Source organism: Magnolia sinica, unplaced genomic scaffold, assembly GCF_029962835.1.
Source record: "Magnolia sinica isolate HGM2019 unplaced genomic scaffold, MsV1 ctg349, whole genome shotgun sequence".
NCBI lineage: Eukaryota > Viridiplantae > Streptophyta > Magnoliopsida > Magnoliales > Magnoliaceae > Magnolia > Magnolia sinica.
This window is the reverse complement of record NW_026682815.1, coordinates 65,030-209,208: the sequence shown is the minus strand read 5'-3', so window position 1 is coordinate 209,208 and position 144,179 is coordinate 65,030. Positions and strand designations below refer to the sequence as shown.

The window sequence follows — 144,179 nt, the reverse complement described above, 5'->3', positions numbered from 1 at the left end:
AAAAAATTAGGCTGATCCAAAACTCTAGTGGAACACATCATAAGAAACAGTAGTGTTTGGAATACCCACCATTAAAAAAAAAAGGAATGTTACAGGAGATGGTGTACCGCACAACCCCATATATCTGGTGTGGGTGCGTGTCGTGCGAAGACGAGCGGTGCCGCTACTCGAGCTCCGAGTTGTATGAACGGTTCAAAGGAGATCAAAGGTACATGGCCCCAAAGTGATGCATTTATTATATCCAAACCGTTCATCCATTTTGCGAGATAATTTGAGGGCATGATCCTAAAAATGATTCATATCCAAAGCTTAAGATGACCATACCACAAATAGCAGTGGGACAATGATTCTTACCGTTAAAGCATTCTTAGTGTCTACCATAACATTTCTTTTCCATCCAATCTGTTCATAAGGTCACACATACCTTGATGAAGAGGAAGAAAAATATCATATTGATCCAAAACTTCCTTGACCCCCAAAAGTATTTCAATGGTAGACATTTAATCCCTCACAGCTTTTTGCATTGTGGTCCACACAATCTTTGGATCTATCTCATTTTTCATCTCAAGCCTTACAACGAGCTCACCAAATGGAAGGACAGTTGGGATATAGCACATACCTCATGATGAGACCCACAGAACTTGGTGACGTCAACACATCAGCTAGGTTGGTGGTGTGTAGTACATCAGCCAATCCGCTTCGGAAACGGATCGACTACTCACCCTGCCACTAGCCAATGGCTAGTGATCGGTGCAATGTGGGCCTCACCATGATGTATTTGTTTCATCCATGCCGTCCACCCATTCAATCTTATCATTTCATGTTGTGAGACCAAAAATGAGGTAGATACAAATCTCAAGTGGACCGCACAAGGTTGATTGAACGCCCACCATTAAAAAAACTTCTCAGGGGCTACAATTTTTGGATCAATCTGATATATTTTTTCCCTTCATCCAAGTCTATATGACCTAATCAACAGGTTAGATGTCAAACAACTATTAATGTGGGCTTTAAGAGGTATTTAGTGGTGGACATTCAATCTATATTGTTTTCTCAGGTCTACCTGATATTTAGATATATCTCATTTTTGGTATCAAGCCTAAAATTAGGGTCCACATTGCACCGACCACTAGCCACCGGGGGTAGCGTGACTAGCCAAACGGCGTCCATCCGCTTCCCCCTCGGAGCGCGGATTTCCTTTGAAAGCCTTCTAACAGGAAGTTCCTGGGCTGGGATGCTAGGTGGGGTTAAAATAATGTTTGCGAGAAATCTACACCGTCCATCCCTTGTGGGAGGTCATTTTAGGAAATTCTACCAAAAATGTGTAGATCCAAAACTCCAGTTTTGTCTGGACGAGAGGGAAAACCATTTTCCACGGTTGAAACCTTCCTGGATCTAGCTTGATATTTATATGCCATACAAACCGTTTATAAGGTCATTCTCAGATGAAGTGAAAAAACTAAAAAGTTTGCCTGATATGAAACTTTGCGGCCATACAAATGTTTCAAACAGTGGTTATTGAATCTACATTGTTGCCTCTCATACAGCCCACTTGAGTTTTAGATACACTTCATTTTTGGCCTCATGTCCTAAAATGATCTCCCAAAACGGATGTACGGTGTGGATTTATCACAAATATCATGGTGGGACCCACCTAGCATCCCAGCCCTTCCTGCCAAAGGCTTTGGCAGGAAATCCGCATACCCCTTCCATTCCTAGCTAGGGCGTCCTGCTGATATGCCAATAAGCCATATGCAAGCAACTACAAAAATAAATAAATAAGTAAAATGATAATAATAATAAATTTAATAAAAAAATCAATCTTTTTGAACCAACAATAAAAATATAATTTTTTTCTCACAATTTTTTTTATTACTAAATCAGGTTTCTCCACAAACAATGTTTCTAGTGTAACAATTTCAATCAAGCATATAAAGAAAAGCTAATAAAAACCTTCTTCCTACTTGTAATTCGCCTGCTTGCTATTGCATTCTCCTCCTTAACTAACAATAACCAAACATGCTTTCTCCCATGTACTACTCCACATTGATTAGGTCAGTAGTAGCTTCGTAACATATTCACCTTCATGCAGATTTCCCAACCCAGTTTCAATTCAATCTCACCTTCTGCTTCACTAAAAACCTCTACAAGAGGTATATAAGAATTAAAACCTAAAAAGAGCCGGTTGAATGGTACCCTTGCCCTTCCCGTCACAGTCTCATTTTTAGAGCTTCCAGGATCCTCCAAAGAACCTATTCTAACAAATTCCAGATACAAGTGTCTTTCACTCGGCTCAACAAGGAAGGTAAACGTCTGGTCCCATGTGGGCCATGGAAATCCTACGGTGGGAAGTGTCTGGAGTTTATAATCGGGGTGGGTCAACCCATGCAGTCACAAGATAAGCCTCATGAGTGTAAACATATGAGTCTTTGGCGTTCCTCGCGTGGTAGAGATTGAGTTGAAGATACCAGTGGGGGATAGGTTCTTCAATAATCACTTCCTTTTTCTTGTCCGTTGGATCATTGTCTTGCATGTTGTTTCTCTGAGTTGGACCTTCCATTGGCGGTTCTTGTATTGTTATGGATCTTCTACTATATAGATTCTTTCCTCCATGACTATTGCTTTCGTTGCACTCTCTTTCTTTCTCGTTTGAAAGGAAGAATATATAGTAACTTCCTATTTAAAAAAAGGGTAACTTCGTACACTTTCCAAATCCTCCCCATGGTGGTAGCTGTCATAGAGTAGGAAACAAATCCTTTAACGAGTCGCATCTTGCGACGCCTTTTATCTCGTGAGCGGATTCGGTCACGGTCAGGCAATGACCGTGCGACCCACCTTAATGTATTTTTTGAATATCCACGCCGTCCATCTGTTTGAACAGATCATTTCAGGGAATGAGCCAAAAAACTAAGCGGATCTAAATGGCAGGTGGACCATACTACAGGAAAGAATGGTGATTGAACACTTATCATTAAAACCTTCTTAAGGGCCCCCGTCATTTTTATTTGCCATCCAAACTGTTGATAAGGTCACACGGATCTGGATGAAGGGAAAACACGAATAGATTCATCCAAAAATTTTGTGGCTCACAAGAAGTTTTTAATGGTAGGCATTCGATCACCAATTTTTCCTTTGGTGTGGTTCACCTGAGATTTGGATCTACTTCATTTTTATCATCATTTTCTAGAATAAGCTAGAGAAAAGGATGGACCGGGTGGATCAAGGTCACCCCACGGTCAGGGCCTGCCTGACCGATCCGATTGGCCTCCTTGTTTTTTGTCCATCCCCGCCCCGACGGACACGGTATATGCAGCGGCTCTGTACGGTCCAGCGTGATGTATTGGTTTTATCCTTGCCGTCCATCAGTTTTTTTTTTCCAGATCATTTCAGTGCATGTCGTCAAAATAGGCAAATCCAATGCTTAAGTGGACCACACAACAAGGTAACCCCGACGAAAGTAAAACACAAATATCAGCTTACCAAATCTTCTCCTCAAGTTTTTAATGGTGGGGATCAAATACCCACCACTTTGTGGTCCACTTAAATCTTCAATCTTCTAAATTTTGGGGTCACAACCTTAAATATCTGAAAATTTGAATGGACGGGGTGAATAAAATCCGCACACATATGTGACATAGTTTTATTTTTTATTTTTAAATAAAAATAAAAAAATACAAACAAACAAATAGCCCCAGATCATTCGGGCAGGCCCTCAACCCAAAAATAAAAAACCCGTTGGGCCCGTCTATCATAAACTCCACACTACCAACAAAACTTCCCAGGTATCAACCCTCCCTTGGATGGCCCAGACGAGTTCAATCCAAAAGAAGAGGCCCCCACTTTTTTTTTTTTGTTAGCTTAACCACCTGGGGTAGATCCGAAAAGAGGGCGAATTTCCGAACACTTTGATTCTCACTCCCCAATCTAGGGAGGCAGGAAGTTCCTGCCCAAGGATGTTGGGTGGGACCCACCTCCATGGTTTTGGTAAATCTACCCTGTTCGAGCTTATTTTAGTACAGGATACATATAACAAAAACGAGGTTTATCCAAAACTCTTAAGTAGAAATACATACCGGTGAAACCTTCCTCGACTCCACCTTGATGTTTATATGCCATCCAAACTGTTTATAAGGTTGTTAGCACTGGGATGAATTGAAAATACAAAAAATTTAGACTGATACAAAGCTTTTATGGCTACAAGAATGTTTCAACGGTTCTCACTGAATCCCTACTATTTCCTCTCGTGTTGCCCATTGGAATTTTGAATCCACCTCATTTTTGGTCAAATATCCTAAAATGAGCTCGCAAAACGGATAAACGAAGTAGGTTTCTCACAAATATGGTGGTGGGCCCCACCCAGCCCCCCTGCGCATGAACTTCATGGGAAAGGCTTTTCTGGGAAATCCCCGTCCCCAATCTAGCCAAAAGGTCCGTGGAGGAAACGGATGGGCTACTCCCCGTACCACTAGCAACCGGTGGTTGGTGCTCTGTGGGCTCCACCATGATGTATGTGTTTCATCTATTCCGTTCTTCCAATTTTACATATAATTTTTAGGTTGAAGGAGGGATATAAATCTTAGGTTGACCACACCATAGGGAAACAGTAGTGATTGGATAGCCATCATTAAATTTAAAATCCTCCGGAGGCCCACTGTACTATTATTTGACATCCAATCTGGGAATTAGGTCATATAGACCCATATGAAGGGAAAAAACAAATATTCCAAAACTTTTATGTCCTCCGAAATGTTTTTAATGGTCGAAGTTCATTTAACATTGTTTTTGGAGTACGGTCCAATTGATCTTTTAATATGATTAATTTGTGTGTGTGTGTGTGTGTGTATATATATATATATATATATATAAACATATATATATATATATATATATATATATATATATATATATATATATATAAATGAGGTATATCATGGTGGTTATTGAATCTTCTCGGATGAAGTGAAAAAACCAAAAAGTTTGCCTGATATGAAACTTTGCGGCCATACAAATGTTTCAAACAGTGGTTATTGACTCTACACTGTTGCCTCTCATACAGCCCACTTGAGTTTTAGATACACTTCATTTTTGGCCTCATGTCCTGAAATGATCTCCCAAAATGGATGTACGGTGTGGATTTATCACAAATATCATGGCGGGACCCACCTAGCATCCCAGCCCTTCCTGCGAAAGGCTTTGGCAGGAAATCCGCGTCCCCCTTCCATTCCTAGCTAGGGCGTCCCGCTGATATGCCAATAAGCCATATGCAAGCAACTACAAAAATAAATAAATAAGTAAAATGATATTAATAATAAATTTAATAAAAAAATCAATCTTTTTGAACCAACAATAAAAATATAATTTTTTTTCTCACAAATTTTTTTATTACTAAATCAGGTTTCTCCATAAACAATGTTTCTAGTGTAACAATTTCAATCAAGCATATAAAGAAAAGCTAATAAAAACCTTCTTCCTACTTGTAATTCGCCTGCTTGCTATTGCATTCTCCTCCTTAACTAACAATAACCAAACATGCTTTCTCCCATGTACTACTCCACATCGATTAGGTCAGTAGTAGCTTCGTAACATATTCACCTTCATACAGATTTCCCAACCCAGTTTCAATTCTATCTCACCTTCTCCTTCACTAAAAACCTCTACAAGAGGTATACAAGAATTAAAACCTAAAATGAGCCTGTTGAATGGTACCCTTGCCCTTCCCATCCCAGTCTCGTTTTTAGAGCTTCCAGGATCCTCCAAAGAACCTACTCTAACAAATTCCAGATACAAGTGTCTTTCACTCGGCTCAACAAGGAAGGTAAACGTCTGGTCCCATGTGGGCCATGGAAATCCTACGGTGGGAAGTGTCTGGAGTTTATAATCGGGGTCGACCCATGCAGTCACAAGATAAGCCTCATGAGTGTAAACATATGAGTCTTTGGCGTTCCTCGCGTGGTAGAGATTGAGTTGAAGATACCAGTGGGGGATAGGTTCTTCAATAATCACTTCCTTTTTCTTGTCCGTTGGATCATCGTCTTGCATGTTGTTTCTCTGGGTTGGACCTTCCATTGGCGGTTCTTGTATTGTTATGGATCTTCTACTATATAGATTCTTTCCTCATGACTATTGCTTTCGTTGCACTCTCTTTCTTTCTCGTTTGAAAGGAAGAATATATAGTAACTTCCTATTTGTAGTTTTAAAGGGTAACTTCGTACACTTTCCAAATCCTCCCCATGGTGGTAGCTGTCATAGAGTAGGAAACAAATCCTTTAACGAGTCGCATCTTGCGACGCCTTTTATCTCGGGAGCGGATTCAGTCACGGTCAGGCCATGACCGTGCGACCCACCTTAATGTATTTTTTGAATATCCACGCCGTCCATCTGTTTGAACAGATCATTTCAGGGAATGAGCCAAAAAACTAAGCGGATCTAAATGGCAGGTGGACCATACTACAGGAAAGAATGGTGATTGAATGCTTATCATTAAAACCTTCTTAAGGGCCCCCGTCATTTTTATTTGCCATCCAAACTGTTGATAAGGTCACACAGATCTGGATGAAGGGAAAACACGAATAGATTCATCCAAAAATTTTGTGGCCCACAAGAAGTTTTTAATGGTAGGCATTCAATCACCAATTTTTCCTCTGGTGTGGTTCACCTAAGATTTGGATCTACTTCATTTTTATCGTCATGTTCTAGAATAAGCTAGAGAAAAGGATGGACGGGGTGGATCAAGGTCACCCCACGGTCAGGGCTTGCCTGACCGATCCGATCGGCTTCCTTGTTTTTCGTCCATCCCCGCCTCGACGGACATGGTATATGCAGCGGCTCTATACGGTCCAGCGTGATGTATTGGTTTTATCCTTGCCTTCCATCAGTTTTTTTTTTTTAGATCATTTCAGTGCATGTCGACAAAATAGGCAAATCCAATGCTTAAGTGGACCACACAACAAGGTAACCCCGACGAAAAGTAAAACACAAATATCAGCTTACCAAATCTTCTCCTCAAGTTTTTAATGGTGGGCATCAAATACCCACCACTTTGTGGTCCACTTATATCTTCAATCTTCTAAATTTTGGGGTCACAACCTTAAATATCTGAAAATTTGAATGGACGGGGTGAATAAAATCCGCACACATATGTGACATAATTTTATTTTTTATTTAAAAAAAAAAAATTACAAACAAACAAACAGCCCCAGATCATTCAGGCAGGCCCTCAACCCAAAAATAAAAAACCCGCCGGGCCCGTCTATCATAAACTCCACACTACCAACAAAACTTCCCCGGTATCAACCCTCCCTTGGATGGCCCAGACCAGTTCAATCTAAAAGAAGAGGCCCCCACTTCTTCTTCTTTTTTGTTAGCTTAACCACCTGGGGTAGATCCGAAAAGAGGGCGAATTTTCGAACACTTTGATTCTCACTCCCCAATCTAGGGAGGCAGGAAGTTCCTGCGCAAGGATGTTGGGTGGGACCCACCTCCATGTTTTTGGTAAATCTACCCTGTTCGAGCTTATTTTAGTACGAGATACATATAACAAAAACGAGGTGGATCCAAAACTCTTAAGTAGAAATACATACCGGTGAAACCTTCCTCGACTCCACCTTGATGTTTATATGCCATCCAAACCGTTTATAAGGTTGTTAGCACTGGGATGAAGTGAAAATACCAAAAATTTAGACTGATACAAAGCTTTTATGGCTACAAGAATGTTTCAACGGTTCTCACTAAATCCCTACTATTTCCTCTCGTGTTGCCCACTGGAATTTTGAATCCACCTCATTTTTGGTCAAATATCCTAAAATGAGCTCGCAAAACGGATAAACGAAGTAGGTTTCTCACAAATATGGTGGTGGGCCCCACCCAGCCCCCTTGCGCATGAACTTCATGGGAAAGGCTTTTGCGGGAAATCCCTGTCCCCAATCTAGCCAAAAGGTCCGTGGAGGACACGGATGGGCTACTCCCCGTGCCACCAGCAACCGGTGGTCGGTGCTCTGTGGGCCCCACCATGATGTATGTGTTTCATCCATTCCGTTCTTCCAATTTTACATATAATTTTTAGGTTGAAGGAGGGATATAAATCTCAGGTTGACCACACCATAGGGAAACAGTAGTGATTGGATATCCATCATTAAATTTAAAATCCTCCGGAGGCCCACTGTACTATTATTTGACATCCAATCTGTGAATTAGGTCATATAGACCCATATGAAGGGAAAAAACAAATATTAGATTGATCCAAAACTTTTATGTCCTCCGAAATGTTTTTAATGGTCGAAGTTCATTTAACATTGTTTCCTGTAATGTGGTCCACTTCAGATTGAGATATACCTCATTTATATATATATATATATATATATATATATACTATAAAATGATCTAGAAAAATAGATGGACGGAATGTATGAAACACATACATCATGGTGGGGCCCACGGAGCACCAACCACCGGCCATTGTCTGGTGGTCGGTGCTCCATGGGCCCCACCATGATGTGTGTTTCATCCATTCCATCCATCTATTTTTCTAGATCATTTTATGGTATGAGACCAAAAATTAGGTATATCCCATATTACATGAAACAGTGTTGAATGAACATCGACCATTAAATTTTTTTTTGAGAGCCATAAAAGTTTTGGATTAAGCTGATCTTTGTTTTTGTAACCTTTATCTAGGTCTGCATCACCTAATCAACAGATTGGAGGTCAAATAAACGGTACTGTGGGCCTTAGGAGGATTTTAATGGTCAATATCCAATTACCACTGTTTTCCTGTGGTGTTGTCTATCTGAGATTTATTTACCTCTCGTTTGTGGTTTCAAGGCCTAAAATGATCTGAAAAAAATGAATGAACGGCATGGATGAAACACATACATCATGTTGGGGCTCACAGAGCACCGACTACCAGCCACCCGGTTAGTGGCAAGGGGAGTAGCAATCCGTTTCCAAGGAAAATACGCAGGTGGCCGACTTTAGACGAGGATTTCCTGCCAAAGACTTTCGCTGCGCTCAGAACCTAAGTAGGGTTCACTATGATGTTTGTGATAAATCCATCTCGTCCATCTGTTGTGTGATCTGATTTGAGGACATGAGTTTAAAAACGAGCTGGATCCAATACTCAAGTGGTCCTAAAATGTGAGGATTTAACGTCCACAGTTGAAATATTTGTGGGGCTACACAAGTTTTGAATCAGGTTAATATTCTTGTTTTCAGGTCATCCCTGACGTTACGAGCAGTATGGATGTTGACCTCAGGGTGGTTTCAACGGCATGAATTTTCCTACCCACATTTTCCTTTAGTGCGGCCCACTCAAGTTTTGTTTCAATTACTAAAATGGGCTCGAAAAGATGGATGGACGGTGTGGATTTCTCACAAACATCAAGGTGCGCCTCATCTAGGTTTCTAGTGCAGGAACTTCGAAGTGACATCAACAAGTTCTGTGGGTCCGACCATGATATATGTGTTATATCCACACCGTTTGAGGGCATGAGCCAAAGAATGAGACAGATACAAAGTTGTAGTGGACCCCACCACAAAAAACAGTGGAGAGAGTGACGCACATAGTTAAAACTTTCCTAAGGTCCACCATGATGTTTACTTGTGATCCAACCTGTTCATAAGTCAACACATATATTAAAACAGGGAAGACATAAATATCATCTTGATCGAAACCTTTTGTAGCCATCAGAAGTTTTTAACGGTGGGCGTTACTCTCTCTACTGTTTCCCTGTGGTGGGGTGCACTCGAGATTTGGACTGGGTGCTTCATTTTTTCTTTTCACAATAGCTATGGACGAGTGTAACTTTTGGTCCATGATACGGAGTCATAATTTGGACCCTCTAATCTGGCTTTCTTGTGAGCATACGCAGTTTCTATGTGCCCTGCATCTTTGGAAAATGTACACGTGTTTCAGTCTGGACTAGTGGGGCTCATCGTTTGATAATCAGGACCATTAGTATGGTGCTACCCTCCGTGGATGGAGTATCACCTGGGATATCACAGATCAGAGCAATGTCACCGTCCGTACACAGAAAAGGTCCACAATTATGGAGGTCGGGGGTGGCAGGACTATGCGGGCCCCACCGTAATATATGTGTTTCATCCATGCCGTCCATTCGTTTTTTCAGCTCAGTTTAGACCATCATCCAAGAATTAAAGCACATCCAAAGCTCAAATGGACCACACCAAAGGAAACAGTGGGATAATGATGCCAACGGTGGAAACCTTTCTACGGCCTAAAGTAATGTTTATTTGTCATTTAATCTGTTCAAAAACATACACAGTCCTGAATGAAAGGAGAACAGAAATATCAGAACTTCTGTAGCCCCTAATAAGTTTTCAACGGTAGGTATTCATCCCCACTGCTTTCTATGGTTTGGTCTGCTTACTCTTTGGATATGCTTAGTTTTGAGCTCATGACCTAAAATACAAAATGGGCCAATGGCGTAGATAAAACACATATATTACAGTGGCCTTTATTTGATGACACTGAGGATCTAACGTAGTTGTGCCTGTATGGAACATGCGCAGGACTCGCCTTCTATCAAGTTTATCTCAACGGTCCATATGACGATGGTGATTTATGGTAGATTTGACCTCGTCAGATATAGTGATTTAAGTAAATTCACGTGGCAGCAAGATCTTTATAAGAGACAACCTCTGGGGTTCGAGCCCTTGCCTGGGTGGTAGACCTCTAGGAGTTTCAGCATAAGGTATGGAGTTTGAGTTCCTAAATTCCACTGTGGCGTGAGTGCAGGGGCGTATGCATGGATGGGTCTGGTGTGCATGTGTAAAAAAAATGTTATATATAAAAGAAATTCTTCGATTGTTACATAGTAAAGCCAACTATTTATCACAAAGGCCTAATGACACGTGCACAACTAATGGCCATCTTAGACTAATAGTAGTATAATTTATTCCGTTTATATTACTAGGGTGAATTGATTTAGAATAAGAGTACTCTAGTTCTCTTCAATCTACATTGAGGATCACAGAAAAGACCTTTATTTTTATTTTTTGCTTTCCGTAGTATAATTTTCTTTGTCTATACTTCAGTTGTTAGACTAAGAAAGATTTAAATTTAGAGTCACATCATCTATGCTATAAACATTGGATCACAAAGGAATTATATTTTTAAATTCGTTTTCCCTTCAAATAATCTAATTGAATTCCTTTTACCCATATGTTGTACGTATTGGATTATCTATGCGCTTGATTGCGCATACTAGTAATTGAATAGATGGCTAAATTACTTTAATTCTTAGTCATAAGTAACTACTTAGCTCCCATATGTCTATCTTGATGTTAAGGTCAGAGGCTTTCAGTTTGAATCAAGCTCTGAAAGGTTACGAAGTATTATGCATACCCATGAATGACCGAATTTCAAGCCAAACACTTTCTTTCTCACACCCCGTGAGACCCATATAATTTAGTGCTAGATCTGATTATATTTCTAAAACATTCCGTGTTGAAAAGAGTCCCTTAGCAGTAGTTTTCTTGCTATTTTTAGAAAGAATTGTAACATGATTTCGGGCAGCAGAGATGTTCATTATATCTGTTGAGGAGGACTTCGTGAATTGGACGGTTGAGATCTTCCTGTAAACACGAGATAGATCAGTGGAGAATCCTCTTGGATCCAACTTCGAACAGGAAATGGAAGTTTTTCCATTTGGAAAGCAGTTCGCACGCGCAAGGCTTTCTGTTTCTTCGAGTTCTCGGCACGCACACCCTTCGGTTCGCATGCATATACAATCGGACGACTGAGATATCTTAGACGGATGGTCTAGATGTGACTGATATGATCCTCTTAGATCACAGCCAAGTTGATTTCCAAACAAACAAGAAGTAGAAGGGAATCTTGCTTTCGTGCGTTGGTAGGAGAATAGGTTCCGATTTCTGTTTGGCACGACAGTTTCGCACGATGGAGTCCCTGTATGAGCGGAGGATGATAGTTATGATCTGATGGCCATGATCTGCCACTTGAATGGGCCTAGATTGATATGTTTGTTCTGTATCCACATCCATTTTTATAAATCATTTTAGGTTATTATAAAAATAAAAATAAAAATCAGATCTAATTATAAGGTGGACCATACCATAGGAAACAATGGTGATTGACCATTAATGGCCACAAAAGTTTTGGATCAATCTATATTAGTTTTTAATGCTACGGTGTTCTAACACTGCTATTTCCTGAAGTGTGGTCCGATCTTCTTGACTCTGGAATAATATATTAAAATAATCAGTAAAAACGGATGGGCGGAGAGTATACAGAATAGCCCGGAAGTGTTGACATGTAGAACTTGTATGGGCTCCATCATGATGTATTAGATCTACACCGTCAATCTATTTTCCCATGTTATTTTATGGGAGAAAGAATTAGGCAGATCCAAGGCTAAAGTAGGCCACATTGTAGAAACAACCGGAATTGAATGCCTACCGTTGAAAACTTCTTAACGCTATGAAGGTTTTCATCAAGTTGATATTTGTGTTTTATCCAGATCTGTGTGACGTCATGAAGAGGTTATATAGCACCCAAAGAAGGTTTCAACCGTAGTTATTCAATCCTCCAGTGCTTTATGTGGTGTGGTTCATTTTAGCTTTGGATGTGCCTCATTTTTTGAGTAATGCTTTAGAATGATCTTTAAAATTTGATGGACGGAGTGGATCTAAAACATAAATATCGTAAGGGTCAGAGAAGTTGAACACCGTAAAAGTCGGGTTTTGAGGAGGAAATCGGGTGTATCTTGCCAGCTGTAGTCAATGGGCGACGAAATAGACCAATGATGACTGACGACACTGAACTTTCCTGCCTTCGCAACAGTCCACACTCATATTAGATATATAATAAAATATAACATATTAGTGCTTACAGGGTCACGGGCTTCTCATCTCTTTTCTTTTTATATTTTATTTTATTTTATTTTATTTCAAATGCATGTATAGTATGATTTTACCGTCTGATCAGATGATTTTGGACACGGCGCGCCCTCCAACGAGCTCTATCAAACGCCCCAAATATCATGATAGAATTCTAAATGGTGAAAAAGATACATTTTAATGGCTTCTATCAATCTGCAATTTAAGACAAGTTGTGTATATATCTAATGTAAAAATTAATGAGTAATCTTGACACATACCTTACAAGCTTTGAAAGGAGTGGGTTATTTCACTAATTGGCTGACTCATTTGGCAGATGCAAATGTAATGGATGGTCGGTTGATGTGTTAAAATTAGAGACTTAGATTGTTATGATCGTATTCATGTATTTTTATACAGTTGGTTTCTTAAATGGATATATACAAAGTGATTTTTGAATATATTGTGTTTTATAAATATATGTTGTTGATGCAGAAATTTAACTCACCCTCACTGAGCTCAGAGCTCTTGTGCTGAGCCCTGTGTGCCTGCACAGGAGAAGTACAAATGAGACCCTGGTGAGGACAGGGGACTCTCCAATGTCAAAATCAGGCTAGGAATTTAGGTCTAAGTTGTGTAAGTGGAGTTTTGGGTGAGAGATTTTGCATATTTGTTTCGTTAGATGAGATTCCTGCTTGTACTATTTAGCGGGATACGAGCGTCCATTGATCTTGGCACGATCTCAGCCTTGAGACATGATCTATGCATGTAACTGTGTTGTTAGTTACCCCATAATCGTGGCAAGTCACTCAATGCTATCATGCGTTATTGGAATAAGCTCGGCTCAGCCATCTTAACTCAACTGGTTAACTAAAGACGGGTCGATCTGATCTCTCCTGAACCAAGCCTGGGATATGTTAGGTCAGTTGGGAGTGCCCTAAACTGGAGTCGTCAGGGTATCATACGATTGTTCATTTGTGGATGGTTTCGGCAAATTTAATTATCCGAGGCCTCCTATTCTACGCCATTGCTCGGATCGGTCTTATTCACTGATCTCTTTCGATGATATCTCTGGAATGCCTGCTTGTTTGGCTGAGCTGGCCCTGAAGCTTATTCGGTCCAGCCATTCATAACCATAGTTAGGCCGGGCCGAACTTAAAGGTGGTCGGATCATATTTTTCCATAATATATACCACTAGATTTAGGTGATTAGTTCACTTTTAAATAATAAATTAGGCTTATTTGAATGGATTAAAATTTTAATTTGAAATGTGAACGATTGGATATAGAGATATAATGGTTAGTTTATTACGTTTTGGTAATCCAAATTGAAAATTGACCGTCAAATATGTTTATCTAATGTTGAAAGGTTATATCAACGGTAAGTTTTGATTAACAAATGATAATATTAAAGTATTTAATGACCCATATTAGAAATCGATAATTGAATAACTTGATTTATGGAGAAATAATACTCCTTATTGCTTAAATTCAACATAAATTAGAAATAAACAAATAAAATCTATTGATCTACGCACATCATACCAACGTACGGATAATCACAAATCCAAATTCACATATCATTATAATGTATGTCATGTCATGTAGATAAATATAATATATATGTCTGAGTGCGCCCCTCGTTTACAAACACATCACGTGTATCCGTGATATTTCATTTCCATGTGCATCCACTTGCAAGAAATAATAGTGATAAGTCTCCTCCAAGTTGTAACCGCTTTCTTTCATAAAAGACACCACCATATAAACCAAAATGGTATTGCACTTTCTGCGATACTCGTGCCAGCTTCATATTTATTTATTTATTTATTTTTTGAACTTTTCTTTATTTATTTAGGTTTCCCGAGAAGGGCGGCCGCACACCGCATATGGCATTGTCGATTGACATGATAGCCAGCAGCCAGCACAAAGAGACACGCGGCCTCACCTAGCGTATAACACGTGTACGTATCTCTAAAATATGTGGTTGCTATTTGCTACGCACATGCCAACTTGCCGGATCTAATCCGCTCATCAGACATACCCTTAGCACCTATTTTTGGTACAAAACTCAGGATCGTACATTAACTTGACTAGATTAACGTGTACAAAAGAAGCCAACGATAACACAAACCGTCCACTAGAGGTCCACATTCAAAGTACATGTGTGGCCCACAAGATTAATTCACCAGCCTCATTTTCGCATCACAGAATCTTCTCACTGGGGCAAGCTTGATGATCGGCTTGGATTTCTCAACTTGGCACGTGTGGCTGCGAGTTGAGCAATTGCACTTGGCATTTATGTCATGTGCTGAGAAGTCATACGATACTCGACCGAGGACGTGCATTCACTCTACAAATAGGGAAGGTTGATGAATGTAGCGCCATCATCGGAGCCACTTCAATCTCTCAATTTCTACGTTTTAGAGAATGGAGTCCTCCTCACATATCAGGCCTAGGGTATTTTGGTCATTTATCCTACTCCATGCAATCTTCCTCAACTCCTCTTCACTGTCGGAGTCTACAAATGAGACCGATCGACTCGCATTGCTCGCATTCAAAGATAGTATTTCCGAAGATCCTAACGGTATCTTGAGCTCATGGAACCATTCTCTCCATTTCTGCCGATGGATGGGAGTCAGCTGCAGTCGCCGCCATCATCAAAGGGTCACTATCTTGAATCTCACGGGCCACAGCTTGGTGGGCCACTTATCACCTCACATCGGAAATCTCTCTTTCCTAAGAAGAATCAATCTCTCCAAAAACAAATTCCAAGGCGAAATCCCTCAAGAAATCGGCCGTCTGTTCCGTCTTCAGGTTCTCAACCTGACTAAAAATTCACTACAAGGAGAAATTCCATCCAATCTAAGCCACTGCTCAGAACTCCTAACCATTCACATGAAGTGGAATCAGCTCGTTGGAAAAATTCCCGCCGAGCTTGGTTCTTTGTCAAAGCTCATTTATCTTGCTGTCGCTTTCAATAATCTCAAAGGAAGCATTCCACCTTCGTTTGGGAACCTTTCCTCTCTCAATTTCCTTGATCTAGGAATTAACAATTTTGAAGGGCAAATTCCAAACCAGCTTGGTCATTTGGCAAGCGTGGCCTTTATTGAAATAGGTGGAAATCAGTTCTCAGGTACGATTCCATCATCGATTTATAATCTCTCATCTCTCCAGCTGTTCGGGGTGGCAAATAACAGGCTACGTGGAAGCATTTCACCCAACCTGGGCCTTGCCTTTCCACGGCTACGATGGCTTCTTCTAGGAGAAAACCAATTCACTGGAGCAATTCCAATTTCATTATCCAATGCTACAAGTCTCAGACTTGCTGATTTCAGCGCCAACAGTTTTAGTGGATCCGTGCCTGTGAATCTAGGAAGTCTTTCGGATCTCGACCGTTTCAATGTCGAGAGTAATCAGCTTGGAAGTAGGGAGGGTGATGACCTGAGATTCCTCACTTCACTGACCAACTGCACTAGTTTAAAAATTATAGGTGCAGGTTCTAATAATCTCTATGGTGAGTTGCCTGGCTCCATTGCTAATCTCTCAACACAGCTAACCATTCTGAGTTTGGGAGAAAATAAAATATTTGGAATTATTCCCAAGGGAATTGAGAATCTCATCAACTTGTATGCTTTGGCTCTGGGAGTGAATTCCTTGGAGGGTACTCTTCCAGATGCTATTGGGGAGCTTAACAAGTTGCAAGTCTTGAGTCTCTCTGTAAACAAATTTTCAGGTCGAATCCCACCTTCAATTGGTAATATTACTCGATTGAGCAGACTTTATTTGCTTGGAAATGATTTCCATGGAAGTATACCATCGAGTTTTGGAAATTGGGGATTTATGGAATCATTGATTATTTCTCAAAATAAATTCAATGGTACCATACTCAAACAAGTTGGCGCGGCTAAAATCGACATGTCTGGTAACTCATTCACTGGGTCTCTCCGGCTGGAAGTTGATAACTTAGAAAATATTAGGGAAATGGACGTCTCTGAGAATAAACTATCAGGTGAAATTCCGGATACGTTGGGAAAGTGTCAAAGCATGGAGTTGCTTTATATGCATGGAAACTTGTTTCAAGGAACAATTCCAGAGTCTCTAAAGAATTTAAAAGGTATCACAGTGCTAGATCTTTCGCGCAATAACTTGTCTGGGCAGATTCCAAAGTATTTCGAAGAATTTCATTTCTTAGAGTATTTGAATTTGTCATTTAATAATTTTGAGGGTGAAGTGCCCAAAGGAGGGATCTTTAGAAATGCCAGCGCAATTTCAGTTGATGGAAATAGAAAACTCTGTGGAGGTATACCAGAACTACAATTGCCAGGGTGCCCTAAGCAAGCTTCTAAGAACAGAGGAAAGCCTCTTTCTCCCAGAGTAAAATTCACAGTCATTACTGTGGTTTTATCTTCGTTTCTCCTGTCATCTATCATTGCAGCTCTTTATTGGAGAAGAAATTCTTCAAAGAGAGCTTCTTCTCCATCTTCCACAGAGAATCAGTTGTTACAAGTTTCTTATGCAGATCTCCTTCAAGCAACTGATGGGTTTTCTTCGGCTAATTTAGTTGGTGTGGGAAGTTTCGGTTCGGTATATAAAGGAGTTCTAGAATGCTTTGAAACACTTGTTGCAGTGAAGGTACTCAACCTCCTACAGCAAGGAGCTTTTAAGAGTTTTGCAGCTGAATGTGAAGCCTTCAGAAACATCCGACATCGAAATCTTGTGAAGATCTTAACGGTTTGCTCGAGCATTGATTTTAATGGCAATGATTTCAAAGCTCTAGTGTTTGAGTATCTGCCTAATGGTAGTCTGGAGAAGTGGTTGCATCCAAATGTAGATGAACAACTTCAACTGAGGAATTTGAATCTTACGCAAAGGCTAAATATAGCCATTGATGTTGCTTTGGCATTGGATTATCTTCATCATCATTCCCAAACACCGATCGTTCATCGTGACCTAAAACCAAGCAATGTTCTTCTTGATGATGATATGGTTGCCCATGTGGGTGACTTTGGTTTATCAAGGTTCCTCAATGAAGCTGCAGAAAGTTTCTCTCAAAATCAAACTAGCACATTTGGGATCAAGGGATCAATTGGGTACATTCCTCCAGGTAAAATTTTAATTAAATATCACTTTCACCCTCTCAATCTCTAACCACTATTTTTATCTTTCTTTAAATAGTTGCCTAACATTTATATGTGACATTTTTATATGGTAGAGTATGGGATGGGCGGTAAGGCGTCCACACATGGAGATGTATATAGTTATGGGATCTTTCTCCTGGAGATGATCACTGGCAAGCGGCCAACTGATGACATGTTTAAGGACAATCAGAGCCTTCATCACTTTGCTAAGTCAGCTTTTCCCAAGCAAGTAATGGAGATCATAGATCCGACACTTCTCTTAGAAAATGCTGAAGCTACTCAAGACAGTGAAAATCATAATAATTTGAGAAATAGAATGCATGATTGCTTGGTTTCATTGGTCAGCGTTGGTGTATTGTGTTCTGCAGAATCACCAAAGGAACGAATGGAGATGAAAGACATTGTCATGGAATTGCATGCAACTAAAGACTTATATCTCAAGGTTGGAATTCACCGGCAGAGACAAAATAGGCCCTTATTGTTAGGTGAAGGTTCATCTCACCTCAGTAACTACTAAGATTACATTTGCAGTTACATTGAAGAAGATTCTGACATAAAATAAAACTGCTTGATATTTTTCTAAGTAGCTCTAGATATATATTGTTCTAGTTTTGGATCTATGGGAAATATGTTCGTTTCCTTTATTTTATCTTGTTTAAGACAGGTAGATTGTATTATAAATATCAGGAGAAGAAATACTTCTCAAAATAAAGAGAATAATGGGTACCCCATCCTATTAAGTAACAGTTAGAATGTGAATGTGAATCATTGCTGTTATTGTCTAGAGGGAATAAAAGGACCGAAGTGCTACATACAGTGGGCATATGAACACCGACCACTGATTAGACGGATACGATTGTGCCATGGAGATTTGGTCCATAACCCATCCATTGAGGTGCTAACAGGATGGAGGATTGTCAATGTGGGCATTATCTAATTGTACAGTTATCTATTTCTATGTGATGGATTTGGATAGAGAAATTGACAACCGTAGACGCCACCTTTTACCCGGCCTCTTTTCAAAGCGCTCCCAAACTTTACTTTCCCAAAGTAAACTATTCTGTACGGACATAATATTTGCAGACGAAAATGCCCTTCATTCACGGGAAATCGGATTGCGTACTGAGTAAACTCAGTTGGCCCCACCGTGAATGTATGTAGTCTATACACGCCGTCCATCCGTTTTTCCATATAATTTAAGGCGTTGAGCCCAAAATGGAAGAATATCCAAAGATCAAGCATATCATACTACAGGAAACAGTGGGAATAATGATTTCCACCGTTGAAACCTTGTTACGCCCCACGGTGATGTTTATTTGTCATCCAAACTGTTCAAACAATCTTAAAGACATGGATGAAGGGAAAACATAAAAATAAACTTGATCCAAAACTTCTGTGGCCCTCAAGAATTTTTCAACGATAGATCTTCAATTCACATTGTTTCCTGTGGTGTGGTCCATTTGAGCGTTGAATATACTTAATTTTTTATCTAGAATTCTAAAATTATCCCATAAAAAGGATGAATCGAGTGGATAAAATACATAAATCATGATAGACCTCACAAAGTTTACTCAGTACGCTAATTGTACTGAGTAACAATCCACTTTTCATTGACAGTGGCTAAATACCTATCACTACGGTTATAATCCGTAGCAATAGTTTGTGTTCGCAAGTATTTTAGCCTGCGAATAGTGTGTCCGAACATAATCCGTAGCAATAGTTTGTGTTCGCAAGTATTTTAGCCTGCGAATAGTGTGTCCGAAGTTGCATTGACAGTGGTCAATTTCTCGTTTGAATATCCAAACCACAACTTGGGTAAATTCGTGAATGCGGGACCCACCATAATATGTGTTTTATATCTACGTTATCGATCCATTTTGCTAGTTTATTTTAATATTCAGATAAAAATTTCAGTGGACCACACAGGAAACTATGGTAATTAAATGCCCACTCAATGTTTATTTGTCATCCAACCGGTTGATAAAGTCACATGGACCTGCATGAAGGGATCGAAAATAAAGTTATTAGCTTGATCTAGAACTTTTATGGTCCTCAGGAATTTTCTAATGCTGGTCACTCAATCACCCCTATTTCCTGTGGTGCGGTCCACTAGAGATTCAGATCTGCTTAATTTTTGGGCCCATACGATAAAATCAGCCGGAAAAATGGATGGACCGCGTTGATATGAAACACCCGTGCTGTGCTGCACTGCAGCACTAGGCAATCCATGTCCCTTCATGACCGATCGAACAGTCAAAGTCAACGAGTCAACATTAGCAAGTCAAAGTCAAAAAGTCTTAGTAAGGTCGAGTCGGGAAATCCAGCATGTCCGCTCATCAGCTTGGCCACATGTTTTATATACAAAAGAAACGATCAGGTTTTTATTTTTTTATTTTATATATATATATTTTATATTATTTATTTATTATTATTATTATTATTATTTTTTTTTAGGGCTTATGAAAACGGACCACCGGATGATCAAAGGTAGAACGGAATCTAATCTTTTCTTCAGCAAAGCCTAAAATACCAAGCTTGTTCGGCCCACCATCTTTTTTGTATGTAAAATCCACCCGTATCATCAGGTTTCTATCTCTGATTCTAGGACCTGGATAAAAAATTCAACCATATAAATAACTCAGGTGGGCCACACCAAAGGGATTGATGGAAATGGGATGCCAACCATAGGTTTTTGTGTGGGACCATCATAGTGTGTATCTTTAATCAAACCCATTAATCAGCTGTGACTCATCAGGATGAAGTTTTTCTATTGGGCTGATGTTTAATTTTATACTGTCAAATAATGGTTCTCACCTGATGGGCGGAGTGGATTTATATATAAAACATGGTGTACCACAAAGCTAGAGTGTTTCAGTACACTATTCCATTCCGCTAGGAAAGATATATTACATGATTTTCGATATGAAGATATCCATGACATACCGGATAAGATCTAGTTATCATGGTGTATAAGTAGACCCATAGTTCACTGATGTTGGGCCCCATCATGAACGGACCATATCTGATATCTGATCCCAGCCATATATCTTTGGCCATTTTCGTCGACTTTGGACAAGTTGAAAGGTTAGCATTGTCTGATTGAAGAAATGTTGTCCGTCAATGGGAAGTGGGGATGGACCGATTCTGTACGTTACATTCGCAGGTGCAATCTATACAGGTGGAGCCAATGGCTCTAAGATCCCAACCGGTGCATTGGCCTTCCAAAATGGAACACATAATATCAGTGGATTGGATTATCAAGCTAGGGCCCCACTAAAAGGAACTGAAAATCGTCAGGAAGACTACATACATTCTCCGGAGCATTGCAAAACACCTGGTGATATGATCAACAAATTGATGCAGTGGTACAAATGGGCCCATGTTTTAGTGATCCAGACCGTTTGATCTTATGGGGGCCTACTATGGAAATGGAAATAAGGAAAATCACCAGAGATAGAGATTCCTAGACCTTATATCAGTATACTCTGAAGAGACAGTTAATAATAATTTTTTTTTTTTAAAAAAAACGTCGACGGCCTGAAAATGAGGACAGATAGCTGAGGGCTAGTATTTTTCCAGTCATGATCAATGGTCTAGATCAATATCCCATGGGCCCCATTTGTGTGGAAAAAGAAAGATCTTACAATGATAGTATGTTCTCAGTGTTCCCTACCAAATTGTACCATCCAATGGTGGAAACGAGCCCCTGCATTGTAGCTATGATCCAGGCCGCATTCTATGAAAACCCAATAGACAGTCGTTCATCAGATATACAGATCCCATTGTTTATTTGGGCCACACCTAATGAGAACGAGAAGATTAAACCTTTGATCATCAATCATCAGCTCAATGTAAATTTCAAGTCATGGCCCATCAAACCATCCCATCAACTCTAAGGAGAAGTAACATGGATTAGATGCCTGCTAAGTTAACTCTATCTAGTACATCTCATCAGGCAGGTCCACTTTAGATTAGGTGGGCCAGACATGGATGAAAGAGATGGATATTGAAAGAAATTGGACCAACAGACCATATCAACATACATTGGCTGGCTTCCTGATACATCTTGCTGTGTCACTAAAAAGAGTGTCCAAGCTGTTTGGGCCTGGCCCACTTTTATGGGCTTTGAAACTTTGATTTGGGCCACGTTTGATCTTTGCAAATTGCATATACTTATTGGGCCAAATCTGGGCTAAAATTCCTGACCTGATTTGTGTATTGTTGGGCTAGGCCCAGGAATGCAAGCCCAGACCCAGGGCATTGATCGTGCTCTTGATTTTGCCCATTCTCACTTGCACTTGCTGTATTTTCAGTCCAGGGAACATTCGTGATAGGGCCCTGTGTATAAACTTGCCATGTGGATTTGAATCCATACGTCAATGGCATGCAGCCTGTGTTCCAACGTTGAGGTCATCAGCACAAGTTCAGCCCATGAACCAGAGCAGTGAACGGCCCAGCCTACACATGTCCAAGTCTAGCCCATGAGCTATGGACATGTCTAAATTAGGGCTGAAAGTTGGCCGGGTTGGTGCTCAACCCAAGGTTCCTATACCTCAACCCTAACCCAACTCAACCAAACCTCAGGTTGGGAATTCTCAATCCAAGCCCAACCCAAGCGGGCTCGGTCTAGTTGGCTGGGTCGGTCGGGTAGATATATGCTAATATTTTCATTATTACATTAGTCTATTATATTTTCAATACACATCTTATTTTTTATACCTATAATTTTATTAATTATGTGTGTAGTTATTCATCATAAATAAGTTCATTTTTTATAAACAAACATGCTAAAATATAGGATAAATAATCCTTTAAAAGTCTTACGGTGTATCAAGCAATTTATTTGGGAAAGAGAAATCCGGCATATCTTGTTAGCTTGAGTAATCGGAAATGATGTGGACCAATGAAACCCAACGATATTGGAATTTCCTGTGCCTTCAATACAGACGATCCGCACTCAATTATAATTAATTTATAAGGAACTTATATATTGATCGGGTTCGGGTTGGGTTGGGCAACCCAAGACCTCAACCCGAGCCCAACCCAAGTTTTATTAGGTTGGTGTTTGTATGGCCCAAGCCTGAGATCAAACCCGAAACATCCCGCCCAAGCCCAACCCAATGTTGGGTCAATCATGTATGGGTCGGTCGGGTTGAATCCGCCCAACTTTCAGCCCTAGTGTAAATGCCTAGCATTACCTGAATTGGGCTTCAACAACCATTTTAGTCCATGAGGTTGTGGGTTTGGCTAATCTAACATGATAGAAATGTATCGGACTGCTGATCTTAGTACATACCTAACCTTAGATTTAAAGTAGTGAGCAACACAGAACATGAAATCAATCGAAGGGCATAGAGGCATCCTTTTAAGAAATCCATAGAGTTATATAACATTATAACCAAATCAAAGGACATAGTACAGGAAGACCTTCCTTAAAAAAATCAACTGTAACTATTGAATAAGGTACAAAAAAGGTAGTTTTCGACCAACCATCATATATAATGTCATGGCATCTTAAACCTCTACTTATATTAACAGATGAATGGGTGTCTTGTTCATGTATTTGAGTAGACAATGTGGTGGTAGTTAATATCTTGCTGAAAAACACGTTGAAAAAGTTATAGAAGACTTATTATGACATGATTGCTACGGAAGTAACAATCATTGATTTTATTGGTATAACAAATGTTAAAGGATTTTATGGATTGAATTAACCGTCGGAAATAAGAAAGCATTAACGGCTTTCTTTATAGTGTCGTCGCCATCTAACTATAATGCTCTCCTCCGATGAGACCGGATCCATGTGAAATTCTGTATGCCTTTATCCTTTCATCAATTCCTTATATTTTGTAATAAAGGAAATGTCGAATTGGTTTTGATTGATAATAAACCATTTCATGCAGAGTCCAACACATCAGAGGCTTACCTCTACTAAGACGATTTTGGACTTATAATTTTCACAGGTCGAGATTGATTAGGTCAACCAATTGGAGTTTTAGTATCGAAAAATATGTTGATTAAGATAAGAGATATAAGTCTAACTTTCAGTAAAGAATTAACTGCGCCGAGAACATTAGTTGTGTATCGGCCAGGTAGTCTTACATTGTCAAAAAGTTGCCATAAATATGGCCTTAAAGAAAAAGCAAAAAAGTAGCTGAAATCATCCAAAAGCTTAAGCTGTCAGAGTGGGAACTCTGCATGAGAACATACTGATAAGGGTGGAGGGACGTGTACACCATAAATAGGCCGGGCTTGATTTCCCGATCCTTGGGCTGGACCTTATTTTCTTGACCCCCCGTGGGAGAATAATATATTAGCGAGACATTTGCTACTCTCGAGATTCGAACATATGACTTCCACTTTGATACCATGGCAAACAACCATTTACTCCAAAAGCTTAAGCTGTTGGAGTGTAGTGTATCAATGTATATCAAGGGACTTTATTACTTCAACAAAGCGGACATCTAGGATCCATTGATCGAAGTTAATCTAGGAGATGACAATTGGCTGTAATCAACATACATCAGTGGTTGTTTATAATCAAAAGAACACAAGGTAATAGTCGAACTGCTATGAATATTGTTTTATGTGGGATTATCATGAAATGTCAAGCCTGAGTCGGAAGCTAGTCGCGCATCGATTGCCGATTAAAGAAGGGTTCAGACTAGTCAAGCAACCCCCACGAAGAATGACTATCAAGGTTACAACCAAATTCAAAGAAGAAGTGGAAAGACTCCTAATGGTCGGCTTCATCTAGCTGATTAGGTGATCCGAAAGTATCTCTACTATAGTTCTGGTGGTAGAAAAGAAAGCAAAATATGAATATGCATTGATTGCAGAAATCTGAATCATGCCACCATGAAGGATGACTATCCCATACTCATTGCCGAACAACTAATTGATCGGACAATAGGCCATAAGATAATACTATTCATAGATGGCCATTCAGGCTATAATCAAATTTATATTATGGGAAAAAATGTTGCAAAAATGGTTTTCTAATGTTCAAGAGATAACAATACGTTTTGCTAGAAAATAATACTGCATAATTTGGACTTAAGAATGCCAGAACAACTTATCAGATAGCCATGAATGTTATATTCTATGATATGATCAGTCATATACTAGATGTGTATATCAATAATGTAGTTATCAAATCATGTGATTTGGTTGACCACCTTGCTCATTTACATTGGTCATTTGAGTGTATGAGATTGCACAAATTGAAGAACACCCTGAAGTGTGCATTTGGTGTCTCGACAAGAAATTCCATTAAGTTTTTAGTGCATCAAAGAGGTATCGAAATAGAACGAAATAAGGCGCGGGAAATTATTGAGGCATAGTCTCCAAAGAATAAAAAGAAAGTATATAGATTTATTGGTCAAGTTAATTATCATATCGTATTTATTTTAAATTCGATAGGAAGGACTAACATTTTTCTTTTTCCATTGATTAAGCTAAAAACAGGAGAAACATTTGTATAAGAAGAATGTCACTAGCAAGATTTCAACAAAATAAATGAGTATTTAATAAAGTCGTCAGTTATGATTTGTCATGTAAAGAAAGATCTCTTTGGCTTTACATATCAGCGGCCAAAGAATCAATTGGAGTTTTGTTTGCAAAAGAGAATGACAATAAAAAAGAACTAATTGTTTAGTACCTAAGTAGATGATTGAACGATGCCAAAACTCAATATTAACAAGTAGAGAAGTTCTGTTTGTCTTTGTATTTCACATTTATTAAATTATGATACTAGTTCTTGTTCAACATTGTTCATGTAATCACCTCTACCGACGTCATTAAATATATGTTAACACAACTTATAATAAGATGTTGAATTGGAAAATGGATTATGACTTTATCAGAGTTTAGCTTTAGTTATGTTCCCTATAAAGTTGTTAAAGGACAAGTTATAGTTGATCTCATAGCATATCATCTAGTTAAAAATATATATGTTAATTCCACAAGAGATACCTGAGATATGTCATATCAACATATTATCATGGAAACTCTTTTTTTGACAATTCCAAAAATAGGTTGCCGCGAGAATAAGAGCTAGATTAGGATTTATCTAGCAAGTTGATAAATGGATACATTCGGAAATTCCGATCTCGATCCAGTGAATAGAGAATCGGTGTTTGACACGTTGGTACTAAGCTACCCATTCCTGAGGAGGTTTTGACTTCAATTAATGGATCTTATCTAGCTTCCAATATGTTCAATCAAGAGATTAATGGTTGATCAAGAAATTTTCTTCCTTATCAACTGGACAGAGCATGGCGATGATGGAAAGATCGGAAGAAGAGGTGGAATGAAAAGCAGGCCTAAGATAAAAATAAAAATTAGAATCTTCAAAATTGGATGAGAAGATTACCTCTGTGGAAGAGAAATGGAAAAGTGGCTTTAACAAAGTAATAAAGAAGAGGTTGATCATATTGCACTATGCTACTTTTAGCTAGGTCGATGATCCTGTTGTATTGGTAAGTTACAAATCTTTTTTACATATCCATCTCCAACCTTTTCCATTCGACCAGTACAACTATTGCACATTTGAAAGTCCTTAAAATTTTAAGGCAAAAAAGAGTTCATTGGAGAAAGAGTCCCAACCTCTACCAATCACTTGAGTAACGAGCGCATGATCGTTAACTGCATAGACGAACGGTCGAACTACAACCAAACATTCATTGGAGAAAGAGCCCCAACCTCTACCAGTCACTTAAGTAACGGGCGCATGATCGTTAACTGAATAGACAAACGGCAAACTACAGCCGAACACCTCTCTATCTCGATGTTAAGGATTGGTGTTCACAGTTTGAATAAAACCCAATCAATTTTGGCGCACCCATGAACCTCACATGTGTTCCACATGGTTGATTTGAGACTAACAATGACATGCACTATAAGTTCATGTTATTATCTTGTATAAGTGGTCCCATTGTTCACAGACTCAGAGCATTAGTTTGTTGGGGCCATCATAGATGCACCACATCACAAATGTAATCTCAATCATAAATCATTGGCCATTTTGGTTGAATGTAGACAATAGCTATAGTACTCACAACTGTTCATCCAAAGGCCACAAGCTGCATGGTTAGCACTGTCTCAACGAGGAGAAGTTGTCCATCGATGCATAGCTAGGATGGAGGGATATTGTACCTTACATTGGTAGGTTCAATCCATACAAGTGGGGCCAATGACTCATGTATCCTCACCAGTGCATAGGGCTAAAAGTCGGGCGTGTTGGGTTGGTGCTCAACCCTAACCCAACCCAAGGTTACTATACCTCAACCCTAACACAACCCAAGCTTGGGTTGGGAATTTTCAACCCAAGCCCGACCCAAGTCAGGGTTGGTCGGTTCGATACATGATAATATTTCATTATTACATTAGTCTATTGTATTTCAATACATGTCTTATTTTATATATATATATATATATATATATATATATATATATATATATATATATATATTTATAGTAAAGAATTTCATTTTTTTTCCTAAACAAACAAAGTAAATAGCTATTTATAGTAAAGAATTTCAATTTTTTTTTTTCTAAACAAACAAGCTAAAATATAGACAACTATTTCTTTAAAAGTCATGTTGTGTAGTACTCAATTTAGTTTGGAGAGAAAAATCCGGCATATCTTATTAGCTTTAGTCATTGAAAATGATGTGGATCAATGAGACCCAACAATACTGAAATTTCCTATGCCTCCGACGCAAACAATCCATACTCAATTATAATTTATTACTAATTTATATATTGAACAGGTTTGGGTTGGGTCAGGCAACCCACGACCTCAACCCGAGCCTGACCCAAGTTTTACTGGGGGTGGTCACGGGTGGGTGGGTTGAACCCGCCCAACTTTCAGCCTTACCAGTGCATTGCCCATCTCATCAACTTTCTTGTCCTTAGCATGTGTCGTGGAGGGAAAAAATTCAAATAAAATGTGGGCCCCTTATTATGACTTTCAGACAGTCATGATGATCCATATTTAAAAATAATTAAATAAATCGAATTTCATGGACGCATCTTCACGGATCGTTTCCCATCTGTTGGATTTTTCGCTTGACGAGCTTTCACTTTTAAAAAAATAAAAATACTGCTGCATGTATTCTCTGGTACGAAATTCGGGTTCGCACGTTCACTTGGCCGGCTTAACGTGTACGTGTGAAGGATGACACAGACTATCGACTAAAGGTCCACATTCAAAGTACTTGTGTGATCCACGGGATGAATTCACAAGCCTCATTTTTGGACCATGGAATCTGCTCGATGGGGTAAGCTTGATGACCGGCTTGGATTTCTCAACTTGGCACGTGTGGCCGCGAGTGGAGCAAGTGCACTTGGCATAAATGCCCTGCATGAGGAATCATATAATACTCGACCCGAGGATGTACTTTCACACTACAAATAGGGAAGGTTGGATGAATATTGCAGCGATCAGAGCCACCTCAAATGTTCTGTTCTCTCTCAATTTCTCTACGTGTAGAGAATAGAGTTTCCATATTTAAGTGTTAGGGTATTTTGGTCATTTACACTACTCCATGCAATCCTTCTCAACTCCGCTTCACGGTCGGAGCTTGCTAGCCCTTCATTGAGAAATGAGACCGATCGACTCGCATTGCTGGCATTCAAAGACGGTATTTCCGAAGATCCTCTGAGAGTCATGAGCTCATGGAACCCTTCTCTCCATTTCTGTCAATGGGAGGGAGTCACCTGCAGTCGCCGTCATCATCAAAGGGTCACCATCTTGAACCTCAGGGGCTACAGCTTGGTGGGTCACTTGTCACCTCACATTGGAACCTAGGCCTTGCTTTTCCACACCTGCAATGGATTACCGCAGGAACAAACCAATTCACGGGAACATTGCCAATTTCATTGTCCAATGCTTCAAGTCTTGAATTTGTTGATTTAGCTCCAACAGTTTTAGCGGACCCATGCCTATGAATCTAGGTAGTCTTTCGCGTCTCTTCCATTTCAATGTCGAGAAAAATCAGCTTGGAAACAGAGAAGGTGATGACATGAGCTTCCTCACTTCACTGACCAACTGCACCCGTCTAAAAGCTCTATGTGCAACTACTAATAATCTGGAGGGTGAATTGCCCAGCCCCATTGCTAATCTCTCGACACAGCTAAATATTCTGTTTTTAGGAGGAAACAAGATATTTGGAATTATTCCCAAAGGAATCGAGAATCTTGTCAGCTTGTATGCTCTGGATCTTGGTGGGAATTCCATGAAGGGTACTCTTCCGGACGCTCTTGGGAAGCTTAACAAGTTGCAAGCCTTCAATCTCTCTGTAAACAAATTTTCAGGACAAATCCCACCATCAATTGGCAATATCACTCGATTGAGCGCTCTATTCTTGAATGGAAATGATTTCCACGGAAACATACCGTCAAGTTTTCGAAATTGGGGATTTATGGAGCAATTGTTCATTTCTCAAAATAAATTCAATGGTACCTTACTCAAACGAGTTGGCGCAGCTAAAATCGACATGTCTCGTAACTCATTCACTGGTTCTCTCCTGCTGGGAGTTGATTACTTAGAAAATATTAGAGAAATGGACGTCTCAGAGAATAAGCTATCAGGTGAAATTCCAGATACGTAGGGAAAGTGTCAAAGCATGGAGTTGCTTTATATGCATGGCAACTTGTTTCAAGGAACCATTCCAGAGTCTCTTAAGGAATTTAAAAGGTATCATAGAGCTAGATTTTTCGCGCAATAACTTGTCTGGGCAGATTCCAAAATATTTGGAAGAATTTCATTTCTTACAGTATTTGAATTTGTCATTTAATAATTTCGAGGGTGAAGTGCCCAAAGGAGGAATTTTTAGAAATGCCAGCGCAATTTCAGTTGACGGAAATAGCAAACTCTGTGGAGGTATACCAGAACTACAATTGCCAGGGTGCCTTCAGCAAGCTTCTAAGAAAAGAGGAAAGCCTCTTGCTTCCAGAGTAAAAGTCACAGTCATTACTGTGGTTTTATCTTCGTTTCTCATTTCGTGTATCATTGTAGCTCTTTATTGGAGAAAAAATTCTCCAAAGAAAGCTTCTTCTCCATCTTCCACAGAGAATCAGTGGTTACAAGTTTCTTATGCAGATCTCCTTCAAGCAACAGATGGGTTTTCTTCAGCTAATGTAATTGGTGTGGGAAGTTTTGGTTCTGTATATAAAGGAATTCTAGAATGCTTTGAAACACTTGTTGCAGTGAAGGTACTCGACCTCCTAAAGCAAGGAGCTTTTAAGAGTTTTGCAGCTGAATGCAAAGCTTTAAGAAACATCCGACATTGAAATCCTGTCAAGATCTTAACAGTTTGCTCGAGCATTGATTTTAATGGCAATGATTTCAAAGCTCTAGTGTTCGAGTACATACCTAATGGTAGTCTGGAGAAGTGGTTGCATCCAAATGTAGACGAACAACCTCAATTGAGGAATTTGAATCTTACCTAAAGGCTAAATATAGCCATTGATGTGACTGCAGCATTAGATTATCTTCATCATCATTCCCAGACACCAATCATTCATCGTGACCTAAAGCCAAGCAGTGTTCTTCTTGATGATGATATGGTTGCCCATGTGGGTGACTTTGCTTTAGCAAGGTTCCTCTCTGAAGCTGCAGAAAGTTTCTCTCAAAATCAAACTAGCACATTTGGGATTAAGGGATCTATTGGGTACATTCCTCCAGGTAAGTTTTTAAATCTTTTTTTTTTTTCTTTTTCTTTCATTCGTCTGTCTTACAAAATGATTGGTAATTTTCTACATATTAATATTGTATATGGTGAAGCCTGTGATGAATGAAATGCTTGAAAAGTGATCTAATCAATGGATACTTCTATATGCATTAATACATTCTCCATATATAAGACTAAAAGCAATAATAACATAAATAAACTCTTAATAGGGAAGAAAGCCAAAAAGATGGAAGAATCTGACAACTGTGATTTTAGCTTAGTGATGATAGGCTACAGTCAGTTGCAAATTGAAAGGATGGATTTCTCTCTTGGGAGTTGGGACCTTTCACATATGATTGGACATATAGAAGACCCCACTCAGGGAAGACACATGTGAATGAAGATTGGAGAAAGAAGACCGAGGGCCCAAACTTTCCCGTACTTATGTTATTTGCGCGTTTTTGACTTAATTAGGGGTCTTTTAGTAAATTTATGTCTTTATTTGCTTATTTTAGGGGTATTTTAGTAATTTTATGTCTTTATTTGCTTATGTAAGTGGGCTAAAGCCCTAAACTCGAATTTTAACTATTGATTAATGAAAAGAAAACCCTTTGGTTGCCTCCTTCCTCTCTTCTCTCTAATGGTGCTTCTTCTCTCCCCTTGATCTTCTTCTTCTAATTTCTTCTTGTGCCCCTCCAACTTCTTCAAGGTAATAATTTTCTTCCTTTTATTTTCCAGTTTTGGCTAATCCTTCTTCGATCAAAATCTTGAGAACCGATCTAAACCCTAAACCCCCAAATTCTCAAATCCCTAATCCGAGAAACTTCTTGGTTCTTCGGACTAGTGATCTTCATTGATCGATTGGGTGTGACCATGCAAGATCGGGAGGTTCATCCCTCGCCAGATCTAACCTAAGTAGTAATTGAATTCCATAATCCATGGTTGTAGTGATGGCTCGCTCCATTGCATGTCTCCTTTATGATTTTCTCAGTTATGATGATTACTGTTTTAATTTTAAATCATTTATTCCTTTTATTTCCGCTGTTTAATTATGTCCATGAGCATGCATCATAATTAGGGCTGTCCTGCGTCAAATTTGGTATCAAAGCCTAGGCTTGCATGGTTTTTGTCTAGATCGAGTTATCAAATTAGGGTTTTGATTTTTAGGTTTAACTTAGGAAAGTTTCAGGTTTAAAAAGTTTTCAATTTTAGAAACTTTCTAATTTTAGAAAGTTCCTAATCTGGAAAATTTTCAGATTTGAGTTGTTTCTTGTTTCAACTTAATTATGTCAGTTCATAGTAGTTTTGCATTCATCACATTCATCTTGAAAGTCATAACACCTAGTAGTCTTCATTGTATGCCTACGAGAAGAGGTAGAGGTTTCGGACTTCAACCTACCATGAATAACGAGCAGTTATTTGAGCAACTTGCTTAATTGATACAAAAGATAACCGCCCTAGAAGCGGGTCAAAGGCGTGAGTTTGCCCGCCTTGAGAACCAAATTACCACTACCATGACTAAGGTGGAGCAACTAGAGGCGTCCCAAAAGGAAAACCCCGCTGTAGGGGAAGATGCGCACTCCCAAGTGGAAGGAATCATTGAAGAACGTGCTGTCACACGTGGTGGTAGTGAGGATAGAGATCGTGGTAACGGTCGTGGTGTAGTGCAAGAGGCACGAGCCACATGTGGTCATCAAGACCGCTATGATCCAGATGAGCGTGCGATGAAGAGTGTGAGAGTTGAGGCCCCGAGTTTTGATGGGCGCTTGGATCCCAAGGCGTTCCTTGACTGGGTTGCTGACATGGACCACTACTTTGAGTGGTATGGCATGTCGGAAAACCGTCAAATGCGGTTTGCTAAGATGAAGCTTGTGGGTCAAGCCAAGCTCTTCTGGACCAACACCGAGCGTAGGATAGAGAGAGTTGGTAGAGCCCCTATCACACATTGGTATGAGATGAAAGAGAAGTTGAAGGAGAAGTACCTTCCTCTCTCATACCGTCAGAAGCTCCTTGACCAATGGCAATCCTTACGCCAAGGGTCAATGCCTGCCGCTGACTACATCGCTAAATTTGAAGAGTATGTGATGCGATGTGATATCCGAGAAGACCTTCTAGTAATGCTCTCACGTTTCAAGACGGGCCTTTGTGCGGATCTTCGGCGCGAGCTTATTACTCGGCCCTTAACGGACTTAGATGAAGCATATCAAGTCGTGCAAGAGTTAGAGCAATATCTGAAGGCTCCTGTCGTTCGTCGTTTTGAGTCCCGAGACTCCAGTGCTAGATCTAGTTCCCAAGGAACTAGACCTAATATTGGTAGTCAACCTAGGGCACAGGCGACCATTCCGCCTAGGCCTAGGGAGGACAAGGGCAAAGGGGTTCTTGGTGCCGGTCCTAGTAACATGAGCCAAGTGAGGTGCTATGAGTGTGGCAACCTTGGCCACATGTCTAATCAGTGTCCTACGAAGAGCCGTGGGAGAGCCTTAGTTATAGGCGAGTCCCACGAGGGTGGAGATGACCAGGGTGATTATGAAGTTGAAGAGTATCACCCTGAAGGAGGACTTACTGATGAAGAAGAAGTGGATGGAGAAGCAACGCTTGCAGTAGTCAGGCGTGTGTTAGCTCAGTCTAGAAGTAGTGCTGACTGGCGTCGAAGCACTATCTTCTACACTATTGCCAAGTGTGGTGAAAAGAATTGTAAGGTGATAGTGGACAGTGGAAGTTGTCAGAATGTGATTTCCACTAGCACCTTAGATCGCTTAAAACTAAAATCCACACCTCATCCAGACCCGTATAAAGTTTCTTGGGTTGACAAGACATCCCTACCTGTCACCCAGCAATGTCTAGTCCTCATCGAGTTTGGGTCATACAAAGAGTCCCTGTGGTGTGATGTTTTACCTATGGATGTGGGACATGTTATCCTAGGTAGACCGTGGCTATTCGATAATGATATCACGATCTTTGGCTGTTTGAATGTGTGTACTTTTATGTATAATGGTAAAAAGATCAAACTTAATTCCATGCCACCTGAGAATACACTAGGGAAGAAGAAGGATGAGAAGGTAAGTGAGCTTAGAGAAATAGGAAAATCCAAACCTAAGTCTTTACATATAATCAGCGCAAGAGAGTTTGAAAAAGAGGCTAAGGAGGATTCTATAGTGTATGCCCTTGTGGCTAGAGAAATTACACCTGAGGTTCCATCAGAGTTGCCCCGTGAGGTGACCTCGGTCCTGAAGGAATACAGTGATGTATTTCCTGAAGACTTACCGAATGAGTTGCCACCTATGAGGGACATACAACATGCCATTGATCTTGTCCCAGGGTCTACTCTACCGAACCTTTCTCACTACAGAATGAACCCTGCAGCGCATGCAGAGTTGAAGAAGCAAGTTGATGAGCTTCGTAGAAATTGTCCTATATTTCTCAATTTATTTTTCGCATACCTTGCTCGGGACTAGCAAGATGCTGGTTGGGGGTTGTGTTGAGGGTCGAATATTGTATATCAAACCCCAGTTATTGCCAGGATTTACAAACATAGTACTGTTTATCGGCCTGATTTAATCATGTTTGTGATGTAAGGCGTATACACGAGCCTGGACTGGGAAAGGGTACTAAAAGCATGGATTTAACGATCTGAAGTTACCAAGGCAAGCGACGGATCCTAGGAGACCAAGATCGGCAGATTTGCACCCCAGGGATCCAAGAAAATCAAGAAATTGAAGCTCAAGTGGCCTGAAAAGTGTCCAGAATGCAAGATCACGGGGTTCCCACCGTCCGTTCAGCTCAAAACTTCATACATGGCCAGAGGCCCACAAATTAACAGTACATGTCGAATTTCAACCCTCACATCCCTCTGGAAGTGGTCCAACGGACAGATCAGCCCCTTTAATCGTTATGTGGGGCCCGCTTGATATCTGGATATACCTTAAAATTGGTCTAGACGATCTAAATGAGATGGAAAAATGGATGGATGGATTGGATTTTGCATATACATCAAGGTGGGGTCCATTTTATGCGAGCGGTGTACAGAGGAAGCATGCACTCGCCGTGCATCGAACAGACGGAGTCGGTCAGCAGGCGCTGACCTGACGTCCGTGTTTTAAAAGGAAACAAGGACCCCGATTCGTAGCAGGGCTTTGCAGGTGGGCCAATATCAGCATGTGTTTTTATGATCCACACCGTTCAATGTGATCAGGGGGTCAAACCGACCGCACACTGATCTACGGTCCGATTTTCCAAAAGCAGTGCATGTACAGGGAGTCCAAACGTTGGTCGGATGGATGAAGAACAGAGTCAGTGGGCCGCAATAGTGGAAGTAAAAATCATCTCTTTCTGCACTGAAATTCGACTGCAAGACCATTGAACGACCCTGATCTATAAAAAGAATATCACAGGTGGGTCACGCAGAGATCAGCGCTACCCCTTGTTTTCGCGTCCGGCCGCTGGCCGATTTCTGCGATCATTGTATAGCCATGATGATGATCGTAGGAACGATCTGGACCGTCCATCGGGTAGACCATCCCAAAATGTCCCAGGGGACGTTGTTCTCTTGGAAAAAAAAGGAAAGGATTTAGCGTATGCAGCACCCGTTCTCTCGATGCGGAAGTCCTTTCGCATAGTGATTCGCAGCGACTGCCTCCTGCTGCGTAAACTGATGCGAAACCAACTCCAACTCGATTATGGACGGCAGCACAGCTCTCCAGGGCTTGCTTTACCTATAAGAAGAGGGAGATTTCGAAGGGATGGGGGGGACTGTCACCGAAGGATATTAAGGGAGCTTGGTTGGAAGGCGCCAGGGAGGCTGGAACGTGAGAGAGGGAGAGATTATTGAAGGAGCTGGACGTCAGGGAGCTGTGGAGTTTAACAGGAAACGTGGGGAGCTTGGCTTGGGTAAACGAGAAAACAGGAAGAGGAAAGGGAAGTTTTTCCTTATTTTCTTTTTCTTTTTCTTATTTTTTCTGGGCTGTTATTCTTTTCTTTCCTTATGAACCCTAAGGATTTTAGCCTAATCATGGTCGGCTAAACCTCTTAGCTAGGGCTAAGAGGTGAAGCCTGTAGCGAGATGGGAGATTCTACTTTGTGCCTTTAATTTAATATTCATAAACTGAATTTGATTTAGTTGATTATTAAAGGAATATTTTTCTTAGTCTTTAATGGTCTGTTATGACTGAAATTACAATGGGTTTGCAATGGCTTTGAGTATTTCTTTTCCCTTTTTATGTTTATGAAGTCAGGAAGCCCTGTTGTTCATCATTGTTCCATGGGCATGGTAGGATGACAGTACCCCTCCTGACCTTCATAGTATGTTGATTGGTTGGTAATTAGTTTAATTCTTTTGTTAACTCTGTCTCCTGGGCATGGTTTGGTGATGGAATCCATTCTAATTCATATATCTTTCATCTCTTTAAAATTACATCAGAAGAAGTTCAGTGTAATTTTCATGATTTTTGAAGCAGACATAAGATCTCTCTGATCTCTACAAGTGGATCTTCTGAATCCCTAGTTTCCTTCCTCTGAATTCCTTAAAGTTTTAGATAATTATTCCACAATTATTCCTTAAAATTCTATTTGGTTAGATCACATCTTAGTCTAGTTCTAGTTCTACTTGGTTTCAGATAACGTACAGGTATCAGTCCCTGTGGATTCGACCTCGGTCTTACCGAGTTTATTACTACATCACAACCCTATACTTGGGGAGTGAACAACATGTGGTGTCTAAGGAAGGATAGCAAAATTATTGTCAAGTATAGGTTCCCTATACCTAAACTTGATGATATGCTTGACATGATGGCCAGGTCCACTATATTCTCTAAGAATGACCTCAAGAGTGGATATCACCAAATTCGTATACGCCCAGGAGATGAGTGGAAGACGGCGTTTAAGATGAAAGATGGGCTGTATGAGTGGTTGGTCATGCCCTTCGGCTTGACTAACGCACCCAGTACTTTCATGCGGGTGATGACACAAGCTTTGAGGCCGTTCATGAAAAAATTCCTAGTGGTGTACTTTGACGATATTCTTATTTATAGTACCACTAAGGAATTACACCTTGAACATTTAAAGAAGGTCTGTAGTGTCCTTAGGAAGAAAAAGTTGTACGCTAATCTTAAGAAATGTGCATTCATGTCTAACCAAGTTATGTTCTTAGGATTTATAGTGTCATCTGAAGGGATGCGCGCAGACCCCTGAAAAAGTCGGGGCCATAGTTGAGTGGCCATAACCAAGGAACATTCATGAGGTGCGAAATTTTCACGGCTTAACAACTTTTTATCGGTTCATTAGGAGTTTTAGCACGATCATGACTCCCATTACCAAGTGCATGAAAAAGGAAGAGTTCGTGTGGTCTAAAGCCACCGTAAAGGCTTTTAAAGAAATTAAGGGCAAGATGGTGGAAGCTCTGTCATGCGTCTTACTGACTTTTCTAAAGTCTTTGTAGTAGCGTGCGATGCGTCTGGTGTCGGTATAGGTGGAGTGTTGAGTCAAGAAGGACACCCAGTGGCCTATTTCAGTGAGAAACTGAATGAGGCAAAACAAAAATACTCCACTTACGACAAAGAATTTTATGCGGTAGTGTAATCCCTGAGACATTGGCGACACTACCTCCTACCGCAAGAATTCGTTTTGTTTTCTGACCATGAGGCTTTGAGATATTTGCATTCTCAGAAGAAACTCAACCCAAGGCATGCCAAGTGGGTAGCGTTTCTTCAGGAATATTCGTTTGTTTTGAAACACAAGGCCGGGGTTGAAAACAAACCAGCGGATGCCCTTAGTAGGAGAGTGGCGTTGCTCAACTCCTTGAGTGTAGAGGTAGTCGGATTTGAGCAACTGAAAAATGAATACCCCATATGTCCTGATTTTGGGGGTACTTACGCGTCGCTCTCTAGTGACCAGCATATTATGGGTGAATATGTTCTTAAAGATGGCTTTCTTTTCAAGGGAGACAGACTTTGTATTCCCCGTATGTCCCTTCGTGAATTCCTCATCTGGGAGCTTCATTCAGGAGGGATAGCTGGCTATTTTGGTCGTGATAAGACCATTGCCCTCGTGGAAGATCGTTTCTATTGGCCAAGCCTCAAGCGAGATGTAGTCAAAATTATAAGGCAGTGTCGTACTTATCAACCGGCAAAGCAAAGAAAGCAAAATACCGGACTGTACACGCCATTGCCAGTGTCACATACTGTGGCAAGACATTAGTATGGACTTCGTGTTTGGGGGCTTCCTAAGACTATAAAAAGCACGATTCCGTTTTTATCGTTGTGGACCGTTTTTCTAAAATGGCGCATTTCTTCCCATGTTCGAAGACTATCGATGCGTCTCATGTTGCTTGTCTCTTTTTGATGGTGTGGTGCGTCTCCATGGGTTACCTAAAACCATAGTGTCTGATCGTGATGTTCGATTTACTAGCTATTTTTGGAAGACACTATGGCACATTATGGGAACTCGTTTGCAATTTTCTACTGCTTACCACCCACAAACAGATGGTCAAACTGAAGTGGTAAACCGTAGCCTTAGAAATCTTCTATGTTGTCTAGTGGGTGAACATGTTAAGACTTGGGACCTAATTTTACCAACTGCTGAACTTGCTTATAATGGGTCAGTTAATAGATCTACAGGGTTGAGTCCTTTTGAAATTGTAAGTGGTTATAAACCTAGAATGCCCATAGATCTCTTACCTATGTCTGTTACCCAAAGGTCTTCTGAGTCAGCCGATGCATTCGCACGCCATATTCATGATTTGCATACATATTAGACAGCGGTTAAATAAGAACAATGATGATTATAAAGTTTCAGCTGATTCTCATCGTAGAGTGCAAGAATTTCAAGAATGAGACTATGTAATGGTGCGAATAAGGCCAGAGCGATTCTCTCAAGGATCTGCAAAGAAATTACAAGCGCGTAGTGCTGGACCATTCCAGATATTACAAAAGGTTGGGTCCCGACACCCATTTACCAGGTTCCGATCCTGGGATACTACAAGGAGGGTTTCAAATCATTAGTCTGATTCATAATGAGCATAACAAAAGCATAACCCACAATCAATAAGCACAAGAACACCACTACAAAATCCACTATGATCAAAAACTTTTTAAGTACAATACGACTGAAAGAAAATAAAATACAATGTATCAAAAGAAACAGAACTCCAGAAGCTCAGCTGCACGCTCCAACTACAACGAGACTATGGCTGCGACTGCGTCCTGACGTCACCTGCACGCATCAATCGTGCATAAGCTTATGGAAAGCTTAGAGGGTGGTGTAAGTGTGTGCGCAATATAAACGTGCTCAAAATGCAAGGTCAGAGTGATGCGGAATCATGGTGATGAGCACATGAATGCAATCAGCCGTACAAGGCTATGCGGTGCAAGATATGAATGCTATCGGCCATAACACGGCCATGCGATGCAAGATGCAACTCAAGCATGCCAATCCTCAACATGTATCAGTACAGTTTTATTCTGGATAATCACCGGGTCCAATACACTCCAAATGGCACTGCCGCTCTCCTAGCCGCACAGTCCAAGTGAGCATAAGAAACCTCACTATCCGCCTGACCAATAGTCTGCCAATACCTATCCGGCACGTCGATAGCGGACCCATTCACGAGCTGGTCAAACTCAGCCTAGTATTGCCCCCTACCCTCGGGCGAGTAAGGCCACACTCCTTTCCAACCGACCACGACACAGTGGGAGACGCGGCCTCCTGGTATTCGGCCCTCATGCGCTCATATATCCACTCGGTCTCGACATTGGAGTCATCCTCTGGTACCATCGGGTTTAGGGATTTTCACCCAGGGACATCTATGGTGCCCGTATGCTAGAACCAAATATTTTCAGTATCAATCCTGCCATCCACGATGTATCTGTGGAGGCTATGGCCCTGATGTCGCTAGGGCACATAGTAACTATAATCACACAAATGCAAGTGCATGAGTCACATTATCAGTCATGCAACAGTCTGTATATACCATGCACTTATATGGGGCAACTCCGCCTATCAGGGAGCCCATAAACAGTCTGCCCAAAGGCATATGCTATGATCGGTCACTCCTCACGTCAGGCATACATATGATGCGAATGATCATGAACCATGGATCTATACTAAACATGCATATAGGGATGGGCTCTGTGTATCACAGAAATGGGCCTAGACGGCCTGCAGAGTATAAATATGAACCTATCAGTGGCCTTAAGGAGTGTGACAATGCGGACATTTAACCAACATTGTCCTTACAATGTGGACGTCAAACTAACATTGTTCCCAAGGCTTAGCCCGCCATAAAGCACCATTACACAAACCATAGGAAATCACACATTGCAATGGACTAATATACATCTCATTGGGCCTCGACCCATAGTTCTCAGATACATTAAATGGGCCATCTCCTATGGGCCTTATATAAATCAAGTGGGCCGCATTAGTGGGCCTTATGTACATTGCAATGGGTCATACTCCATGAGCCTTTGAAAACATCACAATGGGTCTCGTAACATGGCCCTTATATATATCAGAGTGGGCCTCGACATCGGGCCACCAATACGTCGAATGGGCCTAACCTCATGGGCCTTATATATATATCAAGGTGGGCCTCCCCAATGGCCAGAAATACATCAATATGACTCCACCACATGGGCCTAGGGCCCACCATAATATTTATTTGAAATCCAACCTATTCATAAGGTCACTTGGACCTTGGGTAAGGCCCACTGAAATTTTTATTTGGAATCCAACTTATTCATAAGGTCACACAGGCAAGGGAGGAGGGGAACAACAATTTTCAGCTTGATCTGAAACTTCTGTGGACCCAAAAAGGGTTTCAATGGTAGAGTTCAATTCACACTGTTTCTTGTGATGTGGGCCGCCCGAGCGCTGGATTGGCCTGATTTTTGAGGGGGGTCCATATCAAATAATGGCCCACCAAATGGACGATGTGGATACAAAATATACATCATGGTGGGGCCCACGGATGGAGCCGTGGGTCCCGGCCTCGCCCGTCACGGCAGCAGCAGCTGCTGCTGCTTTTAAATTTTTTTTTTTTATTTATTTTTTTTTTGGTTTGGGGCCCAACGAGATGTGATTCACAATCCAGCCCGTCCATTATGTGTGTCCCACTTGACTGAGGGTACAGACCAAGTTTAAGCAACATCCAAAACTCAGGTGGGCCCTGCCAAATGATTTTATATGTTTTAGTATGTCTTCACATGATTTTCAATGATGTGGCCCACCGGAGTTCCATATACAGTTGAATTCTGGGGTGGATGGTTGAAATATGGGGACCCATCAAATGCACGGTGTTGATGGCCGAGATGCACCAAGGTGGGACCACAGCTGGGGGGGCCGTGAGCCCAGGCCGTCCGTCCGTCAGACGGTCTGGCGCAGCCGCAGGCAGCGCGCCTGCGTCTTTTTTTTTTTTTTTAAAATTTTTTTTTATGCGGATTTTTATAGACGGGGCCCACATCCGCAAGATCCACTCCAGCCATGGGTCCCTATGGCTTGATACAAGCCCATAGAGTCCAATATCGGGGTATTTTTGATATGCAGGAGCCTTAGGGAGTAAACCGAAAGTAGGAACACTGTTTCCTATGGTACGGCCCGCCAGAAAATGGGATCAACTTCATTTTTCGGCTCAACGCCTAAAATGAGTTGAGAAACAATATGGACGGCTCGGATCTTACATATACATCATGGTGGGGCCTGCATGAGTGGCCCACCACTCCCTTTCCCTTTTTTTTTTTTTTTTTTTTTTTTTTTAGTCCATTGTTGCAACGTCCAGCGTCCAGGGACGCTGTACGGTCTGTATATATTCATAAAAATGTGGTGGGTCCCACGTGAATGTGGCCCACCAATATATATATATATACAGATACATTTAATATTTATCTTATATTGTATATATATATAAGTACTTATTATATTATATATCATATACATAAGTATATAAAATATAACATACATATATATATATATACCTATAAAAGATGCATCGGACCCATCCCAACAATAGAGGGTGCGGATCATCACCTATAATAGAGTGGGCCACACCGTTTGATGTAGATGGACGGAGGAGATGTAACCTATTGGTGGGATCCACACCATTACAAAGAAAGAATGAGAGAGATAAAGAGAGATACACGGTGAGATAGAGGAACCCCGCCACTATGGGCCCTCTAGATTAAATCACATACATCCAAATGGGTCCCACCAACAAGTGGGCCCTAAAATTTAAATTAATGGAAAAACACCCACCTTATCTTCCTTCTCCTAGCTCCCTTGGACTCCTTAGCTCCTTACCTTCACTTTTAATGGAGATTGATGAAGGATGAATGGTTGAGATTGGAGATGAGAGGGTGGGCCACACTTGAAGTTGAGAGGGAGTGATGAATGAGTGAAATTTCTCATGGGATTTGGAAAATTTGCTAGAGAATGAGAGGGAGAGATAGAAATAATGGGTGGAGGGATGGGTGGAGTGGTGGTTGTAAGAAAGAAGTGATGAGGGGTATGGTTTAGTTTGAAATTGGTGGAGAAGAGGGATGGTTGAGGTTGAAAATGAGAAAAGAGGAATGGTGAGGTGGAAAGATGGTGGACTTTTGGAAAAAGAGGGAATGGGTGAGGTACTTTGAGGTATGGTTGCATTTATGGTTAATTAGTGGGACTAATTGTGTAGAGATTCCCTCGAAATCCGCAACGCGCGGTGTTTCTTCGGAATAAACGCTGATCGGCATCTTCTTACCTGGGTATCGGTTCGGTGCGCAAGTCACGGCGTTGGAACCGCGGCGACGACGCGATCACCAAGACATAAGTTTCGGATCGAGCCGACGTCGGTGTGCGGGACCTGGCTTAAGATCGTGCGCAAATACCGAATACGGTGCGAAGGTTGCCGGAATTTGACCGGAAGGACCGCGGAAGCTAATGAAATGGTAATGGTGCGAATAAGGCCAGAGCGATTCTTTCAAGGATCTGCAAAGAAATTACAAGCGCGTAGTGCTGGACCATTCAAGATATTACAAAAGGTTGGGTCCAACGCGTATCGGGTTGACCTTCCACCTGAAATGAGCATTAATCCAACTTTTAATGTGGAAGATCTAGTCCGTGCCCATACTCCCATTGTTGATATATCGTTCCTTTCATGGCCTTTTTCTGAGTTTGTTACCCAACCCCATCCACCCCCACCACCACCCAATACCCATAAAGAAGCAATTGAGGAAATCTTGGATGACGAGATAGTATCCACGAGAGATGGGGGTTTCCAAAGGTATCTTGTCAAGTGGAAGAACAAACCATCGTCTGAATCTACGTGGCTGTCGGGCGACGCATTGCAGGGTATTGATCCAGATCTACTCGAGCGCTACAAAAGTTTCAGCTCGTCGGAGTCGAGTTTTTCTCACCCGAGGGGAATTGATGCGAACACAAGCATATTCAAGGTGTACCAATGAAGAAAGCGCCAACCACAAGTGCCGTCCTTGTGGATAGACGACTATTGAGGAGCTGAAGACCTTTCACATGTGATTGGATATATAGAAGACCCTACTCAGGGAAGACACATGTGAAGGAAGATTGGAGAAAGAAGACCGAGCGCCCAAACTTTCCCGTACTTATGTTATTTGCGTGTTTTTGACTTAGTTAGGGGTCTTTTAGTAATTTTATGTCTTTATTTGCTTATTCTAGGGGTATTTTAGTAATTTTATGTCTTTATTTGCTTATTTAAGTGGGCTAAAGCCCTAAACTCGAATTTTAACTATTGATTAATGAAAAGCAAACCCTTTGGTTGCCTCCTTCCTCTCTTCTCTCTAATGGTGCTTCTTCTCTCCCCTTGATCTTCTTCTTCTAATTTCTTCTTGTGCCCCTCCAACTTCTTCAAGGTAATAATTTTCTTCCTTCTATTTTCCATTTTTGGCTAATCCTTCTTCGATCAAAATCTTGAGAACCGATCTAAACCCTAAACCCTCAAATTCTCAAATCCCTAATCCGAGAAACTTCTTGGTTCTTCGGACTAGTGATCTTCATTGATCGATTGGGTGTGACCATGCAAGATCGGGAGGTCTCATCCCTCGCCGGATCCAACCTAAGTAGTAATTGAATTCCATAATCCATGGTTGTAGTGATGGCCCGCTCCATTGCATGTTTCCTTTATGATTTTCTCAGTTATGATGATTACTGTTAGAATTTTAGATCATTTATTCCTTTTATTTCCGCTGTTTAATTATCTTCATGAGCATGCACCAAAAAGATGGAAGAATCTGACAACTGTGATTTTAGCTTAGTGATGATAGGCTACAGTCAGTTGCAAATTGAAAGGATGGATTTCTCTCTTGGGACCAAATGGTCCCACTTATGATCAACAAATTAGAAGGAATACCCATTAATTGTACATGACCCAAAAATATCTATGATTGGGAGATCATACAATTGAGAGTACGCAGTTTTGGGAAACCGTTCCATGGTTTGATGGGCATCAACAATTCATGGTAGACCCTCTTATCCAAGGTTATACACGATGATTAAAAGTTTTTTTTTTTTTTTTTTAACACACGCACACCCATGCATGCCGTAGTGGGATTTCACCACCTATGGGTATTGAACCCAAGACCTCGTGTTTAAACTCCTCGGAGTCTACCATTGAGGCAAGGACTGGGACCCTTACGATGATTAAATGTTGGCTAGATTGGGCCCCACATGGATTCGGCTGTAATAAGATACATAGAATTGTTACTTAGATTATTTTTCAAGTGACGAAACAATATATATATAATTTTTTTTTAAAAAAAAAAAAAAAAGAGAGGAAAGAAAGAAAAAAGAAAGAACCAAAAGGAAAGAAAAGGGGAAGAGAGAAGAAAAAAGAGAAGAAACATACTGGATTCTTGTTCAATTTATATGATATTTTTTTAGGACTATTTGTAAAGATTGACTACACACTCATAATGTAGGGATTTAAAAAATATGTTGCGCCTAATTTCTTTGTTTCAGAAATTCTAAATTTTGGTAAAGGCTTAAATGTTAATTAATTAAATGAAATATTCCCTCTCTCTCTCTCTCTCTCTCTCTCTCTCTCTCTCTCTCTCTCTCTCTCTCTCTCTGACCGTTATTTTAATCTTTCTTTAAATAGTTGCCTAACGTTCAAATATGTGACATTTCTAAATGGTAGAGTTTGGGATGGGCGGTAAGGCGTCCATACATGGAGATGTATATAGTTATGGGATCCTTCTCCTGGAGATGATCACTGGGAAGCGGCCAACTGATGACATGTTTAAGGACAATCTGAGCCTCCATCACTTTGCAAAGTCAGCTTTTCCCAAACAAGTAATGGAGATCATAGATGCAAGACTTCTCTTAGAAGATTCTGAAGCTACTCAAGATAGCAGAAATCATAACAATTTGAGAAATAGGATGCATAATTGTTTGGTTTCATTGATCTGAGTTGGTATATCGTGTTCTGCAGAATCTCCAAGGGAGCGAATGGAGATGAGAAACATTGCCACAGAAATACATGCTATTAGAGACTCATATCTCGAAGTTGGGATTCGGCGACAGAGACAAAATGCACCTTATCTTTAGGTGATTGTTCATCTAAGATTAGATTAGTAGTTACAGTGAAGAAGATTCGGGCACAAAATAAAACTGCTTGATATTTTTCTAAGCAGCTCTACATATATATTGTTCTAGTATTGAATATCTGGGAAAGATGATTGTTTCCTTTATTTTATCTTTTTAGACAGTGTGATTGTATTATAAATATCATTAGATGAAATACATGTCAGAATAAAGAGAATATTGGGTGTTGAGACACTGAATCCTCACAAATTTTTTTATAACCCATTCCAAAAATGCCATTTTAATGTTGCCATGTACTCGCCAATGAGCTTAAGCCAACATATATATATATATATATATATATATATATATATATATATATATATATATATATATATATATATATATATATCGATCATCGTGGATTGACCTCGGTCTTCCCAAGAATGAAATAGAACCAATTATCAGGTGGACCAGTGTAGGAAACAATGGTAATTGACTATTGATTGACTATAGCATAAGATATATATATATATATATATATATATATATATGTTGGCTATAGCTCATTGGCGAGTACATGGCTACATTAAAATGGCATTATTGGAATGGGTCGAATCCCAAGGGACTGATACCTGTACGTTATCTGAAACTAAGTAGAACTAGAACTGGACTAAGATGTAATCTAAATCAAATAGAATTTAAGGAATAATTGTGGAATAATTATCGAAAACTTAAACAATTCAGGGAAGGAAAACTGGGGATTCAGAGGATCCACTTGTAGAGATCAGGGAGATCTTATGCCATCACCATGAAAATTAAACTGAACTTCTTTTAATATAGTTTTAAAGAGATGAAAGGTATATGAATTAGAATGGATTCCATCATCAAACCATGCCCAGGAGGCAAAGCAACCAACAGAATTAAACTAATTACCAACCACTCAACAATGCATGAAGGTTAGGAAGGATACCGTCATCCAACCATGCCCATGAGACGATGGTGAACAACAGGGCTTCCTGACGTCATAAACATCAAAAGGAGGGAGAAATACTCAAAGCCATCGCAGATCTATTGTAATTTCAGTCACAACAAACCATTAAAACAAACTGAAAGTATTCCTCTTAATTGAACTAAATCAACATCAATCAGTCTAGCGTAAATCAAAGGCATAGAGTCAGTCCCATCACGCCACAAGCTTCCCCTCTTAGCCCCAGCTAAGAGGTTTAGCCACACATAAACATGATTAGGCTAAATCTCAAAAAGAAAAGGAAAGAAGAAGAAGAAAACAAACAAAGAATAGGAAAAACAAACAAACTCTCTCTCCTGTGCTTCACGTCCTAACTGTTCCCCAAAACTCCCCTTTCTCCAGCTCTCCTAGGACGTTTTTATAGCTACTAGGGCCGGTGGAGAAGCTGTCGCAGCAGCTACACACGCGCAACGAAAGCTTTTTCGCAGCAAACTTCGGAGCCTTCAAACTTGCCACTTTCCTCGCTCAATTTTCAAAGAAACACCATCCCTTAGGATGTTTTTGAGTGTTCTACATGATGGACGGTTCAGATTTACCATATAATGAAAGATGGCGAGCCACAACCACCTGGAAATTCAAATTTTTGCGGATGTGTGAAAGCTTCCACACCTCTTCGCTGTCGTGATCGGTGGGCCCCACAGAGGTATTTTTAGGGAAATCCACCCCGTCCATTGGATTCAGGATGAAATTTCGGTCAAGAATGGGTGGTTTTGAACGTCCATTCACGAGGCCCAGAGAAGAAATCACGCCAAAAATTATTTTGAACGTCGCAGGACTGCCTGTTTGTGGCCTCTGTATCACGCACATGTACATGCATGGGTGTAAAATTTTAGCAAGGTTTTGTAGTATTCGAGGCCATCTACACGATGAACGGATCAGATTGGTCGGACAAGCCATGGGTGGGGCCCACAAACTTTCGCAAAATGGACTCTCGCCGGATGCGAAATAGAGACGCGAAAGCTTCCGCTATGACGTTGGTGGGGCCCACTTTAGTGTTATTTTGACACACGCTGTACATACGGGCCCATTGTGATGTATATGTAAGATCCGATCCATCCATTTGTTTTGTCACTCATTTAATGAGTTGAGCCCAAGATTGAAGCATTTTCGGATACAGGTGGGTCCTAAATCACTGATTTATGGGCTGATCTGTCCGTTGGGCCACTTCCAGAGGATCCAATGGCTGAAATTTGACATGTACGGTTAGTTGTGATTGTATTATAAATATCATAAGATGAAATACTTATCCGAATAAAGAGAATATTGGGTGTTGAGACACTGAATCCTCACAAATTTTTTTATAACCCATTCCAAAAATGCCATTTTAATGTTGCCATGTACTCGCCAATGAGCTTAAGCCAACATATATATATATATATATATATATATATCTTATGCTATAGTCAATCAATAGTCAATTACCATTGTTTCCTACACTGGTCCACCTGATAATTGGTTCTATTTCATTCTTTTGATAATCTCCTTAAATGATATGGAAAATTGGATGGACGACATGGATACATGGTACATACATCAAGGTGGGCCGCATAGTAAGGGCCACATCGTGTTGGGTGAGTCCAGGGTCTCACCTAATCTGCTCCCCACTGTTTACACGGTCTGACACACGCTACCTCGGTGGTATGTTGACAAGTTTTGTAAGCCCAAACATGCTGTGTGTTATATCCACATCATCTATCCATTTGGCAAGATCATTTCATGGCATAAGCCCGTAAATGATGTGGATCTAAAGCTCAAGTGGACTACAGGTTAGATGCCAAATAAACATCATGGTGGACTATAGGAAGGTTTCAACGGTCTGCGTCATTGTCCTATTGCTTTCTGTGGCGTGGTCTACTTGAGCTTTGGATATGGCTTATGTTTTTGAGCTCATGCCCTAAAATGAGCCCATAAAATAGATGGACAGCGTGGATGCAACACCTATATTTTAGAGGGACTCACAGAATATGGTGACGTGAACACATCACTGACATCGGTGGTCTGTGGATCGCTTCCAGGCCAAAGAGACCTTCAGCCCCACTCTTCTGCATACCTTTTTCTTAAATCTTAAGCCCCATCTCTTTTTTAACATGAGTCAGAAAAGTCCTTGTCATCAACGATATTTCGGGCCCACATAAGAGCTCTCGGACGGCCATTATGACTCGTTTAAGCAAAAGTCCGTGGACACATCCCTACGGATCATTCCAGTTGGAATTCTCTGTTGGAAGGTGCATCAACGAGCCACATGGCAGCCTTTCATATCACACGTAATACACTGAAAATTCAACGTCAAAGGTAATATTAGGCCAATAGTATAAGGCTGAAAAACATCTTTATTATAAGAAAGAATTTTGAGTTAATAAAGACTTTTTTTTTAAAAAGAAAACAAAGAAAAGAAAAACAGGCACCCACCTGAGAATATATTGACAAAGGAAAGATTACTGCCTGGCTATTCGGGGAGCCCACAAAGACAGGCCCACCTATCATATAGGCAAAAGGGTTGCCACCCCAAAACATACACACCACCCTAAAATGAACAACTCTACGAGGACAACAACCCCAAACCTCCGGCGCCTCCCCCAGCTGGAGACCTCGAGGCTGGAAGGCCCAAACACCGAGGGAAGGGGCCAGCACCTCCCCTCGCTTCTCACAGCTCCCAACCCCACTTGATCCAGGAAGAGAAGCCCCCTGACCGCACACAGAAGATCGGCCCTGGCGACGAACTGGGTTGAGATTTGACAGCTGCTGCCTGATCTGGCCATCCCATCCGCCCGCCCATTACCTTCCCTAAGGATGTGGGCGAATTTGACCTGGCCCAGCGGAGTTACTAATGACCTTCAATACTATATATTTCTTGCAAAATCGTAAGGGTTTTGTCTTTTCCTAATGAATTTCTAGTACTCGAACAGTGTTTGAAATGATCAAACATTGGTTGTCTACTTTCGTTTCTAAAAAGTGGTGGGTCTAATATTGTGGGTCCGCCTATGTGGGGTGTGTACGGCATCCTATAAGAAAAGGAGGTGACGGAAATGTATAGCCTAATAAATCACCAATTGAGATGTCCTTAAAGGAAGCTGATTGCTTGCAATATCCCCTAATGTGGGGCCCACCGTGATGTATGTGTTTTATCCATGCCATTCATCCTTGATCATTTTTAGGCTCCAGCAGATCCAAAGCTTAAGCAAACCACACAAAAGGAAACAGTGGTGGTTGAATGTCCACTATTAGAAATTTCTTGGAGCCATAAAAGTTTTGGATCAAACTGATATTTGTGCTTTCACCTTGGTTCAGTTACATGCGTGAACTTATGAATATGTTAGATGGCGAATAAGCATTATGGTAGGCTGTAAGAAGTTTTGAATGATGGACGTTTAATTGTCACTATTTCCCGTGATACGGTCATTGAGAGATTTGTTATCTGTTTATTTTTGAGGTAAAGCCCTCAAATGAGCTGAAAAATCCAACGGATAGTGTGGACATACATTATGGTGGGCCCGCAATCATGTAAGTCAGTGGTTCTCTGGATACTGCACGGCCTGATCACCTCGAAGCACCTTTTTTGTTGTCCACTTGTGCTGTGGGACTCACTCAAGATAGTACGGCCCTTACCGTGGGACCACCTTGATGTAAGTATTATGTATCCGGATGTCTATCCATTTTTCCATATCATTTTAGGGTATTATTCCAAAAAAGAAACATATCCAATTATCAGGTGGACCATGTGATAAGAAGCAGTGGTGATTGACCATTAATGGGCCACAAAAGTTTTGAATCAAGCTAATATTTATTTTTTCCCTTCATCCAGGCTTATTTGACCTATTCAACAGATTGGATGGTAAATAAACAGCATCGAGACATTAAAGTGTGCCCTAAGAAGTTTTTAATAATAGGACAGTCAATCACCACTGTTTCTTATAGTATGGTTCAATTGTTAATTTGATCTACTGCAATTTTTGAGATAACACTCTAAGATGATCTAGAAAAACGGATGGATAGCTTGAATACATGATACAGACATCTAAGGTGGGCCCCACGGTAAGTGCCTCACCGTATTGGGTGAGGCCGGGGTCTCACCTGATCCGCTCTCGTTTATATATATATATATATATATATATATATATATATATTAATAATATGTGTGGGCACTTTGTTATGGTTATCTGACGGTAATGACGATCCATGTTATTTTCCAAGACGTCTTGACGTGCTTTAACAACCTCTCCTTGCGTTTGCGATTTCAGATCACGGAATGGAGGTCTACATTCAAAGTAATTGTGTGGCCCACAAATCATTCAACCTCCTCATTTTCAGATCACGAAATCTGTTTTCTGGGACAAGCGTGATAAGCGGCTTGGATTTCACAACTTGGTACGTGTGGCTGACAGTGCAGCACGTGTACGTGGCATTTCTCTCACAGCAAATGCACCGTGACGAGGAATCATATCATACTCGACCCGAGGCTGTGCGTTCTCAGTACAAATAGGGAGGGTTGGATGAATGTAGCGATAAGAACCACCCCAAGCGTTTTATTCTCTCTCAATCTATACGTCTAGAGAATGGAGTTACCATATCTGAGTGTTAGGGTATTTTGGTCATTTACCCTACTCCATGCAATCCTTCTCAACTCCTTTTCACAGTCGATGTCTACAACGGCTTTATTGAGAAATGAGACAGATCGACTAGCATTGCTCGCATTCAAAGACGGTATTTTGGTAGATCCTCTCGGAATCTTGAGCTCATGGAACCATTCTCTCCATTTCTGTCAATGGGAGGGAATCACCTGCAGTCCCCGTCATCAAAGGGTCGCCATCTTAAAACTCAGGGGCCACAGCTTGGTGGGCCACTTGTCACCTCACATTGGAAATCTCTCTTTCCTGAGAAGAATCGATCTCTCCACCAACAAATTCCAAGGCCAAATCCCTCAAGAAATCGGCCGTTTATTCCGTCTTCAGAATCTCAACCTAACTGAAAATTCATTCCAAGGAGAGATTCCATCCAATCTGAGCCACTGCTCAGAACTCGTAATCATTCACATCGACCGGAATCAGCTCGTTGGAGAGCTTCCTGCTGAGCTTGGCTCTTTGTCGAAGCTCATTTTCCTTTCTGTCTTGATCAATAATCTCAGTGGAAGCATCCCATCTTCATTGGGGAATCTTTCCTCTCTCATGCTTCTTGATCTAGCGAGTAACAATTTGGGCGGGCAAATTCCAAACCAGCTTGATCAATTGCCAGGCATGATCTATTTTCAAATATCTGGAAATCAGTTATCAGGTACGATTCCACCATCGATGTATAATCTCTCATCCATCCAGCTCTTTAACGTGGCAATTAACCGTCTACATGGAAGCATTCCTTCCAACCTTGGCCTGGCTTTTCCACACCTGGAAGAATTTCTTATAGCAGGAAACCAATTCACTGGAACGGTACCAATTTCATTGTCCAATGCTTCAAGTCTCCAAACCGTTGATATTAGCAACAACAACTTTAGTGGACCCATGCCTGCGAATCTAGGAAGTCTTTTGGGTCTCCAGCGTTTCAATATCGAGAGAAATCAGCTTGGAAGCATGGAAGGTGATGACCTGAGCTTCCTCACTTCACTGACCAACTGCACCAATTTAAAAATCATAGCTGCTGCTACTAATAATCTCTATGGTGAGTTGCCTGGCTCCATTGCTAATCTCTCGACAGGGCTAAATATGCTGAGTTTAGGAAGAAACAAGATATTTGGAATCATTCCCAAGGGAATTGGGAATCTCGTCAGCTTGTATGCTTTGTTTCTGCATGAGAACTCCTTGAAGGGTACTCTTCCAGATGCTATTGGGAAGCTTAGCAAGTTGCAAGCCTTGAGTCTCCAAACAAATAAATTTTCAGGGAAAATCCCACCTTCAATTGGCAACATCAGTCGATTGAGCGTTCTTGAGTTGAACAAAAATGATTTCCATGGAAGCATACCATCAAGTTTTGGAAATTGGGGATTTATGGAAAGAATGTTCATTGATGAAAATAAACTCACTGGTGCCATACTGAAACAAGTCGGTGCAATTGAAATCAACCTGTCTCGTAATTCATTTACTGGGTCTCTCCTGCTGGAAGTTGATAACTTGGTAAACATTCAGGGAATTGATATCTCAGAGAACAAACTATCAGGTGAAATTCCAGATACATTGGGAAATTGTCAAAGCCTGGAGTTGCTCTATATGAATGGCAACTTGCTTCAAGGAACCATTCCGGAGTCTTTAAGGACATTGAAATCTATCCAAAGGCTAGATCTTTCGCGCAATAACTTTAATGGGCAGATTCCAAAGTATTTTGAAGAACTTCTTTTCTTGCAGTATTTGAATTTGTCGTTTAATAATTTCGAGGGTGAAGTGCCCAAAGGAGGAATCTTTAGAAATATCGGTGCAATTTCAGTTGAAGGAAATAGCAAACTCTGTGGAGGTATACCAGAACTACAATTGCCAGGGTGCCCTAAGCAAGCTTCTAAGAAACAAGGAAAGCCTCTTGCTCCCAGAGCAAAAGTCACAGTCATTACTGTGGTTTTGTCTTTGTTTCTCCTGTCGTGTATCGTTGCAGCTCTTTATTGGAGAAGAAATTCTCAAAAGAAAGCTTCTTCTCCATCTTCCACACACAATCAGTGGTTACAAGTTTCTTATGCAGATCTCCTTCAAGCAACAGATGGGTTTTCTTCAGCTAATTTAATTGGTGTGGGAAGTTTCGGTTCTGTATATAAAGGACTTCTAGAATGCTTTGAAACACTTGTTGCAGTGAAGGTACTCAACCTCCTACAGCAAGGAGCTTTTAAGAGTTTTGCAGCTGAATGCGAAGCTTTAAGAAACATCCGACATCGAAATCTTGTCAAGATCTTAACAGTTTGCTCAAGCATTGATTTTAATGGCAATGATTTCAAAGCTCTAGTGTTTGAGTACATGCCTAATGGTAGTCTGGAGAAGTGGTTGCATCCAAATGTAGATGAACAACCTCAATTGAGGAATTTGAATCTTACACAAAGGCTGAATATAGCCATTGATGTGGCTTTGGCATTAGATTATCTTCATCATCATTACCAAACACCAATTGTTCATCGGGACCTAAAACCAAGCAATGTTCTTCTTGATGATGACATGGTTGCCCATGTGGGTGACTTTGGTTTAGCAAGGTTCCTCTCTGAAGTTGCAGAAAGTTGCTCTCAAAATCAGACTAGCACATCTGGGATTAAGGGATCTATTGGGTATATTCCTCCAGGTAAGGATTTTAGTCCTTTATCTTTTTATTTTTATTCATTTATCTTGCAAAATGATTGGTAATTTCCATATATTAATATTATGGTGAAGCTTGTTAAGAATGATATGCATGAAAATGATCTAATTAATGGATATTTCTACATACATTACTGCATTCTTCATATATAGGACTAAATACAGTAATAACAGAATTAAACTCTTAATAGGGAAGAAAGCCAAAAGATGGAAGAATATTGTGACAAATGTGATTTTAATTTGGTGGTGATGAGCTACAGTCATTTACGAATTGAAAGGATGGATTTCTCTCTTGGGACCAAGTGGTCCCACTTGTCCCACTTACGATGAACAAAATAGAAGGAATACCTGTTGATCATACATGACTCAAAAATAACGGTGAATGTTACAATTGAGATCATGCACTTTTGTGAATGGTGGTGATTATCCCATCAAGCTGATTTAGTGGGCATCAGCAATTCATGATATACCTTCTTATCCAAGGGTAAATGATGATTAAATGTTGGCTAGATTGGCCTCACATTAATTCACACTATAATAAATAAGGTACGAAGAATTGTTACTAGATTATTTCTCAATCTGTGATAAACTGTGTGAAAACAGAGGATTCTTGTTCTATTTATAGGATATTTTCTTAGAAGGACTATTTGTTGGGACAAACCATACACTCATAATACAAAGATTGAAGAAATATGTTTAGCCAAATTCCTTATTCTCAGATATTCTAAATTTTGGGAGAGGCAGAAATGTTTATTATATAAATGAAATATTCCCTTTTTCTCCCTCTCAATATCTAACCACTATTTTTATCTTTCTTTAAATAGTTGCCTAACATTCAAACACATGACATTTGTAAATCGTAGAGCATGGGATGGGCGGTAAGGCATCCACACATGGGGATGTATACAGTTATGGGATCCTTCTGCTCGAGATGATCACCGGAAAGCGGCCAACTGATGACATGTTTAAGGACAATCAGAACCTTCATCACTTTGCAAAGTCGTCTTTTCCTGAACAAGTAATGGAGATTATAGATCCAAGACTTCTCTTAGAAGATGCTGAAGCTATTCAAGACAGTGAAAATCATAACAATTTGAGAAATAGAATGCATGATTGCTTGGTTTCATTGGTCAGCGTTGGTGTATCATGTTCTGCAGAATCGCCAAAGGAACGAATGAAGATGAGAGACGTTGTTATGGAAATGCATGCAATTAGAGACTTATATCTGGAGGTTGGGATTCACCGACAGACAAAATAGGCCCCTATTGTTAGGTGAGTGTTCATCTTACCTCATTAACTACTAAGATTAGATTAGCAGTTACATTGAAGAAGATTCCGACATAAAATAAAACTGTTTGATATTTTATTTAAGAAGCTCTAGTTATATATTGCTCTGATGTTGAATCTAGGGGAAGATGTTTTCTTCTTCTTTTTTTTCCTTTCCTTTCTTTAATCCTGTTTTAAACAGAGACTTTGTAGCTGATACAATTATTAGAATGGGTAAATAAAAGGGCCAAGGTGCTTCCCTGTCTATCATGCTTATGATGATTCCGACGGTTTAATTTAGTTACATGATTGCCACGTGTAGAAAATGAGTTTTTGTCTAAGAGCAGCAGGGTTCAAGGTGCAACTTGTTTTTTTCACGCTACGCATCGTGCAGTGTTGCCCAAAAAGAGCAAGCTGTTTTGGGCCCGGCCCACTATTTGTAGGCTTTGAATCTTTGATTTGGGCCAGTATGAGCTTTGCATATATATACTCATTTGGCCAAATCTGGGCTAAAATTCCTCCAATTAGTGTATGGTTGGGCTCAGTCCAGAAACGCATGTAGGTTCCCAATGGGTTTGAACCCATAGCTCATTGGCATCCAAGTTAAGTTCATGAGCTCAAGTCTAACCCATCAATTAGAGAAGTAAATGGCCCAACCTAAGTTGTCCAAGTTTAGACCATGAGCAACCCTAATTTGGTTTGAACAACCATTTGACTTTTAGTACATGGGGTTAAGCTCATCCCATAAACTGGCATGGCAAATGGGCCAAGCAGCTTGATTTAGGTGCTTTTGTAGCCTACATGAAGAGCAGGGCAGCCTGAATTTTTTGGTGACACAATATTCACAATTGGACCACTTGGCATCTCATCTAGGGAAATTTGTCTCTTCTTCACGTGAAAATATAACTTTTGCTCTTTTACTGAAAAGAATATCTGACATAGGGAAGAGCATGAAGGGATGAAGAGAAAGATCACCATCTTTCTCAAGTAAACAGGACCTTAAATCCACAAGACATTATGGCTCTAGAATCCATGAGAGTTAAGAAAATTTGAAAATAATTTGCAATCAGTCTTTCTTTCAGCCAAGATTATAAAGCTTTAAATAATAAAATGAAATCCTAATTAATAGTGCTAATACAAATAAATTGAAACTTTTTCTAAAATAGTAAAATTTACCAAAAATAAAAGGTTTTAACCTAACTACACAGAATGATTCATGGCATGATAAGAAGCAAACTCTAAGAAGACACCAAGTACTAAAACTCTAAGAATAAAAAGTTATGTTCGAGATGAAACTTATTAAAAATAGGAAGTTTTTTAAAAAATGGAAGACTTGAGTAGGAATGAATTGTTTTCTCATGAATTAAACAGAGGGACGTCAGTTAGCCCCAAAATGAAATTTCAGTCGAAATTCCTGTAACTCATTTCAAATCTAAAGTTATGATTGATTTACGATTGGTTCTTTGAACGGCATTTTTCTCAATCCAGAATGAATTTCTCCAATCTGGATGTGCCTAAGGCCCAATTACATCATGCCCCACATAAAGCTAGGCCCAAATCTGATGGATTACGTCCACTTCCATTTGGACTTTTTTTTTTTCAGTCCATCTAAGCAAGAAATAGGTCTGCATCTGCTCTACAACAATATCTCAGCAATGAATTTTACTAGTACTGCCATCCAAAAATACCTTACCATCTATGTTAGCATTTAGGCTGCAAATTGCAATTTTCTTTCTAAGTTGTATTCAAAAGTGACACAATTTCACATTTAGGTTGCTTGCTTAAAACCAACACAAGAAAGCATTTGCCATTTCTCCTGGATTTAACTAAATGTTTGCAATTCAACATACATGTTCTTGCAACAAAATGCAGCCTTGCGTTTGTAGGTGAACTTACAATCTTATTAGAAATTATTTTTGTATCTATGGTAGCGTATGGACTGGGCGGTGAGGCATCAACACAACATAAGGAGATGTCTACAGTTATGGAATCCTTTGTTGGAGATGTTCTCCAGAAATTAGAGGCCCACCGATGACTCATTTAAAGATCATCTGACCCTCCATCAATTAGCTAACATAACATTTCCCGAACGACTGATGGAGATTGCAGATCAGCGGTTGCTCTCAGAAGGAGAAACTATGGACATAGGAAGCAGGTGCTAGGAGCGCTTGGCAATTAAAATTAGTTTATTTTTCTTGGTGGAATTGGCAGGACCCGCAATTTGTATCTGTCTCATTTTCGAGACTATATATGCCCTACAATAAGCTGTCAAAATGGATGGATGGTGTGGATGTACACCACATACATTTTGATCGGCTCCAGGGTGAGGTTCGCTCTCACCTGGTTGGATCCTGGGTCCCAGCTAATCTGCCTCCTGTTGGCGACCCGGATCCAGCCAAGTGGGTGTGACACTGACCATGGGGCCTACCTTGATGTATATCCATGCCATCCATCCACTTTAACAATTTATTTTAGGGCCTAGTCCAAAAATAAAGTAGATAAAATAACTCCTCAGTTGAACAACACTACGTAAAATAGTGGTCGTGGGACGTCTGTCATTAAAAACTTCCCGAAGTTGACCGTAATATTTATTTTCCATCCAACCACTTGATAAAGTCATACATATATGAATAAAACGAAAACACAAATATCAGCATGATTCAAAACTTTTGTCGCCTTCAAATGGTGGGAATTCAATCCAATTGTGTGGTCCACCCGAGATTTATATCTGATTCATTTTTGGAACTATGGCCTAAAGAAAAAAAAACTGTGAAAAAGAATGGACGGCGTTGTACAAAAATCATGGTTTGCCCTACGGTCAGGAACATACTGACGTGTCTGGATCCAGTATCCAGTCGGGATGCAGCTAAACCGCTTCCCCCAGACCCAGTTCCCATCACAAAGAGCCCATGTGTGATCAAGCTATGGTTGTACATGGAGACTATGGGGAAGTCTAAATTCTCAACTGGGTTTCAATCACAGATTACTTATGTGTCAAGCTATGGTTGGATAATAAGACCTTAGATTCCAAAAATAATAATAATAATAATAATAATAATAATAATAATAATAATAATAATAATAATAATCGAAGGCAGTGACAACCTCTTTGGTCAGTACACTTCTTTTTTTATTACGTAGAACGTGCCATGGATACATTCGTAACATGATTGGACCAAAAGAAGGTGGACCGTAAATTAATCGTAACTTTTGATCTGGGTATCATTATGGGACACGCAACCTATCAATCATTACTGAAACGGGTCATCCGAGGTGAACCGACCCATAAAGTGGGTCGCATATGTCCGTTTCGCCATAAAACACACGCTTTCAGATAGAAACAATTTTTTAAGGAAAGTTACTATTTTTAGTAATTTTGAATTTTTTAATATTTTCTTATCTTTAGAGTTTTAGATTTTTCTTCTTTTTTAGAATTAACTTGTAATCATGATAGGACTCTTCTAGCTAAAGTTTATTTAGAATTTTTATTTTTAGAAATTAGGCTTTAAAAGAGTTTTATTAGAATTAAAAATTTTATTAGACTTAAAATGTTGCTATTTTTGGTAATTAGGAATTTTTTTTTCTATATTAATAGTGTAACAGTGACGCAGGGATGAACGTGATGAGGATAACTACTCCGAATCCACGGAGCTTCTCTGGACTCCTCATAGAGACTTCTCGAATCCACGAGGAAAGAAAGCAAAAAATAGAAATAAATTCTAATAAATTCGAAATTGATTAATTGATGAATAAAAACGAGTTCACAACTCTTTAAATAGGGGTACCAAGCGATGGGAAAGAAATTAGAATCAAACTACAACTCAAACTCCTAGAATCCGTGACTTACTATAAATAGTAAACTTACTATTTATAGACGGTCGTGATGTCTACTAGTGCGCATGGTTTTCGACCAAAAATAGTAAGTGTCCTATTTGGCTTCACCAAACCGTTCTCCTAATTATTCTAAGCTCTTTTCACGTTGGGCGCAACTCCTAAAGCCCGACGGATGAAGATTTATAATCAAACTAAAACTTACTATTTATAGTAAAAATGAAATTAAAACAGGGAAGCGACCGTCGATCCAGGGATTTTTCGCAATTCTGGGCTGTGCAACGTGGCATAGTGGGTTGGTTAGCTAAAGTAGCTCGTTCTACCCCAAAATCATATATTTTACGTCAGATAACTCATTTCGGATTGCAAGATACGCCCAATTTAAGGTTCGAGGGTCTGGATCACTTCTGTCATTGACCAGGCCTTTTCTGATCCATCTTGGCCATGTAACTGTCCGCGACCCACTCTACATCAAACAGGGACATACATGTCAGACAATCAATCAATTTATTACAAATTTCTAAAAATTATTCTCCTTTTTCCTTGTGGGTTTGAGGCATATCTATGAGGAGTTCAGAGAAGTTCAGTGAATTCAAAATAATTATCTCCCAGAGGAAGACGGTGCTCAACCTCAACACGTTGCGTCATTTTCACACTTGATGAAGATGGCAAGCGACTTAGAAAAGCCAGTCTAGCCAACTGTCGACATCTAATGAGAAAATTCTTCTTAAATGGATCCTCGCAATAAGAAAATTGTATATCCACTCATGTAAGCCACGTGTATGGTGGTCAGTGCTAGTTAATTCATATTCTATTTCTTAGAAATTTTACAACACTTGTATAATTATCTACACCCACCTTGTGAGAGGATTGTTCTCCTGCAAGTCCCTGGTCCTAGAATAAGCTTATTTGATAAGGGTTATGCAGGAAGCCAGTTGTAGCCTGTCCAGCAGGGTCTCTTTACGTTGAAAGTTGGACGCCACGAAAACTTGGCTAATCCAACCATTGAGTGAGCCATAGGCGAGTTTGGGGTTTTAGGTTTTGAGGAGTGGTTCATTTATTTTTATTTTTATTTTTTGGCGTGGCTCACATATAGGCTTGATTTTTTGTGCATCTGATAGTTCTGGTGGGACCCACTTAATGCTTACATTGGATGGGACATATACACCACTGTGGACCCCCAACAGGCAATAGTATATAAGTAAGCGAATAACTAATTGTACGTAAGAGAAAAACTTATAGAATGGGTTTATTTTACAAGGACCTGTGGGGGCATTTGCATCAACAAATATGTAGACCATTTTAGAACCTTTTGTACATGGTCATCCAAAGATTTTATATATATATGTGTGTGTGTGTGTGTGTGTGTGTGTGTGTGTGTGTGTGTGTGTGTGTGTGTCAACGATGCTCTGATGGACTGCACAAACTCGAACAAGACCATCCGATCAAATGTAGTTTTCAACCCTTTTACCATTCAAAGTAGGGTAAACAAGTTCAATGGTCTCATGGATCCATCATCATTCCACATATTCCAGGGAGGGATGGCTATAGCATGAGCTATACAATATGATCTCAGGATTCTCAATTTTGAGCAGATTGGTCTTAAAACCATTAAATGTAGTTGACAAGAAAGCATTCCAGTGATTTATGAAGGAGATTGGGCATAATGATGACATGGAGCAGCAAGAATTGGAATATGGTAGAGCCATCTCTCTACACATGAAAGAGTGATTTACCACTGGTGCCCGACCATATGCAGGCCCAAGCATGGGTAGTTCATGTCTCCAAAGTCACACAAGTTAGACAATCCTATTCATTTGATCAGTGGCCATTATACACTCGTTTGATTGGCGGCCATTAAACGTTATTGATGTCTTAAATATGTAAGCAACAAGGTGTCAATGCCATCTAGTAGTTGTCGATGCCATTAACAGATGTTCGATGCCATAGGAAAAATCCAGAAAATTCAATGTTTGTTGTTGGAACTTTTTGGTGTTTTACTCCATATCATCAAAGGTGTTCGATGCCATCGATAGATCATCGATGCCATCGAAGTCCCGTCGAAAGTGACATCGAGCGCATGCGCAAAATTCCGTAAGTGCTAGATTTGTTTCCTATTCCGATTGTGATACTATGTTAACAATGTTTTTGATGAGGGGATATGCAGTTCAGCGTCAGAAGACAAAATGATTTGGGTTAACACTACCTCAGGAGAGTTCAGTGTCGGATATGCCTGGCATATGTCTAGACCGCCCGGGGAAAACAAAGCATGGGCAACGTGGGTTTGGCACCCAAAACTTCCTCCAAAACTGTCGTTGCTTACTTGGAAAATTATTCTCATGGCCATTCCAGTTAACATTAGGACCCAAGCCAACGGGATTCACATGGCTTCCAAATGTGAATGTTGTCAGGACTCTATCCCGAACCAATCAAAAACCATTGACCAAGTTTTCTCCTTGGGTAACCTGGCGTCAATAATGTGGAACCACTTCCAATCCCTTCTCCAAGTCCACCCTATCCCCATTGTTTCAACTGTCGGCAGGGCCTCTATATGGTGGGCATCGGCCAAGCAATCTGACCGACCGCATATTTTAAGGGGCCTTCTTTCCATTCTAATTTTTTGGAAACTTTGGATGTCCAAAAATGAAACCAGATTCGATGATTCCACACCTTCTGCTTTAAAGTGATTGCCAGAATTCACCGATGGATCTACTAGATTGGCCCCACGCTTCCCCCAACCAAATACGCAAACATAGCTTCAGATACAGCTTTAACGGGGCTAGGAATGGTCAACGATAGCCCTTATAAGAGGTCAGTCCAGGTGGTCAGGTGGACGAATCCTAAGAGGGGCTGGATCAAGATTAATGTTGATGGGATGGCCCATGGAAATCCTGGCCTATCAGGAGGAGGCGACGTGGCTAGAGATTGCATAGGTGCTTTCTTTTTTGCCTTCACTTCAAGGTATGAATTCAGATCAAATTCTCGAGCTAAGATTAGGGCTGTTTGGGAGGGCCTGTCCCTTTGCGTGGAGTGACGCTTCTCTAAGGTGGAGGTGAAAAGTGATTCCAAGGCAGTGGTTGAATTAATCAAGGGGAAATCCTCCCCTTCATGGAACATGTGCTACTGGTGGGCAAGGATTAAACACCTCATGAGTCAGTTAGAGGTGTCCATCTCGTACACTGTCCTAGGGAAGCGAATGGGGTGGCTGATGGCTTGGCTCGTAGGGGTAGTAACGGCCAAGCCCATTCTCTGGTTATGTCCATGACAATCATCCCTCAGATGACTAAAGGGTTTTTATTTCTTAATAGAGTGGGGTCGGGAAATTTGAGGGTGGTATGATTGCTTCATTTCTGTCACGTCTAGTTTTCACGTTTAGTGTGTATTTCTCATGGTAGACGGGCCTTTCCCTTTTTATTGTGGGGTCCACCCGAAGTTCTTCCTGTAAAGCTTTCATTTTTTTAAATGAAAGATGAGATTTACACACACACACACACACACACACACACACACACACACACATATTGCAAGGAATTTATGTGCGAGCCTTCATGGAAGCCATAAGATGAGATGAGTGGCTGGGATTCAACTGCATTGAGAGAGGGAGAGTCTTTAAAAAAAAAAAACTCTCTCCTACACTCACGGAGACACTCCTGGAATTGATTTCACGCAAAAGCCTTTGGTTGGAAGATCCTGTGCAAAGATTTTGTGTGGGGCCCACTATGATGTTTGTGATAAATCCAACTCGTTTATTCGTTTTTTGAAATCATTTTAGTACATGTGACAAAAAATGAGGAGGATACAAAAATTAAATGGGGCACATGAGAGGAAACAATGAGGATTTAGTGACCACCGTTGAAACATTCATATGGCTACAAAAGTTTTGTTTCGGTTTATGTTCCTGATTTTTTCATTTCATCTCAATGAAAATGATATTATAGATGGTTTGGATGGAACATAAACATTAAGGTTGAGCCTACGAAGGTTTCAAAGGTAAGCATTCCTTTCCCCACTACTTCATCTGGTATGGCTCACTTGAATTTTGCATCCTCCTCATTTTTGGTATAATGTCCTAAAATGATATCTAAAAATGAATGGACGGGTTGGATTTCACACAAAGATCATAGTGGGCCCCACCATGATGTATGTGTTTCATCTATGCCGTCCATTTGTTTTTCCATCTAATTTAAAGGGTTGAGCCCAAAATTGAAGCATATCCAAATATCAAGTGGATCATGCCAGGGGAAAAAGCGAGGATAGTGATTTCCACCATTGAAACCTTATTAGGACCCCGTAGTGATGTTTATTTGTCATCCAACCTGTTCATAAGATCATATAGACATGGATGAACGGAAAACAAAAATATAAACTTGATCCAAAACTTATGTGGCCCCCAAGAAATTTTCAACAGTAGAAGTTCAATTCAATTGTTTCATGTGGTGTAGTCCATTTGAACATTGTATATACTTTATTTTTGGGATCAAGCCATAAAATTATTTGGGGAAAATGGATGGACAAAGAAGATAAAATACATAAATCATAGTGGACCTTACACAGTTTACTCAGTAAGCTAAGCAATCCCCTTCCGTCTAAGAGAAAAGCGGATTGGCTGGTGTACCACACACCAGCTAAATAGCTGGTGTAGATACGTATCGCGCGAAGATAAGCACCCACCCTTCTCGAGCTCCGAGTTGCACTAACAATACAAAGGAGATCAAAGTTACATGGCCCCACAATGATTTATTTATTATATCCACACCGTTCATACATTTTTCGAGATCAATTTAGACAATTAAACAAAAAAAAAAAAGAATTATATAGCGAGGACAATGATTTTCCCGGTTAAAAAATTTGTAGGGTCTACCATAACGTTTATTTTCCATCCAATCTATTAATAAGATCACAAATACATAGATGAAGAGGAAAAACAAATTTCATATTGATCAGAAACTTATGTGCCAAAAGGGTTTCAATGGTAGACGTTCAATCCCCAACTATTTTTTACGGTGAGGTCCACTTGATCTTTATATATGTCTTATCTTTCGGCTCAAGCCTTAAGACGAGCTTGCCAAATGGATGGACATTTTGGATATAACACATACCTCCTGATGGGACCCACAGAACTTGTTGATGTTAATACACCAACTATATAGCTGGTGTGTGGTACACCAGCCAATCCTCTTCCATCTAGGAGTGGGACGTGGATTATCTAATGAGAGGTTAAGTAGCTGAAGTAACGTCACCAAGTTATGTGGGTCCCACCATGATGTATGTATTATATCCACACTGTCCATCCATTTTGAGAGATCGTATAATGGCATTATCCAAAGAATGAGGTAGATCAAAAGCTCTAGTGGACCCCACCATAGAAAAAAGTGGGGAGAGTGATGCCACGGTTAAAATCATCCTAAGGCCCCACTGTACTGTTATATTTGAAATCCAATTTGTTAATTAGGTCATACAGACCCATATGAAGGGAAAAAACAAAGATCAGCTTGATCCAAAATTTTTATGGCACCCAAAAAAATTTTAATGGTTGACGTCCATTCTAAATTGTTTCTTGTAATGTGGTCCACTTGAGATTGGGATATACCCCTTTTTGGTCTCATACCATAAAATGATCTAAAAAAATGGATAGACGGCATAGATGAAATGCATACATCATAGTGGGGCCCACATAGAACCAACCACCCCATTGGCTAGTGGCGGAGGAGTAGCCGGTCCGTTTCCCAAACCCAGGGGACATAGATTTCCTGCTAAAGCCTTTCCCACAATGATCCCATGGAAGGATTCTGTGTGGGGCCCATTGTGATCTTTGTGTGAAATCCAACCCGTCCATTCGTTTTTAGATATCATTTTACGACATTATACCAAAAATGAGGAGGATCCAAAATTCAAGTGGGTCATACGAGATGAAACAGTGGGGAAAGGAATGCTTACCGTTGAAACCTTCGTAGGCTCCACCTTGGTATTTATATTTCATTCAAACCCTTTATAAGGTCATTTTCACTAAGATGAAATGAAAACACCAGGAACATAAACCAATACAAAACTTTTGTAGCCATATGAATGTTTCAACGGTGGTCACTAAATCCCCACTGTTTCCTCTCACGTGGCCCATTTAATTTTTTGATTCTCCTCATTTTTGGTCGCATGTCCTAAAATGATTTCAAAAAATGGATGGACGAGTTGGATTTATCACAAACATCATAGAGAGGCCCACACAGAATCCTTGCACAGGATTTTCCGACGAAAGGCTTTGGCCTGAAATCAATTCCAAAAGGGTCCTCGTGAGTGCAGGAGAGTCTTATTTTTAAGACTCTTCCTCTCTCAATGCGGTTGAATCCCAGCCACTCTTCTCATCTTACGGCTTACATGAAGGCTCGCACATAAATTCATTGCGGTATGGTTTGCGGGAGACCGTTACTCTCTCTCTCTCTCTCTCTCTCTCTCTCTCTCTCTCTCTATATATATATATATATATATATATATATCGTGGTATATCATGGATGTAATCAGAATTTGGGTATGTAAATAAGTGTTTTAGGCTTTCTAATTTGTTCATAAGGATTTCAAGGGCATAACTTGGGCTTGTGGAGTATATTTGAAGCTTGTTCGAATCAATAATCTCTATCTCTTGTAATTTCTGCTTTCATAATGTATTAGTCATCGTTTTGTGCATTGGTTTTTCCACGTATAAAATTTAGATTGTTTGTGTTTGAATTTGCTTGTGAGATTGGTAGTACTTTGCTTGATTCAACTCTCCGTACTTACGTGGCTCCCCAACATTAAATACATGGTGGAAAAGAAATAAAGTGAACGGTCAAATAAGAAAGGGATGAACATTTAAAAAAAGAAGAAGTAAAGATAGGCATATCTCATGGGTTTTATTTTTAAAATGTGAGCCAACAGTGGCATTGCTTGTAGGGCAGACCCTACAAATACATCACTCTACCACATGGCTTCACCATATTCCAGGACTTCGAGCTCTACTATTGTATTTCCCTCTTCAACCTCGTTCCATGGATGGAAATTTTAAAGCCATACATAAATGTGACATTGTTTATCTCTAATTACTCTGTATACGTGTTACATGTCACAACGTATATACCACATGTGCCCATGCGCTTACGTGCACATGTGCCACCATTCCCTTCAACTACCAACTACCACCATTATACCTTCAACTACCACAGTTATTTTGATTGGTTGACTTAAATGCAAGCTCTTGAAATTTTCCGTGAAAAATGCTCAACTATTCAAGGAGTGATGACGACCTATCTAAAGATAGAACGAAGTACGAGGTGGTAAGGGCCCCACAGTAACCTCTTGGTAAAGGCCCCAGCGCCGTGGGTGAGGACTGGGTCTCACCTAATCCGCTCTCAGACGCGACTTAGCTGCGCCCGAAACCAGCAACGTGGGTCGTATGCGATTTGGCTATTGATGGTGTCGGTGTTGTGGGCCCTACCATGATGTACCTGTTTTATCCAGTCCGTCTATTCATTTTTTCAGATCATTGTATGGATTGATACCAAAAATGAGGGAGATCTAAATCTCAGGTGGACTACACCATAGGAAACAGAAGTGATTGAATGCCTACCGTGAAAAACCTTGAAAGGGTCCACATTATTTTTTATTTGACATCCAACCTGTTGATTATGTCATACAGAACTGAATGAAGGAAAAAAAAAAAAAAACAAAAACAAAAACAAATATTAGCTAATCCAAAACCCCGAGAAGTTTTTAATGGTGAGCCTTAAATCAACATTGTTTCATGTGATGTGGTTTACTTGCCATTTAGATTTACTTCATTTTTTGAATCGGACCATAAGATCATGGGAAAACATAAATGGACGGCATGGATGAAACAAACAGATCATGGTAGGGGCACATAGCACCAACCATTAGCCATTGGCCAGTGGGAGGGTGATTGGCCAGTGCTAGTCGGTGTTCGTCTGTGGTGTCTTGACGCCACTAAGTTATGTGAGTCCTACCATTATGTGTGTGTTGAAATCGGATTGCCTACTGAGTTACTCAGTACATTAAGTACTTAATAAACTCAATTGGGCCTACCTTGAATGTATGTGGTCTATCCACGCCATCCATCTATCCATCCGTTTTTCCATCTAATTTAAGGGGTTGGTCTCAAAATTTAAGCATATTCAAAGATCAAGTGGATCATACCACAGGAATCAGTGGGATAATGATTTCCACCATTGAAACCTTTCTAGGCCCCACAAGAAACGTGTATCTTATTTGTCATCCGACTTGTTCATAAGATCATAAGGACATGAATGAAGGGAAAACACTAATATAAGCTTGATCCAAAACTTTTATGCCTCCAAGATTTTTTCAAGGTATACGATCCAATTCAATTTTTTCTAGTGGTACTGTGATATATTTTAACATTTGCTATGCTTAGATGTTTGGCTCATGCCCTAAAATAATCTGGTAAAATGGATGGACGGAGCAGATAAAACACATAAATCATGGTGGACCTCACAAAGTTTACTCAGTAAGCTAACTCATTTTTTAGGTATGAACCCAGCAATGATGCAGATCCAAAGCTTAAGTGACCACCGGTAGAAAGCAGTGGGAAGAGCAATTCCCACGGTTGAAAGCTTCTTATGGCCCACCGTGATGTTTGTTTACCATTCAACCTGTCCCTAACGTCACATAGACCTGGATGAAGCGGAAAAAAAATAAAATATCACATTGATCTAAAACTTCCGTGACTCCAATAAGTTTCCAATAGTTAACATTCAGTCCCCACTGCTCTCAACGGTGTGGTCCAATTGAGATTTAGATCTGTTTAAGTTTCAGGTTCAAGCTCTATAACGATTTCTCAAAATGGACTGACTGTTTGGATATAATATATACATTATGGTGGGACTCACAGAATCTAGTGACGTCAACACACTACCATGCAATCCGCTTCCGTCTACATGAGTTACGGATCCTCTGTTTGCGTCAAGTGTAGTTGTTGCAATCTAATTGGACCGTGTGATTGTGTATCGCTGACTGAGATGGACCAATCACTATACAGCAAAGGAGGAACAAAGCTGGAAAGTTGTGGTTTTGGCAAACAGAGGATCCGGACTCGAGTTACAGATACTGTAGGTGAGTACAACTCATCACTGCATTCGTGTTTTTTTCTTCTTCATCATCCCATCTCCGACAAAGGAGACCCTGGCTTGAGCAGGGGACCCTCCGATGCCAAAGTCAGGCCTGGATTCTGGGTCTAAATGTATTGAGGGGTTTTGAGAAAGAATTTTTGCTTACCTCACAAGACGATGGAGGTTCCTTTTTTATAGCTGCTGGAGTCGCACGAGGATTCTCCTCCCGATATCGTGTGCGGGATCCTCCGGTATCGCGGAGATAGGATCGTGCCCATCTCCAGCCTTCATCCGATCCCGTGAGCTTGGGTCGGGGATCTTATCCCAAGATATTCGGGATGAGGCTTTATCTTACGGCCGATCCGATAAGAAGATCGGCCCGATGCATGCTCAGATCCGTTGATGTGTCGTCCGAACCGACTTAACTTCTCCTTTGTCGTCCGAACCGACTTAACTGTCTCGGTTTAGTGAACCATGCCTCGGATCGACACATCCTTTGGCGACCCGAGGCATTAAGTCCGAGTCTCCGAACTCGTATCTTTTGTCCCCAACAAGAAGCCCCCTTACTCCGTGTGTTTCATATGACACTTAGGAGTAGCGAGCTTTGAGTCGGTTCATAACTTAGTCCGAGACAATAAGTAATCATTTAATGCATTCTATGTCGCCTTTGACGGGAGACGGTTCAGCCTCTTCGCATGCGCCGACAGCCAAATCGCTCACCCCGCCAATGAGGGTTGGATACGTAGCAAGAGCATTATTGTCGTCGGTCGACGTGCGCCACGTGTCGAGTGGGGAGTCGATGCAGGCGTCGAATCATTTTCCCATTAATTGCTTCCGCCACATGGCAATCTTATAAAATGGTGGGGGTCCCGCATTTCGAACTTCTACTGCCATTCCCGCTTTGCATTTCCTTTGGAGCTTTTTCGGTCTTTCGTCTTCTTCCTTTCCTCTTTCTTAACTGTCAGCGGCTCCTTTCGCCATTTCCGTTTTCCTTCCTCCCTCCGGTGAGTCTCCCCTTTCTCTTTATTTAGTGATAATGGCGGCTAGAGGTTCTCGAAGTCCCCAAGAGGGAGTTTCCGGAGATGAAGGCGAAGCGCAACGTTTTTGAAATGTTGCGGAATCGCCTTCCTTACTGACAGAGATAGCAGTTGATGCGAACGCTGCTTTTCTTTCTGAGAGGGTCACTGGAGCTCCGGCGGAGCGCCCTGCTTCCGTTGATCCTTCTCGTGGTGGGTCGTCTTTAATAACCCGCCCGGGAAGGCCTAATCTTCCAAGGGGCATGGAGGAAGAAGAGGAGGAGGAAGAGAAAATGTTGATTGCCGAGGGAACCTCTGGACCGGTTCCTGTTGATGAGTCGGCACACGCCGAGTCTGAAGGAGAAGGATCGGGGGATGATCTAAGCGGCCCGGTTCCTTCAGTTTTAACTGAGGCGGATTTAGACAGAATCCGAATCGGGTATCACATCCCCGAATCGGTTATCACTTATCTCCCCCGTCCGAATGACTTGCCGGAGCATCCTCTTCCGGGGCGGTCGCGATCTACCAAGTCTCGATGCAATGCGGCTTGCGTCGGCCCCTTCAGGCCATTGTCCGGAGAGTTTTATCTCTATTCGATTGCCCCGGGGCAAATAGTTCCGAATGAGTGGAGGAACTTATTCGGATGTGCGGTGTTGTGGGCCGAGATGGAACACCCACCGCTAACAGTCGAATTTCTCCACTTATACCAAGTGCGCGTGAACCCGAACTACCCCGGCTTTTATCTTCGCTGCTTGGCGGGCGGAGGCGGCTCCCTAATAATTGACCCTCCCACTTCCAATAAACATTGGAGAGAATGTTGGTTTTGGGCTTGTGGTCGCTGGGAGACGGCGGCGGGTCCTGCGAGGCTCGTGTTCCTCGGGCGTTCCAGAGAGCAGTGACTTGGGTCTTCTCTCTTGCCCTTCTTTATTTTTGTAATATTCGAGTCCGACGGGCTTGTGGCAGATATTCCGAAGAAGCGGCAGAAGCTCGGCTCCAGTGCTTCAGTTCGGATCAAAGAGTTGAGGACGTTGGATCCGGCAGATAGGTCTTGGAAGGTGCTCTTACAGCCGGAGCGTCTCCATCTCGCAGGTCTAGACTCGGCCGTCACAGGTAATCGAAAATGTATCTTCATGTGTATTGAGAGGTTTTGAGAAAGAGTTTTTTTTTTTTTTTTTTAATTTTTAGATTTGCCCGAAGCTCGACCCCATCTCAGGATTGTTCCCGAATCGGCCCCCTCGGAAATGACTGGAGCTCGTCCTCCTCTTAGGGCGGTTTCGAAGTTAAAGGCTCCTCCGCGATCAGTTCTTCTGTCGGAGCCTCGGCCGCCGAAGAGACAAAGAGTGGTGCGGAAGGAGAAGGAGCCTGCGAGTTCTTCTGCCCCTACTGTCGTCGTAATTTCTGACCCGGAAGAAAGGGTGGAAGTGACGGTGGCCGCAGCCTCGGAACCTCAGGCGGCACCCGACTCGGGACACGTTGCGACGGATGTTCCGAGACAGGAGGAAGAGACTAGGGCTGCGTCTTCCAGAGGGGAAGAAGAGACGAGGACTGCATCCTCCAGAGGGGAGGAAACGAACCAAGAAGGGCCGTCCGTCCTGCAGAAGGTGGTGTCGGGGATGGTTCCCTGGGCCTTAGCCCATGGGGGCGAAAAAGAGTTCATCAGTCTCTACAACGCTCCTTCATCGCAAACCGTCGGCCATGCAGCAAGGGTGCTTTTTGAACTCGCTCCCTGCTTGATTAAGGCCAGCAAAGAGTTATCTTCGACTCATCGGCTGCAGACTCTTCTGTCGGAAGCCGAAGGGCGACGCGAGGATGCCGAAACTCGGGTCGGCGTTCTGATAGGCGAGGCGGCCCTTGCCCGGAAAGCTGCCGAAGACGCAAAAGCAGAGGTGGCTTTCTCCAGGAGAGCCCTTGATGAAGCGCAAGCCGAGGTTACTCGGGTATTGGCTCTCCTTTCCAGAGCTGAAGAAGAGAACCGACGAGTTCTCGCAGTCCATGCTTCTTGTGCAGATGACTTGGCTCGGGCTAAGCTTGAGGCGGCGGGGCATATTCAGCAGGCCAACGAGAAGACTCGGGAGGCTGAGAAGGCTAGGGACCAAGCCGTCCAAGCTTTCCTTGAGTCAGCGGAGTTCGAGGATGAGAGGGATCGCTTGTTCCAAAGCGGATATCTGGAATGTGTCAAAGACATAAAGAAATCTTTTCCTGACCTTGATCTCTCAGAAATCGAGGGTGGAGGAGCCTCGGAATCCGAGAATCCGGACGCCGCTGCTGAAGTCACTGCTGGGGATGAGGCCGGTACATGCGAGAATGCTTCGGGTACCGTTCCTACCGGAGGATAGTAACCAGGGCCCCTTGTGTTTTTTTTTTTAAATCAATGTATTCACATGTTGTACTCGCATGTGGTTGATGAATGAAAGAAAACGCTTAGTTTTATTCATTTGACTTAGCTTTAATCTTTCTTAGTTCAGAGTCTTTAAACATTGAGTACCGAGCTAAGGATAGTAAATCTTGAGGTGCTCAGCGTTCCAAGGATGAGGCAATGATTGTCCGTTTAGATCTTCTAGCCGATACGTTCCTGGTCGGATGGTGCCCGAGACGATATAGGGTCCTTCCCAATTGGGTCCCAACGTACCCGATCCAAATTTCTTGGTATTGAAAAATACTTTTCGGAGAACCATATCTCCCATTCGAAACCTCCTGATCTTAACTCGGGTATTGTAGAACCGAGCCACTTGTCGTTGCCGTGCCTCCGTGCGCAGCCGCGCCACTTCCCTTTGTTCGTCCAGAAGGTCGAGCCCGAGTGTAAGGAGTTCTTCATTTTCTTCCGCATTGAACGAAGTGATTCGAGCCGAAGGTAATCCGATTTCAACGGGAGTGACGGCTTCCGAGCCATACGCGAGTGAAAAGGGAGTTTCTCCTGTGGCGGTTCGAGCTGTAGTTCGGTAAGCCCAAAGAATTTTCGGGAGCTCTTCGGCCCATGCTCCTTTGGCCCGGTTAAGCTTGGTCCGAAGATGTTGCTTGATAATCTTGTTAACCGCCTCAACTTGTCCGTTAGTTTGAGGATGATGAGGTGAAGAATAGACGTTTCTGATTCCGAGGTTGTCGCACATCTCGCGAAAGCTCCTATTATCAAATTGCCTTCCATTGTCTGTAATAATGGTACGGGGTACTCCGAATCGGCAGATAATGTTTTTCCATACAAACTCGGTGATCTTCTGCTCGGTTATTTTAGCTAATGGCTCTGCCTCGGCCCACTTCGTGAAATAATCCACTGCTACCACAGCAAACTTGGTCTGACCTTTTCCCATAGGGAGTGGACCTATGATGTCGACACCCCACTGTGCGAAGGGCCAGGGACCAGTCATCGGCGTCAGTGCCTCGGGGGCTTGCCTCGGAATTGCCGCGAACCGTTGACATTTGTCGCATTTTTGGACGAGCTTGCGAGCGTCGTGTTGGATAGTGGGCCAGTAATATCCCTGTCGTAGGACCTTGTGGGTGAGAGATCGCCCTCCAGAGTGGTTTCCGCAGATTCCTTCATGGATTTCACGTAATACATAGTTCGCCTCACTGGGTTTGAGGCACCGCAGCAACGGAGCGTAGTAACCTTTCTTATAGAGGGTTCCGTTGAGTATGGTGTAACGGGAGGCTCGGATCTTAACTCGTCGAGCCTCGGCACGATCTTCAGGCAGCTTTCCCTTGTCAATGTATTGGCGGATTGGATCGATCCAGGACGGTTCCGAGTCGATTGCATTGACGACCTCGCTAATTGGTTCATTTATACTCGGCTTATCGACGTATTCGACAGGGACGGACCTGGGTATATCATCTTCATCGGCGGAGGCGAGCTTTGCTAATAAATCGGCTTTGCCGTTTTCTGTACGAGGGATCCGAGTGACACGACAGAGTTGAAATCCATTGATAAGTTCTTTCGCTTTCTCCATGTATGCTCTTAGTTGGTTTTTCCGTGTCTGGTATACACCGGTAACTTGATTAACAACCAACTGAGAATCGCTGAAAACACTTAGGTGCGTGACTCCCATGCTAGCGGCTAGTCGGAGGCCGAGTAACAATGCTTCATATTCTGCTGTATTGTTCGACGCTTGGAATCCAAGTCGTAAGGCATACTGTATATAGGTATGATCGGGGGTTTCCAGCACAACCCCGGCCCCACTTGCCTTTGAGTTGGAAGAACCGTCGACAAACAGTTTCCAGGGAATAGGGCAGGGTAGGGTCGGGGGAGCGGTTGTTGTTGGAACTGCAACATCCTTTGACATATCGTTGACCGGGAGTTCGGTTGGTGGTGTTCCCTCGGCAATAAAATTAGCTACGGCTTGCCCTTTGATTGCTACCTTCGGTCTGTATTGAATGTCAAACTCACTCAGTTCGATAGCCCACTTCGTGAGTCGGCCGGAAGCTTCTGGTTTCTGCAATACCTGGCGAAGCGGAAGATCGGTCATCACGATGATGGTATGGGCATGGAAATACGGCCTGAGTCGGCGAGAGGAAGTTATTAAAGCCAAGGCCACTTTTTCCAAGCTTGGGTATCTCGTTTCTGCTGGCAATAACGCTTTGCTGACGTAGTAAACCGGCAGTTGCTTTCCTTCGGATTCTCGTATCAAAGCCGAGCTAACCGCTGCCTCGGATACTGCTAGGTAAAGGAGCAGGGACTCCCCTGATTCGGGTTTTGATAAGAGAGGTGGAGAACCGAGATATGATTTTAATTGTTGGAATGCCGCTTTACATTCTTCCGTCCAACCCATTGTTTGTCTTCCTTTCAACTGTTTGAAGAAAGGGAGACATTTATCCGTGGCCCTGGACAGGAACCGATTAAGTGCTGCGACTCGTCCAGTCAATCTTTGGATGTCCTTAATGGTTTTAGAGGATTCCATATCAATCAAAGCCTTTATCTTCTCAGGGTTTGCCTCTATTCCTCGCTGACTAACCAAGAAACCGAGGAACTTTCCAGAGCCCACCCCAAAAGCACATTTACTCGGATTCAGCTTCATCCGAAACTTCCGTAGGATGAGAAACATTTCTTCCAAATCATTCACATGATCTGCCGCGTGTATACTTTTGACGAGCATGTCGTCAATGTATACTTCCATGGTTCGGCCTATAAGCCGAGCAAAGATTTTGTTAACTAATCTTTGATAAGTTGCGCTGGCATTCTTCAGACCAAATGGCATCACTTGGTAACAATAAAGGCCTTTGTTGGTGACAAATGTAGTTTTTGATTTATCTGTTTTATGCATTGCAATTTGATTATACCCTGAATAAGCATCCATGAAGCTAAGGAGCTCATGTTCGGCGGTACTATCTACCAGCTGGTCTATCCTCGGAAGCGGAAAGCTATCCTTCGGGCAGGCTTTATTTAAGTCAGTATAGTCAATACAGACTCGCCACTTCCCGTTGGATTTCTTTACAAGCACGACATTCGCGACCCATTCTGGATAGTGTATTTCTTCTATGAAATTAGCCTGGAGGAGTTTGTTGACTTCTTCTTCAATGATGGCGTATCGTTCAGGGCCGAGCGGTCGTCGCTTCTGTCGGATCGGTCGATATGACGGATCGATGTTGAGTCGGTGAGTCATCACAGAGGGGTCGATCTTGGGCATATCTTCATGACACCAGGCAAATACGTCGGCGTACCTACGGAGCAGGGCTATCAGCTTTTCTTTCAAGGGGGACTGTAAAGACGAGCCAATTCGTACCGTCTTGGATCCATCTGTTTCGACCAAGGGGACTGAGATAAGATCTTCGACCGGCTGCCTCGTTCATGACTCTCGCCCCGAGGGTCCAATGATTCGATCGTTGATATGTTGATCGGACTTTTGTCGGCGGTTCCCTTTACAGCTATCATGTAACAACGCCTCGCATCTTGCTGGTCTCCTTTGACAATTCCTACTCCCGACTCAGTCGGGAATTTCAGTGAAAGATGGTATGTGGATACCACGGCCTGGAGGAGACTCAATGAAGGTCGGCCGAGTATTGCGTTGTATACTGAGGGTTGATCGACGACCAAGAATTCGACCATCATCGTCGTCTGATGTGGGGCACTACCAGCGGTGAGTGGTAACGAGACAATCCCTTCGGGCAGTACTTGTCCTCCGAAAAAACCGATTAACGGGGTCCGAACTGGGCGTAGCATGGACCGTTCGATCCCCATTTTGTCGAACGCCTGAGTAAACAACACGTCTGCAGATGACCCCGTATCGACGAGTATCCGGAACACTTTTCGGTTAGCGATAGTCAGGGTGACAATCAATGCGTCATCGTGGGGGTGATAGATACCTCGGGCATCTTCCTCTGTGAACGAAATGCAATATCTTTCCCTTTTCTTCTCCTTTGGTGGCCGATCTATAATCATAAGCTCGGACTTAGGCTGACTAAGTTTTCTCGCATGATTCTTTCGAGCATTGTTTGAGTCGCCCCCACCTCGCGGACCGCCGATAATTGTCCGGATTTCTTCCATAGGCTGACTCTCGGTCGGACGTCCCTCAGCTACCCCAGCTTTAACCATATGTTCTTTGAGTCGGCCGTCCTTTATGAGTCGTTCGATCTCTTCCTTTAGGTGACGACAATCACTTGTGTTATGCCCGTGATCACGGTGATAATGGCAGTATTTATCCTTGTCCCGCCGATTAGGATTACTCCTGAGCTTACTGGGCCAGTTGACAAAGCCTTCGCTTTTGATTTCCATCAATACCTGTTCCTGAGTCTTGTTCAGGGGGGTATATGTGGAAAATCTTCGATCTGGTCGTTTGCCTGACCTTCGCTCATCATGCGCTTGATCATCCTTGCGTTTCCTTCCTCCGGCCGAGTCGGCTTCCTTTTTGGCCGACTCTTTGACCAAAGTTTTAGTTTCACGCAGAATTCGCGTTTCTTCGGCGTTTGCATACTTATCCGACCGTGCCATAAATTCTGCCAGAGTATCGGGCGGAGTTTTGTCTAGAGATGCCAGGAATGGCTTATCTCTGACTCCTTGCATGAGCGCATTGAGAGTCGTTTCTTCTGAATGTTTTCGAACCTGAAGGGATTCGAAGTTGAAACGCTTGATATAATCTTTCAATAGCTCTCCCTGCTTTTGAACTATGTTGTTCAGATGTGCAGGGGGCTTCAATTTCTTTTTTCCGCCGATGAAGTTTGTGAGGAAGGTGTCGCTCAGCTCAACGAATGAGCTGATGGACTTTGGTTTCAACTGTTTGAACCACAATCGAGCTACATCGGTCAATGTAAGAGAAAAGGCCCGACACATTACCGCATCCGAGGCATCGTGGAGCTCCATATAGGTTCTGAAGCATTCGATATGCTCCGTCGGGTCGGTCTTGCCGGTGAAAGGAGTGATTTGAGGTAATCGAAACCTCTCGGGCAACCGAGCCTTCATTACCGAGTCCACAAAGGGGGACGCCTTTGCTTCGGATCTGGTCGAATACATATTCCGGCCATGCTTCATGTCCGCCATCTCTTTCGCCATTTCTTCCCGCACTTCTCTTTTAAAATTTTGAATATCGGCTTTCCAAGGTTCACTGCTCTCTGCCGTGCCTTCCATGGAAGGGCGGTTGCGCCTTCTTCGCTCTATCTCGTGTCGAAGATCGGTCGGGGGCAGGGAAGCGTTGGCCGACTGCGCTGGAGATGGTTCTGATTCGCCTTGGGGTTGGCTCGGCCGGAAAGACTGCGGCGCGGAAGGTTGAGGATCAACCGCCGCAGTCGGTACGTGCGCTGTCTCCCCTTGAGGATGCGGGAGTGGCTGCATTTGCTGCTGATACATTCGTTCCAGCATCTGCTTCATCATATTCATATCAGACCGGATTTCTTGAACCTCCTGGTCCAACCGCCCATCGTTGCGACCCCGCTGATTGTTGCTTGTTCTGGTCGCTCCTCGTTGGCGGTTGTTAGGTGGGTTCTGGGCTGCGGGGACCGCGACTGGACCGTCCTTCTAGTCCATCTTGTAGAGGGCCATGAGTTCTTCAAACCCATGCTAAACTTTTGGACTCATGCAAGCACACGTGCACGATACAGAGGCCATAAGTGGACTGCCCTGCAACGTTCAAATTGATGTTTGGGTGATTTCTTCTCTGATTCCGCGTCAATGGATGTTCAAAACTACCCATTCTTAACCGAAATTTCGTCCTGAATCCAATGGACGGGGTGGATTTCTTCGAAAACACCTCTGTGGGGCCCACCGATCACGTCAGCGCCGGACGTGCGAAAGGCTACGCACGTCCCCGAAATCGGATTTTCCAGGCAGTTGTGGCCCACCATCTTTGATCATATGGCAGATTTGAACCGTCCATCGTGTAGACCAACCAAAATACTTTCAAGAGACGCTGATTTTATAGGAATAACGCAAGGAACGCGAGAGTTATGAAGCTCCGAACTTGGCTGCGAAAAGGCTTTCGCTGCGCCTGCGATAGCTTCCCAAATCCGATTTCCACCACTCCAAAAGCTATAAAAAGAGTTCCAAACGTGGAGAAGAGGGTAGGCTTGAATAGGAGACGTCAGATAGGGAGAGAGAGAGTGAAGCAGCCTGGTTTTTTTTCTTCTTTTCCTGTATATTTCTTTTATTTTTTAAGGTTCAGCCCATTCATGTGTGGCTAAAACTCTTAGATAGGGCTAAGAGGTGAAGCCTATAGCGAGATGGGAGATACCATGTCATGCTTTTAATTTCTGAACTGAATTTGATTTTAGTTGAGTATTAAAGGAAGGTTTTCTTAGTCTTTAATGGTCTGTTGTGACTGAAATTACAAAGGGTTTGTAATGGCTTTGAATATTTCTTTTCCCTTTTGATGTTTATGACGTCAGAAAGCCCTGTTGTTCACCATCGTCTCTTGGGCATGGTTGGATGATGGTACCCTTTCTAACTTTCATGCACTATTGTTTGGTTGGTAATTAGTTTAATCCTGTTGTTTGCTTTGTCTCCTGGGCATGGTTAGATGATGGAATCCATTCTAATTCATATACCTTTCATCTTGTGAAGACTAGATCAAGTAGGTTCAGTTTGATTTCCGTGATTCTTGATACAGGCAAAAGATCTCCCTGATCCCTACAAGTGAATCCTCTGAATCCCTAGTTTCCTTCCTTTGAATTCCTTAAAGTTTTAGATAATTATTCCACAATTATTCCTTAAATTCTATTTGGTTTAGATCACATCTTAGTCTAGTTCTAGATCTGGTTATTTTCAGATAACGTACAGGTTTCAGTCCCTGTGGATTCGACCTCGGTCTTACCGAGTTTATTACTACATCACAACCCTGCACTTGGGGTGTGAACAAGTTTTTGGCGCCGTTGCCGGGGATTGACGGCTACGTTTCCTGAAGTTAACTGGTTTTAGGATTAGTTTAAGATTAGGACTTTTCTGATTTTTAGGATTTATTTTTAGAATTTTCTAATTCCAGGTTTTTCTTTAATTTTTAGAAATTTTCTATTTAAATAACTTTCTATTTTTAGATAGTTTTCCTTTTTTTAGAAACTAACCCAACTTTCTTATTTTGTAGGATTCTGAGATAGGTTTCTAAATTGGTAATTTCTCTCTTCCTTATATTTCTAGATTAGGATTCCTTTTTAGTAAGTTTCTAATTCTAACTCTTTTGGAATCTAATTTTGTTTTCTATTTTATTTTTAGAAATTTTCTATTTTAAGACTTTCTGTTTAGAAACTAACTTTTCTGTTTTATAGGCTTATTAGAAATTTCTAAATTTGGTACGCTCTTTCTAAATTTCTACTTTCTAATTTAGGAATTCTTCCTTATTTCTTTTTATTTCTATATTTCTCTTCTTAGTAATTTTATAGGCTTGCTATTCTTAGAAACTAACTTGTTTTGTTCTATTTTGCAGGATCTTAACATAGGAACTTCTCATTTGGTAACATCCTTCTAACTTCTCCTCTTACTTTATGTACTGCTATAGGAATTTTTTATTTTCTTCTAAGATTAGAATCAGAATTAAGGTTCACCATGGAAGCTTGGGTACGTGTCTATGCTGAGATGGATAAGCAGTTTTGGAGAATGCCTGAGGGTTTTGGAATTCAATGTATACATTAAGATTTTTCTCCATCGAGAACCGACATTGAGAACCGACTAGAACGTTATGCTCCATCGGCTAATAGGTCTGTATACAATCATAACTATGGGAATGAGGATTATTATCAACCATCATGTTCTCCCATGTATGATCAGTATGATTATAACTAGTGGAACCATCAAAACTAGGAAGATGAACCAACAACATGTTGTAATGATTATTCTCTTGGATACCCTACCTTTGAGAACCAACCAAAAACGATCCAAGAGAATTCATTTCAGCATAACATGGAGTGTCTTGCTGGAATTAGAAAAGCAATGGAAGCACTCAATTCGCGCCTTAATAGGATAGAGGAAGCTCGCTCATCCCAACTACAATCCAATCCAGAAATATAATGCGAGGAAAGTGATCCTCACTCGCTTTTGAAGAAATCTGAAATTTGGAATGAGGAGTTGGATTTCATTAATGAGCATACGGTTCAATTCCCCAATGAGTCGATCGCAATGACTGTTCAAAAGAATGGTGGAGATACATGGGTGTCTTTCAAATATAATGATGATGATATACTTCACTCATAGGATACACTAGATTTCAATGATGAGGGAGAGGTTGGTTTATGTGAACCTCAACCCAATCTGGGAATAGAATGCGAGGAAAGTGATCCCATCCCAAATGTGCACTGCACTGAACTAGAATATGATGAGTATTAGGATGACGATCATGAATGTGCAGCCCCAGTTCCCCTGGAATTAAATCTCAAGTTTAGTCCAGGTCAATGATCAAGAAGTACACGAAGGGAGCGGTCATAATGAGCTACTCCACTCACCTGACATGTCTGATTTAAAAGTGGATGAGTTCCTTACAACTGATCCTTCTATCTCTTGTGAGACATATTTGGATAATTCCCCCGAATTGAGTGATGATATGATTCAGGAGATGGATGAGTTACTCGATACAACTCTGAAATTTAAAACCACCTAGTTCAAGCTGCTATCTGAACTGTCAAGTTTTGACGATTCAGTTTCTTTTCAACAGAGTCCGCACATCAATACTTCGTCTACTGACCCTCTATCTGTCTATGTAGGGCTGGAGCAAGAGAGCATGCGTCCATCCACTTCAAAAGACGATGGAATCCTTGGGCTCATCATCACAGATTTCGATGCAGGAGACAAGTCACTCCCAGCTGACTTTCCCACATCTTTGAACTCATGCTTGGCATACCTTATGGATTCCAATGACCTCATGATACAAGAAAAGGTGGACTCCTTGCATGACACTATCTCGGTGGTTGTCACGGACCAAGCGAACCCTTACTCTGAAGCCCTTTCTTCCACAGATCCTGAATGTTTACCATTAAGGGAAGAGGAACTGAAAATTGAACCGAAGTCTACTCGGAATGTGTTGAGACTACATTACTTCTTGCGAAGTTTTCTAAACTTTATCTACCTGTAGTTTCTGATTCACTATGGGATACTAACGATGAAACTTCTTTTGTCACGGGTGAATCGTATATGCTATGGATACCTCAAGCACTTCAACGGAAAATTTCTTATGAGGTACATAAGTTTCTCTGGAAGGTCATGCTCCAAGGCATCCAAGCCTATTGTAAAAAGGGCTTTTGGATGATCTTGTTGAGGAACTTACTGAGAAACTTATCAAGATATTGGCCGGAAGAAGAATCTTGCGGCATGATCGAGTAGTTTTTCCTTACTTTCATAGGACTAGGGTAGATTCCTTTATGCTGTTTTAGGATAGACGGTAAACTTAGTGCTCATGGGAGCCAATCTAACTTTTCATTCCATTTCATTTTCCTAGTTAGTTAGTTCAATGTTTGTGGGTAACATTGCTGCAAACCCTCACGAGACTACAACTCGTCCACTAGGGGCAACCTAGGGGTTTAAAGGCTTGTTGCATACGCTAAATGCAATCGAGAGTACCTGCAAAAGTGGTGTAGGTAGGATTTTATCTTTATTTTTTGGTTTCTCTCTTGTTGATTTCTCTCTTGTGCTGACCCGCTCTTACGTAGATATCTTTGGAAAGCCTCTTGATTCTTTCGTCCAGGTACTATCTTTCCATCACTCCTCTTATATTTTCGTTGTCCCATGTGCATTGCATGCTTATTTCTCTTACATTGAGGACAATGTAGATTTTAAGTTGGGGTGGGAGATTAGGTTTCTTAATCAGTGTTTTCTTGGTCTTGAGCAAAAATTGTGAAAATTTTTAATTTTTCTGGAATTTCTTGTGAATTTGAAGTGATTTTAGCGGCCATCTTGGATTTAGCATTACAAGACAAGTGATGTTGGAAATTTATGACTCTTGAATTCAGCTATTTGTTAGATTTCATAGTTAAGTTTGAACTATTAATGCATGGTTAGAGGTTTTAAATATTGATTGAGTCATGATTTCATAAAACACATCTCGCTTGCACATTAAGGGTTCAATTCGATATTAAAGGATTAACTTGGTGATCACTAAGCTTGAAAGGAACCAACCTGAGAAATTAAAAGGATTGGGCGAATGGTCTACACCATAGGTTTGCTCCCTATAGGTGTAGATTCAATCCCCCATGGATGATATGTGAAAAAAGTTGGGTGTACAGTCTTCACCATAGGTTTGCTCCCTATAGGTGAGGATTCGATTCCCCTTCTTAGCGTTACTTTTAATGGAAAAATCAAAAGCTGAAAGAATGAAAAGATGATCTGTGAGGCAAGTTTTGGTTATCATGAATCTTCTTATTGGTTACCAGTGATATCCTGAAATAGAGAAGTGAATTTTAATGATGATAAGCTGAGATTACACTGTATGCCCATAGATCTCAATGATTAGAATTTTTCTAATTAATGGAATAATACTTTGAACTTGATTATGAAGTTTACCGTGCACTTGAGTCTAGGAGAAAGTAATATCCAACATTCATGAATCTGGAAATTCACATATCTGGATTATTCTACAAAAATCACTCGAGTTTATAGAAATTGTTCTGTAATTCTCAACTTACTTTTCGCATATTTTGCTCGGGACTAGCAAAATGCTGGTTGGGGGTTGTGTTGAGGGTCAAATATTGCATATCAGACCCAGTTATTGCATGGATTTACAAGCATGATACCATTTAATAACCTGATTTAATCATGTTTGTGATGCAGAGTGTATTTACAAGCATGAACTGAAAAAGGGTGCTTAAACCATGGATTTAACGCTCTGATGACACCCAAGGCAAGGGACGGACTCCAAGGGACCAAGATCGATGGAATTACACACCAGGAATCCGAGAAAATCAAGCCATTCATTTTAAAGAGGCCCGAAATTGGTGAAAAATGCAAGATCACATAGTTCTCACCATCTGATTGGCTCAAAACTTCATACATGGCCTGAGGGCCATAAATCAACCGTACATATCAAATTTCAGCCCTCGGATCACTATGGAAGTACCCCAACTGATAGATCAGCCCATAAACTGTTGATTCTGGGCCCACCTGATATCTGGAACTGTCTCAACTATGGTCTCGACGGTTTAAATAAGAGGAGGAAACAAATGGATGGATCGGATCTTGCATATACATTATAGTGGGCCCCGTATATACAGCGTGTGTACGTGAGGTACACACGTACCGAGCCGCACCAAACCACGTAAGGCGGGTCAGCGCTGCTGACCCGCTTCTTCTTCCTAAAACGGCAACTGCCGTATTGGCGCAGGAAACGGACTGACACTGGCCGTTTTGCGGACGCCAGTGGGCCCCACACATTGTCCTAGTGAATGATCCAAGCCGTCCATCTTGTAGAGGGCCATGAGTTCTTCAAACCCATGCTAAACTTTTGGACTCATGCAAGCACACGTGCACGATACAGAGGCCATAAGTGGACTGCCCTGCAATATTCAAATTGATGTTTGGGTGATTTCTTCTCTGATTCCGCGTCAATGGACGTTCAAAACTACCCATTCTTAACCGAAATTTCGTCCTGAATCCAATGGACGGGTGGATTTCTTCGAAAACACCTCTGTGGGGCCCACCGATCACGTCAGGACCGGACGTGCGAAAGGCTACGCACGTCCGCGAAATCGAATTTTCCAGGCAGTTGTGGCCCACCATCTTTGATCATATGGCAGATCTGAACTGTCCATCGTGTAGACCAGCCAAAATACTTCCAAGAGACGCTGATTTTACAGGAATAACGCAAGGAACTCAAGAGTTATGAAGCTCCGAACTTGGCTGCGAAAAGGCTTTCGCTGCGCGTGCGATAGCTTCCCAAATCCGATTTCCACCACTCCAAAAGCTATAAAAAGAGTTCCAAACGTGGAGAAGAGGGTATGCTTGAATAGGGGACGTCAGATAGGGAGAGAGAGAGTGAAGCAGCCTGGTTTTTCTTCTTCTTTTCCTTTATATTTCTTTTATTTTTTAGGATTTAGCCCATTCATGTGTGGCTAAACCTCTTAGCTAGGGCTAAGAGGTGAAGCCTGTAGCGAGATGGGAGATATTATGTCATGCTTTTAATTTCTAAACTGAATCTGATTTTAGTTGATTATTAAAGGAAGGTTTTCTTAGTCTTTAATGGTCTGTTGTGACTGAAATTACAATGGGTTTGCAATGACTTTGAATATTTCTTTTCCCTTTTGATGTATATGACGTCAGGAAGCCCTGTTGTTCACCATCGTCTCCTGGGCATGGTAGGATGATGGTACCCTTCCTAACTTGCATGCACTGTGATTGGTTGGTAATTAGTTTAATCTTGTTGTTTGCTTTGTCTCCTGGGCATGGTTAGATGATGGAATCCATTCTAATTCATATACCTTTCATCTTGTGAAGACTAGATCAAGTAGGTTCAGTTTGATTTCCGTGATTCTTGATACAGGCAAAAGATCTCCCTGATCCCTACAAGTGAATCCTCTGAATCCCTAGTTTCCTTCCTTTGAATTCCTTAAAGTTTTAGATAATTATTCCACAATTATTCCTTAAATTCTATTTGGTTTAGATCACATCTTAGTCTAGTTCTAGATCTGGTTATTTTCAGATAACGTACAGGTTTCAGTCCCTGTGGATTCGACCTCGGTCTTACCGAGTTTATTACTACATCACAACCCTGCACTTGGGGTGTGAACAAGTTTTTGGCGCCGTTGCCGGGGACTGACGGTTGCGAAAAACTCCTTGATCGACGATCGTTTCCCTTTTTGAATTTCGTTTTTACTATAAATAATTTGTTTATAACTCTTCATCCGTCGGGCTTTAGGAGTTGCGCCCAACGTGAAAAGAGCTTAGAATAATTAGGAGAACGGTTTGGTGAAGCCAAATAGGACACTTACTATTTTTGGCCAAAAAACTTGTGCACTAGTAGACATCACGACTGTCTATAAATAGTAAGTTTACTATTTATAGTAAGTCGCGGATTCTAGGAGTTTGAGTTGTAGTTTGATTCTGATTTCTTTCCCATTGCTTGGTACCCCTATTTAAAGGGTTGTGAACTCGTTTTTACTCATTCATTAATCAATTTCGAATTTATTATAATTTATTTTTATTTTCTGCTTTCTTTCCTCGTGGATTCGAGAAGTCTTTGTGAGGAGTCCAGAGAAGTTCCGTGGATTCGGAATAGTTATCCTCTTGAGGAAGACGGTGCTCGACCTCACGTCCTCCCCTGCGTCAGTTTGGTATCAAAGCGAGGTTTCTCCTCAGATTGATGGCTTCTAACGACGGGTCGGGCAACAATCCCATGGGCGGTGCTCTAGGGAATTTACCTTTAATGGCGACAACTTTCGAAGTAGCGCAACGAGAGAATCAGCAAGCCATGCAAGGGCCGCAGGCTTCCATTGACTGCATAACGGATCTCTTGGCGAAAAACCTAAGGCAGCTCTGTGTTCCTGGTGGCAATCCTCCACCCCCAATTAATCGCCCTGATCGCAGGATAGTATCGGCAGTGCATCTAAGGGTCATTCTTGAGGAAGGGGGCTCCAATGAGGAGGAAATCGACGACATAATCTTCCAACACCCCAGATATGACGGCGATCGAGTAGATCGAACGGATCGAGAATTCAAGATGAGGGTTGATATTCCTAGCTTCAATGGCCAACTACACATTAAGAATTTTCTCGATTGACTTTCTGAAGTTGAGCGATTTTTCGACTATATGGACATCCCTAAAGCAATGAAGGTCAAGCTTGTGGCCTACAAGTTAAAAGGAGAAGCTTCAGGTTGGTGGGAACAACTGCAAATCGTGCGAACTAAGCAGACGAAAGCATCAATTCGCACCTAGCAGCGGATGAAGCAGCTACTACGTGCCCGATTCCTCCCTATCGATTACGATTAGGTATTATTCCAACAATACCAAAATTGTCGACAGGGTAGTCGGTCGGTGAGAGAATACGCAGAAGAATTTTACCGCCTGGCGGCGCGTAACGATTTGGTCGAGACTAAATCGCAGCAAGTCGCCCGATTCAACGATGGATTGCGTATGGCTATCCATGATCGGGTCCAAATGCAGTCCGTCTAGACGATGAATGATGCGATCAAGTTGGCTACTCGGGCAGAAGCGCAACTTGAACGTCCTAACACACAGACCTATCCTACTGCAAGGATCCCTATGGCAGGTCTGCCCCAGGGAACTGCACAGCCTAAGGGGAAGGAGCCCATAGGAGCACGCACTCAACCTCCTACATTTGAGAATCGAGATCAGGGAAGCGGGCAAGCTAGACCCCAAAGGGGCGTATCAACTGCTGTTGGTCCAAGTAGAATTTCGAACCCCTATGCTCGGCCAAGGCCCGATAACTGTTATCGTTGTGGCCAACCGGGCCACCTATCAAATACTTGTCTCCAGCGAAAAGTGGCAAACCTCGCCATCAATGATGGTAGTACTGATAACGCTTATGAAGATCCAGATATTGAAGAACAGGAGCATACCACTGAGGAAGGTCGAAAGACCATATTCTTTAAATTGGACCTAAGGAGCGGCTACCATCAGATTCGAATACGGTCGGGTGATAAGTGAAAAACGGCCTTTAAGACCAAGGAAGGATTATACGAATAGATGGTCATGCCCTTCGGTCTTTCGAATGCGCCTAGCACATTTATGAGATTGATGAACCAAGTTCTGAAACCTTTCATTGGGCGGTTCGTTGTAGTTTACTTCAATGATATTTTGATATACAGTCAAGACGAAATCACCCATATAGAACACCTCAAGAAGGTCATTCAAGTGCTCACTAAAAATAAACTATACCTTAATTTAAAAAAGTGCAGCTTCATGACTGATAGCCTATTGTTCCTGGGTTTTCTCATAACATCCACGGGCATTTGAGTGGATGAGGAAAATGTGAAGGTAATCAGAGAATGGTCAGTTCCTATAAATATTCACGAAGTGCGAAGTTTTCATGGACTGGTGACATTCTATCGTCGGTTCGTGAAAAATTTTAGTACCATTGTATCACCTATCACAGATTACATGAAAAAAGGACAGTTTTAGTGGACTCACGAAGCTGACAGGAGCTTTGCCGAAATCAAGTGCAGATTATCCACGACCCCAGTTCTTGTACTTTCCAACTTCGACAAACTGTTTGAAGTGCATGTGATACCTCATATGTCAGAATTGGGGGAGTTTTGTCTCAAGAATGTAGGTCGGTAGCCTTATACAGCGAGAAACTTAGTGATGCACGCAAGAAGTGGTCTACATGTGAGATCGAGTTATACGTGGTGGTCCAGGCACTGTGGCACTGGCGACATTATTTGATTCAAAAGGAATTCATACTTTACACGGACCATCAAGCACTCAAATTCATTAATAGTCAAGCTAACATTAACCGTGTGCATGCTAGATGGATCTCATTTTTGCAGGAATTCACATTCGTACTAAAACACAAGTCAGGGCAGCAGAACAAAGTAGCTGATGCACTAAGTCGCCGTGCAACTTTGTTAGTCACTATGAGCAATGAGGTTGTGGGGTTTGAGCACCTCAAGGACATATGTCAACAATGACTTCAAGGACGCATGTGTTAGGTGCTAAGAAGGTCACCCCAGTGACTTACATATGTAAGACGGCTTCCTTTTTAAGAGAAATCGACTGTGCATCCCCAAAAGTTTGTTAAGGGAATAGATCATCCAAGAGCTGCATGGAGGTGGCCTCAGTGGACACTTTGGGTGAGACAAGATGCGAGCTCTTGTGGAAGAACGGTATTACTGGCCGCAATTGGTACGTAATGTGGGAAAGACAGTCTAACGTTGTTATATTTGTCAGACCTTTAAGGGGCTATCTCTTAATACGGGCCTCTACACTCGATTACTCGTGCCTGACGGCCCTTGGGAGGATTTATCTATGGACTTCGTGCTTGGTCTCCCACGAACACAACACGGCATGGATTCGGTGTTCGTGGTAATAGATCGTTTCTCTAAGATGGCGTACTTTATTCCATGCAAGAAGACTCTCGATGCAACACATGTGGCGAATCTATTCTTCAGAGAAATTGTGCGACTACATGGGGTTCCCAAGACTATTACTTCTGACCATGACATGAAGTTCATAAGCCACTTTTGGCGGACTTTGTGGACTCGATTCGATACACGACTTCAGTTCAGCAGCGCCTACCATCCACAGACTGACGCTCAAACTAAGATTGCAAATCGCATGTTGGGAAACCTCCTTCGATGTATTTCAGGAGAAAAACCGAAGCAGTGAAATTTGGCCTTGTCTAAAGCGGAGTTTGCATTCAACAACATGGTGAACCGCTCGACAGGAAAATCCCCGTTCCGGCTTATTTATGGACGAGTACCTCGCCACACACTAGACTTGGTCCCTCTACCCAAGCTCCCAGGCATGAGCATTGCTACGGAACATATGGCTGACAAGATCATGGGCATTCATGCAGAGGTACAAACCAAGCTACATGCCTCGAACAAAAAGTATAAGGAGCAAGCGGACAAGCATCGGCGACAAAAAGTATTTGAGGTGGGCGACCAAGTAATGGTCCATCTGCACGAAAAACGATTTCCGACCGGAACGTACAACAAATTGAAGAATAAAAAGATTGGACCGGTACCAATCATCCGAAAGATCAATGACAACGCTTATGTTGTTGATCTTCCAGATGACATGGCAATCTCACGGACTTTCAACGTCGCGGACCTGACCAAGTATCATAAACAAGCGAAGGATGAGAACTCGAGGACGAGTTCTTTTGAAGTGGAGGGGACTGATGTAGAGTGGGTCGCGGACAGTTTCATGGCCAAGATGGATCAGAAAAGGCTCGGGTAACGACAGAAGTGATCCGGACCATCGGACCTTAGATCGGGCGTATGTCGCAATCCGGAATGAGTTATCTAACGTAAAATATATGATTTTGGGGTAGAACGAGCTACTTTAGCCAACCAACCTGGCATAGCTGGGTTACATAGCCCGGAATTGTGGAAAAACCCCTTGATCGACGGTCGTTTTCCTGTTTTAATTTTGTTTTTACTATAAATAGTTTGTTTATAACTCTTCATCCGTCGGGCTTTAGGAGTTGCGCCCAACGTGAAAAGAGCTTAGAATAATTAGGAGAACGGTTTGGTGAAGCCAAATAGGACACTTACTATTTTTGGCCGAAAACCTTGTGCACTAGTAGACATCACGACCATCTATAAATAGTAAGTTTACTATTTATAGTAAGTCGCGGATTCTAGGAGTTTGAGTTGTAGTTTGATTCTGATTTCTTTCTCATTGCTTGGTACCCCTATTTAAAGGGTTGTGAACTCGTTTTTACTCATTCATTAATCAATTTCAAATTTATTATAATTTATTTCTATTTTCTGCTTTCTTTCCTCGTGGATTCGAGAAGTCTCTGTGAGGAGTCCAGAGAAGTTCCGTGGATTCGGAATAGTTATCCTCTTGAGGAAGACGGTGCTCGACCTCACGTCCTCCCCTGCGTCACCTGACTGATAATTCACTCCAAGGAGAAATTCCATCCAATCTGAGCCACTGCTCAGAAATCATAGCCATTCACATCGAGCGGAATCAGCTCGTTGGAGAGCTTCCTGCTGAGCTTGGTTCTTTGCCAAAGCTCATTGCTCTTAACCTCCGCATCAACAATCTCAGTGGAGGCATCCCACCTTCGTTGGGGAACCTTTCCTCTCTCACGACTCTTCTTCTAACATCTAACAATTTTGATGGTCAAATTCCAAACCAGCTTGGTAAATGGGCACGCATTATCTTTTTGCAATAGCTGCAAATCAGTTATCAGGTACGATACCACCGTCGATTTATAATCTCTCATCCATCCAAGTGTTTAGTGTGGCAGCTAACCGGCTACCTGGAAGCATTCCCCCCAACCTAGGCCTTGTGTTTCCACACCTGCAACAGATTTCTGTAGCTATGACCAATTCACTGGAACGCTGCCAATTTCATTGTCCAATGCTTCAAGTCTCGAATTAGTTGATTTTAGCTCCAACAGTTTTCATGGACATGTGCCTTTGAATCTAGGAAGTCTTTCGGGTCTCTACCTTTTCAATATAGAGAAAAATCAGCTTGGAAGCAGAGAAGGTGATGACCTGAGCTTCCTCACTTCACTGACCAACTGCACCAATTTAAAAGTCCTGTCTGTTTATTTTAATAATCTCTCTGGTGAGTTGCCAGGCTCCATTGGTAATCTCTCGACACAGCTAGAGATTCTGTTTCTACGAGACAACGAGATATTTGGAACTATTCCCCAAGGAATTGAGAATCTTGTCAGCTTGTATGCTCTGCATCTGGGAGAGAATTCCATGAAGGGTACTCTTCCAGATGCTATTGGGAAGCTTAACAAGTTGCAAGCCTTGAATCTCCGTTGAAATAAATTTTCAGGGCAAATCCCACCTTCAATTGGCAACATCACTCGATTGAGTATTCTCCTCTTGGATGGAAATGATTTCCATGGTAGCATACCGTCGAGTTTTGGAAATTGGGGATTTTTGGAACAACTGTTCATTTCTCAAAACAAATTCAATGGTACCATACTCAAACAAGTTGGCGCAGTTAAAATCAACATGTCTGGTAACTCATTCACTGGGAATCTCCTGCTGGAAGTTGATAACGTGGAAAATATTAGGGACATGGACGCCTCAGAGAACAAACTATCAGGTGAAATTCCAGATACGTTGGGAAAGTGTCAGAGCCTGGAGTTGCTTTATATGCATGGCAACTTGTTTCAAGGAACCATTCCAGAGTCTCTAAGGAATTTAAAAGGCATCGAAGAGCTAGATCTTTCGCAAAATAACTTGTCTGGGCAGATTCCAAAGTATTTGGAAGAATTTCATTTCTTACAATATTTGAATTTGTCATTCAATAATTTCGAGGGTGATGTGCCCAAAGGAGGAATCTTTAGAAATGACAGCGCAATTTCAGTAGTCGGAAACAGCAAACTCTGTGGTGGTATACCAGAACTACAATTGCCAAGGGTGCCTTAAGCAAGCTTCCAAGAAACGAAGAAAACCTCTTGCAACCAGAGTAAAAGTCACAGTTATTATTGTGGTTTCATCTTCAATTCTCTTGTCGCGTATCATTGCAGCTCTTTATTGGAGAAGAAATTCTCCAAAGAAAGCTTCTTCTCTATCTTCCACAGACAATCAGTGGTTACAAGTTTCTTATGCAGATCTCCTTCAAGCAACAGATGGGTTTTGTTCAGCTAATTTAATTGGTGTGGGAAGTTTCGGTTCTGGATATAAAGAAATTCTAGAATGCTTTGAAACACTTGTTGCAGTGAAGGTACTCAAACCTCCTACAGCAAGGAGCTTTTAAGAGTTTTGCAGCTCAATGCGAAGCTTTAAGAAACATCCGACTTCGAAATCTTGTCAAGATCTTAACGGTTTGCTCGAGCATTGATTTTAATGGCAATGATTTCAAAGCTCTGGTGTTTGAGTACATGCCTAATGGTAGTCTGGAGAAGTGGTTACATCCAAATGTAGTTGAACAACGTCAATTGAGGAATTTGAATCTTACACAAAGGCTGAATATAGCCATTGATGTGGCTTTGGCATTAGATTATCTTCATCATCATTACCAAACACCAATTGTTCATCGGGACCTAAAACCAAGCAATGTTTTCTTGATGATGACATGGTTGCCCATGTGGGTGACTTTGGTTTAGCAAGTTTCCTCTCTGAAGTTGCAGAAAGTTGCTCTCAAAATCAGACCAGCATATCTGGGATTAAGGGATCTATTGGGTATATTCCTCCAGGTAAGGATTTTAGTCCTTTATCTTTTTATTTTTATTCATTTATCTTGCAAAATGATTGGTAATTTCCATATATTTATATTTTGGTGAAGCTTGTTAAGAATGAAATGCATGAAAAGGATCTAATCAATGGATATTTCTACATACATTACTGCATTCTTCATATATAGGACTAAATAAAATAATAACAGAATTAAACTCGTAATAGGGAAGAAAGCCAAAAGATGGAAGAATCTTGTGACAAATGTGATTTTAATTTCGTGGTGATGAGCTACAGTCAGTTATGAATTGAAAGGATGGATTTCTCTCTTGGGACCAAGTGGTCCCACTTGTCCCACTTATGATGAACAAAATAGAAGTAATACATGTTGATCATACATGACTGAGAAATAACTATGAATGTTACAATTGAGATCATGCACTTTTGTGAATGGTGGTGATTATCCCATCAAGCTGATTTAGTGGGCATCAACAATTAATAAGATACGAATAATTGTTGTACTAGATTATTTCTCTATCTGTGATAAACTGTGTGAAAACAGAGGATTCTTGTTCTATTTATAGGATATTTTCTTACTAGGACTATTTGTTGGGACAAACCATACACTCATCAAATTCCTTATTCTCAAATATTATAAATTTTGGGAGAGGCAGAAATGTTAATTATATGAATGAAATATTCCTTTTTTCTCCCTCTAAATATCTAACCACTATTTTTATCTTTCTTTAATTAGTTGCCTAACATTCAAATATGTGACATTTGTAAATTGTAGAGTATGGGATGGGCAGTAAGGCGTCCACATATGGAGATGTATACAATTATGGAATCCTTCTACTCGAGATGATAACTGGAAAGTAGCCAACTGATGACATGTTTAAGGACAATCAGAGCCTTCATCACTTTGCAAAGTCAGCTTTTCCTGAACAAGTAATGGAGATTATAGATCCAAGACTTCTCTTAGAAGATGCCGAAGCTATTCAAGACAGTGAAAATCGTAATAATTTGAGAAATAGAATGCATGATTGCTTGGTTTCATTGGTCAGCTAGCGTTGGTGTATCATGTTCTGCAGAATCACCAAAGGAACGAATGAAGATGAAAGACTCTGTCATCGAAATGCATGAAATTAGAGACTTATATCTGGAGGCAGGGATTCACTGACAGAGACAAAATAGGCCCCTACTGTTAGGTGAAGGTTCATCTCATCTCAGTACCTACTAAGATTAGTAGTTACATTGAAGAAGATTCCGATATAAAATAGAACTGTTTGATATTTTTCTTAAGAAGCTCTAGATATATATTGTTCTGGTGTTCAATCTAGGGAAAGATGTTTTCGTTTTTGTTTTTGTTTTTTTCCTTTCCTTTCTTTAATCTTGTTTTAAACAGAGACTTTGTCTCAAATACAATTATTATAATGGGTAAATAAAAGGGGCAAGGTGCTTCCCTGTCTATCATGGTTACAACGATTCGGACAGTTTTATTTAATTACTTGATGTATTCTGGATTTTGAGATTGCCCTTTGAAAGTCTTGTTCATTCTGAATTTTTAGCTGTACACATTGCATCTAAATGTTTAAATGGCACTTAAGCTTTTAATCTTCATTGAAGAGTTTTGGAGAGAGAGAGAGAGAGAGAGAGAGAGAGAGAGAGAGAGAGAGAGGTGCATCTTGTTTTTTTCACACTATTTTTGGGTGGGCTTCCTGATACATCGTGCAGTGTTGCCCAAAAGAGCTAGGGCTGAAAGTCCAGCGGGTTCAACCTGACCAACCCGTCACCGACCTGACATTGGGTTGGGCTTGGGCAGGATATATCGGGTTTGTCTCGGGCTTGGGCTATATAAACACCAACCCGATAAAACTTGGGTTGGGCTCGGGTTGCTCTGACCCAACCCGAACCCAATTGATATATAAGGTACTTATAAATTGTAATTGAGCGTCGGTCGTCTATATTGAAGGCACATGAAATTCCAGTGCCGTCGGGTCTCATATTGGTCCAAGTCATTTATGATGACTCAAGCTAACAACTCAAGCTAACAAGATAAGCCCAACTTCTCTCTCCCAAATAGATTGCGTGCTACACAACACAACTTTTAAAGGGGTAGTTGTCCTATATTTTAGCATGTTTGTTTAGAAAAAATGAAGTTCTTTACGATAAATAACTACATATATAATTAATAAAATTATAGGTACAAAAAAAAGATGTGTATTGAAGTATAATAGATTAATGTAATAACAAAAATATTAGCATATATCTACCTGACCAACCTGACCGAGCCTGCTTGGGTTGGGCTTGGGTTGAGAATTCCTAACCCAAGGTTGGGTTGGGTTGGGTTGGGTTGGGTTAGGATTAGGGTATAGGAACCTTTGTTTGGGCTAGGGTTGAGCACCAACCCGACCCAACCCGCCCGACTTTTAGCTCTAAAAAAGAGCGTCCAAGCTCTTTTAGGCCCGGCCGACTATTTGTGGGCTTTAAATCTTTGATTTGAGCCAGCATGAGCTTTGCATATATATACTCGTTTGGCCAAATTTGGGCTAAAATTCCTGGCCTGATTAGTGTATAGTTGGGCTTAGTCCAGAAATGCAGGTTACCCAAGTTTGAGTTCATGAGCTCAAGTCTGACCCATCAATTAAAGCAGTAAAAGGCCTATCCTATGTTGCCTCGAACAACCATTTGACTTTTAGTATATGGGGTTAAGCCCAGCCCATAAACTACTATGGCAAATGGGCCGAGCAGCCTGCTTTAGGTGCTTTTGTAGCCTACATGAAGAGCAGGGCAGCTTGAGATTTTGGGTCACACAATATTCACAATTGGACCACTTGGCATCTCATCTGCAGAAATTTGTCTCTTCTTCATGTGAAAATATAACTTTTTCTCTTTTACCGAAAATAATACCTGACGTAGGAAGAGCATCAAGGGATAAAGAGAAAGATCATTATCTTTCTCAAGTGAATAAGACCTTGAATTCATGTCTCCACAAGAGTTACGAAAATTTGAAAATACGTTATTGCAATCACTCTCTCTTTCGACCTAGATTACAAAGCTTTAAATAATAAAATAAAATCCTAAAAACTGAAACTTTCCTAAAATAGTAAAATTTATTAAAAATAGAAAGTTTTAATCTAAGTATACAAAATTATTCCTGGAATGATAAGAAGGAAACCCTAAAAAGACACCAAATACTAAAACTCTAATTAAGAATAAAAAGTTACGTACGAGATAAAACTTACTAAAAATAGTAAGTTTTTCAAAAAATGAGAGACTTGAGTAGTAATGAGTCGTTTTCTCATGAAACGAAGCAACGTGGTTGGCCCCATAATGAAATTTCAATTGAAATTCATAGGTTGTGCATCCCGTAACTCAGTCTGGATTAAAAGTTATGGTTGATTTACGGTTTGTGCTTTGTGCTTTGAATGACATTATTTCTTAATTCGGAATGAATTTCTCTAATCTGAATGAGCCTGAGGCCCATGCCCCGCATAAGACTAGGCCCAGATATGATGGATTACATTCGCTTCCTGTCAGACTTTTTTCAATCCATGCAAGTCAAAAATAGGTTTGCAGCCCGCTCAACATTAATATCTCAGCGATGAATTTTGCTAATACTGCCATCCAAAAATACCTTAGCATTTATGTTAGCGTTTAAGCTCCAAATTGTAATTTACTTTCTAAGTTGTATTCAAAAGTGACACAATTTCACATTTAGGCTGCTTGCTCAAAACCAACACAAGAAAGCATTTGTCATTTCTCCTGGATTTAACTAAATGTTTGCAATTCAACATACATGTTGGTACAACAAAATGCAGCCTTGCGTTTGTAGGTGAACTTACAATCTTACCAGAAATTATTTTTGTATCTGTGGTAGAGTATGGACTGGGTGGTGAGCATCAAAACACAAAGATGTCTACAGTTACCCAATCCTTACGTTGGAGATGTTATCTGGAAAGAGACCCACCAATGATTCATTTAAAGATGATCTGACCTTTCATTAATTAGCTAACATGGCATTTCCCTAACAAGTGATGGAGATTGCAGATCAACGGTTACTCTCAGAAGGAGAAACTATCAGACACAGAAAGCAGGTTCCAGGAGTACTTGGTTGTGGCAATCAAAATCAGTTTATTTTTCTTGGTGGAATTGGCGAGACCAACTATGTATTTAAAGGCCTCAAGGTTCTGCAGTAATCAAAATATGCCGCACTGCGCATCTGAATTTCTTTCTACGAACCAAAGACAGAAATACAATAGCATTTCGCATTACAAGAGTAAACTGTGTGCTCCACCTGAAATTTGCATCTGCTTCATTTTTGTGACTATGCCCCATAATAAGCTATCAAAACGGATGGACAGTGTGGATGTACAACATATACATTTTGGTGGGCTACCTGGAACAAGCCAGGTGAGTGTGACACTGACTGTGGGGCCTACCTTGATGTATATCCATGCCATCCATTCATTTTAATAATTTATTTTAGGGCCTAGTCCAAAAATGAAGCAGATAAAAAAACTCAGTTGGACCATACTATAGAAAATAGTGGTCATGGAACGCTGGCGATTAAAAACTAGTCTACCATGATATATTTATTTTCCATCCAACCTCTTGATAATGTCACACAGACTTGAATTAAAGGAAAACATAAATAACAGCATGATCCAAAACTTTTGTTACCCTCAAATGGCGGGAATTCAATCCTAATGGATTGATGCTTGAAAGTTATCCTGATGGGCCGCGTAAGGCCCTTCGCCAAAGTAGATTTGGTATACTCACAAGACTTTTAGAACCTGTGGTTCACATAAGCCTCTATCTGCCTTTTTTCTTGGCGTGGATAATAACCGTACATCATGGTGGTCCCCACACAGAACCTGCCTCAACCTATTGCCGTCGAGGCAGGGGCAAGACACAATCGGCTACCCTTTGTCACACGTCCGATCTAAAAGACAGTCAATAAATCAACATTAACAATACAGTTCCAGTGATCAAGAAATATTTTACTAGGAAACAGATCAGATATTCTATTTTTTCAGTCCAACGAAAAGACTATCTTGCGACGCATGACAAATTGCATGATCCGAGCCCTTTATTAATAGGTAACCAAATAGGTATGTCCGCTCGTCAGGTTAGCCATGCGTCAATTAACAAAAAAGGAACGGGTTATAAAAAAAGGTTTGTGAGAGGCCCATATTGAATGTAATTATTGTGTGACCACCAGATGATTGAAGGGTTATTATTATTATTATTATTATTATTTAACACACGCACTCACACCCTATGTACACCCACGAACTCACATTGTCTGACCACCAGGGATGCTGATTGTGTCCTACCCATGCATGTCTCTAGCCACGAATGGTCAGTTCTGTGAGAGAGCCTACCGTAATGTATCTGTTTATCCATACTGTCCATCCCTTCTCTCAGATCATTTTAAGTATGTGCACTAAAATCAGGAAGATCCAACACTCAAGTGGACCACACCAAATAATAAACTTGGATGGCATTAAATGCAATAGTCATATGTGATGTGTCTCCCTCAAAACTGTTCGTTCATGGCTAGAGACGGGTGGGGTAGGACTCAATCTTAGGTTGTTGAAGGTTAATGGAAAAGAAGAGGAATCCAGATTGTTGAACCAGCCATCTTGTATATGTAAATCCCGCGGGCTATATCTTAGATTCTAGGATTTTAAAGTAAAACCACACTAATATGAACAGCCCAGGTGTGCCAGACCACAACAAACAATGGAGATTGGATGCTAATAATATATTTGTGTATAGGGTCACCTTGGTATCTTTTCTCGAACTTGTTAATTAGGTATAAGGGCTTGTTCGACATCTCTAGTCTAATCTAATTAATAGGAGTTTTTCCAATAAGAGCTACTCTTTTTTAAATAAGTTCATTTTGTAAATCACGTTTTCAAAATTATGAAATATTCTTCTTTAAAAAATAATAATAATAAGTAAATTTGATAAAACATTTAAATAAGAGTTTTTTAAGGGATAGTTGATTTACATGTAAATTCCATTTTTAAATATTACAATAACTCCATTATAAAAGCAATCAGGACGCTTGTTTTGATGAATCTCATCATAAATTAATCATGCCCCAGATGGCAAGAGAATGGATAGATATAACATTCATGTTTTAAGACATTAGGTTGTCTATTATGTTAAATTTTGATTGTGGATAGTCTCTCGTGTGACCCAAACCTTCAAAGTGGATAGTGAATGTGGATAGTCTCTCATGTGACCCAAACTTTCAAAATGGGTAGTCCATCATGCAAGGCTTGTCACGGAAGTATACCATTCATCATTAGGGGTTGACCTTTGACATGGATCGTCCATTATGTGAGGCCCATATTCATCATGTGGGGCCCACCATCAATGCTAATTATCCTTTATGTGGGCCCCTCAATGTCCACTACTCATGACGTGGAATTCACATTTGATGTGTTCATCATGTGGGCCCCACCTTCGAAGTGAGTTGTCCACCATGTGGGGGCCACTTTTGATGTCTATTAGTCGTGTGGGGCACACCTTCTATGTGGATCATCCATCATGTTGTGCCATTTTAGATATGAGTCATCCATCATGCAAAACCTTGGATGTCGACTGTCCATTAGGTAGGGCCCACTTGATGTGGACTATCCATCATAAGGGGCCACATTTTGATGTGAGCCATCCATCTTGTGTGGCCCACTTTGTCCATTATGTGGGCCACCTTGACGTGGATCATTCCTTATGTGGAGCCCACCTTCAATACGAGTCATTTATTAGGTGGGCCCACCTTTGTTGTCAACCATACATCACATGAGCCCACCTTTGATGTCTATCATCTATCATGTGGGTCCCACACCTTTGATGTGGACCATCCATCAAGTGGGGCCCACTTAATGTGGAAGGTCCATCATATTGGCCCACACTTTGATGTAGGCCATCTATCATGTGGGGCCCACTTAACATGGATGGTCCATCATAATGGGCCACTCTTTGATGTAGGTCATCCACATGTGAGGCCTACCTTTGATGTGGACCATTCATCATGTGGGAGCACCTTCAATATGAGTTGTTTATTATGTAGGCTCATCTTTGATGTCCACCATCTATCATATGAGTCCCACCTTTGCTATAGACCGTCCATCACGTAGAGCCCACCTGATATAGATAGTCCATATCATTTGGGACCACATTTTGATGTGGGCTATCAATCATGACTAATGCACTAACATAACGCATCATGCCCCCCCCCCCCCCCCCCCCAAATCTCCGAACAAGTAGGTCGATGGGCAGGCCCACCGTGATGCATCTGTACATCTAAATCGTTTATCCCTTTTATCAGATTATTTTAAGGCATAAAAACAAAAAGAGGCATATCCAACGATCAAATGGACCACACCAAATAATAAGCTTAGTTGCATTAAAATGCATAAAGCATTAAATGTTAGTTGCATTAAATGCAAAAGTTATATAAGTTATATGTGGTGTGGTCCATTTGTTCTTGGATACGCCTCATTTTTGTTTATATGCCTTAAATTAATCTAAGAAAAAAAGGAATAGACAGTTTCCATGTACAATACATCACGGTGGGCCCGCCCACAAACCTGCCCGTTCGGAGCTAGGGACGGGCGTGGGTAGCACGCAATCCGCGTCTGTTACGCAAGACGCGTCCATCTCAACACGGATTCCATCAAGCCTATGTGTCAAGTCACGCGACGTTTTCCACACGTCGCAAAGAGCTTACGCGTCAAACAATGGCTGGATAAGGAGACCATAGATCCCACGTGATGGTCCCATGCGCCAAGCGCATCTATGCCTTCATTTCTTTCATCTTAGATTAGATAGTTGCTTTATTTATTTTGATTTGTATATATTTAAATTTGTGAATTCTATATACTTGATTTCTAATATTTAAATGGAGATAATATCGTATATTCAGACATGAAACTATCATATTAACCTTCTAACAGTGATCTCAAAAAGAAAATAAAAATAAAATTGATGCGATAGATCAAAGGTTGGAGACCTCTTTGGTCAAAAAGCATTTGTGACTGAAGACATGAGAGAGGAATTATGAGACATATGGCATGTCTTTTCCCAGTAGATTTTCGACTTCTTTATTTATTGAATGAATACGGGAGCGGACAGGAAAAACGCATCTAACTAACAGTCAAACATCTAATGAGAAAATTCTTCCCCCATAGGCCCCCTTAGGAGAATATTGTGGTTTCATTCATATGTGCCATCTGTATGGTAATCACTGCTAGTTAATTAATACTCTATTTCTCATAAATTTTAATCATACAATGCTCGTATATATGTATTATCTGCACCAACCTTGTGGGAGGCCTGTTACCCCGCATATACCGCTTAGGAGATAAAAGTTATGTATGTGGCCCATTGTAGTGTTTGTATGGACTCCAACCTGTCCAGTAAGGTCTCCCACATTGAATGTCGGAGACCTTAAAATCTGGCTGATCCAACCATTGAGTGAGCCACCATGTGAGTTTGGGCTGTTGGGTGGCTGTTTTTTTTTTTTTTTTTCCTTCATTGTGGCCAACGTAAACATTTGATAGGCCTGTATTTTGGTGCATCTGATTATCCTGGTGGGGCCCACTTAATGCATACGTTGGATGGGATATATACACCACTGCAGGCTCCAACAAGCAACATAGTATAAGCAAGTGAATAATTAATTGCACACATGTGAATAACTTGTAGTACAAGGACCCCCAGGGGGGACGAGGATTTCCTAGGCTTCCTGCGCTGGGAATCTTGGTGGGGCCCACCGTGATGTTTTCAGGGAGATCCTTTTAGGAGACGGATTGACTACTCCCCCTGACACTAGCCAATGGCTGGTGGTCGGTGTTATGTGGGCCACACCATGATGTATATATTTCATCCATGCCATTCATCTATTTTTACGGATCATTTTACTATATGAGTCCAAAAATGAGATATATCCAAATCTCATGTAGCCCACATTACAGGAAACAGTATTGAATGAGGGTCGACCATTAAAATCATTTTGGGGGCCACAAAAGTTTTGGATCAAGCTGATCTTTGTTTTTTCTCTTCATCTGTTCCTATATGACCTAATTAACAGATTGAATGTCAAATAAACAGTATAATGGGCCTTAGGAGGATTTTAATGGTTGATATCCAATCACTATAGTTTTCATGTGGTGTGTTCCACCTGAAATTTATATCCCTCTCATTTTGGGATCAGGAAATAAGATGATCCGTAAAAATGGATGAACGGAATGGATGAAACACATACATCATGGTGGGCCCACAAAGCACTGACCATCAGCCACGGAGCTGGTGTCGGGGGAGTAGCCAATCCTGCTCCGTCATTTCAGGACAGGCCACCGAATATCATCCTACAGGAAAGAAATGTCTACTATTGAAACTTTTCTGGACCCAACTTGATGTTTATATTCCATCCAAACTATTCCTGCTGGGATGAAGTGAAAACAAAAAATTTAGCCTGATTTAAAAAAAAAAAAAAAAAAAAAAAAAACCTTTTGTGGCCAAGCAAATATTTAAACGATTGTTCCACCGTTCCTCTTCTGTGGCCCCCTCAAGTCTTGGATCCGGCTGATTTTTTGTGGACTCTGCTAAAATGAGTTCCCACAATGGATGAACAGGTGGATTTCTAATAAACATAACGGTGGGGTCTACCTAAATTCCCTGCGTGGGAACTTTCGTGGTCCCTGTAGAGGCATTTGCACTGACAACTGCTTCAACTGTTGGGAGGTCCACTGATCTTATGTACATGTGTTAATGATGATTTGATGGGCCACACAAACTCTAAACAGGACCATTCGTTCAAATGTAGTTTTGACCATTTTACCATCCCACGTGACTTTAAGATGGGCCTATATCTGGGATATGGGCCAAACCCATGGGGGGCACATCTGATAGACCGGGTGGATCTCATGCGCTAGCGCAAGTCACGCCTCCCCAATGCCTTGAGCGTCACGCTAACATTTCTGATGCAATGATTAAGATGATTGGCTTATTGAAAAAATAAATAAATAAAATAAAATTTATTAATTGAAGGAAAACTTAGAGCCACGAAATTATATAGAGGATACACTCTATGTTTCTCTCATAATCATTTTAGCTTTTTGAAACTGGCCAACTGAATTATGGATCTCCCACCTATTAGCTCAAGGGCATGCTTGGATTCAATGAAAAGAAAGAAAAATAAACATAAATTTAAAAAACACTATTTTTAATGAAACAAATTATTATTATTATTATTTTTTTCTTTTTTGTGAATTAGTAGGAAACATCATTTCTCATATTATGTTCTTGTTAGAAAATTAATGAATTTATTTTCTCACATTTTACCCTAAAATAGGCATTTTTCCAAAGTTTTTTTTTTTTTTTTTTTAAAAGAATTTTTCAAGAGTTAATCAAATTTACACTACCACCGATCTCATATCACCCCACATGTACTTTTATCCATCTTTAATTGGGCCATACACGTAAAAAGCATCTTACATGTGCCACACATGCCACTATGCATCTTTCACTATATATAGAAATTAAGTGCCAACATAAGCCACATGCCGTGTATCTCCAATTATTTTGTGTTATATGTGACAACATGCCACATGTGCCCATGTGCTTATATGAACATCCCACCGTCTATCTTCGAATGTTTATGTGTCAAATGTGTCAATGAGTCACTTATACCGCGTGTCATTATAAATATTCAAACACCTTTCATGTGTCGTTTGACACCATTAAGTTGAAGCACACTTTTAACCTCTCATGTGTCGTTTGACACCATTAAGCTCAAGTGTCAAAGTCTATCTTTAATCATTCCATAAATATCACATTTTAACCCGACACATGGCAACAACTAATAGGAAAATAAAAAATAAAAATGCTAAACAATAAACTTAAAAACATGCCTCTAATTTTGTATGTAAATCACATTTAAAAACAAATGTGAAAAAAAAAAAAAAAAAACCATGGAAAACAAAAATATTATTTTCCACAACTTTATAGAAATAAGGCTTTTCCGGAAATACCATCCCCATTCTAACGCTTTCTACGAATCTAAACCTTAAGGGTATCTCGGTCATTTGTTCTCTACATCATCATCCTTTCTTCGGTGACGTATGGCTAGATGAGGTGACTAGGATAGCCAACCTTCTTCACACGACACGGTTTTCATCACAAAGATACTACCTTCTCCCCACCACACAGTTTTGGTCCTAAACCGCTTACATGTTAAGCTATGGTTGGATAAGGAAATTGTGGACCCCACATGAAGGTCCCACGCGCCAAGCACTTCTATACCTCCCTTTCTTCGTTTAATAGTGCCTGAGTGACTACCAAGGAAATTGTGGACCCATGTTGATTCATGGAAAAGAAAGGAAAGGAAGCACTATTTCTAATGAAATGCATTTCTATTGTTAGGACCTGTTTGTTATTGCTGTATTTTTGCACTTAATACGGAATTAGAAAAATGTTTTGTGTTTAATGGTGTTTGTTAATGCGTTGTTAACACGGAAGAAGGAAAGCTTTAAGTGGTTTTTCACTTAATTCTTCACATGATAGGAGTAAATGGTAAATGCAGAATGCGCTCAATTAATTTTTTATTAAACAAAATTTCTACTTTCAAAATTACCCCTTTTCAAGTTACTATGGAGATTTTTTCTTTTAAATTGTTTGCACAATATAAAATCAACTTTTAACCTGTGAAACTTCTTTATGCTCCACTATGATGTATGTGTTTTATCCATTTTTAAAGATCATTTTAGGACTTGATACCAAAAATGAGAGGAATATAAATCTCCGATGAATAATATCAAAGGAAAACAATAGTGATTGGATATCTACCATTAAAATTCTCCTAAGGCCCAATGTACTGTTTATTTGACATCCAATCAGTTGATTAGGTTATATAGACCTAGATGAATGGAAAAAAACAAAGATCAGCTTGATCCAAAACTTTTATGGCTCCAAAAAAAAAAGTTTTTAATTGTCAACGTTCATTCAACACTGTTTTCCTATAATGTGGTCCACTTGAGATTGGGATATAACTCATTTTTTATCTGATACCATGAAATGATCTAGAAATATAGATGGATGGCATGGATGAAACACATACATCATGGTGGGGCCCACATAGCACCGACCATCAACCATTGCCTAGTGGCAGGAGAGTTGCCAATCAGTTTTCGCGGGGAAGCAAATTGGTTGGTGTACCACACACCAACTATATAATTGCAGTAGATACATGTCGTGCGAAGACGAGCACTGACGCTCCTCGAGCTCCAAGTTGTACGAACGGTTCAAAGGAAATCAAAGTTACATGGGCCCCACAGTGATGTATTTATTATATCCGCACTGTTCATATATTTTTAGAGATAATTTTAGAGAATTATGCAAAAAATGAATTATATCCAAAAATCATCTAGACCACACCATAAATAGCAGCTAAGATAATGATTTTCACCATTAAACAATTTTTAGGGCCCACCATAACGTTTATTTTATATCTAATTTGTTCATAAGGTCATAAATACCTGAATGAAGAGGAAAAAACAAATTTTATATTGATCCAAAACTTTTGTGACCCCAAAAAGGGTTTCAATGGTTGACATTCAATACTCCACTGCTTTTGTAGTGTGGTCTACTTGATAGTTAGATCTATCTTATTTTTCATCTTAACCGGCCTTAACACGAGCTCGCCAAATGGATGGATAGTTTGGATATAACACATACCTCATGATTAGACTCACAGAACTTGCTGACATCAATACAACATCTACATTGACAGGTTGGATACGTCAATATAGCTGGTGTGAGGTACACTAGCCGATCGATCTGCTTCCTTTCTATGGACGCGGATTGGATACTGACAAGTTGAGTAGCGAGACTCGCTACTGAAGTTATGTCACAAAGTTACGTGGGCCCTATCATGTTGTATATTTTGTATTCACGTCGTCCATCCATTTGGAAATATAATTTTAGATAAAGATTCAAAGAATGAGTCAAATCCAAAGCTCCAATGGACCTCAACACAGAAAAGAATGAGGAGAGTAACGAGAGTAATGCCCACCATTAAAAACTTAAATAGGGCACAAAAGTTTTTGATCAAGCTGATATTTATTTTTTCCCTTCTTTCTTATCTGTGTTAACTTGTGAACAGGTTGGATTTCAAATAAAAATCACACTGAGCCTTACGAAGGTTTCAAGGGTAGGCATCAATCTCATCACTGTTTTTGTGGTGGGGTCAACTACATATAATTTGGATCTGCCTCATTCTTTAACTCATGCTCTAAAATTAAATCTCCAAATAGATGGATAGTGTAGATAAAGCACATACATCATAGTAGGCCCACATACATCATAGTGGGCCCATGGAACTTGATGACATCACTTCGGTAGCGAATCTTGTAATTCAACCTGTCAATAGTGGACGCGGATTGCGTCCTACCCCCAGGGCTCTGTGGGGCCTACCATGATGTAAGTATTTTATCCATACCGTTAATCATTTTTATATAATCATTTTAATGTATGAACCAAAAATTGAGGTAGTTCCAGGGCTTAAGTGGATCACAAAGTGGGGATTGAACGTTCGCAATTAAAAACTTCTTAGGAGCCGGAGAAGTGTCAAATCAAGCTAAAATTTGTGTTTTCACTTCATCCAAGTCTGCATGACCTTATTAATAGGTTGGGTGGTAAAAAAAAAATCACAATGGCCCTTAGAAAGGTTTCAACGATGGGTGTCATTATCAATGCAACTTCCTTTGATGTGGTCAAATGGAGCTGTGTAACTATTTCATTTTTTGTATGGTATCTTAAAATGATCATATAAAAATGATTAATGGTGTGGATAAAATACTTACATCACAGTGGGCTCCATAGAGCCTTGCCGGCAGGGGTAGGACGCAATCCGCATCCAAGTAGGATCCGGATTGGTTGGTGTACCTCACACTAGATATATAGCTACTGTATTGACGTCAACAAATTCTGTGGGTCCCATCATGAGATATGTGTTATATCCAAACCATTCATCCATTTGGTGAGCCCATATTAAAGCTTGAGAAGAAAAATAAGATGCAAAAAGCAGTGGAGGATTGAACATCTACCATCGAAACCCTTTTTGGGCTCACAAAAGTTTTAGATCAATATGATTTTTTTTTTCCTCTTCATATAGGTATTTGTGACCTTATGAACATATTGGATGGAAAATAAACTTACGCAGGCTTAGGAAGTTTTGGATCAATATGTTTTCACTTCATCCAATTGGGAACGACCTTATAAACGTTTGGATAGCATATAAATATAAAGTGGGCCTTATTTGAAGGTTTTGTTGCTACTGGTGTTCAATCCTATACAACGCATAGTGACAATCTTCCCGCTGAGAGGAATTGAGTGACTTATGATGATATTTTAGTTTTTTATTAAGTATTTTATTTTATTTCAATTAAATATAATAATTTTATTTTCATTTAATTAATAAAAACTAATTTCTTTATAATGTAAAACAATTTTCCAAACGAGAGATAGGGGCAAATGTGTCCAATTAACATATTTCAGAAATTTATGATGTTTGTTAACAAACAATTTGTTTCAGATTCAGTACTTAATTTTTAGACTTCAGCCATAATTATGAAACAAGTTTTTTTTTTTTTTTTTTTTTACTTCAGATTTCATATTCAGACCCTTAGATTTCAGATTCAGGCTTCAAATTTCATATTCGGTCTTTAGACTTTAGATTTAATAAATAGGGACTTTTTGTGAGAATTGGTGGGAAGCACCATTTCCCGTTTCCTTTTTTGTTGAAAAATCAATAGATTTATTTTCCCACCTCTCTTCATAAGAAATTCCAATTGAACAGAAATGAAATTTTCAAGAGTTAAGCCACTCATCACTAATCATCTCAGATGTGTCATATATGCAAATACACCGTCAACTTTTTTTGTCAAATATGTGCCACCGTGCCACAGGTGCCAATATCTATCTTCACTTGAACCCCACACGTACAAAATGCCTTGCATTGTGCATATGCCGACTTTTTATTGGTCGTCTGCCACCATCCATCTATCACTTGTGCCCCAAGTGCCGTTATACCACATGTGACATTCTTTATCTCCAATCACTCTATGTGTACTGTTATATGTCAGAACATATACACCACATGTGCCCATGCGCTTATGTGCATATGTGGCACCATTTACCTTCAACTACTAGCATGTGTGAAATATGTCAATATGTAAGCTTATGTGACATGTGTCTTCTTACAACTACAAGCACCCCTCATGTGTCATTTGTGATATGATTAAGCTTTAGCAGCTACAAGTGCCTGATTTAATCTCTGAGCGTTCCATGTGTCACATTTTAATCTAGCACATGCCAACAACTACCAGGGAAAATAAATTATTGACCTAACAATAAACTAAAATATATATTGCAAATTTTATAAATAAAACTTATTTAAAAACAAAAAATCATTTCCTACCATTTTCTAAAAATATGGTTTCTCATGAAATAATATTTTCTTTTCATGCTTTCTCACACATCCAAACCAGTCTTAAGAGTTTTTTGGTCCACACCATCTTCCATGAACTTTCTATGGTTGGACGAGGAGGCTGGAAGAGACCACCTTCTCCACATGACAGGGTTTCCACTACCAAAGAGGTTACGTGTTAAGCTATGGTTTGGGAAAGGAGATTGTAGAACCCACGTTAAGATCCTACGCGCCAAGCACTTTCACACCTCCATTTCTTTCTTCCTAGGTTGGATGGTCGTTTTCTTAATTTTGATTTGATCATATGATGTGTGGTTTTGGTTGTCTAGTGAGTTTACTAAATTTCCTTAAAGTCATACAAGGTATGTCAAATTACCTTAATGACCCTTGTGATCTCGATCCCACAAAGAAAAAAAACCAGTGAACAGATAAATGGCAGGTGACCTCTTTAGTCAAAAGCGCGTGGGTGACTAATGAGTAAAGACCAGAGAGAGGAATCACGAATCCATGACTGATGATATCATAGATCGTTATTACTCTATACACAAAAAGAAAATAATAAATAAAAGCCGTCAACGGCTCGTATTTGGTGAAAAAAATGTCCATTTAATTGATAATTAGGGTCGAAAGCAGTGGGAAGAGTAATTCCTACCGTTGAAAGCTTCTTAGGGCCCACCCTGATGTTTATTTACCATCCAATCTGTTACTAACGTCACATAGACCTGGATGAAAGGAAAAAACAAATATCACATTGATCCAAAACTTATGTGACTCTGGTAAGTTTTCAATGGTTAATATTCAGTCCCCACTGCTCTCTACGGTGTGGTCCAATTAAGACTCAGATCTATTTAAGTTTCAGGTTCGAACCCTAAAACGATTTCTCAAAATGGACGGACGGTTTGGATATAAGATATACATTATGGTGGGACCTACGGAATCTAGTGACGTCAACGCACTAGCATGCAATTCGCTCCCGATTCCCGTCATATATATGAGCTCAGTGCGGATCCTCTGTTTCCAGCGCACCATACCTCCACGTGTCCTGTAATTTAATTGGTCCACGTCATTTATACTGACATCAGCGTAGCTCTTTAATAAAATAAAAAATAGTTTACAAAATAGGGAAAAGGTACTATGCGCTCGACCTCACGATAAGCTCCCGTGAGGTCGAGCTGTGTGGGCCCTACCGTGATGCATGTCGACCATCAACACCGTGCATTTGATGGGTCCCCTCTAAATTATGGGATATCCCAAAAATCAGCTATATATGGAACTCAGACGGGTCATACCATCTAAAATCATGTGAAGACACCGTTAAAACATATAAAAGCACTTGGTGGGGCCCACCTGAGTTTTGAATGATGCTGAAACCTAGTCTGAACCCTCATCCAAGTGGGACACACATAATGGATGGGCTGGATTTGCAAACCACATCTCGGTGGGCCCAAAAAATGATTATGAATGTTTTAATGGTGCACGGCCCCTCCCCACTTCTTTATATGGTGTGGCCCACACAAGTCAAGTATTACTTGATTTTTGAGACCTAGGCCTATGATGGAATGATGCATCTGACTGATGGGGTAGATGTTTGAAACGCATCACGGTGGGGCCCACACAGCTCGACCTCATGGGACGGACTCGTGAGGTCGAGCGCATAGTACCTTTTCCTTGCAAAATACAGCTTAATTAGGAAGAAAGGTTGGGAAACGTATTGGCTTCTCCCTCCCACCAGCCCGTGGCTGGTGGTCGGTGCTCTGTGGGCCCACCATGATGTATGTATCTCATCCATTCTGTTCATCCAATTTTTTAAACAATTTTAAGGCTTTACTCCAAAAAGAGGGTATATAGATCTCAGGTGGACCACACCGCAGGAAAACAATAATGATTAGATATCCACCATTAAAATCCTCCTAAAGCCCACTGTACTATTTATTTGACATCCAATCTGTTGATTAGGTCACACAGACCCAGATGAAGGGAAAAAGCAAAGATCAGCTTGATCCAGAACTTTTATGGCCCCCAAAAAGTTTTTAATGGTCCATGTTCATTCAACACTGTTTCATGTAATGTGGTCTAGTTGAGATTGGGATATATCTCATTTTTGTTCTCTTGTAATAAAATGATCTAGAAAAAATAGATGGACGGAATGGATGAAACACATACATCATGATGGGGCTCACAGGGCACCTTTTGGGGGGGGGGGGGGGGGGGGCAGTCTGGAAACGTGGATCTCCTGTGAAAGACTTTCCTGCGAACCCAGGTGGGGCCCACTGTGATGTTTGTGAGAAATCCTCCCCGTCCATCCATTTTGTGAGTTTGTTTTAAGACATGATGCCAAAAATGAACCGTTTCCAAAGCTCAAGTTTTCATAATTCAGTGGAGCCACTACTATGGGTTTCCAGGGGATCAAGCCCCTTAATTAAAATATCCACGATATGTTGCCCCAAGAGTCAAAATATGAAGCAGGTCCGAGCTCTAGGTGGGCCACACCATCAGTCACCGTGAGGACAATGTTCACCACTTAAACGGGCTTTCGTGTGTGAGAAGTCAGTTACGTCTTTGTGTGAATTTCTTGGTTTAATGGATGACTGGGAAAAGGTGGGGTTTGACATGTTGTTTAGTCTTTTTAGAAATTCATGCACTTTATCAACTTTTCAAGGTCATGTTCAGCCATGGGTCCAAATATGAAGTAGATCTGAGCCCTAAGTGGACCACATGATTGATCGCAGTGTGGGACAACGCTGAACGCTAAAATAACTTACGTTGGTTGCCCTGCATGGTGTTAATCATATTTACAAATTTGTCATCTAATTCTCAAATAACTTCTGTCTTTCATTATGTCGGAACGCACCGTCTAATTGTCTTGAAATTGGGTGGACATTCCTCGTTTTTCATGCTCTTTCTGTAGTCAAATTTGGGTCTCGATCTCACAAGGATGTCTAAGATACTCTTTTAACTGGCTAACACACCTCGTGCTTTAAGACCGAGGTTGCACATATCTGGTTAAAACATTATCCGGTGGTTTGATCATATAATCTAAGATCTTAATAGTGACCAAATTATCTTAATATTCTGATGGTCCATTTGGAGGATCCAAATACGATGGACAGTCAGATGACATGCAAAAAATAGAAAGACTTGATGGTTGGTATTCTAGTTATGTATCTAGGTGATTGTATAGTTAGTATTATAAATGGATGAACACAATGTGGGTTTTTAGAGCGATTATGGGGTAAAACATGTATATCGTTAGGTTTAAGTGTCTTGTTCACATGTGTAAGTTTCTCGTATTATAGTTCTAATGGTAGGTTAAACATATTCATAGGTGATGAACAAGATGAACGGATCAGAATCTCAACTTGATGTGTGTACGAGCAGATGTAGAGATCAAGTAGTTAGTTTATTACGATCGGGTGGTCTAAAATCAAAGTGGACGATTGGATGTCTTTATCTAGCAGTGCATATTTAACCGAGTTGTTGGTTATGATGAACAAGTGTGAATATTCGAGTATATAATAATCCTGTCTTAAAATCAACGGTCATGTTAGATTTGTGAGATTCCATCAGATCGATGGTTAAAAGTACATTTTAATTTTACTTTTACCATAAATAGTAAGTTTTAATTTGATTATAATTTTTGATCATTTGAGTTGGACTTTTTCCCAACATGTAAAGGGCTTAGAAAATTAGGAGAATAACGTGGTTAGGCCAAATTGGATACTTACTATTTTTTGCCAAAAACCATGAAGTCTAGTAGGTATAGTCGGTCACATTTTATGGGTGTTTGAGTTGAGTTTGAGTCTAAAACTAGAGTCCTAGCTAGGTTTGAGTTCACTATTTAGAAGATTGTAATTCATTTTTTATCATCAATTAATTTATTTTGAATTTATTAAAAATTATTTTATTTTTATTATCGAAGATTCGAGGAATGTCTATGAGTCCAAAGAGCTCTATGGATTTAGAGTAGTTATTTTCTGAGGAAGACCGTGATAAAACTCATCACATCCCTCCCTTTGTTAGTTTTATATGTGTTGTCCATCCATTTTGTCATCTTATTTTAGGGCATGATCCGAAAAATGAAGCATATCTTTTTTTATGTTAGCTTGTTAGCACACTTCACTGTTAGCCACCCCCACTAGGGAATCCAAAGTGGCCACACCACACGAAACAGTGGTGATTGAATGACCAACGTTAAAAACTTTCTAGGGTCTATTGTAATGTTTATTGGCCATCCGTTTATCAATTATGTCACACAGACCTAGATGATAAGGGAAATACAAATATAAGCTTGATTAAAAACCTTTTCAGGACACCAAGAAATTTTTAGTGGTGCGTGTTGAATCACACCTATTTCCTATGGTGTGGTCCACCTGAGATTGGGATCTACTTCGCTTTTGGGCCAATGCCATAAAATGATCTAGAAAGATGAATTAAGAGCTTAAATATTAAACACATAATTACGGTGGGCTCCACAATTACTCCAGAATTCTTAGAATATATTCGGACGCGGATTAGCAGGGCAGTGAGTCTCAATACTAAAGTGACGTCACCACATTATGTATGCCTTACCATGTATGTTTTGTATCCACACCAATTCCATCCATTTGGAGAGATCATTTTACAGCATGAGCCAAAAAAATGAGGCTGTATCCAAAGTTCAAGTGAACCTTGCTATAGAAAACAGTGGGGACAATGACACCCACCATTGAAACCTTCCTATGGCGCACCATGATGTTTATTGGAAATCTAACCTGTTTCTAAGTTAATACAGACATGGACCAAGGGAAATTACAAATATTAGCTTTATAGAAAACTTACATAGCCCAAGGAATTTTTTAATTGTAGGCATTCAATCCCAACTGTTTTCTATGGTGGGATACACTTGAGCTTTGGATCTGCTTCAGTCTTTGGTTCATGCCTTAAAATGATCTCTTCCTATGGATGGACAGTGTGGATACAATACATGCATCATAGTGGGGCCCACAGGACATGGTGATATCACTTCAATAGCAAGATTGCTACGTTGGAATTCAGTAGCTAATCGGCGTCCAATATATTCTTGCCCCCACATTGGAGTTATCATACTGTCATTATGAAGCATGTTTAAACAAAAGTCCGTGGACGCAAGTCCCATCGCCATTCCCGTTTTGGATTGATGCTTGAAAGTTGTCCAGATGGGCCACGTAAGGCACTTCGTCGAAGTAGATTTGGTAGACTCACAAGACTTTACAACCTGTGGTTCACATGAGCCTCTATCTGCCTTTTTTCTCGGTGTGGATAATACCCCCACATCACGGCAGGCCCCACACAGAACCTGCCTTGACCTATTGCCCAGGAGGCAGGGGCAGGACGCAATCGGCCACCCTTTGTCATACATCTGATCTAAAAGTCAATGTCAATAAATCAACGTTAACAACGACAGTTCCAGCGGAGAAATATTTTACAAGGAGAGATCGGATATTCCATTTTTTCAGTCCAACGAAAAGACTAACTTGCGACACATGGCAAATTGCATGATCCGAGCCCTTTATTTGGTGTCCAAATAGGTATGTCCGCTCGTCAGGTTAGCCATGTGTCATACAAAAAAAATAAAAAATGAACGGATTAAAAAAAGGGTTTGTGAGAGGCCCATATTGAATGTAACTATTGTGTGACCATCAGATAGTTGAAGGGGTTTTTTTTCACACGCACTCACACCCCCACACACACACGACAGACTCACACCACATTGTCTGACCACCGGGGATACAAATCTATTGCCACGAACGGGCAGCTCTATGGGAGGGCCCACCATGATGCATCTGTTTTTTCATACCGTCCATCCCTTCTCTCATATCATTTTAAGGTATGTGCAATAAAATCAGGCAGATCCAACGCTCAAGTGGACCACGCCAAATAATAAACTTGGGTTGCATTAAATGCACAAATGATTAAATACAAGAGTTATCTTGTGGTGTGTTCCAATTGAGGGTTGGATCTGACTCGTTTCTACGCTCGTACCTTAAAATGATATAATGATCCCTAGGGGTGTACATCGAGTCGAACCGAGTCGAGCTAGCCTTAGCTCGAACACTGGCTAACCTCAGCTCGAACTTGGCTCTGCTAGGCTCGGTCCTTGAGCCTGACTGGCCAGCTCGATTGGGTGCAGTCAGCAACTCGGGCCAGCTCAAGCTGAGTTTGAGCCAAGATCGAGCCGAGTTCACCATTGAGGCATTTCCATAAACACCTGAACTGTAACTTCAAAATCCCACTTTTTACAAACAGAGGTAATGATTTTACAGGTGTTTTATCAACACCTTCAAGTAACATAAAAACTAAAAAAAAAACAAAACAAAGAGCTTGCTTACTCCTTCGTTGATGAACGTCCCAATTATATACTCGAGTGAGTGTAACTTGGGTTGTTGTCACTTGGTCTCTCAAGAACTGCAGATCAGCAACAAGGACTTCTAAACTCACTTTTGCATTTTCAAGATTCTTACGTGGAAGAGCATTTGCCTCTTCACAAGAATACCCTAGCATGACATTTGCTCCCAACCATAGACAGACCGACTCTGCATCCTTGATTCGAGCCTGTGAATATATTTCCTCAGAAACTTCGAAATCAGCAATCAACGCCTCACCAGTACCCTTCTTAGCTTGCAATGCGGCAACTATATCTAGGCACTTCTCAATGTCAGGGATTTTGGCCTGAAGATCCCTCTGCTGAGCGAGAAGTTTCATTTCGACCAACTCGTACTGCTGAAGTCTTTCTTGAAGAAAAGCAAGCGATGAGTTGACTGCCAGCAGCCAAACCTTCCTTGTCACCAACCACATTTCGTTGAGTCATTTTGTCAAACAGTTGGTGAGCAACATCAATGTCAAAGTAACCAAGACTGGTTCGATCCGAGTTGGATTCGATCTGAGTCGAGTCGAGCTGGGGCCTTCTCGAACTCATTTTCGAGCTCAAAAATCAGTTCAACTCGGCTTGAAATCAGCTTCTAACTGAATCAAATCGAGATTTTTTGAGTCAAGTCGAGCGAGCTAACCGAGCTAGCTCGGTTCATGTACACCCTCGAAAAGAACGGGAATCTTCTGCAACATCTGTTATAGGCAACGCCTAAATACTCAAGATTGTTGAACTATCTTATATATGTAAAATCCACGCCGTCCCTGTGCTCTATCTTGGATTCTAGGATTTTGAAGCAAAAACTAACTAATATAAACAACTCAAATGGGCCACACCACAGTGAGCAATGGATAGGATGTTAATCATAGATTTGTGTGTAGCGTCACCATGGTATCATTTATCAAACCCGTTAATCGGGTCTAAAGTCTCGTTTGACATCTCTACTCTAAACTAACGAGAACTTTTTGAAAAAGAGCTACTCTTTCCATTCTAGTTCTTTTTTAAATAAGTTCGTTTAGTAAATTACGTTTTCAAAATAATAAGAGTTTTTTTAAAAGATAGGTGATGTCATTTTTTAAAAATTACAACAACTCCATTGTTAAAAGTAATTCGGTCCGTTGTTTTGACGAATCTCATAATAAATCTCATAATAAATTGATCATGCCCCAAATGGCATGAGAATGGATAGATACAACGTTCATGTTTGAGACATTTAGGGTGTCTACCATGTTGGATATTTGATGTGCGTCGTTCACCATCTGAAGCCCACCTTTGATGTGGATCGTCCATCATGTGAGCCAAATCTTCAAAGTAGGCAGACCATCATGCCAGGCTTATCTTGGAAGTATACCATTCATCATTAGGAGTTGACCTTTGACGTGGATCGTCCATTATTTGAGGCCCACCTTAATGTAGGTTGTTCATCATGTGAGGCCTACCATCAATGCTAATTATCCTTTATGTGGGCCCCCTCAATGTATCATGACATGGAATCCAATTTTGATGTGTTCATCATATGGGCCCTACCTACCTTCAAAGTGGGTTGTCCATCATGTTTTTTTTTTTTTTTTTTTCAAAAAACTCGATAAGAGCATTTCATTAATATTGCAAATTTACAATCTAAGCCTTTCGGGTGGGAAGCAGGGCAAAAAACCTGCCCCACTTATCATATCCTATACAGAGGATGAAATCAACATTCTTTAATAGAGCCTAAACCAGTTCTATCCAGCAGATAGCGGCCCTTAACCAGACGTGGCATAGAAGATGCCTCAATGAAGTACCTATCAGATTGCCCCTTACTACCCTCCTTCGCCAATCCATCCACCGGACCATTTGCTTCTCTAAGGATGTGAGAGATCCTAAAGGATCCCTAGGGCGACTTTAGATATGGGTTATTCATCATGCAAGACCTTAGAAGTGGACTGTCCATTAGGTGGGGCCCACTTAATGTAGACTATCCATCACAAGGGCCCACATTTTGATGCAGGTTATTGACGCAGGGATGAACGTGATGAGGATAACTATTCTAAATCCACGGAACTTCTCTGGACTCCTCATAGAGACTTCTCGAATCCACGAGGAAAGGAAACAGAAAATAGAAATAAATTCTAATAAATTCGAAATTGATTGATTGATGAATAAAAATAAGTTTACAACCCTTTAAATAGGGCTACCAAGCAATGGGAAAGAAATTAGAATCAAACTGCAATTCAAACTCTTAGAATCCGCGACTTACTATAAATAGTAAACTTACTATTTATAAACGGTCGTGATCTCTACTAGTGCGCAAGGTTGTCGGCCAAAAATAGTAAGTGTCCTATTTGGCTTCACCAAACCGTTCTCCTAATTATTCTAAGCTCTTTTCACGTTGGGCGCAACTCCTAAAGCCCGATGGATGAAGAGTTATAATCAAACTAAAACTTACTATTTATAGTAAAAACGAAATTAAAACAGAAATTTCACCGTCAATAGGATGGAATCTCGCAAATATCGGCATGGGCAACCTGGCAAAGCCAGGTTGGTTGGCTAAATTAGCTCGTTTTACCCCAAAATCATATATGGTACGTCGATTAACTCATTCCGGTTTGCGAGATATGCCTATTTTATGGTTTTGACGGTCTTGACAATTTCTGTCTTTGATCAGGCCTTCTCTGATCCATCTTAGACATGAAAGTGTCTACGGCCCTCTCTACATCAGTCTCCTTCACTTCAAAAGAACTCGTCCTCGAGTCCTCGTGTTGCTTCGGTTCATAATACTCAGTCTGCTACGCAGTAAAGATACCTGGATCAAAAGTTACGATCAATTTATAGTCCACCTTCCTTTGGTCCAACCAGCTAGGAATGAATCTATGACATGTCCTACATCAGACCCCTCTGCTTGGAAAAAACTCATCCTCGAGTTACTCAAGAGACTTGGTTCATGATTCTGATATAACTTTTGATGCCGATGTTTATTAACCATTTTCTTGTACATGATATTAGGTTCTTGAGTTGATACAATACATGTACTCATGCTCTCCTTGACTTGGCTAGTATGAATCAGTTCCTTCACTTCTGCCTTCAAGATTTTACATTCCTTCTGACCATGTGGGCAATTAGGCAGACTTATCCCTGTGACAAGATCAATGTGGTTTTGTATATCTCGTATGAGAGACAATTAATTGGGGAGTTCATCGAGCACATTCGTCTTGAACTCCTGCAACACTGGTTTCAAATCTTCTGGGATATTCATAGGTTCAACATATTTTTTCTTTTCAACTAATGGATATATATCTCTTGTTTCCTCAGATTGTCTAACAAAAGCCTGTTCAGTTGTGAGAGATTGTCCCTCCACTTTAGAAGTCTTGGGTTGGTTCTCCCTTCCCATAGGAGCAAGGATAATCTTTTTACCATCTTTAATAAAGATAAATAGGTTATCCCAATCCCTATGTGTAGCATTAATATTATTTTGCCAGGGTTGACCAAGTAACATGTGGCAAGCTTCTATGTCGACCACGTCACACATTACTTCATCCTTATAATATTTACTAATGGAAAATGATATACGATATCATTCAGTTATCTCTGTTTTGTTGACCTCCTTGATCCATCCAATCGTGTATAGAGATGAGTATCTTTCTGTTTTCAGTTGTAACTTTTCCACCATTATTTTCGACACGAAATTCTCATCGCTCCTGACATCGATGATCACATTGCAGACTTTTTTATATGCAGTGCACCTTGTTTGAAAGATGTTGTCTCACTGTAATTCTATTTCTACCTTTGGCATATATAACGGCTTCCTTATGATCGAAGTGGTGGCTTATGATTTACTATCATCTGATGGTGCTTTGCAGAAATTGGGATTGTGTCGTACAGCGGCCACGAGCGGTTGAGCATCACTTTGAGCTCGGGGCGGAATTAGTGCATCCGCAATACGGTTGAGGGTTGCCTGCAGCCCTTGCATAGTCAACTGACTCTCCCAATGGAAAGCTTCCATTCTTTCTAAAAGATAACGAATCCCTAGATCACCGCCCATAGGATTTTAGTTCATACCTTTGTTGTTTACCATCGGCCCCAGGGGAATCCTCGCTCTGATACCAATTGACGTAGGGATGAACGTGATGAGGATAACTATTTCGAATCCACGGAACTTCTCTGGACTCCTCACAAAGACTTCTCGAATCCACGAGGAAAGAAAGCAGAAAATAGAAATAAATTCTAATAAATTCGAAATTGATTGATTGATGAATAAAAATGAGTTTACAACCTTTTAAATAGGGCTACCAAGCAATGGGAAAGAAATTAGAATCAAACTACAACTCAAACTCTTAGAATCCGCGACTTACTATAAATAGTAAACTTACTATTTATAGACGGTCGTGATGTCTACTAGTGCGCAAGGTTTTCGGCCAAAAATAGTAAGTGTCCTATTTGGCTTCACCAAACCATTCTCCTAATTATTCTAAGCTCTTTTCACATTGGGCACAACTCCTAAAGCCCGACGGATGAAGAGTTATAATTAAACTAAAACTTACTATTTATAGTAAAAACGAAATTAAAACAGGAATTTCACCCTCAAGAGGATGGAATCTCGCAAAATTCGGCATGGGCAACCTGACATAGCCGGGTTGGTTGGCTAAATTAGCTCGTTTTACCCCAAAATCATATATGGTACGTCGATTAACTCATTCCGGTTTGCGAGATATGCCTATTTTATGGTTCTGACGGTCTTGATGATTTCTGTCTTTGATTGGGCCTTCTCTGATCCATCTTAAACATGAAAGTGTCTACGGCCCTCTCTACATCGGTTATCCATCTTGTGAGGCCCACTTTATCCATTATGTGGGCCTCCTTGATGTGGACCATTCATTAAGTGGGGCCCACCTTCAATACGAGTCGTTCATCATGTGGGTCCACCTTTGGGTTTAGGTTTAGGTTTAGGTTTTGGGTTATAAGTTAAGGTTTAGGTTTTAGGTTTAGGTTAAGGTTAGGTTATAGGTGTAAGAAATGTATCCTAGTCCGTACTATTCTGTTGACTCCGGCGATCATTCTCGTCGAATTCAGGCAACCTACGACCTATAATCGACGTTTGCGCGCGATCTTAAGTCATATCCTGTAGATTTGAGTCGGCTTAATCCGAGACCCATACCATTGCGATCGCACCGTCACCACGGTTCTAATGCGGCATCTTGTGTGCCAATTCGACGCTTAGATCATAAGATGTGGACCGTGTATTATAATGGTCGTGGACCACATATTGCGGGACCCACCTACTCCATGTGTCACCAATCCCTAGAAAATCATGAGAGTGATGACATCACCCTATCTATAGCCACCGTACCCTAGCTATAGCCACCCTACCTACCCCTAGCCCTTTTTACAAGCACTTATGGCTAGCCAACCTACCCCTAGCCCTTCTTACAAGAATTTATTGCTAGCCACCCATACCTCTCTTATAAGTAATCATAGCCCACCTAAGCTACTCTCTCTCTCTTTACAATTCTCTCTCTCTCTCTCTCTCTCTCTCTCTCATTTCTCAAACCCGCATTCCCAAGCAAGGAAAAATCCCACGTCCAAGCTCTTCCATTTGAGGAAAGAGTGAGTTGTGTGGCCCACTTTTCTCTCCTAAAATCCTTTATCCAAGCCATCCACTTCTCATCACCCTCCATCAAAGTGAAGCACAAGGAGATTGGCTTTCTAACGGACCAAGAAGATTGAACGGTGGGTGCTTATTAGGCTAGATTTTTCATATTTTGATGATGGGCCAAGTGAGGCCTACCGATTGATGGTATGGATCTCACTTTGGACCCCCTTGATGTGGCCGATGGACCACCTTGATCCTCATGATCATTCCATGATGGGGCCATTCTCCATGGACCCCATCATGATGTTTATTTTCCTTGCATAAAAAAAAGTTATCTAGACCGTCCATTTTGGGTGGAGAAGGAACCTCCACCGTTAATCTTTGATTTAGTGGGCCCACATGTATTGGGACCCACTTGATATATGATTGAATGCAAGGGAGGGCTCATAGTGGCGGAGCCCTCCATCACACGTGTCCCGTCTCTTTCTTTCTCTCTCTCTCTCTCTCTCTCTTTTCTTTTTATGTGATAATATGTCCATGTGGCCCACCCAGATGGACCCCACCATGAAGCTTGTATTTGATCCAAGTCATTTGTAGGTGGGGCCCACTTTGTATATAGGTTGTTCCACACCACCTAGCCATGTGATGGCCCACCTAAGCAGGGCCCACCTTAAATGTATTTGTCCTGCTCATAACTGTCCAAGCGTCTAGATGTGAACTGGGAAAACACAAATATTAGCTTGATTCATAAACATTTGAGTGAGCCACTTGTATAGGCCCCACATGGATGTATGGATTCAATCCACACTGTCCATCCTATTTACCAACTCATTTTAGGCGTTGAGCCTAAAAATGAAGATGATCCAATTTTCTGGTGGGCCATACCTTTGAAAATAGTGATTTTCACCATTTAAATTCACCTTAATTTTTCTACATGCCGAAAGATGCCCAATATTGGGCTTGATGGATGGGTTATGGACTGTAGAATCTATTGGCTGGGGTAGATTCACTTAATGCGGGCCCCACGAGCAAAAAACCATGGAAAAACCACTTTTTTCAAAAAAATAATGCATGCAGCGCCGCTGCTGTTGACGCTGTAACAGGACGCTGCTGCGTCTGGACCAGGGACCACGGTCCCATATGGTGGCCCCACTGTGAAGTGTTTTGTATATCCACACCGTCCATTTTGTAGGCCGTTAGGGTAGTGGGCCGTCCTCCAAATATCAGCCCCATCTAAAGCTCAGGTGGCCCACATCATAGGAAACAGTGGGATTGGACCATCTGCCATTGAAACCCATTTTTAGGTTCACAGAAGTTTTGGATCATCTAAACTTTGTTTTCCCTGTTCATTTGGGTCTATGTGACCTTATCAACGGATTGGATGGCATATAAACATTATGGTGGGCCTCACGTGGAACCACAATCATGTATGTGTTTTATTCACACCGTCCACGGAACCCACCAAAATGCATGTGTTTTATCAATGCCATCCAGCCATTGGGCTGGGTTGTTGGACGGCTAGTGGGACCCACCATGATGCATGTGCTGCATCTAAACCGTCCGGCCACTTTGAAAGCTCATTTTATGGCATGGGCTAAAGAATGAGTCAGATCCATAGTTCAGTGGACCCCACCCTTGATGCATGTGTTGCATCTAAACCGTCCAACCATTTGGCAAGCTTATCTTAACAGGCTTGAGACTAAAAATAAGTCAAATCTAAAGTTCAAGTGGACGCCACCATTTAAAGTAATGGACAATGAAATCCACCGTTCAAAATTTCTAAGGGCCATAACAGTTCCCTATTAAGTTGATATTTGTTTCCACTTCACCTATCACTATGTTAATTTATGAACAGGTTGGATGGGAAACATATGTTATGATGGGCCTTAGGAACTTTAAATGGTGGAAATCATTATCACCACTTTTATTTGGTTGTGGCCCATTTGATGTACATATGGGGCCCAATTGGTGTGGCCCATCTGATACATAAGGCCCATGTGATTAGGCTCATTCGATGTATTTGTGGCCCATTGTTGAGGCCCACTTTGATATATATGAGGCCCATGTTATGAGGCCCATTGTGACGTATTCAAAAGCCCAGGGGTTATGGCCCATTGTAATATACATAAGGCCCATTGATGTGGCCCACTTGATTTATATAAGGCCCATATGATGCGGCCCATTTGATGTATCTAAGGCTCATGGGTTGAGGCCCAACGGGATGTCCTTAGGGTCCATTGCAATGTGTGATGCCTCCATGGTTTGTGTAATGATGTTTTATGGCGAGCCATGCCTTGGGAGCAATGTTGGTTTGACGTCCACATTGTAAAAATAATGTTGGTTTAATGTCCGCATTATAAATCTCCCTAGGGCCATTGATAGGCCCATACTTGTTGCGCGTAGGCCATCTAGGCCCATCTTCGTTGTGGGGATAATTCATCACCTTATAACGTATTTAGTGTAACTCCATGCAATACTTAATATAAGTAGTGACTGATCATTCATATGCCATTGGGCAGATCATTTATGAGACTCGTTGATAAGAGTTACCTACATGAGCGCGTGATATGCGAAAGATTGTTGCATGACTGGACAGTGTGCTTCATGCATCTTGCATTTATATGTCTTGATCATTGTACGCCCTAGCGATATCAAGGCCGTGGCTCTACAGGCACATCGTGGATGGCCGTATCACATACCGAAAATACTTGGTTCTAGCACTATGGGCATTTAGGATGTTTTTGGGTGAAAGTCTCAGAACCTTTTTGGTACCAGGAGTTGCTCCAATGTCTAGACCGAGTGGATACACGCGCACCCGAGTACCGAATACCAATAGGCTGTGTCTCCCACTGTGTCGTGGTTGGTTAGAATGTGGTGTGACCTTATTCACCTAAGTGAGGGGGTTGTAAGCTAGGCTGAGTTTGACCAGCTCGCCAATGCATCCGCTATCGATGAGCCGGGTAGGTATTGGTAGACTACTAGTTAGGCGGATAGTGAGGTCTCTTCCACTTACTGGGCTGTGTGGCTAGGGAGGTGACAGTTAGTGTGAAGTGTATTGGACCCCGGTGATATCTCATAGAGGAATTGTATTGATATATGTACTGGATGAGTACTGGCATGCTTGTTTCGCATCTTGTATATGACATTTGGCTACATAGGCCTCGCATCACATGGCCTTGGTACGACTGATAGCATAATTCCTTGCATCACATAGCTTTGGTACAACTGATAGCATTCATGGACTTACCGCATATTTTCGCATTACTCTGATATTGTACACTTGGCGCTTGCCTTACGGACACACTTACACCACCCTTTAAGCTTTTGTAAGCTTATGCACGACCGTTACGTGCAAGTGGCATTGGTTCACAGCAGTGCTAAGGCAGGAGCACACATCAGATCATTTTAGAGTTTTTTTGATCACCCTGTATTTCACTTTTCGCATTGTATTTAAAGTTTTTGATATAGTGGATATGTGGTGATGTTGTTTTATGACTTGGTTATGCTTGTGGTTATGCTCCATTACAATAAAAAAATAAAAAATTCATACTGAGAATCCTCCTTATAGGATCTCAGGAATGGAATCTGGCATGTGAGTACCGGAATCTGAGAATGAGGCACTACGGAGGCTGTCGGCGCCAGACTCGGCGATTGAAAATTTTGTGAGCCCGCTTTTCGAGTTTGGGGCATGATAATAGGTTATAAGTTTAAGTTATAGGTTATAGGTTAAGGTTTTAGGTCATAGGTTTTAGTTTAGGTTATGGTTATAGGCTTAGGTTTAGGTTTAGGCTAAGGTCTAGGTTATAAGCTATAGGTTTAAGGAATTGAGAATAGGTTAAGGTTTAGGTTTAGGAAATCGTGTTCGGGTTCGGGATCGTGTTTAGGTTTGGGTTTTCAAGTTTAGGTTTAGGTTTAGGTTAGAGAGTTGAGATTAGGATTAGGTGTAGGTTTAGGTTTAGGGATTTGAGAATACATTTAGGTTTTCGGTTTAGATTTAGGTTTTAGGTTATAGGCTAAGATTTAGGTTTTAGGTTTAGGTTAAGGTTATGTTATAGGTTATAAGTTTAGGGTATAGGTTATAGGTTAAGGTTTTAGGTCATAGGTTTTGGTTTAGGTTAAGGTTATAGGTTTAAGTTTAGGTTTAGGTTAAGGTTTAGGTTTATGTTATAAGCTATAGGTTTAGGGAATTGAGAATAGATTAAGGTTTAGGTTTAGGAAATTGGTTTCGGGTTCGGGATCGGGTTTAGGTTTGGGTTTTCAAGTTTAGGTTTAGGTTTAGGTTAGGGAGTTGAGATTAGGATTAGGTGTAGGTTTAGGTTAAGGGATTTGAGAATACATTTAGGTTTTAGGTTTAAGTTTAGGTTTTAGGTTAGTTAAGGTTTAAGTTTTAGGTTTAGGTTAAGGTTTAGGTTTTAGGTTTAGGTTAAGGTTAGGTTATAGGTTATAAGTTTAGGTCATAGGTTATAGGTTAAGGTTTTAGGTCATAGGTTTTAGTTTAGGTTAAGGTTATAATTTTAGGTTTAGGTTTAGGTTAAAGTTTAGGTAAGCTTGAAAAAAAAAAAAGAAAAAAAAAAGGGTTAAGGTTTAGGTTTAGGTTATAAGCTATAGGTTTAGGGAATTGAGAATAGGTTAAGGTTTAGGTTTAGGAAATCAGCTTCGGGTTCGGGATCGGGTTTAGGTTTGATTTTTCAAGTTTAGGTTTAGGGAGTTGAGATTAGGATTAGGTGGAGGTTTAGGTTTAAGGATTTGAGAATACATTTAGGTTATAGGTTATAGGTTTTAGGTTTAGGTTTAGGTTTAGGTTTAGGTTTAGGTTAAGGTTTAGCTTAAGGTTTAAGCTATAAGTTTAAGGAAATGAGAATAGGTTAAGGTTTAGGTTTAGGAAATTGGGTTCGGGATCGGGATCGGGTTTAGGTTTGGGTTTTCAAGTTTAGGTTTAGGTTTTAGGTTAGGGAGTTGAGATTAGGATTAGGTGTATGTTTAGGTTTAGGGATTTGAGAATACATTCAGGTTTTAGGTTTTAGGTTTTAGGTTTAGGTTAAGGTTTTAGGTTATAAGTTAAGGTTTAGGTTTTAGGTTATATGTTAAGGTTTAGGTTTAGGTTTTAGGTTATAAGTTAAGGTTTAGGTTTTAGGTTTAGGCTTAGGTTAGGTTATAGGTTATAAGTTTAGGTTATAGGTTATAGGTTAAGGTTTTAGGTCATAGGAATTGGTTTAGGTTTAGGTTAAGGTTTAGGTTTAGGTTTAGGTTTAGGTTTAGGTTATAAGCTATAGGTTTAAGAAATTGAGAATAGGTTAAGGTTTAGATTTAGGAAATCGGGTTCGGGTTCGGGATCGGGTTTAGGTTTGGATTTTCAAGTTTAAGTTTAGGTTAGGGAGTTGAGATTAGGATTAGGTGTAGGTTTAGGTTTAGGGATTTGAGAATACATTTAGGTTTTAGGTTTAGATTTATGTTTTAAGTTATAGGTTTAGGTTAAGGTTATAAGTTTAGGTTAAGGTTATAAGTTTAGGTTAAGGTTGTAAGTATAGGTTATAGGTTTAGGTTTAGGTTTAGGGTGTGATTTAGGTTTAGGGTGTGGTTTAGGTTAAGGGTGTGGTCCCTGCAAATACAGATATAAACACGGCCTCTCCAAATGGTCAGGCCCCTCCAATGCGGTCCATAGGAAATAGACAGCTTCATTATGGTCATAACAACGGTTCCTACCTTACAGGGATCCCCGCTCATCCAGATAGCTCCGACGCATATCCAGGTCTGCTCCATTAATTTAGAGCAAATACATAAACACGGCCTGTCCAAATGGTCAGGCCCCTTTAATGCTGTACATAGGAAATGGATAGCTTCATCATGGTCATAACAGCAGTTCCCAACTTCCAGGGACCCCCACTCAATATCTGGATAGCTCCGACGCACATCCGATCTGCTCTAACAAATTCGAGCGATTACATAAACACGGCCTGTCCAAATGGCCAGGCCACTCCAATGCTTTTCATAGGAAATGGACAGTTTCATCATGGTCATAATGGCATTCCCACCTTTCATGGACCCCTGCTCAACATCCGGATAGCTTCGACGCACATCTGAGTCTACTCATTTAAATAAAATAGATTATCAAGATCATTTAAATAAAATCAGGTCTAATCAACAATCTGACCTAGGGGATTCTATTAGCATTGTTGATGGCACCTCGAACCTTGTTTAAATCTAGGTTGCAATCTGTGGCCACTGATCCTATTTGTCTTTCTGTGAAGTTGGCGACGATTTCTACATCAAACCTGTGAAAGCAGCCCTAATGATAAAGAACATTTCTTTCCATGAATTCATTTTCTCTCTCTCTCTCTCTCTCTTTTAATTTTTTAACTTTCCATTACAATAATAACTACCTGAAATCATGGCGTTTTCTCAAGATAGAAGTCCAATCCATCCCAACTTGTGCACCTATTAGGATAAGCAATTCAAACAACATCCTGCAACACATTTAAATGCCTAATTAGTCTCACTCTAGTCTTATATATTGAATGCCTAATGTATAGTCTCTTGAATTGGTGCAAACCATAACTAAAATTTTTAGAATTTTGTATGAATTTGAAGTGATTTTGACGGCTATCTTGGATTTAGAATTACAAGACAAGTGATGTTGGAAATTTATGACCCTTGGATTCAGCTATTTGTTAAATTTCACAGTTAAGTTCAAACTATTAATCCATGGTTAGAGGTTTTAAATATTGATTGAGTCATGATTTCACAAAACACATCTCGCTTGCACATTAAGGGTTCAGTTCGATATTAAAGGATTAACTTGGTGATCACTAAGCTCGAAAGGATTGGGTGAATAATCTTCACCATAGGTTTGCTCCTTATAGGTGTATATTTAATTCCCCATGGATAATATGTGAAAAGGGTTGGGTGTACGATCTTTACCATAGGTTTGCTCCCTATAAGTGTGGATTCGATTCTCTTCTCCCTCGATGGAAAAATCAAAAGCGAGAAGAATGAAAAAGAAGAATTGTAAGGCAAGTTCTGATTTAGGTTTTGAGTGTCTTGAATGCTCTTTTGATTATCAATGTTATCATAGAAATTATCTATTGGATTTCTCAATGATGATAAGCCGCGATTTCATTATACACTCATGGTACTCATTGTTTAGAATTGTTCTAATTAATGCATAAATACTTTAAACTTGATCATGAAATTTATTGTGCGCTTGATTCCAAGAGGAAGTAATGCCCAACATTCATGCATCTTAGAATTTTTGTATCTCGATTACTTTTCAAAAATCACTTGAGTTCATAAAGATTGTCCTGTAATTCTCAACTTATTTTTCGCATACTTTGCTTGGGACTAGCAAAATGCTGGTTGGGGGTTTTGTTGAGGGTCAAATATTACATATCAAACCCCAGTTATTACCTGAATTTACAAACATGATACTGTTTAACGCCCTATTTTAATCGTGTCTGTGTTGTAAGGTGGATTTATAAGCGTGGACTGAAAAGGGGTACTAAAAGCATGGATTTAATACTAAAAAATCACCAAGGCAAGGAATGGACCCCAGGGGACCAAGATCGAGAAATTTACACGCCGTAGATTCAAGAAAATCAAGTCCTTCACCTCAAAGAGGCTTGAAAAGTGTCTTGAATGCAAGATCACAGGTTTTCCATCATTCGTTCGGCTCAAGATTTCATATATGGCCTGAGAACCCTAACTTAACCGTACACGTCAAATTTCAGCCCCCAAATCCCTGCAGAAGTGGCCCAACGGACAGATAAGCACATAAATCATCAATCTAGGGCCTACTTGATCTCTGGACATGCTTCAAATTTGGTCTCAACCCTTTGAGAGATATTGGAAGGCAGATGGACGGTGTGGAGTTATCAGAAATATTATTGTGGGACCCACACGAGTGCTGCATATGCACTGCAGTAAGTGCACTCGCAGTGCACTAAACCCATAACAAGCAGTCAAACAGCATTTACCGCACCAAGCCTGACTTTTCTAAACAGAGACAGACTCTCTGTTCTCTCTCGCGCATGGCCATCCTCTGAGACGTTGCTGGCCCACTTTCATCATCCAGACTGATGATCCAAGCCATCCAATGTTCTCAGGAGTATAAAACGACCAAAACCTGATCAATTAATTGCAACCATGTATACGATCAAGAATGCAAAGACTGGATGCTTCCGCCACATTGATTAATGGTGTGGTCTACCCAAAGCTCGGATCCACTTTAAATTTGGAATATTGGTCTAAATAGACCTTATTAATCTAATTATCGACGATGATTCACCTTAATATCACCGAGAGTGGGCCCCACAAGGTCCAGTGCAGCTGCCGTGCGCAAAGCCAGTGTCTGCAAGTACCGGACGCCGCCCGATTTTTGCGGCCCACTGCGTGATCTTGTTGGTGTTCAGATGGCTGATCTTCACCGTCCAAACGGTTGGGAGGGAAATTTAGACCCTACCTATGTTGACAGAATGCTCGGACGTGACCGTATCCAAGCACAAACCGGTCTCGCGGTTTTGCTGCGAAAGAAGACGCCGCTGTGCATAAGAATTTCTGGATTCTCTCAGCGTAAGCAAGGTCGGTTCTTAGCAACTAACCTCTCCACCGTCTGCTCTGCTTATAAAAGAAAGAGAAGAGAGAGAACAAAGGGGGAATGGGAGGAGGCTTTTGAACATGAGCAGAGAGAGAGAACAAAGTTATTTGTTTTTTCTCCTTTTCCTTTCTTTTTCATGTTTTGTTTATTTTAGAATTAGCCTAATCATGGTCGGCTAAACCTCTTAGCTAGGGCTAAGAGGTGAAGCTTACAGCGTGATGGGAAGAACTCTGTGCTTATGCTTGTTATTTACATGGAATTGAACTTGATATTTGTCTGATTATGAAAATGTTTTTAGTTTTTAATAGTTTGTTATGACTAAAATTACAATGGGTCTGCAATGGCTTTGAGCATGTTCTTTCCTTTTATGTTTATGATGTCAGGAAGCCATGTTGTTCACCATTGTCTCCTGGGCATGGTCGGATGACGGTACTCTTCCTAACCTTCATAGCATGATGATTGGTTGGTAATTAGTTTAATTCTATTGTTTGCTTTGTCTCCTGGGCATGGTTTGGTGATGGAATCCATTCTAATTCATATACCTTTCATCTCTTTAAAATTATATCAGAGGAAGTTCAGTTTAATTTCCATGATTCTTGAAGCAGGCCTATGATCTCCCTGATCTCTACAAGTGGATCCTCTGAATCCCTAGTTTCATACCTTTGAATTCTACATATTTTAGTTTACTATTTCATCATTATTCCTCAAATCCACTTGATTTAAGTTTCATCTTTTTCTAGTTCTAGTTCTAGTTATTTTCAGATTACGTACAGGTTTCAGTCCCTTGGGATTCGACATCGGTCTTACCGAGATTATTACTACATCACAACTCTATAATTGGGGAGTGAACAAGTTTTTGGCGCCATTGCCGGGGATTGACGATTGCGATTCTCTGAAATTAATTAGGTTTAAAATTAGTTTAAGATTAGAATTTGACTAACTTTAGTTTTAGATTTTTATTTGATTTCTAGAACTAACTTGTTTTCCTATTTTGTAGGATCCTGACATAAGTTTCTAAATTGGTAATTCCTTCCCAATTTCTCTACTTTTTCTACTTTTAAAATTAGGGTTTGAATTTTAGAAATTTTCTAATTCTAGTATTTCCCTATTTGTAGGAAATAGTTTATTTTTAGAAACTTTCCTTTTTTGTTTTTAGAAACTATGTTAGTTATTTCCCTTTTAAGAAATTAACTTTCTATTTTTGTTTTTTAGTAACTTTCTAATTCTAACTCTTTTAGAATCTAATTTTGTTTCCTAATTTTCTACTCATAGAATTTTTGTTTAAAAACTAAATTTCCTATTTTGTAGGCCTTTAAGATAGAAATTTCTAATTCGGTAAGTTCTTTCTCTACTTTTAATTTTTCAGATCTCTTTTAGTAACTTCCTTTTTAGTTTAGGACTTCCCTAATTTATTTTAGAATTTCCACTTTCTTTTAGGAATTTCTTCTTTTAGAAATTGGTTTGTTTAGTTCTTCCTTTTTAAGGATTTTCTAAATTCTAGACCTTTTCTTTAGAAACTGACTTGTTTTGTTTTCTTTTGCAGGTGTTGTTACTTAGGGCTTGCAATTTGGTAACTTCTTTCTAACTCTCTCTTTCTTTCTAGATTTTCTTTTCCTTACTTAGGATTAGGTTTCAAATTTGATTGAGGGCTGCGAGTCTTTCATGCCCAAGTGGGCCCGTGACAACACTCGACGTCTCTTGGCTGAAAGAGGATTGGTTGAGGGGTTGACTATCCATCGCAGGACTAGATACCACTCGAAATCCCCTGAGTTAATTGAAGTAATGGCTAAAAATCAACCTCTTCTACCCCAATCTAGGGTGGAGGACATTCAGGAGGAGAATGAGGTGCATTAAGCACCCTCGCCATGTACTTTACGAGATTATTTACAACCAACGAGGGTGAGTACGCCCTCATGCATGATTTTTCCTAAAAATACAGGACATATGGACATTAAACCAGGGGTTTTCCAACTCCTTCATAAGTTTCATGGGCTTGAATCTGAAGAACCATATCTACATTTGAAAGAGTTTGATGAGATCAGAGCCACTTTATATTTTCAAAATGTGTTTGAGGACACAGTCAGGCTGAGACTCTTTCCTTTTTCCTTAAAAGAGAAAGCTAAGACGTGGTTACATTCACTGCATCCTAGATCCATTGGCACATGGAATGATATAAAAAGAGAATTTATAAAGAAATTCTATCCACATCATAAAACGATTACCCTTAGAAAAGCAATCATGAACTTCACCCAAAAGGAGGATGAAACATTTTACCAATATTGGAAAAGGTTTAAGGATTTGGTCAGTTCATGCCCACAATACGGCTTTGAAACATGGCGCATTACAAATTTTTTCTATGATGGACTGACATCTTCCATGCACCAAATGGTCGAGACAATGTGTAATGGAGAATTCATTAATAAAAATGTTGACGAGGTATGGGATTACCTTGATAGTCTTGCTGAAAAAACATAATCATGGGATTATTACCCAAAATCGAACACCACGTCTAGGCCAACTCAATTAAAGGAGAAATGTGGATTGTATCTCTTGAAAGAAGAGGATGATCTCAAGTATAAAGTGACTACTCTCATAAGAAAAGTTGAGGCAATGGAAGGAAAGAAGGATAAGGTTAATGAAAGTGTTTGCGGCATATGTGATTGCAACATTCATACAACTGAAAATTATCCTACGATACCTGCCTTTTGAGAAGTGTTGAATGAACAATCCAATGCCGTAAATAATTATCAAAGACCTTTCAATAGACCAACCTCTAATACATACAATCCTGGTTGGAAAAATCATCCAAACTTTAGTTGGAGAAATGGACAAACTGCTACCCCTCAATGTTTCTTCAATCAAAATCCAAATCAGGGGAGACCTCAAGAAGAACCGGTTCAAAATTCCATGCAAGAGCTGACCTAGGCAATGCGAGACTTTATGCAAAAGATGGATTCACGTATGACGGTTATAGAAAAGGGGATGCTTCCTGCATAACCGCTCCCCAATCCTAAACCACAATACGAGATAAGTGATCCCAGCTCTTCAAATTAAATGGGGCACGCTAAATCCATCACCAGCCTTAGGAGTGGGAAGATCATTGATAAAACTCTTCCGGTTAGGTCCGAAAAGCCTTAAGAACCAGAAGAGGATAACAATAATAGATCTAATGAGGCCTCACAAAAATTAGAATCAGAACTTCTAGAAAAGCCAGTTGCTCCATTTCCCCAATGGTTGGTTACACCAAAACCTCTCTCTAACTCTCAGGATATCCTAGAGGTGTTGAAACAAGTGAAAGTCATCATTCCTCTACTTGATGTCGTAAAATAGATACCTTCATATGCCAAATTCCTGAAAGACTTATGCACAACCAAACGACGACAGAGTATTTAAAAAAAGATCTTCTTGACCGAGAAAGTGAGTGACATCCTAAAGCAAGACGTGCCACAGAAATTCAAAGATCCTGGTAGCCCAAACATATCATGTGTAATCAGGGACCATCAAATTGATCACGCACTTCTTGACTTAGGAGCAAGCGTCAATTTGATTCTCTACTCGGTATACAAATAGTTAGGTTTGGGTGAATTAAAACCCATCCTAACCACACTACAACTTGCTGATCGCTCTGTTCGTGTACCCAGAGGGATAATTAAGGATGTGTTAGTCCAAGTTGATAGATTTTACTACCCTATAGATTTTATCATCCTGGACACCGAACTCATCAATAACATGAGCACTCAGATCCCAGTCATTCTTGGTCACCCATTCCTTGCCACTTCAAACGTAATTATCAATTGCAGGAATGGTGTCATGACTATGTCTTTTGGGAATATGACATTGAAGTTAAACATCTTTTTCAATAGTGGCAGAAACTTAGAGGATGATGACGATTTCCACGACATTAACATGATTGACTCTTTAGTGGAAGATACGACACCTCTGACCTTATCCTCTGACCCTCTAGAGACATGCCTGGCCCACTCCCATGATTTTGATGATGCATGATTAGGGAGACATGTGCCTTGCTTGATACTACACCGGTACTTGAAGTTAATTGGTGGAGGCCACAATTTGAAGAGTTGCCCCAAACTGATGTAGTTCCTCTACCGTCTAACCTCAAGCCACCAAAGCTTGACCTAAAACCTTTGCCCTCTGATTTGAAATATGTCTATTTAGGTCAAGATGAGACATATCCGGTGGTGATCTCTGCTCACCTGGAGAAAGAACAGGAAAGTATGCTCATATATACTCTCATTGAGCATAAGGGAGCCCTTGGATGGACGATAGCGGACCTCAGGGGAATCGACCCCTCGATTTTTCCTCATCGCATATATCTTGAGGATAATGCTAAGACCGCTCGGCAATCACAACGTAGAATAAATCCAAACATGAGGAAAGTGGTTAAGGCCGAGGTTCTTAAACTATTGGATGTGGGTATCATATACCCTATATCCGATACTCAATGGGTGAGTCCAACTCAGGTAGTTCCTAAGAAGTCCGAGATCACCATCGTAACCAATGCCAATAATGAACTCATACCAACTAGAGTTACTACTGGTTGGAGAATGTGCATTGACTATAGGAAGCTGAATACCATCATAAGGAAGGACCACTTTCCCTTGCCCTTCATTAATCAAATCTTGAAAAGGCTAGCTGGTTATTCCTATTACTGTTTCCTTGATGGGTATTCGGGCTACAATCAGATTGAAATTGCCCCTGAGGACCAGGAAAAGACCACATTTACATGTCCTTACGGCACCTTTGCCTACAGAAGGATGTCATTCGGATTATGTAATGCCCCTGCTACCTTTCAGCAATGTATGATGAGTCTCTTTTTTGACATGGTGGGAAAATATCTAGAGATCTTCATGGACGATTTCTCTGTTTTTAATTCATCTTTCAGCGAGTGCTTAGAGAGTCTTAAATGTGTGCTGAAAAGATGTGAAGAAAAGAACTTGGTACTTAATTGGAAGAAGTGTTTTTCATGGTTCATAAGGGAATTGTCCTTGGACATATTATCTCGTCCAAAGGAATTGAGGTGGATAAGGCAAAAATCGATCTTATCTCTAACCTACCTCCACCCAAGAACATTAGAGACGTGCGATCCTTCTTAGGACATGCAGGATTTTACAGGCGATTCATAAAGGACTTTAGTCTCCTCTCTCGTCCTTTGTGTAATCTACTTCAAAAGGATGCACCATACGAGTAGATTGAGACATGTCAGGAAGCTTTCACTAAGCTTAAGGACATGTTGACTAGTGCACCCATCATACAACCACCCGACTGGGGCATTCCTTTTGAACTTATGTGCGACGTGTCTGATTATGCTCTTGGGGCGGTTCTAGGCCAGCGAAAAGATAAAAAACCCTACATTATTCATTATTCGAGTAAGACTCTAAATCCTGCCCAAGTGAACAACTCGACTACGGAAAAGGAACTCTTGGCCGTAGTGTTCGCTTTGGACAAATTTCAGTCCTACTTGATTGGATCCAAGATCATTATATACACTGATCATGCGGTGCTCAAGTATCTTCTGTCTAAGAATGATGCTAAGCCCCGCCTAATACGATGAATCCTCCTACTCCGGGAATTTGACCTAGAAATAAAAGATAAAAAGGGAGTGGACAACGTAGTGGCCGATCATTTGTCTCACCTTAATACCTCTGATTCTCTTGAGGCGACCCATATCAATGACATGTTCCCTGATGAACAACTGTTCAGAGTCTCCCATTGTAAGTGCTATACTTTATATCCCTGTTTGTTGTCAAATTTGTGGTACCAAAATCACTGTTATGTTATATATAACCTGCTTAAGTGAAGCTCTCTAAAGGATTAACATTCATGACTCCATGACCAAGCTAAGCTCACAACAAGCAAAGCTCACAAGTACAAGGATCAATCTTGAATGAAAGAACTTCTCACAAGACAAGACTCAAGCTGCAAGACTTCAAGAAGAGTTCAAAGCAGTTAATACACTTTCAAGATTGAGCTACATCAAGGTTTGATCTACATCAAGATTACAAGGCTTATACTTCAAGGTCTCAAGTTCCGAATGTTTCAATGTCCATACTTCATGATTGAGGTTTGATTGACCATAGGTTGACCTTAGAAGTATGTCATTTCGGATACATAAACCGAATGTTTATTTTACATGTGATTGGTCTGTTCTTCGACCAGTCCTAGGTCTTCTTCGACTAGTCCTAGACTTGCTTCGACCAGTCTAAGATATTCCTTGACCAGTCATAAGTTTGTTACAAATTCCGGATAAAATCAGCCTTCGACTAGTCCAGGAATCTGTTCGACCAGTCGTAGGAATAGTGTCGACTGATCTTCGACCAGTTGTACATTCTTCGACTCGAAGTCCAGCGAAGATTTACAGTACCTACGACCAGTCGAAGGGAACCTACGACCAGTCGTAGGTGACCTATGACCAGTCGTAGGAGGGCTACGACCAGTCGTAGAACGGTCAGAGTACATCCCGCCGGATTTTTTAAATATCTGTTATGGCTTCGACTAGTCGAAGAGCACTCTAGACCAGCCGAAGACCCGATCTTCTCACCTATAAATAGTGCACAAATCTCAGAAGAAATTATCGATTTAATTATAGTATTCAAACCAATCCTCGTCGAACTTCTGAGAGATAATTCTGTGCTCCATCTAAGCTAAGTGTGCTTATTTAATATTCTTCTTTCCTTAGCTTTATTTTAATTGATTTTGTTTCTGCTATTCCAATCCGATTTGATAAAGTGGAATTATTATTCCCTTTCTTTGGAATCAAAATCAATTAAGGCAAGCCCTATTTGATTTAATTTAAAATCTATTAGAACTAGAACCATTGTAATCAAGTACTGGACATTGAACTTGGACATTCAATCATCTACTTTGATTTGGTTCTACCGGGCTGCTACAACGAAGAAGATATTCAGGTATTTTACATATTGTAAATTCCTTTCTATTGTTTTGGTTTCTTTCAAGATTTGCCAGAAAAATCTTGTTATTTTGGTTATCTGAGGAGAGCCAGGAAAACTCAGAAGTGGGAGTTTTTTTAATTGTGTAAGCCCACATACAAAGACACAATTGTAAGGGTTTTGGGTGAACCTGGGAAAACCTATCTTTAGTGAACGCTAATATCCCTTGTGTGAGGATATTAGGAGTGGAGTAGCTTTTTGTGTGGCTGTTGGATAACAGTTGGTGAACACACAGGCGAACCACTATAAACCCTTGTGTTGTGATTGATTGTTTTATTCTTCTTATTTTTTATTCTTTTGTGGGATGTATGTATGGTTGTGAATGCTGTAATTATTTAATTCAAGCTTTGTGGGAATGTTGTAATAATTTAGAATTTATTTTCTGTTATTCCTTTATCAGCTTGAATTTTGATTTCATTTGAAAGTTGTTCCAGCAAGGTTGCCCTGCCATTTTTATGGTGTATGGCTGTCCCTAGAACAATACATCTTTAATTACATGTTATTTCAATTCAGTTTGTATTTCTTTTTATATTCCTCTTCGATTTGAGACTTGATACAAAGACCTTTCTAGAAATAAGGTTGTCCTACCATAAACTCTGTTTTTGGTGTAAGGTTGTCCTTAGAACAACATTTGTATCAACCTCTCAAGATCTGAATTTTGAGGTTATTTTAATTTACTGCATTGTAATTTACTTTGGCTATCATTTTCATTTTAATTCCGCTGTTATAAGTTTTTATTTGGCATTGTCCTATTCACCCCCCTTCTAGGACATATAGCTTGGCCTTTTCAAGGCTATGAAAATGGAAAGATGGCTTATGAAATGGGTGAGAAAAACCTTTTGTATTTCGAACTTTTAAAATGCCCATCTTAATGAATCCCCCCCAGACCAAATTCTAAGGAGATGTGTGCCAGATGACGAGTATCAGAGTGTCATCTCCTTCTGTCATTCACAGGCCTGTGGTGGTCACCTTTTTGCTAAAAAGACCACGGCCAAGATTTTACAGTGTAGCTTTTATTGGCCCACTATGTTCAGGGACACTCATGAGTTTTGCAAGGCTTGTGAGCGTTGTCAAAAATTGGGAGCATTATCCCATCGAAATATGATGCCTTTAAATCCCATCCCTATCATAGAAGCATTTGACTGCTGGGGCATCGATTTTATGGGACCATTCCCCCAATCATTTGGAAATTTGTATATTTTGCTCACCGTAGATTATATCATTAAATGGGTCGAAGCAATCCATGCTAAAATAATGACCATCACACGGTCATTAAATTCTTAAAAGAAAACATCCTTTTGCGGTTTGGGATGCCTCCAGCCATCATTAGTGATGGAGGCTCACACTTTTGTAATAGACCATTCGAGAGCTTAATGAAGAAATACGGTATCTCTCATAAGGTGAGCACCCCATACCATCCATAAACAAGTGAACAAGCTGAGATTTTTAATAGGGAGATCAAACATATCCTAGAGAAAATGGTTAACCCTGATCGTAAGGATTGATCAATCCGATTGACCGATGCCTTATGGGCATATTGTACTGCTTTTAAAACCCCTATTGGAACGTCTCCCTTTAGACTTGTTTATGGGAAAGCTTGTCATTTTCCTGTGGAGTTGGAACATAAAGCGTACTGGGTGATCAAAAATCTGAATTTTAATCTGGACAACGCTAGCTCGCTACGTAAACTTCAATTAAATGAACTTGAAGAAATCTGGAACGATGCGTACGAGAACTCGAGAATTTACAAAGACAACGAAGGCGTTTCATGACCAAAGTATTCTATGAAAATCATTCACATCTGGTCAAAAAGTCCTTTTGTATAATTCTCGATTACATCTCTTTCCAGGTAAGCTTCGATCTCGTTGGACTGACCCTTACATTGTGGTCACTGCGTATCCTCATGGGGCCGTTGAGATAAGATCTCCTGACAATGGCAAAGAGTTTAAAGTAAATGGACATCGCTTAAAGCCATTTGTCGAGAAATTTGATTCAGAGGACATGTTCATACCTCTGACTGATCCTGTTTACCAGGATTGATCTCCTAGTCTGATGGAGGTATAGGTAGGTTTCCTGTTTTCATAGGACTAGGGTAGTTTCCTTTATGCTGTTTTAGGATAAACGGTAAACTTAGCGCTCCTGGGAGGCAACCCAGCCTTTTATTTTATTTATTTTATTTTAGTTAGTTAGTTCAAATGTTTGTGGGTAACATTGCTGCAAACCCTCACGAGACTACAACTCATCCACTAGGGGCAACTTAGGAGTTTAAAGGCTTGTTGCATACGCTAAATACAATCAAGAGCACCTGCGAAAGTGGTGTACGTAGGATTTTATTTTTTGTTAATTTTATTTTACTTCTGTTGGTTTCTCTCTTGTGTTGACCCGCTCTTACGTAGATATTTTTGAAAAGCTTCTTGATTCTTTCGTCCAGGTACTATCTTTCCATCACTCCTCTTATATTTTCATTGTCCCATATCATTGCATGCTTATTTCTTTTACATTGAGGACAATGTAGATTTTTAGTTAGGGGTGGGAGATTAGGCTACCTAATCAGTGTTTTCTTGGTCTTGAGCAGAAATTGTGAAATTTTTTAAATTTTTTAGAATTTCGTATGAATTCGAAGTGATTTTGACGGCTATCTTGGATTTAGAATTGCAAGACAAGTGATGTTGGAAATTTATGACCCTTAGATTCAGTTATTTGTTAGATTTCACAGTTAAGTTCGAACTATTAATCCATAATTAGAGGTTTTAAATATTGATTGAGTCATGATTTCACAAAACACATCTCGCTTGCACATTAAGGGTTCAATTCGATATTAAAGGATTAACTTGGTGATCACTAAGCTTGAAAGGATTGGGCGAATAATCTTCACCATAGGTTTGCTCCCTATAGGTGTAGATTTAATTCCCCATGGATGATATGTGAAAAGGGTTGGGTGTACGATCTTTACCATAGGTTTGCTCCCTATAGGTGTGGATTCGATTCTCCTCTCCCTCGATGGAAAAATCAAAAGCGGGAAGAATGAAAAAGAAGAATTGTAAGGCAAGTTCTGGTTTAGGTTTTGAGTGTCCTGAATGCTCTTTTGATTATCAATGTTATCATAGAAATTATCTATTGGATTTCTCAATGATGATAAGCCGCGATTTCATTATACACTCATGGTACTCATTGTTTAGAAATGTTCTAATTAATGCATAAATACTTTAAACTTGATCATGAAATTTATTGTGCGCTTGATTCCAGGAGGAAGTAATGCCCAACATTCATGCATCTTAGAATTTTCGTATCTCGATTACTTTTCAAAAATCACTTGAGTTCATAGAGATTGTCCTGTAATTCTCAACTCATTTTTTGCTTACTTTGCTCGAGACTAGCAAAATGCTGATTGGGGGTTGTGTTGAGGGTCAAATATTACATATCAGACCCCAGTTATTACTTGGATTTACAAACATGATACTGTTTAATGCCCTATTTTAATCGTGTTTGTGTTGCAAGGTGGATTTATAGACCTGGACTGAAAAAGGGTACTAAAAGCATGGATTTAATACTAAAAAATCACCAAGGCAAGGAATGGACCCCAGGGGACCAAGATTGAGAAATTTACACGCCGCAGATTCAAGAAAATCAAGTCGTTCACCTCAAAGAGGCTTGAAAAGTGTCATGAATGCAAGATCACGGGTTTTCCACCATTCATTCGGCTCAAGATTTCATATATGGCCTGAGAACCCTAACTTAACCGTACACGTCAAATTTCAGCCCCCAGATCCCTGCTGAAGTGGCCCAACGGACAGATAAGCACATAAATCATCAATCCGGGGCCCACTTGATCTCTGGACATGCTTCAAATTTGGTCTCAACCCTTTGAGAGATATTGGAAGGCAGATGGATGGTGTGGAGTTATCAGAAATATTATTGTGGGACCCACACGAGTGCTGCATATGCACTGCAGCAAGTGCACTCGCAGTGCACTGAACCCATAACAAGCAGTCAAACAGCATTGACCACACCAAGCCCGACTTTCCTAAACAGAGACAGAGTCTCTGTTCTCTCTCGCGCACGGCCGTCCGCTGAGACGTTGTTGGCCCACTTTCATCATCCGGACTGATGATCCAAGCCATCTAATGTTCTCAGGAGTATAAAACGACCAAAACCTGATCAATTAATTGCAACCATGTATACGATCAAGAATGTAAAGACTGGATACTTCCGCCACATTGATTAATGGTGTGGTCTACCCAAAGCTCGGATCCACTTTAAATTTGGAATATTGGTCTAAATAGACCTTATTAATCTAATTATCAACGATGATTCACCTTAATATCATCGAGAGTGGGCCCCACAAGGTCCAGCGCTACTACCGTGCGCAAAGCCAGTGTCCGCAAGTACCGAATGCCGCCCGATTTTTGTGGCCCACTGCGTGATCTTGTCGGTGTTCGGATGGCCGATCTTCATCGTCCAAACGATTGGGAGGGAAATTTAGACCCTACCTACGTTGACAGAATGCCCGGACGTGATCGTATCCAAACATAAACAGGTCTCCCGGTTTTGCTGCGAAAGAAGACGCTGCTGTGCGTAAGAATTTCTGGATTCTCTCAGCGTAAGCAAGGTCGATTCCTGGCAATTGACCTCTCCACCGTCTGCTCTGCTTATAAAAGAAAGAGAAGAGAGAGAACAAAGGGGGAATGGGAGGAGGCTTTTGAACGTGAGCAGAGAGAGAGAATAAAGTTATTTGTTTTTTCTCCTTTTCCTTTCTTCTTCTTTTTTTGTTTATTTTGGAATTAGCCTAATCATGGTCGGTTAGACCTCTTAGTTAGGGCTAAGAGGTGAAGCTTACAGCGTGATGGGAAGAACTCCGTGCTTATGCTTGTTATTTACATGGAATTGAACTTGATATTTGTCTGATTATAGGAATGTTTTTAGTTTTTAATGGTTTGTTGTGACTAAAATTACAATGGGTCTGCGATGGCTTTGAGCATGTTCTTTCCTTTTATGTTTATGACGTCAAGAAGCCATGTTGTTCACCATCGTCTCGTGGGCATGGTCGGATGATGGTACTCTTCCTAACCTTCATAGCATGATGATTGGTTGGTAATTAGTTTAATTCTATTGTTTGCTTTGTCTCCTGGGCATGGTTTGGTGATGGAATCCATTTTAATTCATATACCTTTCATCTCTTTAAAATTATATCAGAGGAAGTTCAGTTTAATTTTCATGGTTACACCCTTCAACTGGATGAAGATGGGACTCTAAGTCCAGTTGAGTTCTTGAATCAAGTGTAGATCTCCTTGAATTCTACATATTTCAGTTTACTATTTCATCATTATTCCTTAAATCCACCTGATTTAGGTTTCATTTTTTTCTAGTTCTAGTTCTAATTATTTTCATATTACGTACTAGTTTCAGTCCCTTGGGATTCGACCTCGGTCTTACCGAGATTATTACTACATCACAACCCTACACTTGGGGAGTGAACAATAAACAACACAACAAGATGGATGGACCAAATAAATGCAGCTAAAATCCCATGAATGGTGCAATCATTGCATGAAAAAAATGCAATGTTTGTACTCAATTATAACGTCCTGAAAAAATCCGTACAAAGACCCTAGTACCACCTCAGGTAGAAATCACTAAGGACCAAATCCTTTAGAAATTAGACGAAGATTAATTAAGTGCTTAAGTAAATCATCTATCGAATTAGCTTGGACAGCTTTCAATATGAACTGCAAGACCTAGAATCAGTAGACTCGTTAATGCTACATTACCGTAAAACCTAAGATCAATCTCTAAATCCAGTTGCTCTCAGGAGTGCGTTGAAACTCCATATCGAACCTGGACCGCAAGTCGAAAGTCCGATAACTACGAAACTATACTGTTATGACCACCTCACTGGACTTGACAACCACCTTAGAAATCAAGTCCAGATAATATCCTGAAAAGCACAACTTAAGCCCGGAACGAAGTGTGTGAGAAACGTGAATTTCTTTAGAAAAAGAACTCAGACTTAAGTGAATTGAGTCATTCACTTGCAGGCCAAATCTAAGGATTTAAACCGTCAGAATCTGACCCAACTACACCCTCAGATCAAGGAAAATTTTCAACACATGTCAGTATACTTGTGGCCCTGATCGAGTATCGGAAACCGTTGAACTGAAACAGGTCCCTCGCGGCCGATCCACTGATTCGATCGGGCCGAGATCTTAGCCTGACCTAGATTTAATGTTAGGAAGCTTAAGTCTAACCACATGTAGAAAAGAGGCCTCAATATTAGCTCAGTTGGACCGAAACGACCAGTCTTTGGCTATAACCTAAGTATACCTTAGCCCTGGGGCCATTCCCATTAATTTTGGACCTATATAAGGACCTAAAATCCTCTCTCTCCCATTCCATACGAATTTCAAACCCTAGGGGAGAGAAGAGAGAGAAAAGAGAAGAAGAAAGTGAGGCGAAGAGAGAGTGTGAGAGTTTGTTCTTGGGATTCGATCCCATCGCTCCACGTGCTTAACCACCCTATTTGTATCGCTATTCCGGCGATTCCGATTCCATTCTTAGGTAAGAAATCCTAATCCTAATATGTTTTAGGGATTCAAGTAGAGTGAATGGTAAAGTAGCTAACCTATTTCATATTATAGGTTGCCATTGTGTTGTAGGCGAGGACTTAGTGTTTAAATTGAGTTCGTTACGAGTCTACCAGCGAAAGGTGTGGACTATAAACATTTAGGTTATAATTTTTAAGGCTTTCAATGTCAGTAGTGGTTTATGACTGACTTGATTCCTGTCACATGTGCTTAGATACGGTGCTTTCTGTGTATTATATCTTTATATGAACTATGTTGAGTATTGTGTATTCCATGTGTTTGTTGAAATGTTTGAATGGATATGGAATTATGATTTGTGCTTGTTATGATTACTAATTGTGAATACCTGATTGTTGTATGTGTGGCAACTCCTACGTGGAAGGAATTGCTATAATATGAATTTTAACTAATATATTACACGTATGTGTAATATGTAGTCTAAATGTTTGACAAAATGCCTATATGAGTAATTGGTTGATGCTTTGTATTTACGAGGGTTATTGAGATAGCATTCTCAACTACCTTAGCTATATGTATACCTTTCTTCATGTAGCTTTAATTTTAAGTGCATGTTTGAGTAGCAAATGTATATCTAGAATATCATGTTATATGTGTTGAAAATATGCTCAAATGATATGTACGTTGGAATTGGTTGTTCAATGCCGTATGCCTATCATGTATGCTTACTTCTTGCAGTTGACTGTGATTGGAACTACAACGTAGCCCAGGTAATCAGTAACAATTCCTGTTTAAGTGATCAAATTAGTCTCGCCACATTTCATGCGTTCGGTGAATCCGAGCCGTAGATGATTGTCGATAGTGGTACCATGTCAATTAATTTAGCGTGCACTCGTACCAATCGAACTTGTCAAGTAACCCGATTGACCTACTGTATGTTTATCATGTATGAACACTACTGCTTAAACCTAAGGTAACCCTTACCAATGTAAAGACCCGTCTTAACCATGGTACCACGATCCGCTGAGACTCATGAGCCGGGCATGGTGTTATGGGACACCGTGATCGAGCTGTTGGCCTACACTGGGGCGACGAGCCACCCTGTGTGACCAGTGAACAATCCAAACTCATGAGTCAAAAACAGTAGTATGAGACACTGTATTCGAGCTGTCGCCTACATTGGTGCAGCCTGGCTGTGGTCCCCAGTTGGATTGGTGACGAGCCTTTGAAAATAGACTGCCAGTTGGTATGACGTTAGTGAAGTGACCTCGAATATGAAATAGGCCTACCCTGGTGCAGCCTGCTTGTGATCCCCAATCGGGTTAGTGACGAGCATTCAAAAATAGACTACCAGTTGGTAGGGCGTTGGTGGTAGTGACCTGAACTTGCCTATCGTATATGATTAACTAGGATTGACGACCCTAGATGGATTAATGTTAGATCAATGATATAAAGGGAGGTACCTTACCTTCCAAATCTTGGTATATGAAAAGGTCTAATAAGAACTCGGTAATCACGCTCATGCACCGCATTGCATGTGCCTTTAGCGTTGGTGTTGAGCATAGAGGAAGGGGTGCATGCCGTGGCCGTAAGAGAAAGATCGCAGAGGGAGTGCAAGCTAAGGCATGCATCATTAATACATATCATGTTTGCATTAACTAGAGTACTTAGGGATGTTTGATTGTATTGCTTTATCATAACTGCTTGATTGAATTGATAATATGTTAACTTTTGTCTTATAGTTCCACTGAGTTGATCACTCACTCTCACGTTCTGGGACGGTGTTTAAAACACCAACCAAACTCTGTCCTAGCTGCAGGTGATGGTGATGTTCATGAGGCAGGGTCGAACTATTACGACGATGAGGAGTTCTTCTATATGCAGTTATCAGGCGGGTTTATGTAGACCGTGTTCTAATCAATGGGGTTTACAGGGATGCTGACTAGATATCATTACCTTCGTTATGATTGTATTTTAGAGCACACATGTATATTCATTTTGGGAGTATACATGTATATATTTAACTTAGTAACATGTTTACACTCTGGAGACTTACAACAGTTTATATATCTTATACATTTATCACAGTCTTCCGCTTGTGTAATTTAACTGTCTCTAGATTATAATAGGCTATTTTGACATAATCCCATTTATGTTTAAGGCACTAATACAGAGAACATTTAATCATCATTATCTATGTTACATAAGTGATGTGTTGAAACTCGGGAGTTGGGCTCCTGCTTGACCCCCGATTTTCAGGGCATTACAAGTTGGTATCAAAGCATGATTTGGATTAAACTAGACCTAATTATGGTCACATGACACCCACTGATGTACTTTGACTTAGGAGGGTGCGATAAGAATATAGAAACAGTTATATGATTTTCGGTTTCGTCGGACGTCGGATTCGGCCGAAATTGACCTTCGTAGTTCACTCCATAGGCCCTGTGGATCGTGTAAGATGGTCCAAATCTCTCCTTAGTCCATCCATCGATGAGTTTGGACGCCAATTCAATCAATCCCGCATGCAAAACACGCCAAAGCGTCAATATTTGCAAGTGGGAGTGCGAATGTGTACCGAACCAATGTGGGGAGCCATATTGCTAGTTAAAATGGGATCCGAGGTGGGTCCCATGACTTTTCGACACCCCGGGGGTGTGGACCCTGCCCCAGTGTAGACCCACTACCGGTAAGACAGATGCTCGGCGGGGCCCCACCTAGCCAAGCAGCGCTCGGGCGGGGGCCTCCACCACCCTGCGGGGCCCCGCCTGCGGACCAATCATGTGGGCCCCCACACACATCTGGGACCTCCCCTCCTCCCCTAAAAACCCTCATTGGGGTTGTTTTTACAAAAAATCCAACCCCCTTACTCCATATCCTCTCCCAAACCTCTTAAATCCTTCTTCCTCTCTAATCCATTACACCAACCCACCTTCCAAGCTTCAAATCTCTTTCTCCTTCATCACAACTCTCCCATTTATCATTCCAAGTGTTTTAAACCCCACTACCTCTTTCAATCTCCTCTCAAATCTCCTTCTATACCTCTAGAACACCTCTTTTTTTCCCCATTTTTTTCATCATTTCCCTCCTTCCTTCCCATTTGAGAACACAAACCCCTTTGTGTTTCTTAAAACTCTAATACCCACCGACCCATCTTATTTTCATGGCTTTCTTTGTGGTGGTCACCACCATCTTCTCCATCTCTATGCTCTTGTCTCTCATGGCGAGGAAAAGAGTGGCTCCGGATGAGGCCAGGCCAAGCCGACCATGTTGTCCTACAAGGAGGGCGGACGCCGAAGCAAGTACTAGTGCTGGGCGAGAACGAAGGTCCAAGAGGGACCTCGATCCTCGAATTCTGTTGGAGAGATCCCTACTACCGAACATCGGTCTCGGTAAGTTCCACAACCGTAAGGTCGTATTTAAAGCGCACGTCAATGAGAAGTTATCTAGGACGTACCCAGTCATTGACTTTCCCGCGGATAATGGGTGGGGTCCCATATTCGAGGTAAAGGAGCCTTCAAGCGAGCACACTATGCACACCTTCTACAACCTCATTCGGAACTTGCAGTTGAAGCCTCTCCAGTTTTCCATCCCTTTGGGAAGGTAGGAGATTACGATTGGTGTGGATGAGATTGCTCATGTCATGGGTATTGAGAAGGGATCGGTGTATGCTAGCAAGGGGGATTGTGCTAGTGAGCAGGAGAAGAGACTTCGCACGCGATTCCTCTATGGCCAGGTCAACATTGGAGGCGGGGATTGACCTCG

At 40.7% G+C, this 144,179-nt stretch overlaps 5 protein-coding genes, 1 long non-coding RNA gene and 1 other non-coding gene across 7 annotated transcripts; 5 read left to right on the top strand and 2 right to left on the bottom strand.

Annotated features, from left to right (window-relative positions):
- Positions 1-15,260: 15,260 nt before the first annotated feature.
- On the top strand, positions 15,261-18,513 carry LOC131236273 (probable LRR receptor-like serine/threonine-protein kinase At3g47570). The gene is made up of 2 exons (XM_058233395.1): positions 15,261-17,962; positions 18,071-18,513. The coding sequence occupies exons 1-2, from the start codon at positions 15,286-15,288 to the stop codon at positions 18,511-18,513; spliced, it is 3,120 nt and encodes a 1,039-aa protein (XP_058089378.1). The 5' UTR covers positions 15,261-15,285.
- An 11,132-nt stretch (positions 18,514-29,645) lies between these two features.
- Positions 29,646-45,131, top strand: LOC131236272 (probable LRR receptor-like serine/threonine-protein kinase At3g47570). The gene is made up of 4 exons (XM_058233394.1): positions 29,646-30,215; positions 30,513-30,687; positions 44,811-44,965; positions 45,105-45,131. Exons 1-4 carry the CDS (start codon positions 29,646-29,648, stop codon positions 45,129-45,131), a joined length of 927 nt encoding a protein of 308 aa, XP_058089377.1.
- Positions 45,132-50,863: 5,732 nt separating this feature from the next.
- Positions 50,864-55,028, top strand: LOC131236270 (probable LRR receptor-like serine/threonine-protein kinase At3g47570). The gene is made up of 2 exons (XM_058233393.1): positions 50,864-53,465; positions 54,343-55,028. The coding sequence occupies exons 1-2, from the start codon at positions 50,864-50,866 to the stop codon at positions 54,735-54,737; spliced, it is 2,997 nt and encodes a 998-aa protein (XP_058089376.1). The 3' UTR covers positions 54,738-55,028.
- Positions 55,029-67,599: 12,571 nt separating this feature from the next.
- On the top strand, positions 67,600-89,499 carry LOC131236269 (putative receptor-like protein kinase At3g47110). Its single transcript, XM_058233392.1, has 3 exons — positions 67,600-67,693; positions 88,630-88,863; positions 89,153-89,499. Exons 1-3 carry the CDS (start codon positions 67,600-67,602, stop codon positions 89,497-89,499), a joined length of 675 nt encoding a protein of 224 aa, XP_058089375.1.
- Positions 89,500-90,436: 937 nt separating this feature from the next.
- Positions 90,437-92,346, top strand: LOC131236279 (uncharacterized). Its single transcript, XR_009166656.1, has 2 exons — positions 90,437-90,884; positions 91,655-92,346. It is a non-coding gene; the product is annotated as an uncharacterized LOC131236279 (long non-coding RNA).
- Positions 92,347-106,177: 13,831 nt separating this feature from the next.
- LOC131236268 (prefoldin subunit 3-like) lies at positions 106,178-113,690 on the bottom strand. Its single transcript, XM_058233391.1, has 3 exons — positions 113,659-113,690; positions 112,682-113,162; positions 106,178-106,258 (listed from the first exon to the last, which is right to left on the bottom strand). The coding sequence occupies exons 1-3, from the start codon at positions 113,688-113,690 to the stop codon at positions 106,178-106,180; spliced, it is 594 nt and encodes a 197-aa protein (XP_058089374.1).
- Positions 113,691-129,127: 15,437 nt separating this feature from the next.
- LOC131236286 (small nucleolar RNA R71) lies at positions 129,128-129,234 on the bottom strand. The gene has a single exon (XR_009166659.1). It is a non-coding gene; the product is annotated as a small nucleolar RNA R71 (small nucleolar RNA).
- Positions 129,235-144,179: the final 14,945 nt, after the last annotated feature.

Bases quoted from the DNA above. Each gene is read 5' to 3' on its own strand.
- LOC131236272 (XM_058233394.1), top strand. From the start codon at position 29,646: ATGGCAACTTGTTTCAAGGAACCATTCCAGAGTCTCTTAAGGAATTTA. The intron at 30,216-30,512 runs GTACTCGACCTC...CATCATTCCCAG, and splicing joins AAACACTTGTTGCAGTGAAG to ACACCAATCATTCATCGTGA. The intron at 44,966-45,104 runs GTAATGGAGATC...CGTGTTCTGCAG, and splicing joins AGTCAGCTTTTCCCAAACAA to AATCTCCAAGGGAGCGAATG.
- LOC131236270 (XM_058233393.1), top strand. From the start codon at position 50,864: ATGTCTACAACGGCTTTATTGAGAAATGAGACAGATCGACTAGCATTG. The intron at 53,466-54,342 runs GTAAGGATTTTA...TGTAAATCGTAG, and splicing joins TATTGGGTATATTCCTCCAG to AGCATGGGATGGGCGGTAAG.
- LOC131236273 (XM_058233395.1), top strand. From the start codon at position 15,286: ATGGAGTCCTCCTCACATATCAGGCCTAGGGTATTTTGGTCATTTATC. The intron at 17,963-18,070 runs GTAAAATTTTAA...TTTATATGGTAG, and splicing joins AATTGGGTACATTCCTCCAG to AGTATGGGATGGGCGGTAAG.
- LOC131236268 (XM_058233391.1), bottom strand. From the start codon at position 113,690: ATGTCAAACGAGACTTTAGACCCGATTAACGG. The intron at 113,163-113,658 runs GTTTGATAAATG...GTTGGTGACAAG, and splicing joins ACTTTAGACCCGATTAACGG to GAAGGTTTGGCTGCTGGCAG. The intron at 106,259-112,681 runs GTTTTTATGTTA...TTTCCCTGGTAG, and splicing joins TTTGTTTTGTTTTTTTTTTA to TTGTTGGCATGTGCTAGATT.
- LOC131236269 (XM_058233392.1), top strand. From the start codon at position 67,600: ATGGACCAATCACTATACAGCAAAGGAGGAACAAAGCTGGAAAGTTGT. The intron at 67,694-88,629 runs GTGAGTACAACT...CACTCCAAGGAG, and splicing joins TCGAGTTACAGATACTGTAG to AAATTCCATCCAATCTGAGC. The intron at 88,864-89,152 runs GTAAATGGGCAC...CTTTGAATCTAG, and splicing joins TCAAATTCCAAACCAGCTTG to GAAGTCTTTCGGGTCTCTAC.